The sequence below is a fragment of the Plectrocnemia conspersa genome, unplaced genomic scaffold, assembly GCF_051122295.1.
Source record: "Plectrocnemia conspersa isolate PC_06_02 unplaced genomic scaffold, ASM5112229v1 ptg000011l, whole genome shotgun sequence".
Classification (NCBI taxonomy): domain Eukaryota; kingdom Metazoa; phylum Arthropoda; class Insecta; order Trichoptera; family Polycentropodidae; genus Plectrocnemia; species Plectrocnemia conspersa.
In genome coordinates, this window is record NW_028277175.1 from 7,354,183 (window position 1) to 7,464,408 (window position 110,226).

A 110,226-nucleotide genomic window follows, 5' to 3' on the forward strand; every position below is an offset into this window, starting at 1 on the left:
ATTAAATATTCTAAATATTTAATTGTGCAATTATTAGTTTATAAAGTAGATACTTATATACACGTATATATATATACATAAATGATATACAGTGCATATTTCCTCTGTGTGGTGAAATTGTCAGCCGTAAAAATTGATATTAAGACCGAAAAGCTATTCGAAATTTTTATACGCGCCGTTCGAGCAATAAATAATATTTGTCTTATCTGCAAAGCTATTCTTTTCTCTGAACACTTCTGTTAGGTATTGAGGGGAATATGAGATGAGGTCGTATCCTGTATCATCACTCTTGCATATTCATAATTAAATTATTTATTATAAAATTAATTATATATTAAAAAATATTTTTAACATAATTTACTCTTAAACAAATATTTCAGATAATTAACAAACATTAGTTAAAATACATTTTTATTCAAAATATTATTATTTTATATATTCACAATTATTATATGTTAAGAGTTATATTAAATAAAAATTTTATTTGTTATAAGATGTGTTATTTTATACATCTCATTTTTATATCACTAGACCAAAAGTTACAGATACTTTATATCCTTTTAGCGCTCTCCATTGCCGGAAAAGCTTTTTTTGCATATCCTTACGTTCTTTTCAGATTTATATATCCAGCGGTTGGCATGAAATAAAATCGCCGTTTATCCCTCTCTTACAACATTATATACATAAATATAAATACACCCATAGATACACGTGTCATTATTTCTGAATATATTATTTAATACTATGCATTTAGCAACGTTTCCTTTTAATTTCCTTCATACAGACATCAATAATCCTTCATTACTATTCCGTGCGTTTTTGTATTATAACATTAAATTAAATCATTTGAAAAATATAGAAGAAAATGTGTATTGCATCATTGCCGTAAATTATATACTTGACTTTAATAAAAGCTTACTGGTCTAAGCTTGCTAGTTTAGAGTACGCTCGGGATAAGGATGCCGGTTTGTTATTGTGTGCGTGTACATGTATATGAGAGGGAGAAGCGATGTAGCGTGTACTTCGTTGTCTCGCTTTCTCTTTTAAGGACAGTCGCTGATTCATCAACGCTGGTATTCGTCATTAAAGTGCAGTGTGGTACAGAAGCTCGATCTTCTCTAGTGATTTATTTTAAATAATTTTGTGTTGATATTAGTTTAATTGATATCAAGGCTTCAAATACACACTGTAAGTTATTCGTTCTCTTACCCGTGGATTAAAATATTTTAATTATTTTTTTCATTAATCCGTACGTTGATGGTTTTTTTTACACTATTCTCTGTAAGGCTTAAAAAAGTTATTATTCTTATCGTTGCGCCAATGATAATTTTTTAATTTATTCAATGGATTCTAATGATTTAATAGAGTCGTCGAGCCATTAAACAATCTGCGAATAATTTCTTTCCCCATTTTATATCTTTTTGCTTTTGAAGAATAGCTAAAGACTTCATTATTTTTTTGACTAGTGAAAGATTTTGAATTTTGCCAATATTTAATTAATGACATCAATATCTGGTTTCTTCGATTATATAATATATTTTTAATTGTCCGTTGAAATTTCTAACTTAGCTCAGATGTATGTATGTTAAATAAACATATATTTTCTTTTAAAATAAAAAAATAAAATATTCTGAGCGAAATTGTTTTGAGCCACACAGTTCACGCTGACAATAACAAACTGGAATTCTTATCCCGAGCGTACTCTAACTGCTATAAAACATATGTAATTTGAGAGAGCACGAAGTAGTGCAATCTCAAAAAAAGAGTCGATTTAATTTATGGTTGACATAAAAAATTATAATAAACTTTCTGTACAGCTAAATTTAAATAAATCACAGAACTCGTTAAAATGGTTGCTTAAATTATTTTATCATGTCCATATTCTATTGTATCAGGATTAACAGATAGTAATTATTTTATTTATTTATTTGTATATATTTATTTAGTTTGTCTTATCTCTATTTTCGGAACCACGTATATTATTTGCTTCGAATTTAGTTATGTAAGACTTGTCTAAAGGATCATAAATCAGTTTAAAATGCACAGGTTGGGCCATAAGTTTTTGCACTTTTTAAATAGCTTCTGAGTGGAAACCGTGCAAAGCGCGCTGGAATTTGTTCCTTAGAAATTTAGTTGCAATGGTTCACTTCACGGAGGGACAACGCGCCTTCTTCGAAAAACAGTTTTACAAAAACAATAATTTAATGTGATTGTTTTGCCCCTGTTTTGCGCTTATAAATTACACATTGTAAATAAATGAGTGTTAATTTAACCCCTATCCGGTCACAGTACTTTTTAAAAATGACTTAAAAACTTCTTGCATGGACACCAATTAATAAGAACGAATAATAATATCAATACAGGTATTATTTCAATCCCTAGGCTATTATTATCTATAAAGATAAAATATAATTAATTGTAAATAAAATATGATTTACCTAATTATTTCAAGGAAATCAATTTTTCTCTTTCTGAAGTAATTTTTGATAATGAAAGAATACGTATGAATCCATAAGTCAAATTAAAAAATCTAAAAATATGTAGCACACATTGTTTCTATAAAGTACATATTTTAATTTTATATAAAAGTTCCTTATTTGCTGGTTTTACATATACTCAATTTTCAAGCAATGTGATTAAAAATATTTACGAAATTTAGTAAGATAAATATTTTAACTAATTTTCGACAAATTTAGTTGTTAGCATTTTCTATCCTTGAGGTGACTTAAAGAAGTAATATTTTTAAGTTACACTGTTACTACCAAATATTTTTTTTATAATTTATAAATTACAGATTTGTACTTATAATGCACTTTACTAAAAATATTATTTGTATTTATTTGCATGTTGGATGCTGGTACGTCCATAAAGCAATACATAGCTTAGAATCATCTTGACAAATATATTATTATGAATTATTAATCTTACCGCCACCGTCATTCCGCATAGTTCATTATGAATTTTTAAAGAATTTCTGAGCTTTCGTCACCTTCGTCGCTCAGCCAGCAATAATCAATTCCTTCGACTTCCACGGCGTTGGCTTCTTTGTCTCGGGACAGAATTTGCGAGGAGAGGGCCGGGGACGAAAAAAATAAATACGAGTGGCAGTTTTTAATTAAGGGTGTTACCATCGCAGCCGTGCCACCCCCTCTCAGCGGGTGAGACGCCGGGGTGGGCGGTGGGACAACGCCGTACTTATAAATAACACCCCCGTTGTGGAATGGCGAGCGCCCGCTCTTTATTGTACAGGGTCGGCATATTTGCCGCGATATAAATTAGATGTAACAAGTTTTATAAGCGTTTTCGTTTTGATGAATTTCGCTTTCGACGAGCGAAACTTGAATATTCGGTTGTTGTGGAAGTGGAAAAAGCACTCGCAGTCAATTTTCGGCGGCGTGGATAATTGCACAGTACACACATTAATGATTTATGGTTTACTTTTACATAAAATGGGTAGCAAATATAAACACAAAATTATGAAAGAACTAATTTATATATGTAGGCGTTATAATAAATGACAAAAATAAGGTTTTTAATATAAACATTTCTATCTGATTTATATGTAAAATTATTTTTTTCATGACATTTTTTTTGTAATATCTTGTATTTTTGTTTTGATAAAATATTATGTTGACAGATAGTATAAAGTCATAGGTTTCTTTTCAGTTGGCCTGTCTCATTAAAAACTCAATTATTTTAATAAATTTCTAGGGTAACTTAAAACAAATATATAGTGTATGTTACAAATATATATTTCTTATTATTTTGTCTTTGATTAAATAAGTTTTAATGTAATTTATATTTATTTATCTACAATGATTGCTTGAGTACATAATGACAGCATAAACTAACCATCAAGGTCAATAGCTATAACTAAAAAAAAAGTACCGGACCCATAACATTACATTGAAGTACTTCAGCTGTATGTATTTCTCAGACTTCTAAATGTATGCTAGTCTTTAAAGTCAATTTTATATATAAATATAAGACTTCATCTGCAAAATACTCAGTTTTGATAAAAATCTTTCTCATTTTTATTCAATCTCTATGTGTCACACCTTCCAAACATGTTAGGACTCAATTAGTTGAATGCTCTTTTTGAAACTCAAACTGCTTAAATGAAATAAACTGTGAATATTTAAATTAACTTATCTCAAAACATATTTTCATTTTATATCCATGTTAAAGGTCATAGGGTTCAAGTTATCGTATATATTATGTTTTAAAACTTGAAGTGGTGTAATAGGCGTAAAGACTTTCGATTGATTGTTTTTAGTATTTTCATATTCATTTTAGATATGTAAATTTTAATTTAATCAGACGTCGATTGACATTTTTCTTGTTAAATCTTATTGCGAATCAGCAGGATTTTATTTTTACTTTAAGTATTTGTATGGGATATATCTGTTCGTTGTAGAGTATATTAATCATTCGCCTTGATAAATATCTATTCGATTAAAAAATTCTAAGTAAGACTAATCTGAATTATATTTATAATATAAATTTATTCCTATGATTGTGTTTCGACATTATAAAGAGTCCCCATTTCTTGGAATCTTGATAATGGAAACTCGATGTTAATACCTAATCACCGTATTTTCGATTATGTTTTGATAATTATTTAAATACTTTTTTTTGTATTTGATTTACCCCACATGATCAAAGTGTGGGTCAGTGTGATGTTTATTTAATTTTTTTTTTAACTAACCCGATCGAATGCTCTCTCAATATCTTCGAGTGCGCAGTGATTGATGAAGCCTCATCGCCCTCTTCCACCCCCATGCCAGCGTCTTGCTCTGCGGTTGGTTTGCGGTTAAAAAAGGCGTGGCTCGCGGTCGCGATTGGTCGGCGCTCGCCCTTGCGGTTAACCGACATCACCATTTGCGGTTTCCAAGATGCGGCGGGGAAAATCCGCGTTTTTTCCGCGCCGTGCCATTGGTCGATTTCGGCTATTGGTCGCGTTTTGCGGTCGGTCAAGAACGCTTTGCGGTTAGCGCACTGCGCATATCGACTTTGCGGGTATTGGACCTTACGAGTAATACACACTAGGGTGCCCGTTGCCTGGTTTTAAGCCATTCAGCAACTTAGGGGAGAACTGAGAACAAGAACAGATGAGAGGGGAAATTAATACAATTTCAATAACAGTATCTGCTTACACGTATTTGCAAACAAGATAAGAATAGAGGGCACTTGTCTTCACAGGTTTTTTAAAACCATGATATCAGATCGATCTTGCAAATGGTGTATAGGTAACATAATAAAACACTGAGAAATCTTTGATGTATCACTAAGAATAAATAAAATAATGAATTTGTCTAGTTCTAATCGAAAAGGTCGAGGGATGTAGATTAAGAGGATGATCTCTGATGATATTTGAAAATATAAAATCAATCATACAATTGGATCAAGCATGATTCTAATTTATATTGCAATGATCAGTAAATATAATATATGCAGATTTTGTGTATAATATATTTATTAAATTGTGAGTGATGACAGTCAGATTAGGTGTAGCCAAATAATAACGAAAAGTATAACGCTTCACAGACAGTGGTTTCTAAATAGAATATAGTGTTTTTCTGGTGAAAGTTATCAATATCCATTTCATATCATTTTTTTTATTAACCTAGCCAGGACCAAGCGGGGTACTCGAAGTCCCCTAAGTCGCTATTTTTAGCTGTAACTTTTTAATTACTAATGTTAATAAGTTCATATTATATGTATTCCTGTATTAAATCATTACACATATGTTCTGATAATTTTTAGTAGATTTCATACATAAATAAGGATTAAAAACAAACATTTGTGATGAAATACATTGTTTTGATATTTTTGCGTGCATTCGTAACATAACAAGAAGAGCAGTTGGGATAACATATTTTGTTTCGCTCACACTTACGGTTATAAATGCATAAAATGTGTATTTCATCCATTAGGTGCGAGCGAGATATACATATATCGCTCTGGAATGCGCACGATTTCCGGTGTCGCACGAAGAAACGGATGACGAAACTGCGCTTCTCAATTCGCGTGGTATTTAGTTGACGGCAAATTTACTTTTTTCATCGTGTTTTTGTGATTTCATCGTTTTATATATTAGTGTTATAATTATTAATGAAATTTACATAATTACATAATATTTAGGTATGTAAGAAGTTTTATTGTCATCATTATTTTTATTACATAGTGTTTTTTTAGTGTAACATGTAAAAACAATAATAATAATAATGAATCAAAGGCAATATAAAAATTTAAATTAAACATTTCCGATTAAATCTATTGTTTTGGTCTTTTTGCGTGCATTCATAACATAGAAAAAGCAGTTGGGATAAAATATTTTTGTTTCGCCCACACTTTCGGTTATAAATGCATAAAATGTGTATTTCATCTATTGGGTGCGAGCGAGATATACATATTGCTCTGGAATGTTTATGATTTCCGGTGTCGCCAAGGACCTAACGGATCTCTTGCAATTTTTGAGACAGTGTTTATTCAATACGCGCGGTGTTTATGTTATATACTCTGATTTTGAATCTATGAATTCCTATAATTATATAATTCAATAAGATTGCGACACAATTTCAACGATGCAACGTAATTAGTTCATCGACCTAAAATCGTGATATACGAACGTTTGTTTATGTTAAAGCAATTAGAGCAAACAAGGGGTCTATTCGGTATCATTCGTTTGAACGAAACCATAAATCGATGGGACACTTGAAACTGGAAACAGTACTACACTTGTTCTCTTTGTCACAAAGAGATGATGCGTCACATGTAGTCAGAGGGTCGATCGAAGGGACAAATCGATGGTGTACATGTTACCTTATGGAATGTGTCATAAGGAAATGCGTCACGTGTGCAATGTATATAAATATGGGAATCAAATAAAGAGAAGACACTTGATATTGATCTCGGAGAGAGAGAATATTGATGATAATATGTAAAGCCCTGCACATAAATTTATAAATGAAAAAATAAATATGTAGTAAGTAAATATATTATTTTTAATACAATAGTTTGAGAAACAGTAGCACTTATCGCAACATCGGGTAGTAGTGGGGATAGCGGACACTGTTTTGCCCGCCCACAGTGATGAAAATGACATGCTTCGATGATGACGCTTCTTAGTGTAATTTTATTTTACGTAAAAATTCGATAAAATGTTATAAAATATAATAATTCCATGATATTAATATATGTAATGATTGTTCAAATGCATATACTTGATTTTATGCTATTATTTCTTGTCGAAAAGGTCTAAAAATTAGTATGAAGATCGGGGGTCTTTCCGTACCCACGTTGGGAGCGTACGTTTTTTTCGTACACTCGGTCCGGTAAAGGTTAAGAACTAAACATAAAATCCAAAAGAATCTAAATCAAATAATATTTTAATTAATCTATGAGCATACACATGCCTAGATAATATTTAATAAACATACACATATACACACAGGGCCGTCGAAAGTGAACCGGGGCCCTGGAAAAACCATGATTCCGGATCTCACGACAAAAATGAAATTTTAAATATTTTTTATCATTGTAATATAATTTCTTAAATAAATTTAATAAGTACGAGTTAACCCTTTTTATTTTAAAAATAAATATTAAAATTAGCCACCCCTGCCACATATTTTCTGAAATCATATTTTGTGCGAAATATTTTAGCTAGGCATTATCTAGTTATAATATTAATCTGATAATAAGTCGAGTTTTCTTTGCTGCTCAGTGTTGCCATTTAATGAATTTCCAGTTCAGGTCAAAAGCAATTAAATCTTGCCATCGCGGTGAAAACGCTCGATTATCAAGCGTTTATGTTACGACTTTTTTAACAATATTACGAATAAGAATCGAATAAAGCACATCTAAACCAAATATTGACCAATATGAGAACGCAAAAAACAATTATCCCTTCTCAGAAGGCAAAAATCCACGTCAAAAACAATAAAATCATGTCGTCGCAAAAGCAATAAAACGCTCGGTAACGAGCGTTTTATTGCTTTTGACGTGAATTTTTGCCTTTTGAGAAGTGATAATTGTTTTTGCGCTTTCCTATTGACCAAATTCGGTTTGAAAATACTTTGATCAGCTCTCTTATATTAGAAATTCATAGTAATATCAGTGAACATAGCTACCATAATTTAAAACATAGTGTAATATCGAAATGCAGACAAACTATGGAGCAATATGTAAGATGCGATGTCTATCTGTATTTATTCTTCCGCCTATTTTCCCCCGAGAGATGAGTTGGTTTATTTTCTATTTTGGACTTGACGTAATGAAAGTTCTAGAACTATAATTATTTTTATATCTTTCATTAGGTAAGATTTGGGTTTGAACAGCAAATGAACGTTTCGCAACTGTTGTTGATTTTTTGGTATTTCATTGCTTGTTCCTCAGGTATTTGATATGAATTTTAAGATCAAATCAAAAAACTACAATCTGTCCTTTTGAATAATACTGTTTATTTTGAAAGTACTACATAGAAAGTAGGTGCTTTTGAAGGTAATGTTCCGCACCTTTTATTTCTTTTATAATATGTATAAAAAAGAGCTAAAAGAACTTATACTTGAAATACATTAGTATTTAGGTTCATTTCAAACAACTGTAGTTTAACGCCAAAAATCACGTAAGAAAGAAAAATGGGTATATTTGTGAATTTAAAAAAAAGTAAGCCAAGATTTTTGTACAATAAATCTTATTTTACAAAAAAATATTTATGAAACATATGATGCATGTCTTTTATGAAAATCCCATCAGATATTTCTAATACAGAATACAGCACAAAAAACTAGTTTTATAATAAAGATTAAAGTACCCAACAAATTCATTAGAAATCTATTGCTATTTTTTTTCTGTAAGCTGTCGCGGGTTTTCATATTATTAAAATTTGTTTTAGGTTTATGAAAACCGTTATGACTTTATGTGAATCAATATATTTAGGATTATTTTAATAAACATTTTTTAATCAAAAGCTTAAAAACTTATTTAAATGCTTTCGCAGCCATTTAACATAAAATTAGCTATAATGCTTTCGTCAATAAGCAAAAATACTTATAAGAATGAAATTTAATACAATTTTTTTTTTTGTTAATTATAAAATTACATTTGTGTTATCGAATTTCCTTGTGATTTTTAACTATATTTATATATTTTAGTTTTTTTATTAGACAAATAAACAAAAAAATACACTACTTTCTTGTCATTGAATTAACTCAAAAATGATCAAATTTTTAAATATTTTTTAGCTAGATTTATATAAGTAACTATACTCTTGCTTTATATTCAATTTTTATATAATTTCATATTAACGATCAAATAAAAATAACTTGTCGTTGCTTAACTCTCGCGGTTTGGAGCACAAGTTATTATATAAAAAAGTGTTTCAAATCAATTGCGTTTATGTTGTAATGCATATGCCCTAATTTTTTTTTAAACTTTAAAGAGCAAGTATAGATCAATGATTTTTTTAAGGATTTTCCTAACACTAATAAGAATCTAGCGACGTAGGATGAAATTTATTATTAAAAAAAAATATAATAAAAATATATTTTAACAAACTATACAATTGTTATTAAATATTTATTTTATAATAATCCTTATTTTTAATAATTAATATTAATTATTCGACTTAAACGACTAGCGAAATCTGGACGCAGACGCTCAAAGTTACTTCTCGTTTTAAAGAAGAAAAGTTCAACGTCTTCTTTCCGTCCAAAGAAAAGGAGCGTCGCGCAAGAAAAGTCTTTTCGATTCAAAACAAGAACGTCCTAGACGCCCGTACAAAAGCACGAACTGACGCCGCTTCGTTTGTACGTATCAAATTTCATTGCAAACTAAAATGTCATAAACGCCAATATTGTATTCAGGCAAAACTATTCTTTATTGTAAATGTATTAAGGCTGAAAATTGTAAATTTATTAGTGAAACATGCGCCTTTACGATTCTAATCAGTGTCCCCTCGCGCAAGTGCAGGGGTTGAGTTTTCTTAGAGGCGTGTCGTGAAAAATAAAATTCGACGGTTCCGCTACTTCCCGCTACTAAGACGCGGCGCTGGGTGTTGAGAAAAATTGAATTTGTCTTGGGGTCATAGATGGCGTTGCGGTGGCGGTTTTTCGCTACGCGGTCGTGCGGTCTGTACGCGCTGCGGATTGTGTGGAAGTTTGCGTGGAAAACCGAGATGCCCGCATCTCTGCTCCATGCTGCTGTGTATAAATTTACGGCTTGATTTACGCCTCACGATATCGCGATACCATATTGAAGATTTTATTTGATACAATAAAATTATGTTTAATAAATTTGAATATAGAATCATTTGAGGATTTTTTTATATTTACATCATCAGATTTAATACTAGCATTGTATACGTTGTGTTTTGAATGTGTAATTTTATTTAGAATATTTGGAAATAAATTATTCGGACGGAAAGTAATTATATATTTAGTGAATCGGGTGTGTTGATATAAATATAAGTAATATAACATAAGTCGAATCCAGTCGTTGGCTAAGCTCTGAATTTTGGATGTCACAGTTGGACCAAGGCTGCTTTCTCGGTCGTGGTGCTCATGTGTCCAAGTTGGGAGTAACTTGTGGAAGTTTTTGATGAAGGTACTTGTCGAAAGTGAATAATCTGTGCTATTTATGCACTTATATAAGCTTTTACAAAATCGAGGTTTCTTTGCCCTGGCGCTTATCTACGTGCGCATCAATAGTGGGCCATACACGCGCGGGCATATCCGACGGATTTTCCGTCGCGCATGCCTGGCGGACAAATCCGATCGTGTGTGATGAGAAAAGACAGAGATTTGTCCGAGCACTACGTTTGCATGTGTGTTCAGTTTTTGTTTGTCCATTCTTAAAAAAAATCTTCCAAACAGATAAAACCACCACATATTATATCAAGTTTTTGCTCTTCTGAAAAATAGATCAGACAACCTATTTTTTATTTAATAAGTATTAAGACTGATGTCCGAGTTTAGACAGTTTGCATGTGTATCGAAGCTCGAACAGATCTGTCCTGGTATCCATCAGACATATATGTGCGTGTGTGCTTAGCTATTAGCGAAAATTTTGGAGTTTATTTCGTTGTGTGACCTTTGAAGTTCGAATGAATATATATTCGGCTACACCTGCCTTTAAGCCACCTGTTGTAGATGCATTTGGATATATTAATCCATAGAAATATTTGATCGTCACATACAAATGAACTTGTATGCAAGTCATAAATTTGTTTATTGCGCTTTTAACGCGCATATACCGAAAGTCTATTTTTCACAATCCATGCGTATCGGCATTAAGTAGTCTTAACTTAGCTAGGTGCTTCTAGCAACTTCTTTATTATAAAATCAAATAAGCTTTGTATTAAATTGCTCAAAAAACATATGCTTATAGTGTAAGTGAAATTGTATTATTTCACGTTAACAATTTGTGTGTATCAACAATTTTCGTCTGCCCTAAAAAATAAACAATACGATCTTATTTGTATGTATATCTTTTTAAACTAATTTGTTTATGCAATTGAATGGACCGTTTGCATTCGTGTAAGAGTATATTAGAGGATTGAACAATCTCTTAATTTTATTGTATGTCATTTCAACATCATATTCATAATGGCGGAATAGCGTAGTCCATAAAGTCTCAGACTGGTATCCTAGAGGCCGTGGGTTCGAGTCACGTCAGTAGACTTTTCGGCTTCAACAAAAATTCTTAACGTACATCGTAATATAATATTATATTTGTTTCATACTATCTATTTATCTAAGCATTTGTGCAAAAAATACTTTTTAAATTTTTCAGTAAAATTAATTATTTTATTAAAATATATTACATTTTTATATTAATTATCTTAATCAAAAAATATAAGATACAGTAAATACTGAATAAATTTAAATAAGCTTAAGTATAGAGTTATAAAGAGTTCAAAAATGTTTTAGGTTTTAAGGGTTTTATAATCCTAAAATATGTTTTCCATAAATTGCTTTACTGTATAATCTAAATATCCTTTCTTTAACTTTTCTGAAAAATATTAGTCGTTTAAAATTTAAACGTGTTACATACTTCAGCTGATTTTGGAATAAATCACATATGATAATGCAAGGTTTATTAATTCAAATTTATAAAGCGTTCTTTGATCCAATATAAAAGTTTTTACGATTTTTAATTATTTTTCTAATATTTAATTATTTTCATGATAAGGAATACCTAAAAAGCTATATTTTAATAATTCTGTAATGTTAAATAATATAGAAATCTTAATAACTCTTTATATGGATACAATAATATGTATTTTCATGCAATTAGAAAATATTTAATTGATAAACAAAAATCTAAGTCCCTTTTTTTAAAAATAAAATAATATATTTAGATTTATTTTAATACGGTAAATGCGTTCCATAGTTCGATTAGGTTGAAAAATTAGGAATAAGTTCCATAATTTCCTTAAGCCGCATATACCTAAAGCAGTGAATTAAAATATATACATAATGGCAATAAAAAGTTTCAGAAATATAACATTAAAAATATTATTTTATTATATGTTTTCAATAAACATCAAATTAAGCAAAATTAATATTCATATTTATTTTTAAATATTTCGTCGAAAGCGATTTCAATGCTAAACATCCTTGGTGTGGTTTGCGATCACAAACCTCCGTTGCATGAACCCAATAACACCAAGGAGTTCCACATACTGGTCCTTCGAACCGCAGACAAAATAATTTAATTGCTTTCGGTGTAGTAAATGAAATCCAAGAATTTTTCTAAAGGCTGAATTGATTTTCTTCCGCTTCATTATCGTTTTCTGGTTCTTTAGCGATATCTATAGATATAATAATAATATCTTTGCTATTTAAGGCATTATCCTCAAGTAGTTCGTTAATATCATTTACGATAAAATTATCAAAGCCCTTTCTACTAATTTCATTCGCACAAGTAATAATTTCTGTTGATAAATTTCCGATGCATCAATAGTTATACTGACTGTAACACATCCAGGCCATAATGCAGGAATTTGAAATTTATGGTTTCATTTCAGCGATAGGGATTTAAACAGTCCAAAATAGAAAATATTTTTTATAGGTCAGTTAGTGTTAATTAATATTTATTTATTTTTTTAATTTATTTAGTTTAATAAAGCTGATTTTTACACTAAACATACATATAATATATAATATTAACACAAAATAAATTGTTAATGCCTCATTTATTAGTTTATCCACAATAAATTGATAAGTGCTTTTAATGTTTGCTTTTTTAATTAGCAATTACAGGCGGCCCTCGGCTTTCCCACATAATTGTTTCTTAAAAATATGTGCGAATGTTGAATGTTCGAAAGTAGAGGGAAGTAAAAAAAATTGAAATTGAGTGTATTTTAAAATATTTATTTATCAATTAAATACAAAATGTTTAAGATGCGCTTAAGAGACATGTTCAAATTGGGGTTTGCGGGTGTTTCATTTGAAATGTTATCAAGAGCTAACTGTTTATTACTATTCTTTTTCTTTTCTTCATATAGTATTTTATAACATGCTATGTCTTTATTGATCGCCCTACGCACTTGAGATATGCGTTCTCCATTGGGATCACAATCTTCAATAATATTTAAAAATTTGTCAAGATGTGTGAGGGCTTCATTCATATTTTTCATTGTTGAAGAGTTTTCCAAAATAAACCTGTCTCATCTACATTAAATATTTGGCTAGAGGAATATTCTCAATCTTCAATTTTCGCAGCATCTTTATCCACATCAGCCGATTCTCCAGTAAATTTAATATTATGAAAAGAATACCTCATTTTAAAATTGTAAAACCAACCGTTACTTGCTTAAAAATCTGTGTTAAATCTTTTTTTTTAATCTATCCTTCCAATCTTTGTGCAAACTAAGAGCTTTTGCTTGAATAATTGAAATACTCAGAGGGAAATCTTGATGTTGGTCATTGATCCATGATGACAAAAATTTTTCCACTTCATCCATAAAGGTTGTAGAAATATATCTTTAATTTCCACAATTTTGAACGTATTCCTTAATTATTTGCAAAACTGAACATATCGTAGACTTGTTTGTATCATACGAAGGTCCGATTGAAGCAAAAGATTCACCGCTATCAGAACGTCTAATAATTTCCATCTTTGTCTCGAATCGTGTTAAGTTTATGAGTCCTTGATTTCTTTTTGTTCGTATCAACACTGAAGTTTTTTCATTTCTCACTCATGTTTATATTTTTTTTTAAAAAAAAATTAAATTTAAAAAAAATGTTTTTTTTTTAAATGTACGAAATAGCGAAGTCGAGGGCCGCCTGTATGCTCTTATTTAATGGCTGAATAATGTTTGTTATATTGTGTGAAAAAACACTATCTGCACATTTAGATGATCCAAATACGAATGCACTACATTATCGATATTAAATAAAATTTAAGCCATTCAAAGCAGCAGCTACACTGACATTACGATAATAAAAATAAAACTAATTAAAAATTAAACTTTTAAATAAACATTTTAATTTTACGATTATGAAAAAATTAATAATTAAAAACAAATTTTTTTTTTGTTTTTAATTTTGTAAAAAGATACTTTGCAGTACTTCATAATGCCTGTTTTATATACACATACAATTTAAATAAAATGAGATATCTGTATGTAGAATGCGTAATTTGAAACGCGTATACCACTCTAATATATGAAACTAATACGACATGATGCGATTTTCATATATTAACGCTAATTGAGAGCCGGCATCGCAATTTTATATTTATCCTCGTGTATATAAAATTTATCGCATAACAAACACAATATGTATAGTAATAAAATTTATTTAATACCTACCGAAACGCAGAAATAAAAAATATTAATATGCAAAACTTAATTAAAATCATCCCTTTTGTTGTGATACTTTAAAGCTTAAAGGGGTTGTGTATAGGGCAAAAATAAAAATAAATTCGCCGTATTTCATATTTTTGCCCTGGCTCGCATTACGTATTCACGGGCCTGCGAGAATGCAAACAATTTAAAATCCGTCGGCTTAATTTGGGCCAAATCCTGAAAAGTGAGTAAAAGCGGATGAATAATTCTTATCGGCCGAGGGGGTTAATCATGCCCGACGACCGCAGAACGACCCCCGCGAGGGTTAAAAGTCTTAGCGCGGCCCTGGTTTTAATTACCCCGCCGGAACGACGCACACCCACTTGCCCCGAATGGATATTTCTTGCCTCTCTCTCAAGATGGAGCACGCTGATAATTCTGGTCCTTTGAGACTTACATACATACTTACTTACATATATAACTATACACACATACACATATATGGATATAGTGTTCGGGAAACTCTTATGCATATACAGCATCGAATTAGGAAAATGGGTACTATGTAAAGGAACACACACATGTACGTTAAATATCTTTACCCATTATAATCTCATAATCGTACTCGTTGAAAAATTAATAGAGAATACACATAGAAGTTCATCTAAAGTAATTTGTATTTTGAAAACTTGAGACAAACATTTTTGTATGTTATACTACAATGATTTCAATATAATATAGAATCACAATCGACTAAGTTTTGGGGTAAAAATGTTGAAAGTGATTTCTATGGCAAAAGCAAGGTAATTCCAAATTTAACCCAGCAACTTTCAGGGATTGTTATTAAAATACATCCATGGTCATTAAAAACAAACTCTACTAAACATTGAAAATCTTTTAAAGTTTAAACGCATGTCAATAGACATTTTCACCTTTAGCACAACCAGTTGAAAGTGTTGCTTATTTTTATTGCATGTTAGTTTAATTATTTAGATGATTGATATGATTTTTATTTTTTTTTTAATCAGCAGTTAATTTAATCTATCTATGTGAGAAAAATGTGCAACGTTGTTGATAAATATTATTAAACTTTTATATTATATAATAAAAATATTTTGAAAACGTAGTCATTTTACAAACATATCCAATATTCACAGTTTCACAATTTCCAACTAAATTTAATAAAAATATAAATTTCACAATACTAAGAAAATCATTATATAAAACTGAAACTATGTACATAAAATGTATCACATTTTAGCGGTACACAATATATCACGACAATGCCACGCGTTTGTATACAAACGCATGCGTATGTGTATGGGAGGTTAATCAATTCTCGTTGAATAAAAACTGCCTAAGGGCTGAAAGGGTGCCCTTTGAAATAAATTCATTAGCTTTTCAGCGTGTGAGCGTCTGAATAAACATGAGTGTGCACCGAGAGTAATACATTAGACTGCCAAAGTACTGAGCAGAAGTATGTCTCTCCAGGGAGCGATTTCCTTTGTCTTAAACTCGGCAGTCTCTCGTCTCTGGGATGCTGGCTGGAGTGGCTCCGGATGTAGAAGGAGATAAATGAACCGGCTGCCTTATTGCCTCATGCTGATTTCTATACTCCCTTTTAATTGTGAGCCTTGTTTTTACTTAACGCTCCCAGTGCGGACGGTGTCGTGTTGTTGTGATTCGATTGTGTGTTTGCTGTACTGCAATTGTGTATTAAATTTAATACGTGTGAAAATAAATACGTACTATACATATACACTAAATATTTTATTTTACTATATGTTTCTGTGAGGAAAACTAGAAATTTATGTATATATAAAACAGGGATCGGCAAACTACAGCCTGCGAGTTGGGTATAGATTTTACATTTACATTAATATTATTCGCTATACCTAAACGACCAAATGTCGAGCTGCTAGATATGATCGTATGTGGTGCTCCTATTGCTTCACATTCCGCTGTGTTATGCAGTTATAATTCGACAGTGTTTTCTGTGCCCCATATATCGCTTTTTGTGATATTTTGTTCGCATTTTAACACCCGCGGATATTCGATTATTCATTCTCAAAATCAGAAAATAATAGACTAGTGGACTTTAAATGACGTGTTTTCAAGCAGAGTAGAGTGTAAATTATTTTTTTATCGAATTATATGACAAAGCATTATGTTGATTGTGCGATGATATAATGTCTATACTAAAAGAATACTATGTACCTCAGCATTACCAGAATATTCAAAAATGCAAAAGTTTAAAACGTTTTTTTTTTGTGAATATGAAATTATAACTATAGTCAGTTCACAAGTAGTTAATTTATTAACAAATTAAATAAAACAATTTATAAAGTCGTGTATGATTTTTGCAGCCCTATTCCAATCTATCAGGCTATAGTTGAGAAAAGTTGCTTAAAGTGTTGAGCACATTGTGAGTAACATCAATAGGCAATTTATTAGCTAAGCAAGGGATTTTGAAAAAATCATTTGCCTCAACCCAACTTTTAAAATTCTCAATGCCCTTTGCTAAATCCAAGTAAAAATATTACAAGTTCACCTTGCGAAATAGTAAATATTTAGTATAATTAAAGGGATAGATAAAAATAGATATGGTAAATAATAATTTTAGAGGCTCATTCAAACAGTTAATTACTGGTCTATACGACATTAAATTGAAAATGTAAATTTATTAGAGATACCCCTGAAAGCCGCAGTACCCAAGGGCGCCGTGGTGTACACTTTAGGAACCATTGACTTAACAGATTCTGCTTAATTGCTGTTGTTTATTCAAGGAATTAATGATTTTTTAAAGTGACTAAAGAATTAGCTTCTATAAATAGTCTGCATGGAGCAACTACAGAAAAAAATATTTTTAATGAAGTTTAATTAGGTCACATCTGATAATAGAAAAAATATGTGCAAAAGGAGTTAAGGCTTAGTTTGAAAAATATAAAGCTTGTGAAAAAGCCTCTGATTATTTATTGCATTATTCACTAAAAGGTACTTTGCTGGAAATATATCAATTTATCATGTGTTATTGAACCAGTTATGCCAACGGTAGACTTAACCGATGCCAGTTCCGTGACTTTTTTTATCAGATATGATACAAAAGATCAATATCTTACTCATGGTAATGTTTTATTAATATTTTTGCACTCAAATTTTTCTAAACGAAAAAATTCTCCCTTTGTTACTATTATCACATACTGAATGGCTTTGGATATATATATTTTTTCTGCAAATACCATGGTATTTTTTAACGAATTGACATTAAAATTAAAATGAAAAACAGATATGAAACTTACACTGCGGTGAAGTCATTTCAGCAACAAACGTTGATTGACTCACCATTCATGTCAACTTTATGTATTTTTAACGATATTAAAATTTAAAAAAATGTACCCCTATACCCACAAAGATTTGCAGAACATTTATTTTTTAAGCTCTAAGTGCAGTTCTAACAGCGCTTTTCGAATCTTGATCCAAGTACAGAATACATTTCGATTTTATAAAATCCATTTGACTGAACAATTGGGAAAATTTTACTTTACCTTTAATTGCAAGTAATTAATATGCTAAAAGACAAATTTCAATAAAATAAACTTACAGATTTTTTAATGTGTCTTTTAGGTGACAAATATTGTCAATTAAAACCATATGCTTAGGGATTCATATTTATATTATTTTTGAATCAATTATGTGAAAAGACATTTTAAATGATGAAGTACACGAAATCACAATTTTAGGGCAGTATTACCTTTTGATGATAGGAATTAACGAATTAATTTTGATGATAGTACAACTTTGATGATAATACGAAATTTGAATCCTAGTTTGATAAAACGTTATCTTAAAAAAAAGTAAAGCTTATTACTTGAGACACGTCTTTTAAGAAATTTGCGTTAAAATGCTAAATTCTTAATATACTCTAATACATTTTATTATATTTATTGTAAATTTTAGAGCAAATTACATTTTTATTTTATTAAGCTTCCATAAATTATGATAAAAAAATTATTTTTTCTGCATCGGAGAATAACTACAACGTGTTTACTTGTTCCTTTTTCTCCCCCTTAGACATAACGAGAGATATTGTGGTGGTCCATTCAGTTACAGTCTTTTGTATAATACAAAGTTAAAAACGGATCAGATTTTTATATTCCTATATACATATTCCACACAGAAAACTGTGAGTCAAAGGGTCTTCAGATGCTATAATATTCAATTATAATGTAACGATACGATTTTTTTGTATTTACTCTATATTTAATTATAGATTCACTATTAATTATTTATTAAAGTATTTTTTACATTGTTAGCGTACATCCTGTGTTTATGCATATAAACGTTTGTAATAGGCTAACGTTCCTCCGCAAACGAATTCGACACAATTTTACGGACAGTTAAATTCGCATAATCGTTTCGAGTTTTCCTCTCGAAATTAACGCGTATAATGGCAAAGCGCGTTCTCTATTTTAATTTGCGATAGTTTGCAAGTGAAAAGTTTAGCGGGCGTGTGCGTATAATATAATATCGTATTAAATCGCAACCCTTTCGCGTCATGACAGTCGAATAAGAGGATTAATGCTGCGACAGGGATTAAAATGCCCTTTATCAGTGCGAAATTGACGGGTCGCGATAAATATTAAATTAAATTATTGGTCGGAACAGATACCGATACGATTGGCTGAATTGCATATAAAAATTTAATAGTGGAATAAAATATTGTTATTCATCATAACCATAAATCAAATTTAGCAATTAAAATGTAAATAAATAGTTTTATGTATTATATACATATTAGGTACGTATTAGGTAATCCAGATTTTTTTTAATCAAAGTTTCAATAGTCAGTACTGCTTTGGCCGTTGTACCCGAGTACATCTTTACTTATATCTTTGTTGTGGAACATCTGGACTCCATATGTAAAATAAATTGTGTCCCAGAATTTTTACAAAGTGAAAAATTTATTTAAAATGGCATGTTATACGAATTTCTTAAAAAACTAGTGAGTAATTCATTCAAATTTTAGATATCCGTGAATGTCAAAGTTGGTTTAGAAATTACAATATTAAGAATGTTTCTTGGCTGCAGAAATGGAAGCAATTCCTAATTAAACTATTCATTAGCTGACCGAGAAACTAGAACAGTCCGGTTCAACAGTTCATAGACACATACAGGTGTATGGGTTTCACAGAAATTGAGCAAAGTAACATGTCGTTGCGTATTCACTTTTGAATCTTGAAGCTGAGTCGCATTTTCTCTATGATTTAATAACTGAAAATGAGAAATGGGCGTTGTACGACAATAATCGTCGTAAAAGACAGTAGTTATTCAAAAATATTTTGTGTGTATTGTGGGATTGCAAAAAGATTGTGTATTACGAAACTCTCCAACCTGGTTAAACAATAACAGTAAGCTTATTTTGTGATCAGCTAAATCGTTTGCCATGGGAATAAAAATGGCCCGCATTTGTCAACCAAAGAATAAAACTTATACAATACATTTCCAATGTAGAGAAATTAACTCTCGATAAAATCAATCTGCTATCGTAAATTTTAGGAACTTAACTGTTTTTATATTATTCACTTCATTCTCCAGACCTAGCTCCTTCCGAATACTGTTTATTTCAGTCGATGGTGCGAGAAGAGGGCTATCAAAATATTTTGTGTCAAATCCTCTAACATTTTGTGTTAATAAAATTTAAAAAAAGAGGTTGGGGAAGACTATATTTTTAGAGAAAAATTATATTTTGAATTATGAAAATCAAAATTAATATTAAAAACTATTTTTTTTTGTTTCATTATGAAAAAATATTTAGAATATTTGCGGGCCAATTGCATTGATTTTTTATCATATGTGTTTGAGCCTTAATATAAATTCGGTTTGAATGTATACTCCGGCGATTGCTAACTAAAGGGTAAAATAACCATAGTAGTATGTGCAGTGTATAACGTATTGTCTAGCACGTATCCTTTTTTTAAAAAAATAGTAGTTTTTTCGGGGGTATTTATGGTTGATTAACGTCTCGAGACGCATGTGCTATCAGCTGGGCATTTAAATATCTTTTCCATTATTGTAAAAAATACGTGTTTTTGTTTGTTTAAAATTGACGTTATAATGACCTCTAAATTATAACAAATTATGCAGGTGGTTTAAACTAACCTATTTACCGGTTTATTGTGTTCATATTATAACTTAATAATTTTATTTAAGATTTTTTTATGTTGAAAATATTTATTGAAATAATTTTAATAGTTAACATAAACATGAAGCAAATAATTTAATCGACGTTAGAGTAGAAAACCTATATAAAGGTTTGGGAATATTTAAAAAAAAAAATTAGCTTATAGAGAAAAACTGTGAATTTTTTATATTTTTTTTTACAAAACATTACTTCTTATATTAAAAGAATTTATAATTTTTTTAGAAAGTCTTCTTTGATAACTGTGATCAATTCCAAGATATTAAATTCTATAAATAACGAATTAGAGAAATTAGATTATTATATTAATTTAATTTAATAACTCTATTATTATACTTGCAAAATCCAAAAAATATTTCTTCAAATAGAGTTAGTATGTTTACACTTGCCTTGAAAAGTAAAATAAGAACATATAAACCAAAATAAATTAAAATCTCTACATACAAATATCTTCTTTTTGATGCCTAAAAAACCATAACATTATCCAGCAATAGATTATTTCTTAATTCAGGAAAATTCGTTACCAAAATTAGGCCATCACTAAGGTAAAGATCAGTGGACGTTTTGGGTTTTCTCTCAACATATTTCCTAAAGAAGAACACCGAATAAAATTTTAGTAATTCCAGGTTTGCTTCCTGTTTTATTATTAATAATAATTAATATTATACATAGAAAACCTACTACTTAATTAGATAATATTCAGCCTTTTTATATTTTTTGTAACAATTTTTACATTGAATAAACGTAGTTTTAAAATATTTAAAAACTTATTTTCGCTATTATAACTGAATTTTACTTTTTTTGTAAAACTTTGTAAGCCGGTTTTTGGAAATATTGAACTTCGAAAAACTGGTTTTTCTAAAAATTAGTTTTTTTATGAGCCCTAACCAGACTAACGTATTTATAGAAAGACATTTGACGCAATTTAAATAGCAAATCATAAACCTGCAGCTGCAGTAACAGTTTGTGTTAAGACAACCTTTTTTTCCGTCTCTTTTCCCGAAACATTTAATATTTTTACTTAAATTATTTTCTGAAATTAACTTAACTTTATTACTAAAAAAGTGTGTCGTGATAAATTAAGCAAATAAGTAGCTCAGCGGTTTAATTCATTTCTTACAAAAGCCCTAAAAATATTAAATTTCTAGCGACATGAATCTGACCGTGATTTTTCAGTTGAAAATGTACGTTTAGTAGAAAATAATGTATTACTCTAGAAGCACCAGAAATCATTTTTTAACATCCCGAACATATCCATAACCGTTTGCCCCTTTGTACACAGCTCCATAAATGACTCGACTTACACGCAGTAAATCCGACTTACGAGCATAGGGAACATACTTTTTTATCGACACTTCCACACATGGCACACATTATAAAATGTATGGCGTATGAATAAGTGAGTCTCTGGCATGTGTATCGGGCAGAAATGGCGCGAGGAGCTCCCGTGGATTTACGGTAATTGTTATTGCCGGGATGACCGCCATTACGAACACTTGCCTACCGCTCGCACGGGGCAACACGTTTTACAAACGGATTTTTGGACACGGTTTTACGGCCAAATGCGATGCTTTTTTGTCATAATTTGTGAGCCAAGTGTCCGTGGGTCCGTTCCAGAAGGACAGTCCTGAAGTCGATGCCAGGATAACCGAGAATTATTTTATTGCTTGTTCAGATGTGTTATTATAATGCAATGGTAACAAAATTGTTTTATTTAAAAAAAAAACAAAAGTAGTAAAAATTAAAAATATATTACAAGTTGTTAACAATAACGTTTAAGGGAAAATTGTGATTATCGCAGAATTCTGGATATTATTAATGTGTTATACGTCCGATGACCAAACCGCATCGTTACACTAGGTATTGATTTTTATAAATAATGCAATGTTACTTGTGGCATACAAAAACGAAGTTTTTGTGTGCCACAAGACACAAACCTATTTAAAAACGATACCTGAGGCACTTCTCAAGCCTAATTCATACAATAATTTATAAATATTTTTAATTACAACAGAGTAAATTTAGTTTTATTAGAAACAAAGTTGCAATGATATATAAGCCCTTATTTTGTTATTTGATCTTATTTTCTGAAAATATTAAATTGAAAGGACAAATAAAGTACATTTCTAGCAAAGATTTAAGCGTCTTTAAAAATAATCTTCAACCTAAAGTTTAACAATTTCCTTATCCTAATATAAAATAATTTCGCACCACCCACTATAATAATTATAATGACAGTTTTAATTGGATCTCTCAAACATACTACCCCATAAAACAGAGCCAGCCGGATTGAGCCAATAAAATTATTTTAACCGTGGCCCATAAGAGATGCAATTGTCATCTCTCAGGGTCGGATCTCATCTCTGTTTAACGGCCAAACTTTCATACGCCTATTACGATGGTAATTTTACAGCTCGCTTCGCCAGCCCCCACTATACACAGACAATAGGATGTGTATAATTAGAAATCGCGTGAAAATTCGCGAGTGACAAATTGGAGTTTTACTGGAGAACAGAACGGCCAATTAGCCGGTTTCGGGTTGGACGCAATTTTGTATTAATATAATTGGCGCCGGCTCATATCGGACCACCTGTTTCGAGCTACGTCTGGTTAAGCCGACGGAAGTTCAGTGTAATTGTAAAGGTTCATTTGTACGGTGTCACCTCTAGCCCCGTACATTCGTTACCGTCCGTCCCCTTGCCTTCAAGATCAGAGGCGGCTCGTGGATTCCCGTAAAAATATACAAAATCATAAAATTAAATACTAAATAAATAACGTAGTCGTACTTGATATTATTTTTTATTTAAAAAATCGATCAAATTCATATCTTAAAATATTTTTTTTAGCTGATGATTATTATAAGTAGCTAAACATTCCTCTTGATTTCTTTCAAAACCCTTTAAATATTCGAGCCAATCGTTAATGAAAGAAATATAACTTAAACATACAATTTGTTTTATTTTTTTACTGAAATATGCCATTATGTGATAGCAGAAGCATATGTGACATAGACACAAAAAAATCTTAAATTAATGACGATAATTTAAACATTTGAAGCATATGAAGCGTTAGAATATTAAGGGCGAACTCAACAAATGCATGTTCCAAGATAATCAATCAATTACAAAGCATTACATAATACTTACTAAAATCATGGATCGTATTTAATTTAGCATAATTAACATTTTTTCATATCAATCCGGCTTAATTTGACCACAAAGCAAGATTATTTTAGAAGTCATTTTACTATGTAAAGTTAAGAATATATTGTTAGAAAATAATATGAAAAATATCTTATTGAGTTCGCCCTTATTATTCTAGATTCCTCAAATCACTTATATACGGACTTAAGTGGCTATTGTCTTATTAATTATCGAATTTCTTTTGACATAAAATACACTACTCGGTAATAAAATATTCCCCTGAAGTTTCAATTTAACCAAACAATTAAAAAATTGCCACAAAGATAAGATTACTTTATTTATATGTAATAGTAAATTTTTATTGCTTTACAAAATACAATAAAAAAAGCAAAAAATATTAGACTAGCAAAATATCAAATAAGCAAATATAATTTGTAAAATACTATTTTAGTTTTTAAGTGATTAATGTTTTAATGATATTGAAGACTACAATCGTGTAAATGGCAACAATCAGCTAGGTTTTTAATAAAATTAATTGGCAATTGATCTGAAAATTAAGGGATAAAATTAGTAAAAGTATCAAATCTTCAAATAAAAATCAATGTTTAATCACCACACTTCTGAAATTCTCAGTAAAATTTGTGAAATTGTAAGTTTATCAGGCGCGTACCGTGAGATATATTCCCTTTCGCTCGCTCGCGCGTTAAGTGATGAGAGTGAGTGAGAGACAAGGGCGTGCGTATGCTAAGATGCATTTGTAATATTAATAAAAAAATATTTAAGAGCAATAAATAGATTCCGATTCTGCCGTTCAAGGCAATACATATTTTTTATTGTAAAATATTCTAAATATATTCATTAAGCTTCTTTAAAATCGAAGCATCAGCTCCGCCCTTTGCGTCACAAAATCTACATCATTACGTGTGCCCACCGCCGCTTTTTGGGGGTGTGGGAGGGCGACTTCGTGGGCGGAGGGCAAAGTAGAGAAACAAGAGGTGTCCTTTGTCTGTGACTAATTGACAATTCAAAGAAACATGTCGAACGAATTCTGCGAGACTAAATTTGTTTGTATTCATTTAGACGGCATTAGATCCTCGTTACTACTACTACATACATATAGATATGTATACCTACCCTGCCGAGCGAACGCGAACACACTCTAATTATTCATTTAACGACATTACTTCTATCGAATATTCGAACTGCGTATGTATACCTAGCCTTTTACATAGCGTCTGACATTTTCGTTAATAATTTATTGGGTACACACTGAAATATGGATGGTGTGCTATTTGAGATTATCTATTTTAAAAGTACATTAATAGATATATAGGCGTTTGCATAATTTAACATATTTTATGTAGTCACGGAAAATTTAATCAATGACTAAATATATCCATATGTATAAAATCAAAAATATTATTTTCATATTTAACGTAATTAACTCACTCGTGTTTAAGTTAACTGTACGATTACCGCCGTTCACTTCATTAACTGAAACATTAGTTAAGCGACGGGGGACTTCAAAGACTGATGACGTTTTTAATTGCACACATCCTTTCGTATAAAGACTGCTTTCAACCCTTTATTATATTTACACACACACACACGTGTAAACACAGAATTCTCTTACAGTGTAAACAAGCTTAACTTTTACGTAGTAAGTCAGTCTTATATTGAGATTCATGGCGCTACTGAAAAAGTTTATAAAATTAGAACTCTGGTATTTTGTTTGGAAGTTTATATTTTAGCAATTGTTAATGATTAATCAATTTAGATTAGACCAGTAACTGACCATGGGAAAACATAGAGATATTTTTGTCTGGCAATACATATAAAATATAAAAAGTTTGAGACTGGTGACTTGAAAAATGCGTGAGTCATTTAGTCTAATGAATCTAATTTTGATGAAAGTTAAAATTAATCCATTTAAGTATAATTTTTTATTAAAAAAATAATTGGTCATTACAAATATCAAATCATCCTCTAGTTTTGATTGATTTGAACTTTACATTGCGAATGCTGTCACACAAGTTGCAACCACCCTCGAATAGCACATTGGGACCAATCGTTCGGTCGGTGGGGTGTTGGGTGGTGAAACGCCCCTCAATGCAAATATGCAATAATCCATTTTGTGTTGCAATTCCCACCGCGCGAAAGTGTTATAAAATATTTTGTGTGCCTACGTGTGGGATGCACTGTTTGACCAATAAATATACGGTTGTGCATAAATGATATATGGAACAATTGTGTGGGTGTAACACTTATGATAATTTGTTTCAGAAATTATTCAGTTGTACAAAAATTTTGCAATATTTTACTGCAGATATAATTCAATGTAACGATTAATTTTGGCTTAAAAATAGGTTTTACTACTGTATTTTACTTTAAAAATATTTTTAATTTAAATTTATTTATATATAATTTATCAATTTTTAAATTAAAAAATACATAATTTACTTTTTTAAATATATAAATTAGGTACTTTTATAATTTTAGGTATGTACTTATTTTTTCGTTATAGTAGATTTTATCATTTTAAATGCACCTTGTGATTAAAATTAATTTAATATTTCAAGTATGCCACAAACAAAGAGTTAATGCAATTGTAAAAATGTAATTATTGTGCAATCAAAAAATCTAAATTATAAAAGTATAACACAAAAATATATATTGGTACTTTATGTGTTGATTCTTTAAGCCATATTGTAATTAAGTATATTAAATTAATTAATTAAACATGTTTTATTTAAAATGAAAAACACTTTAATTGTAAAGCTTTAAATACACAGTAAGTTATGTAATATTTAAGGCAAAAAATGTAAGAAATTTTTTAGTGAAACCAGTCTTAAAAAAATTGCATAATTTATATATCTATCAATTTATATCATTACTATAATATTAATTTAATAATATAAAAACTGAGAATTACTTTAGGGATTTTTATAGTGAAAATATATTTGCATCAAATAAGACGAATTTAACGTGTATTAGGATGCTTTTAAAAATATGTACATTTATTTAATTAACATATCATTACGATAATAAAAATAATCAGCCAGTAAAATATATTTTTAGACGATTTCATTATTAAAAAATTTTTTTTTTATGCTAAGAAATCCTAATTATAGCTAATAGCATTAAACTTACCATTTTATATTTTCAATGCTTGATATGAAACATTGTGATATATTAAAATTAATCTGTATATCCTATATATTAATTCAAAAGAGTATTTGGTAATAAAAACACATTTTTATAGAGATACTAGTGAGAAAAATATTCATAGTTTTCAGTAGAAAATATATAATAATATCTACTAATAATAATAAAATTGTGTATCTAATAGTAAGAAAAATACTCCAGTGATATTAATAATATATTTTTTATCTTAAAAATATATATTTATAATTTTCAGTAGCAATTATACTAATTATTAAAAAAACTGCAATAATACCTGTCATTATAGACTAAAAAATACTGAAAATTTTTTATTGATTTTATGATTAAATCAAAACAAAATTATATTATAATTTTATGCAGCAAACTTTTCATTACTTAAGGAAGCAATAGCGTACTCCGTAACGTCTCAGATTAGTAACTCTGACGTTGCTGGTACGAGCCCCGGCACTCGAATTTTTATTCATAAAAATATTTACTATTTTTATAGCGGTATGATAAAATTAAAATATTTTTTTAACCCTAAGAATTCGATATTTAAATTTAAACCATCAAGCTTGAAATTAGATTATTAAAAAATCTAAATATTTATTATATATATTTTAAAAATAAAAATAATTATTTTCTAGTAAGATTTTTTTTGCATTTCAAAAAAATTAATCTAAAAATTGAATATTATAATTTAAAGCTAATTATGTGCTTAAAATATCAAATTTGCTGCATTTTATGACACTGTACTCTGTGTTTTTTACATATCACTACAATATTAATAGTGATAATCCAGTAATTAAGTATTTAGCATCTTTTATTGTGATTTTGATAAAAAAATAGTTTTTTAACCTTAAAAAGTCATAATTGCATTTTAAAGCAATAAACATTATACTATTATGCTTAATGCCTTATTTAATGCCTTTTAATAAATTTAAATTAATATATTTATTGTTTATATTATTACAAAAATAATAATGACTATCTTCCAAGCAAATACTAAGCATTTTTTGTAGCAATTTTAATAGCAAAATATAGTTAATCTCAACCTTTAAAATTCTTAATAATAATTTAAAGTAGCAAATTATCTAATATATTAGTGAATATATAATGATATATTACAGTTCATTATTAGTCATAAAAATACAATTACAATTTTATTTTTCATTTTTTTTATTTTTCAATATTCGCTCAGTTTTTAAGTATTTATAATAAAAAAAATTACAGCTAATAATTTAGTATTTTACTGTAAAAATTAATTGTATCTTTTAAGTAATTATAACCGAGATATTTTATAACAGAAACATTTTTATTTTTTCCATCTTAATTTTGTCTCTTAGTATAATCTAGATCAATCATACAGGTTCTGATAATTTAAAAGTGTCTGGCAGTAACCCCTATGGTGCAGTTAGAACCCTTGATCATGGTTATTGCGACCTCTGAACCTTACTATAAGTTGATAACAATAATTGTGAGTTTTTCTTTTTAAAATCTGATGCATCTTCAAAATTAGCCGGTGTCTTTAATAATTCTGAATTATATTAATCCTTCTATGTTGTTTCACTGATTTATATTTTTGCGGTGGAGCCTAATCAAAAGACTATATTGAACCCCATACGTTTGACGCATATTTGAAACTACCAACCCCAACTGACATAACCATCCATCCTGACATATCGACAACCCGACTGAAGCCTATGCATACATCCCCTATCGTAAATAATTTCCACAATGTTTTAATACAGACACTGACCTAGGGGTAGCTTGCGATTGAAACTTGTATCGCAAAAAAAAACCTACTGTGTGGGGTTGAAATTAAAAAAATTGCTGCAATTGAAATACTTTACCGTTTGATGAATTACTATTGGTATATAAAATTATGTTCTACTACAAGCTCCAGGTATAATATATCTGAAAGTATGCAGGTTAGTTTTGATGAGAATCGTTGTTTCGCTGATCCTTTGATCCATCTTCTAAAATGTGTTACTTCTTGCTTTAACTTTATTTATCGCGTACGGGCTGAAAGAAAAACCCCTACTGGAACAGAATTAACCGGCAGGGTCAAAAAGACCGCGGAAAAGCCACACCGGAAATAATTGCTCGTACTCGTATTTATTATTATTATTATTACATGTAAAACGCGCGATTTTGCCGTCGGGCGCTAATTAATTAATTAACGGCGCAGGCTGCCGGTAAACACGATGGCCGCTATCGATTTTCAGCAGTGCACACGCACCCACCATACCAGCTATTTATAAATATGTGTCTCTGGACGAATGCTCTCCCTCCCGTTGGCCACCCCTGACTTTGCAATTATGTGCGGAAACGTGCATGTGTGCGGCGGGATTGAAGCGCGTTGATGGGTCAGATTAGGTCGGATGCTGTGTACGTTTCATACGGCACCTATCCCTGATTTCAGGTCAGATTAAATTTTCAATCTTATAATAACAATAATAACACTGAAACGAATATCCATAAAAAAATATCCATAAGAGCCACAAAATGTATTGAAGATAAAAAAATATTTTTTTACAGACAGGCAGAATTGTTTTTATATTATGACACAATTTAAACAAAAATTCATTTTATTTTGAAAATGTATTTGAAAAAACCATATAAAAATGATCAATACAATATACAGGTATTTTTTTATATTTTTTTATTATTTAAATTTAATATAAATTAATTAAATTCAATAATTATTCATATCGAAATTACTGCAGTCTATCACTAATAGCTCAAAAAAATATTTTTCTTCTCGTAGAACTTTATTCAGTGACATTTACTTTTATTTCCTTTCGAGAATTTGGTAAAAATATGACATTGTATTGTCATTGAATAGATTTATGGCTACCACTGCTACAACCTTAATCAAATGGTGATTTTTCACGAATTTTTTTATTGTTTTCCATATCTGATAGATATTCCTAATCTTATTTAAAATAAGGAATTTATTAGCCTCCTTCTCTTTCTCCTCAGACGAGATCTCCTCTGCAGCCTTGTGCTGTTGACAGACGTAGAAACTAAATGTATAAAAAGTAAACGTTGCAAATATTTATTTATGAAAATAATGTCGTTTGACAGAATATTAAATTTTATACTTCCTAAAATTAAATATACATTCAAAATAATTAATTTATAATGTAAGTGTATCGCTAAGAAATGCCTAATATATAAACGTTTTTTTCCCTAATATTTATAAAAAAAATTTTACATAATAAAATTACATGTACACTTGGTGTACATCACAGTATAGCAAAGGGTAATAATAGGCAATAGGGTGTGACTTTGCAGCCAATTAGACGCTGAGCAGCTAGTAACAGTTTATGTTATAAACATATATAAATTAACACATATATAGAAAAATATGGATGCCGCTATTATCCAGTGGGTTTAAAATGGCAATTCTTCGAATTCACAGTCTTTTCTGGTGTGTCAAGTTGTATTATTGTCAACTGGGATTTCGAGGAACAGCCGGGATCTTTCTCGATGTTAGTGTCCATGCAGTGTCTTAGCTTGTCTTTGCATGCGTGACTTCGTGGCGTTTCTGACCGCGTCTCTGCCTTTATGACCAAGTGTCACACCTTTTATATTGCTGGCTTAAGACAGTTCTATAAAATCGCAAATAATAATGTTTGCTGGCCAATTGCATTGCTTATAAGACGTACCCAAAATGTGTTAGCTTCTTAAAAAATAAATGGTTAAGGTGGCCATGTCGGTGATCGCTAACCACAGGATAGAATAACAATAGTATTATACGCAGTTTTATTCTGTAATTATTATTAGGTGATTAACGTCTCTAAACGGATGTGCTTTTAGGTGGTTTATGCAATATTTCCAATTATTAACACAGGTGTTTGTAATGAGATCTCTCTTCTATTGTTGTGTGTGGCCATACTTTTGAGACGTGTTTGTTTGAAATTGTCTCTTAATTATAAAAAATTGTGCAAGAGGTTGAAACCCTATTCCTTTATATATGATTTAAATATTAAAGAAATTGATTTATTAGCATTAATTGTAATTTAAGCATTAGTCGATTTCTAAAACCTATTCATATAAATTGCTTTTTCGTACAACTGATTTTATTCTGAAATAAAGCATTTTTTTTATATAAAATTGGATAGAGACTTACCGATTGCATGATTTGATATTTTGTGTTATTTATTTTTGTTATTTTTAATGACGCAACATCTAAAAAAAAATATTTTCTTAATTTATTTTTAGATGTTGCGTCAGAATATTTTATTTAAATTAATCATTAATCATCATATATCTATATTAAAGGCCTTTGATTGATAATATTTAAACTATCTTGAGATCTATTGTTCTTTAATTAGTTTTATTGTAAAAAACTTTTCTCTTATCCTACAGAATCAAAGAAACTTTTAACATCCTTTTCTAAAAAAATGGCTGCTCTTTTTTTTCACAATACTTTCAAATCTCCCAAATATTTATTTAAACTAGTGGTTTACAATACGTTCTCTTTGTTAAAGTTTGTTATGCATTGTGCTTAATCGTATACCCATTTATTATACCTACCCAATAGAAAAAAATATTTAATATGAAAGCAAATCAAAAAGCTTCCACCGAATTCAACAGATATTCACGCATGCGTAAATAATACGAACGATTGCACATTTTGCTCGTTTCCAAATGCGACAAAATGCATCCTATGTATTTGTATTATACATATGTATAATGATTTGCACCACTATGATTTTCCCATACCTTCATCGTAATTGGATTTCGTACGTGCATGTGATGTACGAGAGTACGCGTAGTTCCAATAGGCAACCAATACATTATTAAATACCTACATACCTACACTGTATGTAAAAATTATAATAAATTAATATAAATTATATTTTATTTGATTATAAAAAGATGTTTAATAAGTCAATACTAATAAAAAATAATATAAATTATGAATAAGTCAAAATTAAATAAGTTTCGATATATTTTCTTTTTATTGAATTCAACAATTTATTTAACCAAAGTTTTTTTACTTTTATGCTTAACAATGTTAATGCAGACAATTGTAAAATAAGGAATATGGTCACTTCGTTCATTTCCTGCAGACCAATTTCAGTTTAAAAACTATAAATGATTGATTTTACTGAGTTAATAAAACATGCTAAAGATTATTTTTTCGCTTTTAGCAACTATTTTTAATGCTGCTCTATGAACAGCAGATTCTGTGTGAATAATTTTTAAGTAAAGTGAGTTAAACTAATGTTTCTTTGACAGAATATATTCTTTCTAATTAAAGTCTTATTTTTATTTTCGTTTTAACTAGAGTTCCACCTTGTTTTTAAAACACATAGACCAAACCTATTTTTTTAAGTTAAATAAAAATCTTGGAAAATTCGTCTTAAAAAATACTGAAACGCTGTTCTAGTGCTTCAATGCCAAAAAAATCACTAGATATACAATACGTATATAGAAATGTAATAGATTATTCCTGCTATGATTTTAAATATTAAGTCTACAAGCTGTCTCGAAGCTCTGATAAAAGATAACTAAACAAAATATGACGATTCAAATGGAAAATCAGTTAGGGTTAAGATCTTGACTAGTATTGTGTCTGTGTTGGTTTGACGCTAGCTCCAGTGGTAGCGAGTACATTGTTTAGAAAAATAAATAGGATCAACAATTTTCCTGTTTGACCATTAGTGCAATAGCTGGTACTTAAATCTCGATTATTTATTTAATTTAAGTCTAGTACTATCATATGGATTGTGACACAAATGTTACGATCGGTAATAGAGAAATGGTACTATATATATTTTTTGTGAATCAAAAACCCAATATGTTGTTATTTTGTATTTCAACACGTGCTACAATAAATATTTGTTTTTAAACGTACTAATTGCGCTGGAAAGAAAATTTTAGCGTCATATCGATAGCTGTTTATCCACAAAATTACTTTCCAGCCAGTAAGTGAAATTTCCTTTATTGTTCTTGTCACATTTTAATTGCGCTGATTTATAATGATTGTAACATAATCTTATTCCAATCCTAAATATTTTTTAAATAAAACATGAAGTAATATTTATGACTTTTTTATTTTTAAAAACACAATTTATAAACAATCAAATGCAACAAATGGATGATTGCAGATTACCTTCGACATTTGACGAAGTTTTCGCAAATATTAACATACAACATTTCTTAATACAATAACGTAAACCAAATAAATTTTTCATATGAATAAACATAATATTGCACATACAAACACGCATCATAATCGTGTTGCATTTTTAATTTTATACTTTAGTATAAAAGTACTTACCAAAACATATTTTAATTTTAATAATAAAAAAACAGTAAACCACCTGAACACCTGTGCTTATCTACATATATAATATATACAATATATAAAATATTTTCGGGTGTGGCTTTGTCGTTTTTCTTTCTTTTTTATTTATATATTTTTTATTAACTACAAATTTGAGGTCATGTTTTGGTTTTTCACTCCTATTTACTATGATTCCATCGCTAAATATGACAAATTTACGTTATTATATTATAGTTTAATACATACTTACACTTTCATTTGAATTGATAAATTAAAAATAAAATTTTATATAATAAAACTGTGCATCGATTCGATTTTATATTATAATACAATTATCTATGACTTTAAAATTAATTTCCGATTATCTACAAATTATTTAATCTATGTAAAATTTACAATTTTTACAACAATTCAACTATTTTCAGTTCATGAGCGCATGATATTTACATTATAAAGTAATAATAATACATACATAATTAAAGTAATAATAATAGTTAAAACAATTATGATAACGTGGGGTTTAATATGTCGTAACGTGAATGAATCTTTGCCTATATAATTTTATAAATAATTTAAGGCTTCGATTAAATAATGAAAAGTAAAATATTACAGAAACTCTGATTTACCCTTAAAAAAACTAATATTTTATAGCTCGTGATTTTTATATTAAACCATTTCTTTCAATTTTCCTTATCCATTTGACTGAAATTTATTTATGATTATTAAACAATACAATGTGACTGCATCTTTAAATTTTATCAATATTTAAAATAATACTAATCACAATTAATAAAAATTGTTGAGTAAATAATATATACATATATGTATATCCTTGCCCTGATTTTTCTAAAGATAAAATTTTAATGTCACTTTTAGAATTATATTTATTATTAAGCCAAAGATTCACGATCATTTCTTTAAATATTTTTTTTTTTTAATTATTACCCATAAAATTATAATTAAATTAAAAATATACATAATAAACATTTTAAACAGTAATATTTTTTAATTATTAAATTAATATCAAATATAGAAAAAAAACAATGATAAGGAAAACATATGTAACGGACGATTTCTGTTTTGAATCATGATCTTTTAATTTATAAAAAATGGTAATTTTTACATCATTTTATAATTAATCTTAATTAGATAAATTTCGATTTACCGATAATTTTAAAGAAATTTTATTTCTTATATAAATCACATACACGTTTTCGTAATTAAAAAATAAAAATATCAATAACACAATGAATGAACAAAAATAAGTACACACCTCTGTTATCTTACAACGTCCAGATTGTTTTTAGAATATCTCACAGTACTACTTAAAACTAGATTGCTTCAGTGTTATTCTTAAAACTATAACAATTCATTAATACGGCCTCCAAACTACCGCATTGCCGTCGTTCTGCTGCTGTCCTCTCTGTCCATTGAGACCATTGCCTCTACCGTCTTCACCGCCTCTAGCAGCAGCCGCTGCACAAGAACTACCACCGAGCAAATCACTACCACCACTGTTCTGATTCAACGACATGTGCTGCTGCCTATGACTGCCTGTAGTAGAAGTTATCTGATCCATCATCGACTGAAGATCGTTATGATGATTCTGAGCAGAGTGTATAGAGTTCGAATGTAGAGGATGGAAATTATGTGTTTGATTGGCAGCTGTGTATAATTGGCTATAGAGCAAACTAGCCGGTAATACAGGATATAAGGAGTTGTTGCAGTTGCCAGTTGGGTAGCCGGATGTAGAGTTTTGATGGCTGGACATGAGGGATGGGAAGTTGGTAGAGTTCGCAGTGTTTCCTAAGTGTGTGATGCCCAAGTTCGATCCAGTGTTTGATGTTAGTAGATCGTCTTGCACTGGAGATTCGGCTTGAGAACTGTTGTCGCTGAGAGATCTGGGTCCTGCTGATAAGCTGAAGTCTCCTGTGTTGTTGTTGGGGTATCTTGGAACCAGAAGACTCGAAGTTGTGGAGGAATGGTTGTGGGACGGAGGTGTGCCCACAAGGCCTGATAGGTGTTGGTCCAGATCTGAGGCCGTTGTGTCCGGTAAAACTGAGAACAAAAATTATTTTTTTAAGTAAGTGGTTGATTATATTAAAAACTATAACTGTAGGGGTGCAGATTGCATGGTGGCTGATCCCATTAATTATGTCTTGATATGAACCGTATTTTTATTATATGTTTATTAACACAATAAATGGATTTATATAAGCACTGTATAACAATTTAACAGCATGACGCTAAAATTTCCTTTTAGGCGCAATTAACGCTTTAAAAACTTAAATGCAATTTGTAAAAGCAGTGACGACTAAGGATTGCAATAATACTGGGATTTTCAAAACTGGTATTACCGAGAAAAAAACAGTCAAATTTTGTTTTTGTTGTATTTTAATATACTTGATGACACCAGGCTCCTGATACAACTCGTACAGTTCCTTGTCGTATCAATGGTGAAATGGATCCGAAAATTCTTCTTTAGACACGGTGCTCGATATCCACTTTTCACGAATATCTACATATTGTGTTAGGTGAAAAAGTCCTTAAAAAATCCAAAAGACGGCGCTAGTAGTAAGTTTCATTTGTCAATAGACTGACTGATAAATTGTCAGCCGTTTCCATCGCGTTCTTTTATTTTTATAATCGATTGTTATTTTTAAACAATGGGAAAAAACAAGTTTCGTGTGGTTATTAAACACTTTCATTTGAATAGCATAACACCGAAAGAAATCAAAGCCGAGTTGGATGAAGTTCATGGCATATCTCTACTATTTAAAACTGTTTACAGTTGGATGAATGAGCTTAAACGTGATGAACATAGCTCGGGACGTTCACTTGAGGTGACTACGCCAGAAATGATCGACGAGTCAAATTGTTTGCTCAAAGTGCAGAATAAACGTAATCGTGTGGTTGAAGTACACACACTTGCGCAGTTTCGAAAGCAAAAATGCATGAATTTCGCTTCGAATTATTGCCTCGACCATTATATTTACCAGATTTTTCCCTCCAGCGACTTCTTACTCATTCCAAAAATGAAGATAAAGATGACGTCAAATGAGGAGGCTATCGCCAAAAATGAAGCACATTTTGAGGGCCTTCCGGAATCTTTCTTTTTGAATGGTTTGAAAAGGTTGAAAAACGCTGGGCTATGTGTATCGAGCTAAAATGCGACAATGTTGAGAAATAAAAATGAATTTACTCAAAATAATGTGTTTTTATACTGTTTTAAAATGACTTATTGTCTTATTACCATCGTAATTTAGTGGTTCTGGATATATAAGTGATTTTGAAGTATATATGCAAACCAAAGAGACACCTGTTGATAAACATATGACATTATTTTCTGCATTGATGATATATCTCAGATACCCATGATAATGAGTTGAACATAGAATTCGAAACGTCGAGAGAAATTCTGTACTTCATTATGAGCAAAACAAGTATATGTATTGTTATGACTGTAAGTGGTGGTGGTGGAGGTGGAATTTTGGAATTTGTTGTGAAATAATCGCAAAGCCGACCCACATAATTTTGACGCCCGCCGGCCAGTACGTTTCGGGCGTCCAGATAAAATAGTGGCCATCAAATTGATTGATGGGCCCGCCGAGGTATGGCAAACAGATAAATCTAACGGCGGCCACTCTCCACACAGGTACCTCGACGGGCACCGTCGCATCTCTATCAACGCACCACCACCAACCGATGTGCACATATCCAGATACTGCACATATTGTGTATCGATTCATATTTTCCGATGCACTCGCCAGGTGCAACAGTGTGCTTGCAAAGTACATATAATATATAACAAAATGATTACGTCTTAAATTAAATCATAAAACACGTTAGCCCAATGCGTCACAATTCGTAAATTTAAATGTATAACAATTCTCAACTTCGTTTGTCGCAGAAATTAAATAAAATGACTAAGTTAAATTATTTTTTCAGTTTTATTTTATCAAGTTCACTAACAATTAAAAAAATAAGCGATATTTATTAAATAAAAATTAGCATCGGTAAAGTTTGCGGTAAGACATCGAGGATGCTCAAATATTTTTTATTTTTGTAATTATAATGTTTTTTATTTATTATATATTCAGTTTTATGGGGTACCTAAAAACAGGGAAAGATCTACCACCGTACATGTACGGCGATACTTTTCAAACGAAAGTTCTCGCAGAAAGTTTTATGTCACTAAGCATTTCTTTATGACAATCAAACTATTTTCGATGAATTTCAGTTTTGGGTTTCGGAACGTCTTCGAAAGTCACAATTCCTTTTGATACCCATTAGAGCCATGACGTCCGTACTATTCAATTCGCAATTGTCTCTCGTCATCCAGCTCCTTAATACACTGGCATTGTACATTAATCTATTTAATGTTAGCTACGAGGAACTGGCCATGTATATTTTATTTATTTTTTCATATACATACTATAATATGTATTATTTTTTTACCGTCGTGATTGGGGTAACCTGTTAAGTCAAGATGCGCATAATTTAAATTAATGGTTAAAGCCAGACTAATACCTGAATTTGAAGTTCATATGGACCCGAGATGTTTACTATTTCTTTCGCGTCTGGTAAATAGGAATTAGTGATTTTAAAATAAGTTTAGTTCTAATCGATAAACATATGTTAGGTTTTTCTAGATTTTCCCAAACTTGTTGATGAATATCGTAATAAATTATTACATGCATTTTACGAATTACAAAAAATAAACACAATATCAAGAACAAATTCTTTATTACTTATGTTGATACTTGTTTCTTGTTAATATTACTTAAGTTGTTAACCAGTGCCGATTAAATTAATTAAAAATAGTTTATAAATATTTTTTGATAAATAGTGCAGTGTTTTTAGTATCATATTTTAAATAATCTATTCATTCAACGAAAGCTAAAAGTATGAATATATATGTTTGAAGATATAGATAACTGTATTATATAGATAGTTGATATTATAAAATATGTAGGAGCAATTATAGATTGTAATTACATATTAATAAAAATTAGTACAAAAATAAGTATATTATCTAGAATGAAAAATATGCTATAAACACAATTTTTTTTACAATAATATAATAATATATTTTAATTATTGTATAATAATATTAGATATGTTTAATAAATTAGATGAAATGATGTTGCAAAATTAAAAAATAGGGCAATGAGAGTAGTCTTAAAAAAAATATCTTATATTTACTAGTTACAGAAGTACGATTGATAGATTGGAATGGTTAAATCTTAAAGAAATATCAAAGATGAATGTTTTAATATTTATATATAATATATTACTATAATATTTAATAAGTATTTAATAAAAAATAAAGATGTACATAGATTTAATGATGACAATTTAAGAATAGTTAGGTATAAGATAACTTAGGAATTATGTACGGAGGTCTGAATTTGTATAATAATATTCCTAAGACAATCCGCAAAAATAAAACTGTAGCAGGTTTCATAAATGGAATATAGAAACACCTTTGTGCATTAAGAAATAAATTATAATATAAAGTTTTTTTTTTTATTTTCTGTTTATGTTTATATTATGTGTTATATTTAGTGTAAAAATTAGTTATATTAGCTAAATAAATTAATAAAATAATAAATATATTCCGTTACGTGTATTTGTCACGTTATGCTATTAAGCCAGCATCCTTTCCCTTTCACTTAATAATAGTCAGTACAATGACCTCGCCGAATGACCTCAGTGAACTAGTTTAGTTACCCAGCTTGCCAATCCGGATACGTCACCTCACAGTTCAGCGCCACACAAACACTGCACCGCACGCTGCACAACTATTTTGCACAAGCACATAAATAATAATAACTACACATTGCCGAAACACCCTATACATTATAGTTTCCCATCACCGTTTGTTCGGTGCATATTGAATACACTTACATACGTACATATAAACAAACGACGCGACTGAAACACGGCTGAAATATTGGTATATTTGTAATGCGGTCTGTTTTTCAATTGGACTATGCACGTTTTCATATGAATATTTTATATATGCGCAACACATGTGTGCTCATACGCGTGGCTATGTTAAAAAGAGAAATTCAGTAAACAATGATCGAGCAGATATATTAAAATATTTATAAAAAAATTGGTGTTCAGAATTAAAAAGTGTGATGATAATAGTTAATATCAAAAGTAAAGTGTCTCTTTTCTAATGGTGCTTGGGTAATAACAACAGGATAAACAAAATCAGATCTTAGTTATAAAAAACATGGGTTTGAGTTTTTATGATTTAACGCAAAATGATTTTTTTAATCATACTTTAAGATCGTTGTCAATATGTTCAATTCAACAGGCATCTGAAAACATTGCCACATCAAGAATTACTCAAGGTTCTGATCTCGACACATAAATGTTTTTTCTCTATTTATTAATGAGAATAAATATTTATAATTGATATTAAACAATTGCAAGTTCTTATTTTAGGAATTTATTAGTATAGATTTCATTGAGAAAATTTGAAAATCTATGTGCATGGTCATACGCTAATAAATTACCATTTAGCATCAGAAAATTTTACTCCGTGGTTATTTCTAGAACAAGAATATGATTCAATTTTGAACATATATTTATTTATTTAAATTAAAATAAGACAAACCTGACTTAAAAGTTTATTCTAGCGCGTCACGACGGTAGAAAAATAATACCATATACTAATAAGTTTATAGTCCGAGGGTGTAAGGACAATGATGAATTGTTTGTTGCGCAACAGCTGAGATGGGTTGTCCGTGGGTCCGAAGTTAAAATTTCTTCCAATTGGTTGCGGTTAAAGGTCTCTTAAAGCTTGTATGCCTTGAACTACGATCTGAATGTTCAAGTCTGTGTCAGACGAAGTGTCGAAAAGAAAGTGATCAGACGAAATATCTGAGTGTAAATAATTCATGGATGCCAAGGTCCCAGTATTTACACTACTTCTACCTCTATGGTTTCTTTGGTCCACCCTTTTTTAGCGGGACGACCAATCAGAGAAAGATGGTGAATTTCTACGAATATAGTTTTCCGTTGGTCGATAAGGCAGATTGGAAACGGCTACGCGCGTTATCTACTCTCAAGGTGACAAATCCTAATCCTTTATGATTTATGGTGCGTATACAACCCATTAAGTGGTCTCCCAACGGTGCTTCTTTTTAAACGCAAAAACACATTAATTTGTGTTTATCCTTTCGTATAATTATAAATAGAGAAGTGGTTCTAATGCATAGTATATTAAAAATAATAATAAATAATGCTAAAAATAAATAACGTAAAGAGTAGAGGGCCTACTTTGGACTCTTGTGGAACCCCTAAAGGAGTGAAATATTCTTTCGATAATCTGCCATTGGTAACGAACCTGTACAAATGTATAAAACTGTCAAATTTTCACCAAAAACAGCACCATAAAAAAATACAATGTAATTTTTGAATAAAGTCAACAAACATTTCAAAGCTGGCAGGACCTCTTTGATATATGTGAAGAAATTAGCCAAAAAGATTAGCTAAAAAGCCATTTTGCGATTTACTTTATGTATTTGTCACTTTCAAAAAACAAAAAAAGTGTTTTTTCTTTGTTGGCATTGCATGATACGAGGATAGGTGAGTAGGTCAATAGCTCTTTACAAATTCTAAGAGATAGCGCTAGTAGTATCGAAACAAGTTTGTTTCTGAAAAATACCATCCGTCAATAATATACTGCTGTCGAATTATTAGCGATTTCTATGGCGTCTTTTTATTTTTACAATCGATTGAAGCAAACAACCTTTTATTATTTTTAAACAATAAATACATGATTTCGTGAAGTGATTAAACATTTTCATTTAAAAGACAAAACCCCGAAAGAAATCAAAGCCGAGTTGTATGAAGTTCATAGAACATCTATAATATTATTGGGTAAATGAGTTTAAACGTGGTCGTACATCCACAAGTAATAAACATCGTTTGGGACGTCCACTTGAGGTGACTACGCCAGTAATGATCGACATATTTGTGCAAATCACAAAAACAAATGGACTCGAACAAATGATACGGTCAGTGCCTAAATACTAACGAACATTCATTAAACGCAATTGTAAGAGATTTGGACATAGCTGCAACAACGTTTTTATTAGATTGTTTTTTTAATTATGTTTTAAAAATGATAGAACTAAAAAGTGTTAATAAATAATACGTTGAAAATTAAATAAAGTAAAGGGAATTGGTGAAAATGACTTTTAGACTTTCAAATAAGAAGTTGAAATAAGATATTTATAAATGTAACTATTGTTTTTAAGAAGGTGGTGAAAAAGAAAGATGAAATTTAGTGCTGCAACTATTCATAAAAATGTAAAAAAAAATTAAAACACGGTGCTTATTAATTTCAGAATTACTATTAGGTAGATCGCTAAAGAAGACACTTTTTAACAATTCATTCGAAACAATTATGACCGATATCAAAGAACTATATGGTGGTCGCCATATTGATCCTTAATACACTGACATTGCACATTGAGCTATTATAATGTCAGCTACGAGGAGCTGGTCCGGTCGAATGATGTAATTGTATTATTTTATGGGTTTTTTCTTTCTATGTATTATTTTTTCTGTGTTTTAAAATTATATGATAATCTATTAGCTCAGGATGGTTATATTTTAATTTATATAAAAATACTGGGCTAGTATGTAAAATAAATTTGATAAAAGGAAGAATATAACTTGCTGAAAAATACACATTCACTGTAACATATATTTTAAACTAACACATCTTCACTCAAAAATGTTATACCATTTAAAAATAACTGAGTTTATTTTTTTCTAATGAAGGATAAATAAATTTAGCGATAGAGAATAAAACTTATTGGCTTAAAATTAATTATTTATTTAATTTAAATAAAAAAATTGCAACATTTTACTTTGATTCTCAATTATTAAAAGTATATATAATATAATTACCTTCTTAAGTATCACAACAATAACCGTCCAATCAGAAAGAATATCGTTACTTTAAAAACTGAGAAGACGGTTATGAATTATACTAAAATTTATTAATATCTATAAATTAATATTCATAAGCTAATCGTCAATTTTTTACTTATTGACTTTAAAATATAAATATTCGTGTGAAAATCATATTTATACAAATAAATTTGCTATACATATATGTTAAAAAAATACATTGTTTGAAATGAATAAAATTATATGCATTCATTTGATAATGGGTAATAATTCTTAATACAGATTTTAAATGATGTTTTTGAGGTTTAAAATAAATCTTATTTGCCGGTAATCTAGTGAATAAAAGACCATTGACATGTCAGTTAGTCTTTAACCAGTGGAATGGTATAAAATACCCAGATACATATAGAATCGAGCCAGAAACCCTAGTTACCATCTCTCAAGCTACCCGAATAGTTTATAGTGAAATATCGTTTTATAAAGGTTTTAGTAGCAAATAAAATTACATCTCCATACTCACTGGTGTTGGGCGTGAAGTCTTGAGATTGGGGCGTGGGCTGGTCGGGCGGCGCCCCCGGGAAGGTGAGAGCGGGAGGTCCAAACTGAGGCGCGGTGGGGCCCGCGCACGATGACAGCGCCCCACCAGTCAGGTACGGGGAATACGCCCCCGTGCCGCCGTAGCCCCAGTGCGAGTTTCCCGATCCGAGTCCGAATTGCGGCATATCTGTGAAAATAAACTTAGATTAATTTAGATACTAGTACTCACTTACGAACGGTTTTCTGAGCTTCGATTAGACACGACTCCGTGGCGCAACGGTAGCGCGTCTGACTCCAGATCAGAAGGTTGCGTGTTCAAATCACGTCGGGGTCAATAGCTGTTTTTTATTTTTTTATTTTTTAATATTATAATCGACGTTCGAGTAACTTTTTTTTACTTTAATCGGATATGAAATATGTTAGGTATATATGATTTATTTTATAGGTTTATATTTCGTTAGCTTAACTCATTTGATAGTGACTTAAAATTTTTAACATATTACTTTGGCATAGATGAATGTATGAAAAATCAGGAAAACTAACTTTCAGCCGCAATGATAACATTATGATTAACTTCTTATCATGTGTGTGATTAGAAGTTGATCATAATGTTATCAAACCAATCTAACAATTGGTAGAAAAATATAATTTTGCATTTGTTCAGTACAGTCCTCGGTAGTATAGTGGTGAGTATCCCCGCCTGTCACGCGGGAGACCGGGGTTCGATTCCCCGCCGTGGAGATTATTTTTTGTGTGTTTTAAAATTAAAAAATATATTTTAAATATTTAAAAAAATCTCCACGGCGGGGAATCGAACCCCGGTCTCCCGCGTGACAGGCGGGGATACTTACCACTATACTACCGAGGATATGTGTGCCTCGTGCATTTTTATGATATCATTTTCATACGTAAATTCTATTAATAATGATTGTGAAGTGATTGAAATTAGAATCAGGGACGTCCCGTGAGCATAATAGTCTCGCATCTATGTGCACGTCCACTTTGAAGAAATGGTAACTAATATTTCTCAAGAATTTCTCGATAAAAATGTAAAATTGAGAATTCTCATTTCTAGAGATATTTTATAAAGCATTTTTTAAATTTGAACGATTATTTTTTAAAGGTTTACAACCACTGCTCTTTTTACAACATTGCGTAGGTAAAGTAAAGTAAGTTGTGAATGACAAAATTTTTTGATTAAACAATAAAAGAAGACACTCAGATAATATCTTTCTAAACGTGTTCGTGTCAGATGTTTGAAAATATGCATACTTTCTTGGAAGATCGTAAATATTTGAATGGCCAACATTTTTTTGCGATTTTATATTACCCTAACCGGCCGGCGGCTTTATTTTTGCTTTGGTGATCTAAGAACCCACTTCGATAATAAGAATTTACGCATGGAAATCAGCAGAATGCAAAACAATTTATATTACTTAATTGACAATTTTTCACCATTTTATGAATAGGAATATCTTTGTGCATTTCCAAAGAACAGTGAATAATGACGTCTTGAGAAGTAGATCAAAATACGCTTTAGAGAAGCAGTGAGACTGACTTCACAACATTTTATAATGAAATTGCTAATCAGACCTATAAGAACGTACTATCTTTAACTTCTCAAAGCCGTATCAAATTTGAGCGATCAGTATCTTTGATGATCATTTACATATGACGCAAACAATAATGAACCTGACTGTGGTACTTTATGAGTTATCTTATTTTCCTTAATATATTTTTTAATAATATATTATAATGTCTCTTTTTAGACATAAACTATTTCTGGACTTATATAATGCTTTAGTATCTCAGTAATATGCCTTTATTCTATTCGTCTCAACATATCATACTTATTCGTAGATTACAGTATTTTAGTTCATCTGATATTTTATTATATATCTGTAAACAACATACTAGCTTGAAAACTAAATATTTAAAATTATAAAAATAAATAAAATAAGTCGTTACCAAAGTTTAATATTCTAAAAGTGGATCGTAAGTATAGAAACTTATGAATCACTGGTCTAAAGATGTTCTTTGTGTGTATGTGTACAGATTTAAAATGTTGCAGTTAGTAGTGTTTCACGACAGCAATATATTAAGTGGTAGTTAAATCCAATCGAGGAGGTATCCCATTTCCTATGCGGCAGTGTAGTAGTTCCTCTGCGGGGCACATATCACGGAGAGTTAATCTAGGTACAGATGCCACAGCCTCGCCGAGCTGGTCCACCGCATAATCCCGCGGGACTGCCAATCAATACTAGTAAACTTTTCGCTCGTTTGTCAAGTCTTTTCAGTGCCCAGCTTCTTTTCATGGTCCATTGATGAATATACATAATGGAGAACAGTTAAGTCGATCGTATTGTAAAATAAATATATCTTCACTTATACATACGCCGGAACGAATTGAGATAAGAAATAAGTATGATTAAGCGAGAGTAACGTTTATTTTTAGTATGCGAGTCTATGTTTGATATACGTGTAGTAGGTCAGTTTACGAATAGATTTTCTTCGAAATACTCCGGGCCGATACAGTCCTCGGTAGTATAGTGGTAAGTATCCCCGCCTGTCACGCGGGAGACCGGGGTTCGATTCCCCGCCGTGGAGTTTATATTTTTATTTTTATTTATTAACATATTGATATTATAAACTATAATATATATTTTTAAATAACTTTTTATAACTGTTTTAAAATAATGACATTCTATGTATAACATTATTCAATAATTTTTAACATATTAGTTTTCAGATAGATTTTCCATGCATCGTAGCTCAATAAAATATCTTTAAAAAAAATTGAAGGTCAAACGATATTAAATTTTTTAAGTTTTTTTAATTTATGTGTATTAAAATACTTATTTTAAAAATAGAGCTTGTAAATATTTTGGCTAAATTCGTAAGCCAGTCTGAACCACATTTTTTTCAAACTGGTGGCAATTTAAAATATATTTTATTTAGCTCCATTAAAAAAAATCTTGAATAAAAATAATTAAAATTTAAGGTTTTTTTTGTCATTTATGCTCGTTTTTGAGGAAATGATAACAGCCGTAATTTTAACCCATTTTTTCCAGGATATTTTCTTTTAATATTTATGAAAAATTTCAAGAAATCATAATGACATATACCATAAAACATTTTTTTCTATTTGTTCTGTTTTGTTACGAGTTTTTCGAGATGTTCCATGATTGTAATACTGGGAATACTATAAGGTAAAAGTTAAATAACTAAAATAGTAAAGAAAGCTTACTCAAACACAATCAATATTATAAAGGAGTGTACAAACATAATTTAATGTATATATAATATATATATTTAAACACTAATTAATACAAAATTTTGTGACATTTTTTTAGAAACTGCACATCGATTTTTTATCAGCTGGAATCATTTGACGATCTAGTCGGTCTATCGAATTATATCAGCCACCTTGCTTTATAAAAGTTATTCTATACATAGATTTTATAAATATCTCTGTAAGATTTGATAGCCAGTCTGATCCACCATTTATTTTTGAATATTGAACATGAAAAAAATATTTTTTATAAAATAATCTTATATATAATTGTTCTAAGCCTCTATTTTAAAAGAATGAAGAAAAAAATGTTTTTTTCACATATTTTTTGTTATTTATGTGGATTTTTAAGGACATGATAACTATTGTGGTTTTAGTGATATTAAAATAAAACTTTCAAGTTCATTTGTAAGCCTAATTCACTATTTTTTTCACAACTAGTGGATATTTTGAATACATAAAAAGAAAGATTTAATTAAAAAAATTGTATAAAAAATTTTGAAAAAATAAAAATAAAATATGTTTTATTTTAATTTTATTTTTAATTTTAAATATTGCATTTGTACAATAAATATATCGGCCAAGTTCGTAAACTAGACTGAATCGCCCTTTTTTAATAACGGCTATTTAAAGTATTAAAAATATTTTGACTTTATTAAAAAATCTTAGAAAATCTTAAAAATGTGTAAAAAAAATTAATTTTTTTTTATTCTTTTTGTAGAATTTAACGAAATTTAAGAACACGTAAAAACACTGCAATAATTCTAATCATATAATAAGTTACCATATAATAAGTTAAGTAATAAAAAACATTTTATTATAGAAATTAGATAAAATAAAAATAAAAAATATTTACTCTATTCTTAAAATGGTACATAACAAAGAATAAACTCTGTTTGAAAATCTTACAGAAAATAGTAGAGGTTAAATATGTTCTATAATATTTTAAAATGCCAAATTTTATTTTTTTACTTCGAAAAATAAAATCTTAGGAAATAAGTTAGGTAACAAAAAACATTTTATTATAGAAATTAGATAAAATAAAAATAAAAATGAATTATTTTTTTCTTAAAATGGTATATAAAAAAGCAAAAACTGCCTTCGAAAAATTTTACAGAAAATAGTAAAGATATAAATAGTTAAATATGTTCTATAATAGATAATAAAATAGTATTAAAATAAAAATTAATAACTTTTGGCACATACTTTTATAAACTAAAATCTTACTTATTATTAAACGTAATTTATATATAATAAATTGGTGTTTTTTAAGTAAAGGTTAAGTTATAAAAAAAATTGCCAGATAGAAACTGTAATATGTGTTGCAAAACATTATGAAATAGCTCCATAAAAAATATATTAAATACTAATGAGTTTAATATTATTATTATAAACTATGTGTTAATAACAATACAAGCAGAGTTTGACAATACAGTCTAATTAGTCTGAATCCGCCTTTTCCCTGTTATTTTAAGTTTCTGTGTGAAAACATATAAATTACTTAATAATGAGCGACATAAATAATGAGCGTGACAGATATTAAATATTATACAGTAAGCATTGCTTTGCTGAACTATATTTTATATTCTTGATTTTTTTGTAGTCAAAAAGCGATTACAATGGATAAATTTATAAAAATTCACCCGGGAGATATATTATATATTCGTGCTTGATTATAAGGAAGACATTTTCGGAGTTTGACAATACAGTAAAATTGGTTTAAATACGCCTTTTTCCTTTCGTCCAAGTATCTGTAAAGGAACAATAGCTTGACAGACACTTGCTAGCTTGACAGACACTTGCCACAGCAAGAGATCAACAAGAGAAACTCAATTCGATACACAATCAATTATTTAGAGAAGCACTAATTAGAAAATTTTTAAGACTACTGTGTACTATTACAATGACTACTTTGTATCTATCTCGAGAGGCAATAAACCCATATTCTTCCATTGTTTTAACAGTTTCTTTAATTCAGGCTCATAATGGCGAATCGATGTCACATCCATTTCCATAATAATATTAGGATCAGTCGGACAACTGCTTAAAACGAAAACGTTTTTAACCGTCAGAAAACATTACTCAAAATGAGTTAGAAATCAATTGTCAATCATAACTATTGCTTAAGCCCTAATTATCCATATTATTTATTTATCTTTCTCTTCCATAATTAAATTTCATTGCCCACTTTTCGACCATTTTTAATAAAGGACATGCTCTAAATATATTTACCGTGTCTTAATAAATTTATTTAAATATAATTACTGCATCTTTTTCTATTTTACTGTTTTTATAAAATATCATGAGCACTTCAGAAAATTCAAGTCTCAAATTAACGAATTGACTCTTAAGTTTTGCGGATATACTAATGATTAATACTACTTCCCACAACAACTCAAAAAATGTGGGTCTAGTACTATACAATCAACTCACCAAGCTTTTAACTTTTCCTCATATTTTTTTTTTTAGAAAATTAGTATAATATAGTAATCCACTACGCTTCCTTAAAGAATTCATTTACATTTTTTAATGTAAAATTATTGCCATTTCGAAACACAAATATACTCATGTACATACATACATACATGGATAAATGCAAAAATGTAAATTAAAACGTTCGTGTTTATAAATGTGAATAATAGTGGAGCGATCCCGCAAAATCCATATTGCGGTGCGGCCAGAAATTGCAAGTAAAACGGTGTCGGTGTTTGCATGGAATCGGTGTCGCGTTTTTTTCACGAGCCCCGAACTCTTTTTTCCGGTTTTATTTTTCCAGTATTGGCGGCCGCTTGCGCTGCCCACTCCGGTTTTTTGTTTCCGGTTTTCGTTTTTCGTCCGTTTTTTATGTCTGTTTTCGTCCGGCCAGCGGCGATGCAGTTAAGTTATTTTGGGGCTTTTTTCGTGGATATTTTGGCTTTGTATCGCAACGGACCACCTCGGTGGTTTTTTATTATCCACACATCATCATACACTACCGTGTTTAAAACGTGCAAAGTTACTTTATTGGAATCGATAAAAAAAATAGCATTTATGCATACCTTGCAATTTTAAAAATTAATTATGAATACTTGTGATGCAAAATGAAAATATGGTACTGAGTTTTATGATTTATAATTTATGAGATCTTAAAGAAAACGTTTTTATTAAATTAAGAGGCTAATTCATGCTATGCACATTATTTCAAAAGTAAGTATATTGAACGTATATCCGTATCGTGTGCTTTAGAGCTAACAGTAGGGGCATAAACCTAAAATTGCCATCTCTTTCTCAATTATGAATAATGATGAAATATATATCTCTTGAACTGACTGTGATATCGCAAATATAGAAGGTAAAACTAATTTTACACAATTATAAGGCGATCAAAATATTCTTAACTTTCTCATTTTTTTAGGACGAGGAATAAAATCTGTGTGTTATTCATTACATTGATGCTTAAGCTTAGGGTCCTATTTAAATGCCCAAGTTTTGCCTTTTATTATTACTTTATCAAATAAATTTGCTTTTAATAAAGTTTTACAGGTTATTCCAAAAAAAATTAACCGGTATGAATTCTATAAGAATAATTCTAAAAACTACTTTTATTTTTGAAACTAAAGTTGCGTGCCACTTTAAAATCACAATCTCCATAATCTTCAGTTAAATTTACTAGTGTCTAGGTGGAAAATTTATTTATTTTAACACAATTTTATGCTGTACCATGATAAGATACTTTGTTATAAATAAGATTAGGTAACAAAACATGATCATACACAATTAGAGGTAGCGCAGCATTGATTCAATCGATCGAAATGGAAAAAGTCTGGACATGCAAATCAACTACACTTACTTTTGCGATGAACCTTATTTATGAACAATATCAAAAATTGTTTCTTCTAATTTTTTTATAATGCAAGGAGATGTAGATTACTATTTAAAATAAGGAAGATATTTTGAATAAAAATACTATAGTTTATAGGAATAAGGTATGATAAGATTTGACTTAATATGATAAAAGGACGCAATCAAAATTTTTTTTTATATACTTTTATTATACTTTATTCTGGATTATAATCCAGGATAAAGTATAATAAAAAAATATAAACCTTTTTCAATACACAATCGTCTAAACTAATTGCTACTGATACTCTACCATCGCTGGAGCAATTGATAAGTTACTTAACCTTTAATTTTAAATTTATATATTACTCAAAGCATTAAATATTTACTTTCAGTGATAATAATATGACATTAAGTTTTTGATATATTTGCTAAAAATTTTGACTTAATTTGCATAAGAAAAGAAACACGTATAAAATATTAGGGGTATCAAACATGCGCTCGGAACAATCGTTCCTTAATCAAAATCCAAGATGTTGTACGCGTTACATTACATAATACAAGTCTAATTAAATTCCACATATCGACATGTGTATTTGCTCGTTAAAGTCAAACATAAGAGCTCATTTGGAGCGACTAACGAGAAATTTGTAATAATGCAGCTGGGTTTTTAAGCGAAGCCATCGTACAAAAGGGTTTCACGTCAAACATCGCCTGGGCCAGGAAAGTTCTTCGGCGATGCTTTGTATTGAAATTTAATTAATAATCAAGCAGGGGGGGTGAAAATGGGGGGGGTTGTGCTCAACCACGAGTGTGCACACCCTCCGTGAGGAAAGTTTGGGCAAAAAGCTCGCGCTTGATTCGCGAAAGGGAAGCTCAAAGTGAAGCTTTTGTTCCCTTGTGAGTGACCGTGGTGGCCTCAGAAATGTTTTTGATGTTTTCTACGAAACGAACACACACACATCTACCGCTTTTTACTATAATTAAAACGCGCTGATAACTTCTTTAATGCGGCTTGTATTGAAAATTGTAAGCGAAACTGATAAAACTTTATATATTATACGATATAGTAAATAAAAAGATAAGATAATCAATGCTTGATATTTTATTATTAATAGTATAGTAAGATTAGCTTAGAATCGGTGCACACAATCCTCGGTAGTATAGTGGTAAGTATCCCCGCCTGTCACGCGGGAGACCGGGGTTCGATTCCCCGCCGTGGAGATTATTTTTTGTGTGTTTTAAAATTAAAAAAATATATTCAAAGTATTTTAAAAAAATCTCCACGGCGGGGAATCGAACCCCGGTCTCCCGCGTGACAGGCGGGGATACTTACCACTATACTACCGAGGATATGTAAGTCGCTGCCAATTTTCTGGTCAGCTATTTTAATTTCCAATGAATATTCTATTTATATTGTATTTTGATTAGATTTAATCTGAATTCAAAGGTAAGTAAAGAATTTATATTACAAAATCAATAAAGACTACTTTTAAAAGTGACACTTGTAATTTATACTATAAATATGTATATATTCTTTATAATATGATTTAATCAAAAATGTATTAAATTTTTTAATAAATATTTTTCGTTATATAATATTAAAATATTACTTAAAAACTGTATATAATAAATATTTCATTGCTTCGTAATAAAATGGTTATTATTTAAATATTTATATGATTTTAGAAAACAAGTTTCTTAAAAAGGTCAATAAAAATATATTGTAATAAAATATCTGATTTTATGTAATAATTTGATTTTATATGTTATTTATATTAATTATTAAAATAAAAATTATTGAGTCTCAAAAAAACACAATACAAATAAGAATATTTTTGCTCATTAATTTAGTATATTTTTCATACCCCATTTTCTTTCTTTTATAAAATTATGGAAATAGCAAACAATACAAATTTATAAATACAAAAAAATAGCGGCTATTTCTTGATAAAAGACATCAACTTGACTATCGATTTTTTTATGTGGATAAAATTCTCTAAATTAAGAAATTTATTAATCATATTAAAAAATATTACACCTTACAAAAAAAACAATAAAAATAATTATGTTATTTATATTTTACACCCCTCTCATTATTTAAAAAAAAATATTTTATTAACTACTAAAAAATAATCTGTCATTTGTCAAAAAATAGTATAAAAAATACTACTAAAATATCTTTAAAGAATAACTTATATATGTCGATACAGCTTAATAAAACTTAATATATAGAATATATTACGAATTAAAAGATTCCCATATTTCAATTGACATAATATAAGTTTAACCTTAAGAAACTTAGGTATAGTATTTTTATTGCATTTTATACAAAAATAGCAAACCATACATTTTAATAAATATACAAATAATAGCTATCTATATTTAAATAACATTATAGAGAATAATTTTAATAAAATAACAGAAAATTATTGACTAGTTTCTGTGCACGTCATTTAATATATTTTGTATCAAATATATTTGTGTTTGTATTAGCGCATTTAAAAGTAGCCTTTATTTAAATCAAAGCTCTCGATTAAATCTTTCACCACAGTAACTTACTTAACATTTAATTATCTTTGAAGCACATATCCCCATTTCCTATGCAGATGAATACACGGACTCACGCGTTTTAATAATATACATTACACACGACTACGTTCATAAACAAATTATTCAGACATTACTCACTCTGACAGTTGGTGATTGGCGGCATCCTGAACCCTGACAACGGATCTGGCGGAAAGTGGAAAGGTCTCTGTCCAAATGCGAAGTGGAACTGCTGCTGCTGCCCTAGAAGCGATAGCACTGAACATTAGTTTTAATAATTGCTGTCCTCAAGCAACGTTTAATTGGTTTTGGAAAATGGCACTGAAATGTTAATTTTTTAATTTATTATTAGAAAGTTTGAGGGTCTATGTAAGCAAGCCCGCTTGTGGCGCATATTTAACTTCAATTCAACCCCTACCTTAACGGGGCGGAAAGTCTGCATATTTCACAGCCAATTTGGAATATTTCGCTACTACGTGTGCGCAATGTTTAAGAATGCGGGATATTAGTATTTTACTAAAAAGCCCGAGAGCATAACTTAGATAGGATTATCTACAAAATATAGTTTTAAGAAATACTGTGTAATATGCATTAAAGTATTTAACAATTTTTATGCATAGTAATTATTTTATTTTATATTCATAAATTCAGTTTCTTAAAAATAAGATACATATCTAAGTAAATATTTTACAATATCAATTATAATAAAATGAAATTTGCAGGTAAAAATTTGAATATTTAAATTTTCTGTTAACGTATTGAACGTCAGTTAATCTATTACATTTATTAGTTTGTCATTTTATCCGGTAAATCACATGATTTTTTTTATATTTATGATATTTATAACTATAAATGAAACGATAAAATAAGGACGTTTCATTGCCTTAATTTTTTGTAACTATTATTCTTTTAATAATTTCAGAAAATTTAATTTATCGAATTGTTTGGAAAAATCTAAGCTTTAAATTTTCCTAATGATAATGCAGTCTAAAATAATTCTACACAATATTTAAATAACAAGTATTGAAATTAATGAAATATGTTCAAAAGAGCCAAATCTTTTAGCAAGGACACTTTATAAGTTCTAAAGAATTCAATGGTTAAATAAATCGACAGAATTATGCATACCTACACTGTGCTGTAAATCACCCATTTAACGAATTGGTAAAATCTAAACTTTCATGATTAAGGATTACGATAAAATATTTTAAACTTGTATTATTGATATTTTTAAATAGTAAAATATAACCTTGAATGCGCATTCAAATAAAAGTATTGACAGACAATATTATTATAAGCTATTAAGATTAAACATTGTGAAGGTTATAAAAAAAAATGGTTCTAGAAAGTTCACGGTTACACGGAAAACATATTTTTTTACTTTATAAACAATTTAGTTAATAATATCGATAGCTTAATAGCTAATTTTAAAATCAAAACATAAAAAAAAAACATATCCATTACATTTAATTTTTAATTCAAATTGATTAATAGATTGAACTCGGGATTAAAAATAAAAAAATAAATTTTAAGTTGAAATTTTTTTTTTTATAATTGTAATTTTTTTATATAAATTAAAAATACTGGATTTTTTCATATCTGGAATAATCAGTATCCGCAAAAATCCAATCACCAAAAATCTCGAAACATAGTATTAAAAAAAAATTTAGAAGTTTTAGTACATATGTACATATAAGGGTTTTGAATTTAAACTATAAATTGCTACGTTACACCTAATCCGTTAATTGACCGTTTGGTTAAGGCTTTGTCTAGGCAACAACAACTCATCATCCAGTCCAACTGGACTATTCGAGCCTATGCTGCTAATCTATTCAGGACTGTTTGAAGCATGATCGCAGAATTATTTATTTACCCTTAATTAAGACTGATCAACGTATTGCAAATCAAAGGAATGGCAAATGCTATATATTACACACCATTCAACCATATGCATTTCATAGGAAAAAAGTTATTGGTTTGCTAGCTTAAATAAATGTACATGAAATTGTGGGTCAAGGTCATATTGAAAATTACTTATAATTGATGTTTTAGTGTGTCATTATTCATAATAATATTGGTTATAGTTTGAATAAATCATTGTCTTTTCGTTAGTTGTCGAAAAAGCGACTTGCTATACATGACTCCGTGGCGCAACGGTAGCGCGTCTGACTCCAGATCAGAAGGTTGCGTGTTCAAATCACGTCGGGGTCAATCGGTTTACTTTTTATTTTTTATTATTATTTGTTATATATTATAATATATACTTTTATAATAAAATTTATATTTTTATCGATAAGATCAAATTTTTATTATTTTCTAGCTGTATTTCCACTACAATGACAATGATAAAAACGATATTTAATTTGACCTTGAACATTTAGTGAAGTTTCAAATTAAATAATAAATATTTTTAAAATGTTAATTTCCATGGTCAACCATTAAAATCCTCAATTAAAAATATATTTTCATAACAAATTTATGGATCTCCTTGACATTGAAAGCATTAGGAATATTAAATTCATAAACATGGTTTGTCAAAAAAGAAGCGCAGCAATTTTTGAAAAACATCAGTGATATTTGCTTTTAGTTTGCTAACACTATTATTTACTTTCTCTACAACAAAGAGAGATGACTAATACAGTCATTATTTGTAAATAAATTTCAAGACTTTCCATAAATTATAAGTTGTATAAACATATTATATACAAAGTGTTACTAAAGTGACTTAAAAACCAAAAAATAATAACAAGATTGAAAAATAGTAACTGTGCATTTTATGTATTGTATGTATTTTTTCAGTCCTTAAGCTAAAAATTTCACTAATATTATATTAGCAAAACTAGTCTATAAAAATGATATCCTACTCTTCTTTGAGTAATAAATACATTTCAATTATATTTTTTTAATTACTTATCCCATTACCATCTGTTGGCTTTTCCACGCGCATCCATCAATCCCTAACTTATCTTAGAAGTTTTGCCGCAAATATTTGGCACTGAATTGAAATAATCTCGACCTGTTTAAAGCAGTATAATGTGACGTATACTTATTTTACAATACTTAATGGCGAAATATTAACATGTATCGGATTGTCCACGCATAATTAGTTAATAAAAAAATAGAAAAGGAGGAGGGGGAAATTTTGCTAAGTTGGTCTTGGCAAACAGTATTGTAGCTATATTTCATCAAAGCATACAGTTTTTTATTAAATTAAATTTATAATATTTTAAATGGCATTGTAATTAATGGGCCATTATTTATGGTTTTTGTCATTAATTTAATTAGACAGTATATTATGATATATACAAAAACACACATAATCCTTCAGTTAAGTATCTACATAATAAAAAATAAATTCGTTTTGCTATTAATAACGACATACGAAATAGTAACATAACCAAACAGTAAACTTTGTTATGTTACTATTTAATAATAATATTACAGATAATTTAAAGTAAAATGAACTAAGCATTTAATTAATTTCATATTAAATTAGCAATAAATCGTAAAAAATGTGTACCACATTTTCGTTACGCGGCTTAAATTTTATTGAACTAATGCGTCTTCTACATAGCTAATAAATATCCACGGGCTCAATTAAAAATTAAAAATAGAACAACAAAGTAGTAGTGCTTAATCAGAACGATAGACAAGTAAGTCAGTGTCTAATACCTGAAAGACCTAGGCTCGAATCCCATATTAACTTTTTTTTAATTTCAATCGTATCTGAGTGACTTGAATTAGTAATTATTATATAGGTATAATTTCGATTAATTATCACAGATTTGGTATTCCTAGTTTTACCCAATCTCAATAATAAATATCGTGATGAATAATTAAAATAAGATCGATTTTAGTCATCTATGACATATATTAATTGTAAGCTGTGATAATAATTTATGTTTAATAAAATATATATTACAGATTTACATACTTTTATTTAGACTGGTGTTTCATTACTTTATTAGTACTTATTGATTGTGTTTACACGGTTGTAACGCTTTTTTAACGCTTGTCATGTTACAACGGATAATATACATTAAATAAATGAATGCCATTGCTATTCGTTAATAATTCAATATATTTCGATAGATAATCATTTATATGCATTTTTTGCATCTAAAATTTATTTTTATTTTTCCAAAGCAAAAATTGTCGAATAGATTTTATTAAATGCTCATTTAATAAGAAAAATATATAAAATAGATTTTTTTGTTATTGATTTGAATTACATATATTGTGTAGCATTTTAGTTTGCCAACAGCTCTTTGACATTAAACGCTCATAATCTTGCACTTTGCGCCCAAAGTTTAACACTGTTTAGTTAAGTATTCTTTTACTTTTATATAAAAAAAAATATTAAATAAAAATTAAAAATTTGCAAAATGTTCCACTCGCCTAAAAACATCCTCACACAAAACAAACTTTTAGAATCACACATTACTTCCGAAACACATGTACGTACATAGATTTTGGGATGCTTTCGAATTTAAATAATGACTCTGTCCGTGTGTCTGTCCGCGCCACCTCCATAATGAAACGGTAGCACAATTAATTATCCAAGAAAGGGATTTGGCCGGAACAACCCTTACATCCTCTGAAACAACCGGCTTTAAAGGGAATACTCACACGCGCCCACACGTATATGTACCTACATAACCAACCGAGAGAGCTCACGCATTACTATTTCAATTAGCCCTATTAATTTTCATCATATGGTATTCCCATGTATCGCGTAGATAGGTATTTTTATCTATTTGATATATTTTAAATAATTGAAGGCGGTTTAAAAATTAACGTATGCGACGGCGCCTTAACCCCTTCGCTGCCCCCTGACCGTTCGAGTGTGAGCAAAGGGTTGGCTGCGGAGAAAATGGGGCTACGTTTGATGAGGGTGCCCTCTTTACAATAGATATTTCAAACCGACAGCAACGTTAATATTGAATAGTTTCCGAGGAGAGGAAATTTTCTTGCTCGGAGCGTGGCTGGCGCGCATGTGTTAATTTTGTTGTAGTTTGGATAGACACTGGGATTAATTCGATTTAGGCTTTGATGCACCGTTGGTTGGTTGGGAATGTTAGAAATTGACTTTAGAAAGTTCAAGAATCTTGAGAAATATATATTTCTTTTTTTCATGTGCACTATATTACAAAAAATGTTATGTAACTTCAATCAACTTGTATTGCAAATTTATTCAGCGTAGCGTTAGTAACTGTTTTGACGTTTGAAGTGCTTGTATGTGTTCATACATTTTATTTGATTAATTAAAATTATAAAATAGAAACAAAAATATTTTCAAATATTTTTTTTGCACAACCAGAACCATAATTGTATAATGCAAACGACCATTCCCGCATTTATGCGTAATAATAATAAATAAAATGATTGCATCTGTAACAGACAACGAAACATTTTTTAATTAGAATTTAATGTTTTTTAAATATAAAAATTAAATCAATAGTATAAATGATACATAGCTATGTTTTTGCCATGATATTTAATGTTTATCATTTCTCGAGAATTAAGAAAATGTTTTAACACATGAAAATTACTTCGCTGCTTATTGCGCAAACGAAAATTGGAACACAGAAATTTCCACACAGCGAAAACTTCGAACATAGATGCCTGCGCATTATCTATGTTCACATTTTTCGTAATCTTGTAACCTAAAAAATATATGTAATACACAGTGTATACTTCTATTACAGTATCTATTTTTATTTAAATATTTTTTTTAACTTATTTCACTTACAGCAATTTGTGTCAATATTTATGCATGTAAACTAAATTATTATTCAAATTTAACAGAAGCAAAAAATTGAGAAACATTTATTAAAGCGCACGAGTACATAATCATTACATTACTAGTGAGATATTATATTTCATTTAAAATTTGCAAAAAAATAGCATCTTATCATTTACATTAATATATTGACTCTTGTTTAATTAAGCCAACAAAGAAATCCTTTTAAAAACCAAACAATAAAATAATTTTTAAATCACTAATCCATACATTCTTAATTTGTTTGATTAGCAAATGTTCAAGAGAGTAATCGTAATTCCTAGGGTCGGTCATAAAACTTAAATTATCAAACAATGCTTATAGAGTGTAAATCTGAAATATCTGTTTCTTTATTCACTACCTGCTCATTTCATACAATAAAAAAGGCATAATTAGTTTTTGGAAACACGTTTTAAAATCCATTATGCGCCAACTTACATACATTTTAGCAAGCAAAGTGGGTAATAAACTCAACGATTGCTAATTTAGTTGACAAAATTAACTTTAAATATATGTTGCAAAAGTAATGACACTGAAGACACATGTATGGCAAAGCTTGATTGGCACAGTTTTTCCAAACATACATACAAAGTGTAGAAACAACCACATGTAACACGCTAACTGCTTAAAAATAAAATGAATGAGATAAGGGGTGACTCATTGATAAAAATTAAGCAGATTATGGATACGATATATGAACATTTATACTGTTTTTATAATAAATTTAAAATAAAGTACAGTATTTTCTATTATCATGAACCAGCTATAATGATACATTTTCTACACATAATTATTTTAAATAGTCATTGTCATATTGATAAGATATATATATATATATATATATATATATATATATATATATATATATATATATATATATATATATATATATATATATATATGTATGATTTTATAAAATATAAAAATATTACTCTCACGTATTTTAATTAATTAAGCGAATTTAAAACAGTCAAGTCGGACAAAAAAATTTTAAGCTAGATATTTTTTTTAAATAATTTTATTTCATTAATATTTTTTTTTTATGTAGCATTGATTTTTCAACACGTATGATATTCATTAAAAATATTTTATTATTATTTATATTGAAGCATATTGCATGGTAAACAATCACAGGACTGTGAATAAAAGTTTTCAAATCCTACAATTTGCGAGCCTAGCCAATTATCACAAAAGTATATCAAAGAGCACGCGATCATATGTCGATTCAATCGCTATTTTTACATCTTATTTTTAGTTTTTAATCAAAAAATAGGTATAACTTTATTATTTTGTGAGTCATACGTAAACGATCTCTCAACTATATATTTCTTCCTGCCACTTATTTTCTAAATATTTTTTTAAAATTTAATTTACTAATTTATCTACGTTAACGTCTCAATCTAGTTTTATAAAATCGCCACACAAACACCACTCAGTGAATTGTGAGACTATTTCGGTCTGCGTTCACCGACTTCGGGACCACCCAGTAGCCGTAAACGTTCAGCTCTGGCGAGCTTTTCTTTTTCGCCAGAGCTTTCGTAAGCTTTTACGAGCTACTTAGCACAATAAAAATATCACGGACCGTTGCGTTTTATACCGTATGATGATATACATATTTTTTACGGCGCAGTTAAAATATTAAAGTGGCGTTGTTATGCGTTCGAATTCGCTTCATCGTAAAAATCGTGTAAATATTGTTTTAATATATCATACGTACATATGCTACGATTATGAAGAACAGCAGATGATCTTAGTTTACAGGCATGTAAACAATAAATCATTGAAATGTATTGATATTATATTTTAATGGCAAAAAACATACAATAATATTTTATTGCTGTAAACGCATACGATACCATTTGTTAGCGTGGTGGTTATGCTATTATAATTAAAATAAGATTTAATACTGCTAGTTGTAAAATTTTAATGGCGATGAATAAATTTTAAATAGCATACTGTATTTATAACTGTAAATAAATATATAATAATAAAAGTGAACTATATTGTATGGTGGTATTGAGCTCTTCAGATAGATTCAGATGAATATGTTGGTTGAAAAATTATCAGTGGTAAATAAATTAAATTTATTAAACGTTTGAGAATCGCCGTGAAATGAATACTATACACGCACAGGACCCTCAGCGATGCATACACAATCTTTGCGATAATAAATTGCATCGAATGGCGTTTTCGGGAAGCGATAAATCGCGAGAGCACCTTGTACCGATCGGTCGAGTTGTAAACAACTGAAACGTAAACGAAAACGAAAGCGAATATATGCATCCCACACGATAGTCATAAACTCGAATGACACCCATCTTTAAACGCGATGTTTGGAGCGTGTATGGACCTCTTTACGCAAGTTTTCAGACCACAAACAGACGCGCTTTTTGTTTTATGGCGGCAGATATACTGGAAGATTTTTTATTTAAAATATATATACTAACGTATTGTATATTTAAAAAAGTGCATAGTTCAACATGTTAAAGCACTTAATAATTAAAAAAGGGTCAACTATGATCAGCGATATTTTTAATCTTTGTACTTTAGGGTATGCTGATAAGAAAACTTTTGTTTCATACTCAAACTGTGAAAGAAAATATGTTGAAAGGTTCATTAAAACTTCGAATTTGAAATGAACCTTAAGCTTTTGTAATTTTTATCGTGTCTGGGAGATATTAATGAGTAATTATTATATAAATATTATTCTGGTCGATCATCACAGATCGTGTTTTACTATATTTCCCACTGATAAATATCGTGATGAATGACTAAAATAAAATCTATCAATTAATGCATAATGAAAAATAAATCAGTGGTATAGTCAGTGACAAATACCTAAAAATCTGGGTTCAAACCCTATTTTAAAGTGTGTTTTTCAATTACTTTAAAATCATTCCTTTTCGTGCGCTCGCGTGTTAACGTATGAGAGTGAATGAGAGGAAATTGGTGTGTGGAATGCATGTAATGCACGCCCTTATCTTTCAGTCACTCTCGTCACTTAACATGCGAACGAGCGAAAGGGAATGTATCTCACTTTACGCGCCTGTAGTTAAATGAGGGAAATATTCAAGTGTAAGTGGAAGAACATGCCCATGAGTTGATCACTAATGAACTAATAAATCTGTATCGTGAGTAACAGCATAATGCTACAGAGAAGATTTCAGTTATTTAAAGTTACCTCTAATCTAACTTTAAATAATAACTGCACCACCTGAGTGCGAGACATCAATATATTCAATAAGAATGCAATGTCACATTTTTGCCAAATCCTCAAAAGGCAAAAGTAAGTATCGTTGGCTAGGATTTTAGTTACAAAAATAAGAATAAGACGACAGGTATTCAAGTATATAAAATTATTAAAAAAAATATTTTAGATAAATTTAAATAATAAAAAATATACGTGTATTTTGTATTCATTTTTATATAAAACACCTTTTCTTATTAGAAAAATTGATTTGATATACGAGTGCTTATGGAACGAGTTATGCTCGTAGACCGAGGTTGCAAATAAATAGATCAATGAATTCAGTAGTACCTATTTCCCAGAATGTATCATATTACTCACAAATAGTTTGAAAATCTATTATCTTGCTTAATTAATCTAAAAATTAATTGTCGAATCTCGGATAGATTTAGGGGTTGGTTTCGATGGCTGGGGCGTTGCCATTACACGTGGACATTGAAAAAGCGCCCCCGTCTCCATACGAACAACAATTACGAATGGAGTTTCGTGTCGGCGCAGAATTAGAAACTGTCATTTACAGGGTGTGGAGCACAGCGCCTCGGAGGGGGTGGCGAGGGATGGGTGGCACGTAAGAATCGCTTCGGGTAGGCGATGGCAAGGGTTGTGTGTGAAATTGGCAACTGGACGACGATGCAGCCGTATCGATTCTCGACCAACGGCCACTAAAATTAACTTTTTTTATCTTAGGGGTGCTAGATATTTATATAATAAATATAATTAATATAACTATAAATGTATACTATTAAAACTAGCATATAAAATGTATCTGCTAATATAAGAAAAACACTGGTTAAATAATAATATATTTGCTAATGAACGATATCAATCATTTATTCAGTCAGTTATTTTGTCAATCTACTTTTCTCTTAAAATATGTTACCTTTGTCAGACATTTAAATTAAATACGCTGAATATTTTCTCTTTGTTGACAGAATTCGTTGGTGGAATTTTTATCCTAATTGGTTGCCAACGACTCTATAATAATAACTATACATATAGTTGAGGTTCTATATCATTAGAGAAAAGGCTAGTATATTTATTTATGATTCACACAGACAAATGGCAGGCAAATAATTCTCTTCTCGGATTTCTTCTAGTGTTTTCGTGGGAAATTTTCCATGTGTTGAGTATTTTGAGGGGGCTTTATTGTGGATACTATTTCGTAGTATTTTAGTATTGAGCACATATAAAATACCATTTATATTATTTTTCATACATGTTTTTTTACAATGAAAATCAATATCTTTAATTTATCTTCATATAAAAAATATTGCTAAGAGCTTTATATAAGCTTTTACTTTATTAGTATGGCATGTATTAGGTTTTTTTTTAAGATGAAACTTTCTCCCATCTCTTATTAACATTATATGTTGGATGCTTTGATGCAAATAATTCCGATAGCCACTTTTTCACATTGTCTGCATTTTTCATTTTTTTCCATTTAGAAAGTGTTGCATCAATCGAAATAAATAATAATTGAAAGAAGCATGGTCTGGAGAAGAAGGTGGATGAGACAAAACTTTTTAGCCATGTTACTTGATTTTATCAAGAATCAATTACTATTGCTGACAAGTACATGCCTATTTTTTACTTCTTTATGCAAACGATTCAGATGATCACAATATATTTTTTATGTTATTGTTTGGCCAGTTTTAAAAGTTTCATAATGCACAATCCATTTGTAATCTCAACATACACAATATATTACAGTGATCCGTGATTCAAGGTATGTTTTACTACTTGATTTTTGAATAATCACTGTTTTTTACTACATTGTTATCGTACAAGACCCATTTTATATCTCTAGATAACAAATAATTAAGAAAAAGCAATCAAGCTCAACATCCACGAGCACTTGGGAAATGCATATACGCGCTGACTTGTTTTTTTTTTTTGCTATATTCGTGTGGAATCCATACACATAACCTACAAGCTTTCCCAATTTTTTTGATGTGTCTATGCACTGTTGAATCGGACTAGTTTATTTTCTCGGTCAGTTAATGGATAGTTTGAGTAGTTTTTTCCTCAATTTCTATACCTTGAACATCATTGTATTATATATATTTTCAGGTCTCGCATATCTTGATATTGTATTTCCCGATCGATTTTTTTAAACCATCTTTGAAATTTACGGATATCTAATGAATCACCTACAACTTTGTAATTTTTTTTACTAGATGGAAGAAGTAGTATCAAACAATTAAGAGATTTTATTATTTCTCAAAACATTCTTTGTGAACAACAATCGGAATTCAGAGAAAAATAAATGATAAATTGTTGACCATACGAGCAAAATCATTAGAGCAGTCTTCTTGAATTTCAAGAGAGTATTCGAAACAATAATGTTGAAGAAATTAGAAAATATCATTATAAGTGAAATAGTTTTAAGGTAGCTTAATATTTATAAAATAAAATGTAGCAAAAATTTATAATAAATTATGCGTATTCTAAAGAGAAATTAAAATCTTACGGTGTACTACAAGGGTCTAAATTGGGACCATTTTTATTTATAATATATTATATATTTATGATATAGTTAATAATGTAAAAAAGTGTAGAATACGTCTGTTTGCGGACGACACATATTAAAGAAGTTGTAGATAATTTATATAATGAATTAAATATAATAGAACTATGTTTAAGAAATAACATACTTAAACTAAATGTATATTTATTAATTATAAAAATAGGTTAGATAATATTATAAAAATAGTTATAGATAACTCTATTAGAGAAATAGTTGATAATATAAAATATATAAAAGTAATTGTAGATACAAAATTAAATTTTAATAAACATTGTAATAACATATTAAAAAAATAAGTTTATAATTGGTACATTATCCAATATAAAAAATATGTAAGTATAAACACAAAAGTATAATTTTCAACAGTACCATATTACCCTATTACTTATTGTGCAAAAAAATATATGTTCAATAAATTCAATAAACAAATTAATGATTTAATGCTAGAAATAGTACGGTATAAGAAAACGAGTACGGCCAGGGGAATTATGCACGAAGGTGTGAATTTGTATAATAAGATTCTTAGGACAATCCGCAAAAATAAAACTGTAACAGGTTTCCTAAATGGAATAAAAAAAAACACCTTCAGGCATTAAGAAATAAATTATAATAATAAGTATTTTTTTATTTGTTGTTTATGCTGTATTTTATATGTATGTTTAGTTAAAAAAGATTAGTGAAAAAAATAGCTATTAAGCTAAATAAATTTATAAAATAGTAAATAACAGCCATTTTTTTAAAAACTTCAATTCTTTTTAAATATCAGAATATGGATTCTAGATGTGCACCAGCACAGATATAACAAATGACATATTTAAATTTCAAAAGCCAAAGCACGAATGACTGTTGAAACTTAAATTTTAAAGAAACAATTATTTTAGGATCACCTTATCTAAATAAATATAAATAAAACAGCGTAAAGGTGTTTTCTACATTACTTTGTTTGCATAATCAAAAATGAGCTTTCATTGAGATGCAAGTCTAAGTGATGTTTTTTTTACCATATGCTATATACATATATAGTTTCTTAAGAAACTTTAATTCTATATTGATGTAAAGATCTTGAAAATATTAGTGTTGAAATTACTATATTTAAATTGATGACAGAAATTCAGATTCGGTTTTTCAAGCTCTTTACTAAATGTAGCTCATTAGATAAAAATAATATATTTAAAAATCATATTCCATCGAATTAATAAAGGAATTATTACATACTTGTTTTTGATCTAGGCTCCCTGGGTCCATCCACCGTCACCTTGATAGCCTTATTGTACGTCGTCACTTGAGGCGGGGTCGTCGATATCGTTATCGTCAACGTGAACGATTTACCTGCGAAAGATTGAAACCAATTAAAACCAGGCGCCTTTTTAACGAAGCTTTCAGAGTGTACGGTATCACGCGATTTCAATAATTTCATACTCTCAGTATATATAGGCAATAAAAACGTCGGTTCGTGCCTGTCAGTTTTTGAACCCCAACACTTTTGTGTTCCGTTAGGGAAGAATGTGTCGTTCTCACGTAATTACAAAGACGATCGTATGGAAGAGCGAATTTATTACGTGGAAATAGGCGTAGCGATTAATTTTTACGCGCATAACCGTCAAACGTAAAAAGGCATAATCGTTCCGTGTAACGTTACGCGTGAACCGTAACAGGATAAAGTTAAGGGATATCGTTTTTCATGTTGATTTAATGTGAATGTGAACGATAGGTTGAATCGTTTTATATCATGAACATATACAGCTACTAAAATATCTATAAAAGTGAATGCTGGTTACAATTTATTCCAAAGCGAACGATAAAAAAAATTATTTATAGATGATGTATATTTTTCCATCGAAAACATTTTTTAATGTAAATAAAAACTTTAAATCTTTCATTAATATTAATTTAAAATTGATCTTTATTAGTATATAGGAGCTTTTTTTCGTTTTAATAAAATCTAATAAAATGCTTACTATATTAAAAATAATTGTTACTACATATTTGCCATTAATAAAATTCAACTCAAATAAAGTATATTTTAAATCGTTTAATTGAATTTTTTATACAAATTTTCATTAACAAGACTAGTATTTATATATATATATATTTCAAAACCACTTTTAAACATTATTTAATATATACACAGTAAAATAAAATGTTATATTTAATATTAAATTGTAACTAAATTTCGCTACATTAATATGAATATTTTTCTTCTATTTATTAACCTGATATATACTTTAAACATATTTTTTAATATTCAAGCATTTAAAAAGATGACAATAAAAAATTATAATTTTACATATATTTGTGGCGAAAATATTTTATAAATAATACATAAAACCGATCCTTTTGGATTTATTTATATGTATTGATAGATTATAATTTAACAAAAAATAAATTTAATCTAAGATTCGTATATAAAATATTAAAACTATTTATATTTAAAAGTAATCCACGATGGTTTTTAATTCATTTCATTTTACAGATTTTATTTTCAATATAGACAACTTCAAGTAATTAAATCATATATATTTATAGCCTTTTGTAAAAAATACTTAATAATGCTACCATGCTATACTATTTCTTTTATGCAAAGGGGTTAAAAAATGCAAGTCATAAATATTTTCCAAATTATCTGAAACTTTATGTTTTAATTTATTTTATTTGTACAGTCTGAACATTATTTTAATTACTTGGGCTATATAGATAATTGTATATAATCAAACTATGTATTTTTAATACTATATGTAAAATTTAAAAGTATATATATATTTTTATGCGAATTTTACATATCTATTATAATTGAAGCAAAATAGCCACGATTTTTTTGGATCCACTATTAAAAAAATGTACTTGGATAAAAATTTTCCTCTAGAAAAATCAAAAGAAAAAAATAACCAGATATATTCAAAATTTTAATAAATAAAGAAAACTCACTTGTAAATTCACAATTCTGTAAAATTAGCAACTTAAGAGCTAGTAGTAAAATAGACAATTTACACGAAAGAATTGAAATATTTTTAGCTCAGAAATCATTAATAATAGAATTTTCATGTAAAAATAAAGCAGTAGGTAAGAAATTTGGCAACGGCGTCCATATCCTCGGTAGTATAGTGGTAAGTATCCCCGCCTGTCACGCGGGAGACCGGGGTTCGATTCCCCGCCGTGGAGTATTTTTTTAATTTTTTTTTAATTGTAAAATATATTTAAAATATAAAATATTATATTATGTTGGGTATAATTGGCATGAATATTTTTCTTGCTAATTGAATATATTGACGTATTAAATTGTACTATGTATTATTAGAATTTTTATCATAAATTTATAAATTCAACTATTTTATAATAAACAGTTCCAAATTTCTGGTAGCGGATTTATTTGTACTAAAGAATTATTTGTACTAAAAACTGATCCAAGTGGTATAAGTCTGTTAAAACTGATCCAGGTGGTATTTATAGAGCAAAGCTCTTGACAAATGAAAGTCTAAAATGAGCCCACAAAAAATATATATAAATAAAAATGAAATTGGTAATAAAATTACAATTTTTTATTATGTTTTATCGTGGCTTTTACTTTATCTCTTAATAAAAGTGATAAAATGATAAGGAAATATACGACAAATAAGTTTCATAAAAAAGTAATATATTTTGTTAAAAAATTGAGCATTTTTTCGAAAGCAATAAAAAGCATTTACTTATCAATTTTAATAAACTTCAAGGAATAAGCCATACACAAAAATTTAGTATCTGGAAAAAATCTTACGTTTCTCAATAATTCAAGGCATTTTATGTTATGTATTATAGTAGCAAATCTATTTACTGACGATGAAATTTTTAATGTATGTTTTGAAAACGTTGCAAAAAAATAATCTGTCTCAAAAACTTATAGATAATAGGTCTTATTTCACAACTTTATATTAGAGCACTGATATTACAGATACGGTACAACGAATTTAATATTACTGAAGAACTGACTTCCCTAGTTTTCTTAAGGAGCAAGATTTTTCACAGAATTGTATGATGCAGAAAAAGCAATATTAGCAAGATTTTGCTTGACCATCATATGTTTTATATAGTGTCTTATAAAGAAAATACTAGCGAAAAAAATTAAAAAAGATGCAAAAATGATCGATAAATTAAATTTGATAAAGTTTCAATACATTCTAAACCAATAAAGCGACAAAAAATAGACAATATTATAAACGTCATCATTACCAAAATAAATTTAATTAAAATCAAAATGATTAAATCCGCATTAATTTCAAGTTTCTAAGTCTTCTGGAAATTTAAACATAGTTTATGATTTAACCACTTTACTCCAGTAAAGTGGTTAAATCATAAACAGCGTTATAAAAATAACAGTGGTTGTAAATTTCTTGAAAATATTTGAAAAAAAATTATATAATAAAAATGCTTTTCAAAATTTCTCGATAAATCAGAAAATTCTGGATAAAATAAATAATAGTCTTGTGGAGTCTTATTCTTGAAACTTGCAGTAATTTACCTTAACCAAAAAAAAATCATTCGTATTAATTAGACAATGGAACGTAAAGGATGGGACCACACAAAAGCCCTCGTTACGACTAGAAAAATGGTTTCACATAAATAACACGCAAGAATTCTCCGGTGCATTGACAGAATATTTTTTTATTCCAAAACAGTCACGGGAAATTATATATCATCAAAAGACAAAAAGCATCGTAGGGCTACAATATTCCCGTTGCACAATTCAACCTCGGAGATATCCATCAAGCAAATGTAACTTTCTAAAGGCGTATATATATATTGTTGTTCTAGAAAGTGCAACGATTGGTTGGATGATCTCTGCATGATTGTGTAGCTTTGCAGCCCTGAATACTTAAGGCTGGTCTCCAATGAGGAGAGGGCAGACCGCCGGCAGATTCCAAGACACTGCCCGCCCGCAGACAATATACGGTCATGGACGCTCACATCCTGAGCATCCACCATACGAGCACCACAGCAGAGAGGGATCAACCTCCGCTATACTATCGTTGCCACACCAACCATAACTTTAAGGATCTTTCACTGAAATCATCCCTCCACCAGTTTTTCCACCACCGGAGAATAACAATCTCACCCATAAATATAATAGTAACTCAATATATGTAACATAATCTAATAAAATTGTTGCTAGTTTCCAACTGCGTCTTTCTGGCTGCGATGTCACACTCTACAGAGTTAAAAGACACAAAAGTCTGTACTGACTTGTCCTGCTTTACTGAACCTATTTTTCATCGCTAGTGCTGAGAAATTTAATATGAAACTTCCTACGAATTAGAAGAATAAATTTAATTCTTAATTGCTGCAGCAGCTAAGTACGAGCATTCGTAAACGACTTGAAACAGTAGTGGTAGTAATGATTAGTGCTCAATCATAATTTAAAGCTACCGCATAAAAATACAAAGTGAACGTGTGATTAGATAGCAATAGATATACCTCTTGCACATTTACAATAGCATTGATCCACTATGTTATAAAATGTTGGAGTTCCATAAAAGCAAAAATATAAATTTAAAATAAACATGAAATTGATCTCTAGGCGCACGTCCTGCAATTGTTTTGACTAGTCATCACGTAAAATTAACGTACATATGTAGTACGCGGTACGTAAATCGAAACCCGATTCGTGAGTGTCGGAGTGTAGAAGGGTGATTGTCTGCTTTGGCCACAAACACCGACGCAAAGTTGGGTCTTCCGGCGGCGAGGTCGGGCCGAATCAATGGCTGGGGCCCCCCGGCCCCGGGACACCGCGAAACCCGGTGCCAGCCGCAGGGCGCCCGCCCCCCGGGGGGCTCCCGCATTAAAGGTGTACGCAAAACCAAGCACCATGTGTTTATTTGATGTATCGCCGCACCGAAATACACTCCGAAGCCACCGAAGACTTTGCGCGTTCGCACCGATCGACTGGAAATCGAATGGGTAATTCGGTCATTTTTATATATATGTATTGATGTATGTGAAACGTCTTTGTGGGTATGATGACGTTAAGACGAAGTTTTGTTACTCAGACATTCTATCGATATTAACCTTCGTATAAATCTAGTTAAAAAGTATTAATTAAAAATTTGGGTGTTCGGATTTTTCTGGACACGCATTTTGCAGACAGATTTTTGCGAACACTGATTATTTCAAACATAGATTACTCCATATTTTTTTTAATAATATATAGCATTAAAAACAAAATTAAGTATAAACAATATATAATTTAAAAATTAAACACACATACGAATAATATTTTTTTAACATAGAATGTTATTGATCTGTATCAAGATTTAAAAGGAGATTTTCCACGCTTTTTCTTAACATGCATTTTCCAGCGGAGTCGCGTATTTAATTTTGAGATGTACATATGTATGCATTTTAGGTATAAATTCCTTCAGTCCTTATACATACAAAAAATAAAAGGAACGGAACATTGCCTTCAAAAGCAACTACTTTCTAGGTAGTACTTTCACAATAAGCATTATTGTTCAAAGGGACAGATTGCAGTTTTTGACGCGACTCCGTTTGTGTTAAATTTGTTTGCAAATTATTGTTACTTTATAAATTTTTGAACGTTTAAGAAATATTAGACATGAAAGGAAATATTCAACGAATGTAAATTAGTAGCAGTAAATTTATGTATTTCATCTGAATTTTCAGATCAAATACCAAAGGAAGAAGCAAAGAAATTACGAAAAATCAACAACAACACGAGTTGAATTATATAAACTTAATGATTTTATAAATTGTATAATTGGTAATTTGACAATTTATCGATTAAACTCTAGTGTAATTGAACTCTTTGTGTCCCCTATCCGCTTCGGACGATTGACGTTAAATAATTTCAGTCTGAAGTTCATTGCGTTTGTGCAAGAGTCCATTGGCATTCCAAGCCATTATTGTTTGATTATTCATGACTGATTTTTTATTAATGACTGAATTTCTGCTCTGAAGTGGGACGATTTTAGCTGGTTTATGTTGTTATATTGTTTTTTCATAATATATTGCTTATATAATGTCTATATAATATGAAAAAAATATGCAATAATCGTGAAATAATTCATATCTTTATATCATTTTTATTTTTGTTTTCCTTATACTATGCTTCTTAATATATTTTTCTGAGCATATACGTATTAAACTTATAATTTTAATGTATTAAATTGTAACAGCAGAATGAGCTATTTCTTACTCATTCTGCGGTTACAATTTAAAAAATTGAAGAAAATATTTAAATATATCAAGATCAACTTTTATATTGTCAAATTTTTAAGTAACAAATGTAGCAAACAATATAAATTCAATCCAATGCATCAATATTTTTACTTCGTGAAAAAACTTTTTTCAAAATAAACATTGTTGGTATTTTGATTATTTTTATAACATTTTCAACTAGTTGACATCTATAAAACAGACAATTAAATGTTAAATGAATATTGATTACGACTTTTTGATGGCGAACTCCATGAAAATGAGTGGAAAAATTCAGATGTGATCAACAAATAAAAATTGCTGTGTACACAGATTTAATGCAGGCAAAATTTTTCCCCTCTGATTTGTGCATTGTTATTTACTGACAAAATCATTCGCAAATATGCGAATAACTTTGTCAGTGCACGAATTCAACAATGCACGAATTCAAATGCTTACTACATTTTTTTTTATATATAATATAAAAAATATATTTTTGTCTGAAATAATCGGTGTCTGAAAAAAATACTGTCCAGAAAAATCAGTGTTATAATACAATAAATAAATAAGTAACTATTTTGTGGATTTAATTTTTGTATATTATATATATATATATATATATATATATATATATATATATATATATATATATATATATATATATATATATATATATATATATATATATATATATATATATTTAAATAGGTAAATAAGTTTTAAAATTGTTTATGCCCAAGTAGTATTGATTTGAAAGATTTGAATGCAAAATAATTATATATGTATTATTATGTTAATGCAGGTATTTATCACGATTAGAACTAACAATTCGATGTTTCGACAGTGATGCACCTACCATAGTCACAAATTATCAGAATGTTTTTTTTCGCAAAATTCATTGGTTTTGAATTCTCAGACACAAATCTGAGAATTTGTGACCATGGAAGGTGCATCACTGCCGAAATACTAAATTGTAAGTTTTAATCTTAAAGACTCTCGGAATTCAAACAATATAGTCTAGTCACTAGACTATATTGTTTGAATTCCGAACAATTCACTAGACTCTAGTGAATTGTCTTCTCATTTTATTTTGTAAATCGTACATAATGACATATATAGCAATTAAAATAAATATTACTGATTTACAGACTTTGATATCAATCTGGTGTCTCTCTTTTTTCTTAGTAGATGTTGATTGTATTTATTTCGTTTTAACGCAATAGGCTTACGCCTGTCATGTTGCAACGGAAAATCTACAATAAATAAAATGAGAGATTATCTTTATTAGATAAATCATTTTATAATTAGATTATTAAAATGATACGAATCATTTTAAAGGAACGCGTTTTTCTATAATATGTATATATTATAGCAAAAAAGTTGTTCCATTCTCATTCCAGAATTTGTCACCGTTAAATTACGCTATTAATAAAAATAACTACAAGGTTACTCTTACAATAATTTATAAAATATGACTCAAATATTGTTGTAAGAGCAGTATTATAAAAATATACTTATGATCCTTAATTAAAAAAATTGCCGATCAAGTTTTCATAAGAGAAATCTTCTATCTATGAGAATCTAGAAAATCTATGTTAATATAACTATAACTTTATGTATTGAATTACTAAAAGTTGGTTCTATATGTGTTATTACAATAAGATTTATTTTGATTTATTATACCAATAAGCGGCCATACTCTTTTTATAAAAAATATGCATTTCACATGCATGATTTTGAATCGTTGCAATTGCAATTACAAACGTCAACTTTTTTTTAAATGTCATATACGTTACGGATACACCGGGATTTATCCCGCTTTGTCCTGGCGACTAATTGAAATGTCTCCACCTGTCGCCGGGGCATTTTATACCATTCTCTCTCTCTCTCTCTATATGCGGACATCCGCTTTTTGACGTTTTCCGTTCAGCTTCCCGCTGAGGGTTATTTAACGTCAATCGTCCAAAGCGGAGAGAGGACACAAAGAGTTCAATTCCACTAGAGTCCAATCGATAAATTGCTCTACGCGTGTAAACCGACCTTAATGACGCGCCTTCACGCAAGAGTGGTAAAACGATCTCGGGTTGAAAACACACGAAAGAAAAGTGGCCTAAGCTAAACGTCAGTCTAGGGACTGACAAGCTTTAAAGTTGTTTGCGAAACTTTTCGACATTGCTGAAATAAAGATATATCCATAAGTATAAGCGATTCAACTAACATAGATGATATTGAAATATATTTATGAGATTTCTACGGACTACCAAGACATAAAAATATTACTATTTTATTTTTAAATAAAACAAGTATATTTTTATTACAAGAATTATAAATGATTTATATTGGTCAATATTATTTTTTTTTGGAAAATTTTAAAGATTGTGATAACTTTTATTCAAACAATCAAGGTAGATTAGACAAATATGTCGGTGACTAATATCTATGGTTTTTGGATTTGAATCTCATTTGAATGCTATTGCTTTTCTATCGTATCTGGGAGATCAAAGTCATTGATTCTTATATTATATACTTATAATTTCGATCCATCATTGCAGATTGCTTTTTCATATTTTTATTCTAATTTCATAGATAAAAATCTTAATAAACAATTAAGCTAGGGCATGCATCGTACGGTATTGATTATAAGCTGTATTAATAGTTTATAATATTGATTAAAATTAATGTTACTTATTTACATACTTTAATTTCTGTCAGTTGTTCCACGATTGTATTTTCCAAGCATTAATGCATAAGTTTACGCCTGAAAATGCTTCAACGGAAAATTCGCAATTAATTAGTATAAAAATGCCTCTTGAAAACATATTAAAAAAATATATTTCTTTATTATTGATTTTTAATTGTATTAATAAATTATAAGTATCATCGCTCATTAAAAGCAAATCATTTTTTACGAAGTATAAAACATAATCCGCAAAAAACATAAGGATGTTTATTGGTATCTTTAATATTAATTAAGAAAAATATTTGCTTAAGCAAAAAAAACTATCATACAGTGAGCTCTGTTATCATGAAATTTTCCATTATATATTATGTCCTTAAACTATATATCAGGATTTTAAGTAACCCAGAACATAACGATATACACTATGAACATAAACGGGTAACTATATAATAAAAGTTACCTTATCGATATGTAAAAAAAGTAATCGGTATCGGTATTTTTAAAACGCTTTTCCGACTACGTTCGATTGCAATAGCCACCCCCCGTAGAGTTACAATTCAGGGGTTGGGTTTCGCGCCGAGGGTGGTTGGGTGGTTTTTCGACCGCCGACCGATGGATTTAATTGTGTTTTTAAGCCCCCGCGTGTGTCTCGTAAAAGTGTACTTATCAATATAAAATGGCGGCCTGTTCCGCCGGAAACGGCAATCAAGGACGCGGCCGCGCAAATGAAAACGGTATACCGCGGGACGAAACGATACCCGCTGCCGTTTCATTACTCTTTATACCCCTGTGTTTGTATCATATACTGTATTGTAAACATATTTTGTATTTATTGTATATATATAAAGTAAATATAATAAGGGAGTTGAGTTTATCTTACTATTTAGAGAAGGGATTGACTATTTTTTTGCGGCTTTCTTTATTATGTTGCATATTTATCTGATGCATATATTTATCTTTATTACTCTCTATGAAATACACTAAACTCTTTATTAAAAAAGTGGCAATACCATAAATGAATGACATGTTAAAAAACACTATGAAAACCTAGTTTGTGATGATCCAGCGGAACTATAAATATAAATATGCGATAGTTATTTAAAAACCTTAGTTTTATGTAAGATTAGAATCCATGTCTCTTATAATTGAATAACACTAATTAAATCATGCAAATTTAAAGATGCTGATAATGTAAATAAAAATAGTTTTACTTTCAATTTTTTAAAAACAAACATAAACCTCTCGGGTGAAAGCCGAGTGTATTAGCCACTAGACCATATGGGATTATAAATCACAAAGTAAGTTAAGTGAGTCATTTTGATTACCATGTTCGGAACATTGTTCAAATACACATACAATAAATGTTATAAAACTGATTATACTAGATATGTAGTCTATATGAATTTTGGCATAATAGATTCATGTTGATTGCATATAATATTTTCATATAAATTATCAGTTGTAATATCAATTATCATATATTCAGATTTTGACTTTCTTTTGTGTTCAATATTACGTCTTTATCGTAAGAAAATTTTGAAAAATGTGAACAGAAAAGGCATTATTGTTATTGTGTTTAATTATTACACCTGTATTTGAACAAGTGTGTTTAAGCATGTTTATCAAAACCACTCGAAAAAATATCTTTTTTGACTCATAATCCCATATGGTCTAGTGGCTAGGATACTCGGCTTTCACCCGAGAGGCTCGGGTTCGATTCCCGGTATGGGAAAATTATTTTTAAAGTTTCTTATTAGCAAAACTAAAATAATATTGTATTAGAGCACCTACTTAATTTAAGCTAAGTAATCTAATATAGATTTTTATATATTTAAACTAGTATCTTACCCGTTGAAAAATCCACTGAGAGTGAATCAAATATAAAAAATCGTATCACTAGCATCTTAGCATATTTGTTATATCTAATTATTGTTATTGTCATATTAATATTTATTTATTTTAGGCGTTTGTGTTCAGCATCTAAATATCAATATTTAGGCCGATGGGAAATTTCTCCATATGCCAACCGATCTAAACGAAATATTTATATTTAGTATTTATTATAGAGAATTACTTTTTGCTAATTTCTATACAAAAATGGCAAATAGAGAATTTGCTAAAAAGTTTTTTTTGTAAAAGCCTTTTTTGTTAAAAATTAAATTTGTACGGATATATAACACCTGCATTTTTTTATATCTCTGTATTAGAAAGGGCGTTTTTTGAAAGACACTGCATGTTTTTTGAAAGACTTATTTATAAAATATTTGTTACTATTATCCTAACCACTTAAATCAACCTTATATTTGCTTTGGGAATCTAAGAAACCACTCAGCGTGGAAATCAACAGATTGAAAAAATGTATGGGGGCTTTTCAAAAAGTTACGCCATAATATTTGTCAGACGATGTACTCAAATCTCGTTTTTTCAATAATCCAAAAAGGTTTTTTATCTTGTTTGCAACAAAAAACTGTAAAATAGCAACAACTGTTATTGATAATTTTCTCTACGATTCGGGTATAAATATGGGAGTCCGAAATTTCTTCGTAACTCGATGCTATGTAATCAATCGAAGTAGATCGTTCCGTTCTGGTCTATAAAAACTGCATTTTTTATACCGTGAGTCCGTGCCAGATGTATGAAAATATGCATGTTTTTTTGAAAGTTTTTATTATAAATATTTTTTTACGATTTTCCTAACCACTTTAATCATCCTTATATTTGCTTTGATAATCTAATAATTACAATCAGATAAAAAGAAACTGCTCTACGAGGGAATTAACTGATTAAAAAAATGTATGGGGGCTTTCCAAAGAGTTACGCCATAATATTTGTCTGACGAAAACTCAAATTTCCTTTTTTCAATAATCCAAAAAGGTTTTTTTATATTGTTTTACATCAAAAATGTAAAGTAGCAACAGTTGTTATTGACAATTTTTAAGATTTGGGTATAAATACGGGAGCCCGAAATCAATCAAAGTAAATTGCTCCATTCTGATCTATAACAACTGCATTTTTTATACTATGAGTCCGTGCCAGATGTTTGAAAATATGCATGCTTTTTTGAAAGTTTTTTTAATAAATATTATTTTTACGATTTTATTAGCGACTTTTATCATCCTTTTATTTGCTTTAGTAATCTAGGAACTACAATTAGATAAAAATAAATTGCTCTGAAAGGAATCAGCAGATTGCAAGAATGTATAGGGGCTTGCAAAGAGCTACGCCATAATATTTGTCTAGCGTCAAACTCAAATCTCGTGTTTTCAATAATCCAAAAAAGTAGCAACATCTGTAATTGACAATTTTCTCTACGATTCGATTAAAAATACGGAAGTGCGAAATTCGATTCAACGCTCTATAATCAATCGAAGTAGATCAATCTGTTCGGGTATATAAAAACTGCATTTTATATACCGCTGCATTAGAAATCTTAAATTTCAATGGCATTTGTAATCTTTCAAATACAAAATAAATAATATTTTTTTTTTTTGCTTATTATCACTATTGTATATTATAGTTTATTCTAATTTTTGTATTGTGCTTATTGAATCATATTCATATGAATAGTCTCAATCAATGTCACTTCCTATGAAAAGAAGTAATTGTGTCTACTTGAGTACTACCAGTCATCATTTAAATTGGCGTGAATTATAAAAAAGGTATATCGAACTTTTGTCGCCCCCTAAAACCGACGCCCGTTTACTACGCCATGACTCTCACTCTCTACATACACGGTCTCTCTCTCTCTGTGTTCATACATCGTCGCGGCAGTGGCAGTGAATCAAGCTCGTTTGGGGCCACCACCCCGAAACTACCCTCGGTCTGGGGTAGATAATTACACTGCTGCTCGCCACCGCACAAAAATGTTAACCGTAAAAACCAGAAATGAAAATAAAGAGTTGGGAAAGCCGAAAAATAGCCGCCGCCAAAAAAGAATCAACCAACAAGCGGGCACGGGGGTTTCGGTCTGGCCCGTGTGTAAAACACATCCATTTTTTTCACCCGTGCATGTTAACACACTTGCCGCAATCGCGATGTGATTGTGGCATAGCATATTTCGGGTCGTTTCGGTTAGATCAGTAGATGGAATCATTTTACACTGTACGTTTAATTTATTTATAACATTTTCTATTGAAAATCTGGTAAGTGAAATTTAATCTGATCTTTACTTACTTTATATTGATTTATTTTAAACCCTTATTAAATCTTTTATTAATATAATTAAACTCAATTAAATTTACTCATATATTGGCTATTCATATAAATAATGATCTAGTCTTTAGTAAACTTTGACGTTCTTTACTAACATTCATCTAGAATCTGAGAGAAGAAGAAAAACTAAATGATGTACAATATTAATAAATTAATTTATTTTTATCTATGTTTAGCTCTCTATTGTATCGGTCTAGGGAAGTAAAATAAAACTGTGCTATTTATTATTCTAATTACTTTTAATCCCTTGCAGGTTTACTATAAAGACAACAATACCATTTTATGTAAAAGCTACTTTGAATATTTTACGTCCCTGGCTTAAATACAATAGAGTATTTTTCTATGGTGATTAAATTCTATAAAAACTTGATTTTAAATCATATTTTAAAAAAATGCTCCCTAATAAAATTACCTCGTTTATCTTTATTTAAATAATGCAATATCCAATTTACTTTTTTGCATATTTTATCGATTTTTAACGTGTTTTTGTACATATATCATGTCATAAATATTTTTAAATAGTAACAATTAAATTTGCTTAATTTTCAGCAGTCAATTCGCCTCTAAGGCATGCATATTATATACGACTAAATTCCAAGAGAAAATTACCCGTAAATATATTCTTGATAACCGGTATTTTGATTGATCAAGAATTACATATTTTTGCTTTTAAGCGTAATTTTATTTCGAAAAAATGATATTTGTGACGATATTTGCAGCGAAAAAGATTGGAGGGTGTTTAGAATTCTCTCATACTTGCTTTAATAAAAATAGATGTTTGGTTCAATCATAATATTCAAAATTCAATAGTAATCTATAAAGATATGTTAGCGAAACTTCTTTAACAAATATTAATAAAAATTATGCTGTACTGTTAGATCTTGTCAAGAATATTTTCATTTTATTTGTCTCACTCCAATTGCATCAATAGTGAAAAAACTTGATTTAGCCAACATGCTAAAAATGAAATAATGAAACAAATAGTATAAAAGGTTGATTAATACAAATTAAATGATATTTAAAAAAATTAAAAAAAAGTCAAAATTAAAATGAACAAGTCAAGAAAAACCGCCAGTTGCATCAAATCACTAATAATATAACAAAAGATTTGCCAAAAGCAATATAAAGAAAGGATATAGAAAAATTTAGTAAAAAATCAAGGAAAATATTTAAAATTAGCCTTTATATATCCTGCAACAATTCAACTAACTAGCATACAATTAAAAAAAAACCCTTAACAAAAGTGAGATATGGTGTTTTTTTAAAGCACAAACTTTAATTCGTTTCTAAAAAAAATACTTCATATAATAAATAGTATATATGTAAACATTTAAATTTTTTAGTCAATCTGTTATTATATTATCCCATAATTATCATCAATCAATACCTTAAATTACTGGTAAATAATTGGTTAATCAGTTTTTAAATTTAATCAATTTATCAGTAATACAATTTTTGCATAAATCTGAATCCCTATTATCAATAATTATTTTAGTATAATACTTTCATAGTTTCTTTATATCAAAATTTTCAGATTATTTTTTAGCCTTATTTGAACGTGCAAAACCTCATCTAGTAACTGGATTATGTTTTGAACATAATAACTAAAAACATGTGTAAACTACTAAGCTCTAATTACTTGAATCTAGTACATTGCATATGCTTTTAGTTGATATTCAAAATTAAGTGCATTAAATTGAGTATATATTAACTCTCATACGCAAGGCACACTAAAATATTTCGTTAAAAATGGTTATGAAAAAACGACATTTTTTTCTGGTACTTTTAGACCAAGCGGGATGCAAACGGCCCACAACACTTCTTCGTGCGGCCTGCGTATCAATATTATTAAAAATTAAATTTAAAATTGAATGTGCGATTTAATAGGAAATAATTTTAAAAGATATGTGCATTTAAATAAATACTTTGATTCATAAAACGAATTGTTTGTGCATTTAAGTAAAGTAAATCTTTGTTAAAGTTGCAGATAGTTATTCATGGGGTGTTCACGGTTCTCGCCAATACTCGCTTACACTTAATCTGTCAACAATACTACTGCACAAAAAAATAGTTTTTATTGAACAATTATTGTATATATAATATTGCACATTTAAAAAGTCCACATAATATTTTTTAATATGGCTTCCACGATATCCAATAATTAAAAGTGAAAATGTTACATTAAAAAATTTAAGATCTGGAAAAATCAATGCAATGCAACAAAACTTCTTTTTTAAATGCGTTATATTTAATTTCATTCAAAATTTAATAAGTTGCAATAAAATTGAAGATCCAAAAAAATCTTTCACCTCAACAACAACCATTTCGAAATATCAAGGCAAGTTATATAATAGCAGATTTAATTTCTAAGCAAATCAAATCCTCTTATTAATGATAAATTTAAAACGTAGCAAAAAAAATCTGTCCTAAAAACCCACAGATAATAGACCTCATTAAATGCCTTAAGATAAAAGCACTGATGTTACAGATACGTCTTAATTTATTTTTTAGAATATACAACTATTTTGATATTACCGATAAACTGACTTCCATAGTTTCACTAAAGGTCAAGTTTTTTCACTGATTTATATAAATCAAATCAAGCAACGCTTGACCGGCACATGTTTGAAATTGTAACTGATGGTTAGATAAAAAAAAAGACCAGTGTTAGATAAAGGAAAGAAGATAAGGATTTAAAAAATATCGATATTTTATATTTTGTATAGTATTATATAATCACTACATTTTATATCGATAAAAATACTTATATTTTTACATGATCAATAAAAATAAATTTAATAAAAATCAAAAGGAATAATTCATCATTTATTTAAAGTTTCTGAATCCTCTAGAAACTCTCTATGGAGACACTGTGTACTTTAATGCAGTAAAGTGGTTAAGGCATGAACCCAAAAAGAAACCTACACTTGAATTAAAAAATAGGTGATTTAATATTTCAAGTTCTTTTTAGTTGTGGCTTTTAAAAAGCGGCATTGAAGATCCAAAGGTTAAAGCTAGACTTAGACACACCTGTCTTAGACTAGCAAATATAAATTTGACAACTTTTCGTCCCTATAATTCTACCCATTGCAAGTAGATGATAAGATTAGTTTAGCTCAAAGGAAATATTCCCATTTCTAGTAAAATTTACTAATTATTAGTTTAATCTCATTAATGCTATTTTTTAACAAAGTTTAATTTAAATTTCCTTACTTTTAAATTAAAATAATTTTACATGATTTTTATTAAATGTTTCTCGTATTAAAAATTATGGCATTTAATATTTAGTATTTATCGGCGAATGCATATAATTTAAACATTATTATATACACACAGACGTTGACAAATTTGAACACATTTCAAGTCCTTAATCCCGCTTTACAGTCTAAAATAGAAGACTGAGTCGGAAATACATTCTGATAATCCTTCCAAGAAATTCACTTAATCGACTGAGCTTCCGAATTGGTTAAAGGACGATCGGCAATGAAATACATTCAGCAAATTCTCAATGACATTATTGTTTTAATATTAAATGTGTTTTAAATATGTTACTTTCAAATAGTGTTGATTTAATAATATCAAGTCTAGCTAGTTTTGAATTAGGATCAGATTTTTCAGTCTGATTTATGAAGACAAATTTTTAGTGAGCGTGTGCATACATGATAATAATATCAGTCGCAAGAACGCACTGCAATCTATCTTTCATCCCTTCAGCCGACATCTCCTCACTATAAATTCCAGCTGACATCTGTGCGTCGACAGATAAATGAAATATTTAACGCCGGGCTTAGCGCTGATATCGAAAAGGAACAATGCGCCGATTGATAATAAATAAATAAATTTAATTCAGGAGTTAAATCCTCAGGTTTATCGTAAAAATCTGTCGAATTTATGATAATTTATTTAATTGTATCATAAAAACGTGAGTTTAAATAGCATCATTTGTGCAAAGGTTCTTTATAACTAATATTTTCTAAAATTATTTTTTTAATTAATACAAAAATATATGCTGTTTTATACATTTGTGAATAAATTAGAAAGACTTTATTTACTTCATAAAAATACATGTTAATTTAAGGTTTCTGTATACCTTAAAAAATATCTCATTAGTAAATGTATTTAATTTTTATAATACAGATTTAATCATAAATTGCTGTTTAACATATTATCATGTTTTGGGTATCAACATAATTAATTACAGAACTGCAACCTGTCGGCGCACAAGTAAGGGGCGCATAATCTTAGCAAAGATTCGATACCCGCGTAAGTGCCCCCCCTCACGACGATTTCTCAATTGATACCCAACCCTCTCACACCCCTTTTGGCACACCCTTCTCAGCAAGACATATCACTTGTAACTCGGGGTGAACAAGCTCCTCCGACCTTCCGACATCCGCAAGAAGGGAAGTACCTACGTACCCAGTGGACGGGAATACCTTCGACAAGGGTTCGAATGAGAACAAGACTTGGCACACAATCGAAAAGGTCATTCAGATACTATCGGCCACTTGGCCATAAATCCGGATGTTCGTTAAAGATTTCTTCATTAGCTGAGCGATGACAAGTGGTTGTTGGGATCGAGTTACGTATGCGTGTGTCACGATATGTACTGTAAATAGGTATTGTGGTGGTTCTAAATTCCGTGAGCTAATCGTTAGTTATATTTGTATGTATAGCTAGAAGCAAAGTAATCATTATATTTAGAATAAATATTTATTTATACTTTTTATATGCTTTTTGACAAACTGTAATTTCTTTAAACAGATTTTATTAATTATTTACTATCAGCCGGCCTATTCCCGGAGTCCGACTCAAATAATGAATCTGAACTAAACTATAGTTGTTTGAGACTTTTTATACATACAATAAATAAAAGGAGCGAAACATTGCCTTCAAAATCACCCACTTTCTAGGTAGTACTTTCACAATAAACATTATTATTCAAAGGGGCAGATTATAGTTTTTTTGACGCGGTTCCGTTTGTGTTCAAATTTGTTTGCAAATTATTGTTGACTTTATTTCTTTTTAAAAGTTTAAAAAATATAAGACATGAGAGAAAATAATCAATAAATATAAATTAGTAGAAATAAATTTATGTATTCGATGTGACAATTCAGATAGAATACCTAAAGAAGAAGCTGAGAAATAATGAAAAATCAACAACAACACCAGCTGAATTATATAAATTAAATTTTATAGATTTCATAATTAGTAATTTGACAACTAGATTTAATGCAGCAAATCTAGAAAAAATAGTCTCGAATCTATCCCAAAAATATTTTTTAAAAGATGTCATTTCTGTAAAATCATATCAGAGTACATTTTCATATGTAGATAAATATTTTCACCGGTGAAAATATAATTTTTTTGCCAGGTGCTAGTACAACTATATGATTTCAACTTTATAGATATTTACATACTTATCATTATTTATTTACACCCGATGTACAAATCTTACAGTGAATGTGAATTTTTTGTTAATGATATATTTTCACTAGTAAAATGCAAATACAGGTTCACTAGTAGATATATATTTCTACCAGCGAAAATATAAATAAAATGTTAAGCGCTAATATTCTGCTCTAAAATGTCTATGTAGCTCAATCTGACGGTTGCGAAACGTCCATTTGCTGTTCAAACCCAAACCTAACCTAATGAAAGTTTTAAACCTAAGTATACAAAATACAAACTAAGGCAACTCAACTCTCAGGAGGAAATAAGTGGAAGAATAAGTACAGAAAGACATTGCATCTCACTTATTGTTCCATAGTTTGTCTGCATTTCGATATTACACTATGTTTTAAAAATATGATATTACTATGGACCTTACCGATATTACTATGGACTTCTAATATAAGAGGGCTGACCAAAGTATATTTAAACCGAATTTTGATCAATGGGAGAGCGCAAAAACAATTATCACTTCTCAGAAGGCAAAAATTCACGTCAAAAGCAATAAAATCGCGTCGGCGCCGTCGCAGTGGGAACGCTCGGTAACGAGCGTTCCCACTGCGACGGCGACGACACGATTTTATTGCTTTTGACGTGGATTTTTGACTTCTGAGAAGTGATAATTGTTTTTTGCGTTCTCCTATTGGGCAAAATTCGGTTTAGATGTATTTTATTTGATTGTCACTCGTAATATTGTTATAAAAAGTCTTAATTTAAAAGATTTATAATCGAGCGTTTTACCGCGATTTCACAATTTTATTGCTTTTGCCCAGAACTGGAAATTCACTATATGGCAACACTGAGCAGCAAAGAAAATACGTCTAATTATTAAGTAAATATTATGAGTAGATATTTTTAATAATATTTAATGTCTAATTAAAATATTTCGTATAAAATATGTCGCAACGGTGGCTAATTTTTATATTTATTTGTAGCATGGAAAGAGTTAACTCGTACCTATTATTATTTATTTAAGAACTTATATTACGATATTTAAAAAAATATATTATGCCATTTTTGTCATGAGGCCCGGAATCATTGTTTTCCTGAGATTAATTGAATATTATTTAAGATGGATTATCTGATAATAATAATAAGTATAAATTCCTTTCACCATACTTTTTTTTTTCATTGTATTTTATTGTGTACACAAAAAATATGTATTAATAAATATCGTATTTGTATCATTACATCTTCCAAAAAAATATTGTTAAAATAGACATGAAAAGCTAATAACAGTATTTTATATATATATATATATATATATATATATATATATATATATATATATATATATATATATATATATATATATATATATATATAATAATAATAATATATATATATATATATATATATATATATATATATATATATATATATATATATATATATATATATATATATATATATATATAATAATAATAATGTATTTTACCTAATATAACCCTGATCGTTACACTTCTATTGCACTACATATTTTATCAATGGCATACTATTAAGCATAAAATGTACCTAAATACAGAATAATAATAATTAAGAGGCAAAGCAAAAGTATCAATCAATCTCGCTCAAGGAATACTTATAAATAGATCAATGCATAAAGAACTTGCTTTGATTATAACAAAGCATATTTATTAAATAAAAATATTTTAGTAATTTATAATAAATATTTCTAAGTTTATTAATAAGTTTTTTTCTTTTATAAGATAAGAATTCAAGGAAACACCCTTCAAACAAATCATCTTATGCTATCTTTACGTGAGTATAAACATTCTCCTCCCACAAGTCTCTTATTCCTATAGAGCGAGCCAAAAGCTCGCGTTCCTTTGGCGAAACGCCTACATTTTCTCTTTACTCTTTTCTTATTCGCCTTCGAGCGCAAATCTACTGAGTCTGCGTATTTCGTACCAAGATTTCAGACGCTTGCTTATACGTCTCAGATACATATACAGCCTCCGTGTTGAAGATTTTCACGGACAAGAAAGCGCGAAACTTTCTTATGTTACTCCAGTACTAACGTGGCGCGAGGCTTTTCCGAGAATTTTCCGACTTTAATTATCTCTAAAATTAAATAAATGATACTAAAAATATATTTATGTTTATTATTTATCTAAAAAGCAAAAGAAACATCTGTTTATGAATAGTAATAATTTTATGTATTTTTTCCTAAAAAGTTTTTATATTAATATTTTTCAGTTTAAAACAATACTCCCATACCGGGAATCGAACCCGAGCCTCTCGGGTGAAAGCCGAGTATCCTAGCCACTAGACCATATGGGATTATAGTAATGAATTAAATAGTTGAGAGTCGCGTAAATGTTGCTTCAAATGAACTTAAACAAGTGTTAAATAAACACGTTTATTTATACACTTGTTTAAATAAACGTGTTCATTTTATACGAATTGGTTGATTATGAATATACAAACATGATATTAATATTATAATAAAACAATATTACAATAAAATAAGTAAAACATAAGGCTGAAAATATTTCTATTTTACTAAAGAAAATACAAAAATATGTTTTTATCGAATTTAATATTAATTTATATCTATCACAATATTTATATAACCTTTGTGTTTTATTGAGTCCTTTTAGAAAATTGTATAAATATTAATTTAACTAACTTATGATATTTTATTTAGAGATAAGAGCTTGTTTAATAACAAAAAAAACTCATTTCTGATATTTGTGATATAGAGTTTTGCTTCATAATATGTATTTGCACAAGTGTTTTCAAACATTTATTTTTACCACTCACAAAAACATATATCATAACTCATAATCCCATATGGTCTAGTGGCTAGGATACTCGGCTTTCACCCGAGAGGCTCGGGTTCGATTCCCGGTATGGGAGGATTATTTTTTAAATTAATAAATGGCAAAATTGAGGGATAAGAAAATAAACTTGCATACCTATTGAATTTGATTATATTTATTATCGGAGAGTATATCAACTTGATAAAATAGTTTTCGTGGGTGACACAAGTAAGACGCCTCTGATGGTGGTAATTAAATGTTTAAAAGCGTTGATAAAGTTCAAGGTTCACAGTAAAGACATTTTTGATCAACATCGGAATGTCAGCATTTGGGCAAACGGGAAATTACTCCTCATACCAGCCGTACAAAATTTGAGTTGAAGTTATGTCTGATTGACTTTTGATTAACCAAGAGAACTTTTAAATCCGTATTTTGCGTACTTTTTGTAATATTGTAATAATAAACTATTTTAATTTAAATTGTCATGACAATGAGCTGTAATTATTAAGCTATTTCATTTAAATTTATTCAGTTTGAGGATGGTGTTATGGCTGCAAAAATGAAAGCAAATCCTACTCAAACTATCTATTAACTAGACGAGAAATTAAATCAGTCTGATTCAACCGTGCTTAGACACATTAAAGAGATTGGGAAGGCTTGGAAACAAAATGTATATGTTTTACACGAATTAAGCCAAGAAATAAATCAGCACTTTTGCTCAAAACCTAAGAGCTACTGAATCTTAAAGCTGAGTCACTTTTTCTCGATCATCTGATAACAGGAGATGAGAAACAGTGTTGTACGTCAACAATCGTCGTAAAAAACCTTGTTTATTAAAAGATCAGGTAGCAAAACCTACTTTCGAAGCCAGAGCTCACTGTAAAAAAAGTTATTATATATGTATGGTTGAATTGCAAAAAAATTATTCATTATGAAACTCTTAAACCTTGACAATAATAACAGCTGAATTTTTTGCACGAAAAATAAAAAAAGGCTGGAAGATTTATTCCATTTCTTTCGATCGATGTAACACTTCCTGGACGAAGAAAATCGGAATATTTAGAATCAAAGATAAAATAAAAAAAATTCCGATAGGTGTGAGAAGGTTAAGTCTTTAAAAAAAATATATTTTGAATCATTAAAATTGAAACAAACACTTGAAAGTGATTTTTGTGTTTCATTAAAAAAAAGTCAATGATTTATGTAAAATTTTATAAATTATTAGTATGATTTTTTAATAATTAAAAAATGCTAGAAGAAGCGAATTTTTTAACTGTATTAAAGTAAGATTGTTCCTATAACATTTATTAAGCTAGTAGTTTATATTAGTTTATAGTAGCATGTGTTACTATAAAATAAACATTTAATGTTTTTTTACTTTAGAATAGTTTAAGTTACAATATAACTATATTTTTTAGTATCTTTAATTATTAAAGCACTAAAAAAATAAATTATACAATGTCTTCATTGGTCATATAAAAATAAAACAAATCTAGTTATAATATATTAATATCAAGAACCTAATCTAGTCTATAACTTAGTTCATAATTATATAATAGATTTGAAATTTTTTATTAACGGAGAAAAAAATGGTTATACTATATATAAAAAAAATCTTTGTGGAAACAACAATTATAATTAAACTGTTTTGTAATAAACGGAATTCAAATATTTAGTTTTAAAAATACAAAATAAAAAACATAGTATCGATATTTTTATGTTACAATTGCCTGTATAACATATATCTTTAAAGCCGGGAAACGAATATATGCGTCATTCATTATTCGTTACTATACATTCCCAGTATTTTTTTAAAAAACTAGCTATTGCTTGACACAATAAACAGCAATTCAATAAACACGTTTGTTTTCAACCTATATTATTATAAAATTCAACAACTAACACACTTTTTAAAAGAATATTGTGAATTATTCCAAAATATTTTCAGATCAATAAAAAATCATATAGTAAATTAAATACGACTTGTACCAATTAGGACTTTTAATTCTATAATATATTTAAACTATTATAATATTGCAATTATCATGAGATTAATATCTAAATAAATTATATTTTGTAAATTCACATGAAAATAGTTTTTCGACAATTCGATAAATAATTAATTTAATTCAAGAAATAAAATTTTTAAGCAGTTAAATATCTGTATAACAAAAGACGTTTATATGCGTTTTCGGGCGTTAATATGACATTATTTTTTTTTAAATCAAATGACAAGAATCTAAATGCAATAAAAATAAAATTTTGTGAACTTGAAAAAAATAATAGTAATTATTTGCATATTCGCTAAACCTTCAGTGTTTCTTTACTCATATTGATACCTGTAGCTATCAAGTGTTAGATGAGAAAGCGCTTTTAATATTATACTTTGAATGATACAAAAATAAATGTTTTATCCTTTATAAATTAATAAATCATTAAAAAGGCACTCATTTTGTGATATTTTTTATCTCTTATATATACATATGTAGTATATACAATTAAATACAATATTAAAATACCATATACTAAAAAAACATGAGCTTGCATATTTTTTCTAATAATTATATGCATTCCAAATAGTCCAATACAACACCTTTTTAAATCAATCAATTATATCAACTTCTGCTAATTATTGAGTTAACTTATTATCATGGCGAAAATGTTATTGTATATTGCTTTTAATAGTAGTTTTATATCAAAAATATATATATTTAATGTTTTGTAAAAAAAATATTTTCACATGTAAAAATTTTATTGGGCCCAAAATTGGTCAGATTGGTAATGAAGCGATAACATACAACACATCGGCCATCCCCAGTCGAACGATCGCCCATAAGTGATGTGTATTTAATAAGGTATCTTGACGATGTCGCGCGTGACAAGCGTCCAGGGCCGCATCGGGCGTATGTAATCAATAGTAATTGAGTGTGTCGAATTGTCGGGGGAGACTGCAATATAATCCGGTGACAGGTGTCAGACGCACGTGACGCGCAAATCGATGTCACTAGTCCGAAAGACACACTCGAACCGCAAATTGCTACGGCCATGGTATCTAGAATAGATGATCGTATCGAAAAAGTTTCGGAAAGATAGCGAAACCCCATTTGGAAGACACCGATCCACTTTGGAAACTTTTCCGGGACACTTACTTAAAAGTAAGTTCGAGCGAAACTTTTACACGAGTAGTGCTAACTGCTTTCCGCTCTCTTAACGAAAAAGGGGGAACTCGTCTCAAATACGTCTTTGAAACTTAATTCAACGAAATTAAATGTCTCGGTGGTGGAAAAGTGATAGTTAATGATGCAGGAGATTGAATAGATTCGATAGTATTGCCAAGTATCATAATACATATACGTAATTAGACTTACGTACCAGTTTATTTTATTAATTAATTGCTGTGTCTTACACTGAGTTATTTTATTCAATTATAACTTAATTTTTCTGTTAAAAATTGTGGCACAAATAATTTTCGACTAAAATATCAAAGTACTATGCTCTATTTGCGTTAACACAGTCAGTACGAGAGCTATCCATTTCATCATTATTCATAATTAAGAAAGAGATGGCATATTTGGGTTTACGCCTCTACCTAAATCAGGTTTGAAAATTATTTTTAGATTGTAACATAATTTCCTTTAATGTGTATTTTGATTAAATTATATTAATTTGAAAGAGACACGTTACAAAAAATCATATTGTGAAACATAGCGTAAACCTTATAGTAGTAAAGTACTAGTAAAAACATATAAATAGCTTAGGTAGTGAGACACCAGATCAATAATAAAATCTCTGACTTGACTTTTCAGTTGTCACTTAGCACACAAATAAAACTGTGAAGCTGCTGTTGCAAGATGATAACGCCTCTCAATGAATGTACTATTATCGAGCAGCGATTGTATGATTTTTTGATCAATAAATTCTGACAGAAAAAAAGATTTTTTTGTTTTCGCAGTCTGCTTACAATGGGTTCCGCATGCGCTAACGCCATCGCCAGCGCAATATGGCAATGCGCAGGTGTCAACGTACCTTTATCGAGTTGGCGCCTGCGCGTTGTCATGTTACTACTTTGCGCAGCAGCAAACGCAATTCTCCATTAAGCTCGAGGCGATTTAGAACTACCCACAAAATACAAACAGTGGCGTCACATTCATGTGACTGTTGTGCCCGACCTTTCATCGGTCGATTTAAGTGGCTACCCCTCCTCTCCCTCTGATCGACCTCAGAGTTTATGAAGACTTGCGGGTCGATCGGCGGGGCACCTGTCCAGGTAGGGGCGAAACCGCGACGCCGGGTCCGGCTGCGGGTAACCGTCGGCCGCCACCGCAGATGGGAAGTTGGCGCCGCCGCACCGGAAGGTGGCCAAACCTCTAACTATCGGCCGACCCGACCGACTTGTCCTCGCACCGCACTTGCGGCTCATTTTTGACCGCCGGACCAAGTAAACACGCGCCCACCAGCCCCGCAAACTATCGATTCGTTTTTCCCGCGATGGCCGCGGCCCGGCGCGCGAGTGCCGTTCCGGTCCTGCCCGTGGATCATGCGGTACGGGTACCGGCTGACCGGTAATACCATTCCGAAGCTCCATAGTCTAAAATTACAAGAATTTACAACTTTATATGACGCGTTTTATGCCACTTTTCATTTTTACCGGTCGTTCACACTATAACGGACACGAAACGGTTTTACGATTTTTTGGCTGTTCAACAAAATTTCGTCAACTTAGAGATCATAAGAAAAATTCACTTCTCGGAAGTCAAGAATTTATTTTCGCTCCTCTACTAGATTTGCCTACACTCCTCTACTTTTGAGTCGTCTATATGGCCATCCGAGTCGTTGCATTATAATATACTTTATGACGTCGGACACCTGATACAAATCAACGTTTATTCGAATAGACAAAGAAGCATCATCGCAACTAGACTCGAAAATATTCCTCAAAACTATTTGCACGAAAACCTGCATGAATTATTTTATGTTTTAAAGGGACATGCTCTTTTTCAGCTTTAGTATTCTTAGCAATTTAAGCTGTAGCAATGTATAATGATTTTATTTTGTAGTGCATATTTTTTACCATTACTTCCCCCCAACTCTTAAAGTCTCTTTAAATTGATTGGTATTACTAAAGACCATAAATAATATCGCGACGGTTCTCTCGACGGCTGATATTGCTCGCGATAGCCCAGGTAGGAGGTACTGCCTAGCATATCCAAGCGAAAGTCCAACTTGGTAACGAGATGACAGTAGCATGATATCAAAGTATTGGCTTCTGGTTTTTGAGCGAACGAAAAAATCAAATATAATTGTCATCGACCTAATTGCCACACAATCACATTAACACAGACACAAATGCCGCGTCCAGGGCAAATGAACAATTCATGAATATCATGAATACTGACCCACCGCAAGAATGTGTATATATAACAAGGTCAAGGAATAGATCGGTAGTTACGGAAAATTCCTGACCATCCATGACTGGAGCATTTATAGCCGAAATATAGAAAAGTAAATCGCAATGTATATATTTAATTGAATATGCATATTGCCAAGTTTGCGAAGCTGCTCGGCTTCGTTATGCGGAGCGCGTGTTACTTGAATAATTTATTGGCGATTTGCGTTTATAATTTTTTTTTTTTTTTTATTTAGCCGTTATACAAATAAGAACTTTATTCAATACTTTATGTTGCTTTTTTAAAGAATATGTTTTACTTTTATTACAAACTGCTTTGTATTTTTTTCTATTTCCAAAGTAAAGTTTATGTATTAGAAAGTTTTTATCATAGCAATTTAAATTATTAAAATATTTTTAAAATAGGATATTTTATTTTAAAACAAAATGAAAAAATCTAAAGCAGTTTTAAATAAAAGTAATTAATTAAGTCAACAAAAAATAATAATTCAAGTCTTATGTAACTAAGCTGAGTGGCGATCGATCAACTTTGTTTTTCTATTAAATTTCCATTATTATTGCATTTTTTGTGTTCAATATAGAAATATATAAAGTTATTATTTAATAAATATATATTTTTATCATTGGATTAGGAGTTGTATATTTAATAATAGTTTAATCTGTTTTTTATTGCACTTATTTTATTAAAAAATTACTTCCCGGAATCCCGGGATAAACAAGTATCTAATATGAGAATTTTTAGTACTTCTAAAAATATATGTGCAAAATTAAAAAAAAATGTATTTAATTTTTGGCAAAAAACATGTATTTAATTTTTTGCAAAAAAATGTATAAACTAGCGAAAATTTTAAAAATTATATACCGTCTTATACAAAAAAATAATACAGTGTGGAAAGCCGAATAAAACTCCGAATAATAATTCCATCTAAAAATAAAATAAATCGCCATTGTAAAACGAATTTTATTTAAATATAATTAATATTTAAATTTTATTTTTTCAACATAAAATTAAATGTCAATTTTATTTGTTTATTTATGAGGTTACTATTTTAAAAATATAATAAAAAAAAAAGAATCGATTGACCCCGACGTGATTTGAACACGCAACCTTCTGATCTGGAGTCAGACGCGCTACCGTTGCGCCACGGAGTCTTGTAGGAACGTAAGTACTATTTTTCGAAGACTGTGCATAATCTTTATGATAGTGATTAACTTTACAATTATATGACCTCGAATATTTTGCAACATAAACACTAATACCTGCTACTTGCTTAATTAATATACCAATGCCAATTAAAATATTCTTAATAATATTATTTTTATATTAAATTACTGTTTTTTTTAATTAATAATAATACAAATTAAAATATTATTTCTTTGACAAATACGAATATATTACTATACGCAAAATAAAATTTCGTTAGAAAGTTGTTACACAGTATCGAATGTAAGTTTGTATAATTTGTACATATGTTTTTTATTTGTTATTACAAATCTGATTTCCCTAAGCGTCATGATGACCAAAATACAACTCACACTTATTAGAAAAGGTGCGAAAAAATCTCAGATAATTGTACATACTTATTTTTATTACTACTATTTCACTGCTATTGTAATAGATATCACAGCATTCACTAAATCTAATGTTATCAATTTGTCTACTACTGAATTCTACATATAACTAACATTTTAATCAGCCAGTGAATTTACTCCAACATTTTAGATTTTGAAAAATCATTGGTAACATAATTTCTACAGAATATCATTGTGTCTAGCGATCAGCTCATCAGAACAATGCTTGTAAATTGTACAAATTTATTTCGAAAAACTTACGGTGGGCTACGTCTATTTTATAGTCGACATAAACATCCATCCGAGCAAGTAATTCGAATAACCATGGACTGTTTTCGGACAACGCATACTCTAATTGATAATTCACATCCGTAGGGACCTCGTACAGTGCGCACTGAAGAAATTGTTTCTGTTGTGCCATCGATTCGCCGTCGTGTATAGCAATTGGAGTTGTTTACATCCACTTAATGGAAGATTTTGCGATAAGATATTGGCTTACGAGCTCACAATATTTAGCTCGTGCAAGAATTGAAGGCGTTTGACGTACGTTCGGTGAATGGATCAAAACGAAATTGCTCTTGATCCTCATTTTCACCACAAAATTTTGTTCAGCGATGAGGCTCATTTTAGGTTGAATTGCTAAGTCAACAAGTAAGATTGACACATTTGGAGTGAAGAAAATTCACGTGCCATTATTGAGACGCCGTTACATCCACAAAAAGTCATTTTATGGGCTGGTATAATCATTGGTACATATTTTTCCAAAAATAATGCTGGCCAGAACGTTACATTTAATTGAGAGCGCTATAGATCCATGATAATAATTAAATGCCATTATAGTGGAAGAGCTTTGGTTTCAACAAGACGGCGCAATATGCCATTATTACAAATTATTTAAAGAAATGAGCAAATAATTTCGCGTAATGGACCTATGGCCTTCAATATCGTGATATTTAGCACCTTTGAATTATTTTATGTGGGGATATGTGAAGTCGCTAATGTACGCCGATAAGCCAGAAACGATGAACAACTTGGAAGCCAACATTCGTCGCGTTATTATCGATATACGACCCCAGCTGCTTGAAAAAGTAGTCGAAAATTTGACTTTCAGATTGTACTCATATGCCCGAAATTATATTTAAACACTAATGGTATGAAATTATCTTTCTAATGAAGCTAATTTTATGGCCATTAACACGATTTTTCATTTTAAAGTTCTATATCCCTAAAAAAGCTCCATTTAATTAGCAAGTTTTTTAGTATTTGACTATTTTACGATTTTTTTAATGATTTTCATATTAAAACTATCCGATATAAATTTACCTTTATTTGTATTTAATTTTATTATCATATGAACCGTTGACTTTGAAAGTGAGGCAAGTCCATTTTGTTAAAAAAAGAGTTAGAGCTATATTTCATTAGAAATTATATTAAAATTTTTGTTTTTATAATATAAAAAACAGTGTATATTTTTTACTAGTAATTTATTTTGGTAAATGATATTAATTGTTTGTTGATTTTGAAAGTAAGACAAGTACAATCAAAATAAAATAATTTTAATAAAAATTGAAAAGCGTGCTATGTTAATTAGTTTTCATAGTTACGAGGAAACAAAATTATGATTTTTTTTTAAATCTTACAGACTAATGGTTTTACACAGAACTTTGCTAAGAGAATAATGCGACCGAAAAATTACAGGGGAACGTAAAGGACTTGCAGTTTTAAATATTATTTAGGTACCAAAGAAGCAAAATATTTAATATGCAAAAGATTTTTTTAGATACATTTAGTATATCTAAAGAAAGAGTGGACCGTCCTATCAATGCAACAAAATTTTGGAGATTTTCGTGGTAGAATGGAAGGTTCTTCTAGGAAAACCAATGAGGAGAAGTAAAACGCGTAAAGGAACACATTGAGGGTTTTCCTCAATCAGAAAGCCATTATACAAGGACTCACAATCCAAATAGAATGTATTTAAACTTTGAATTGAACATATTAAAAATGTACAATTTATACGTCCATAAATGTAAGGAAAATAACACAAGTTATGTTATCGAGAAAATTTATGTAATTTTTCCGATTCAAATAAACCGACAAACTATAATATATACATAGTTTAGACGCCATTTAGTATTATTTGTAAATAAAAAATGTTCCATAAACGTGGATAGATACTGATTTCAATAAAATAAAATTCACAACACTCACCTCTACCACTTCTGCCGACGAACCTCAGATCGTTAAACTTGGCCACTTGGTTCTTCATGACCGCCGTGCAATTTCTCAACTCGGCACAATAATTTTCATCATTTCCGGCTCTGACCGTCACTACAGTCCCGTCGCCCACGTCTCCCAGCGCCACCACCTTGAAGGCCACTGGAAGGGTCTTGTTGGACCTCCAGTGCGGCGGAAGCACCGTGCACACGAAGTGCGGACTGCCCGTCCTGACGAGTTCACCTGGGTGCTCCGAGAGGAAGTCGCCGAGGGTCCTCTCGGCCAGGATGTCCGAGGTCATCTTTGTGTAGGTTTCTTGGAGGAGGCTGGCGGCGCCGTCGGGGGTACCCGCGCCGGCGGCGCCGCTGCCCGTCGAGTTGTTATTGGTGGTCAAGTGCATCTTGCCGCCGGGCTTGGCTCTCTGGGTGGTGCACATAAGCGACGAAGGGGAGATCACGACTCTCCGCCGGGAACTATTCGAACGATCATCACAGCTTTGGGGCGAAGGAAGCTCGACTGGAGGCAGGTTTGATAAAACAAATCACTATCACGTCCGGGCGGACGTTCTTATTCACTTGTCATTGTTATTGTTATTCATTTGTTGAATCTGGCGTATAAAATAATATGTTTAAATTCTGGTTCAAAAAAATCACCGTAACGTTTTATTCACTAGATTTTAATTATTATAAAAAATATTTTAGAGTCATCTGTTTTTAATCGTTTTGTTGCTATGTTGCATGATTTTAATTTTTAAACATCTATAAGAAAAATACATTGTATTAAATACTTTTTTCTAAACTTAGTATTGACACAAAATTCGAATAAAAATTATGGATTTTTTCTAACGGCATCTTATGGTACAAGTTAAAACAAATTATTTTTAAATATGTACATAAATTAGGTTTAGATTAAAGAATGAGTAAATTTTAATTCATATTTTGTTAGAAACTGTTTTTTTTCATTTAAAATATAGAGATGAATTCGTGGAAGCATAAATAATAGGTATATATAAATATTGAATTTTCTCGCTGTGTGACGTTTCTTAGTAAAAAAGTGTCTTTAAATTTTTTCACAATGCGGCATGTTTTTTTAATTAAATAAAATATTAATATGTTATCTAAAAATGTAAAACAAAAATTCAGACTGTGTCAAAAAAAATTTTTTTATTAATAATTCTGAAGAATAATTTTTTTTCATTTTTAATTTTATTTATAACAATTCATAATTTTATTATTCTTCTTTAGCTATAAATATATTTAAAGTAACATAACATATTTTTTTAACAATATTTACTTAAATATTGATTTTATTTATAAGAATTTGATAGGAAAAAGTGTACATATTGAATATAATTAAGCATTCTGATTTCTCAATGTTTATTATTTTTAATTTGACAAATAATTACATATATTTTTTATTTGACAAATAAAAAAAAATATGTAATATATAGTTTGTGGTTATAATAATACAGATTATTATTGTAAATATCTCTATATTATTGATCATCGTTGAAAAGAGCAACTATAAAATAATGTTGATTTAATATATTTGACATGAAAACTCGAATGACTAGAAATTATCAATCTACTTCGATTGTAAGAGTAATTTAGAGTTTTCGTATTTATACCCAAATCGTAGAGAAAATTTCCAATAACATATGCTAACGAGAACAAGAACGTTAAAACGAGACTCAAATTCACCGACAGTCAAATTATAAGAGTCCCCATACATTTTTTCAATCTGCCGCTTTTCTACTTATTTGATTATTAATTTATTTATTAAATTACCAAAGCATAGATAAGGCTGATCAGAATAGTTAAGAAAGTTGTAAACAATTTTATGGCATTCAATTACTTCCGACCTCTATTTACAGCTTTCAAGAAAGCATGCATATTTTCAAATACCTTGCATCTCTTCTTAAAAATATTTGTATAAATTTAATTGTTAAATATTAATAAAAAATAAGAAAGAATTAAAATGTAGAGAAATCAGCAAACTTTTATTGAAATGAGAATTTTAAATTTCGTATTTATCTCGAAATATTCTTGAAAAATATTTTTTGAGAATAATCACTATATATAAAACACAATTTAAGATGAACATTATTAAATTATAAAATACAGAACCATTGATATTTTTAAATTCAGATTACTATAATTTTAAGAATCTTTAGGGATCCGATTATTTTGCAAAATTGCGCACACGAAAATTCCACAAAACGAAAATTCAGAATATATGCGATTGTTTGTTTGTTAAATTTATTTTATTATAATATATATATATATATATATATATATATATATAAACAAATAAATTATAGTAAATGTAAGTGTATCATACAAATGTAAATTACTTATATAATTGTAAAATATTTTTATAACATAATATTTTTAAATTAAAATCATATTAACATCATAGGTTCACATTGATAGGCTCATGAAATTATTGTGAATAAAATGATTTTTAATTACTAACTTATTACCTATCATCGAAAATACCCCATAAGCTGAATATCCTCATTTCAATTATTCCTTTTTGACAATCGTACAAATCGTCTTCCGTGTCTTATTACCCACACCAACCCTGTGAAAACTGCGTTTATACCCCGAATGCAATCACGCACCCGCCGAATGCACAGGCGTCTACTAGATGCTAGGGGTGGATGGTGGTGTAGGTATATCACGTCATAAAATCACCCCCTCGTGACGCGCCGTGAATGACAGACGGCGAGAGTGCACGTGGGACGCGTGCACGTGCACGTTGCTAGGAAACCGCTTCGCACTTGACACCGCTTCGCCGTCACGGCAAAAATGTAGCCCAGTGGCCTTGCCACACTTTTTTCGCTGAATGAAAAGTTTTCCACCCCCGGGTGGATGGGGTGGCGATTTTTACGCGACGCCGGGGGCTGGAAATGAGTGAAAAGGGGTGAATGGGAACATCAACAAACCGGCGCCGGCCGGCGAAAAAATCGGCCGACTTCGAATGGGGGTGGATTTTTTTAGTATTTATTTTCGGCGAAAACACGTGTTTGATCTATACAACCTTAATAATCGCGTTTGCGAGCTGTGTTTTGTTTATTTTGAATATGGCGGATTTATTGATGTGTGTAGGATTTTATGCTAAATGACTTTTATATTTCATGTTCAATATTGCCATTTTATGGTATAACAATACTCCAATTTACGTTTGTTTTAAATACAATATTAAAAAATACATAAGCCGTAATACAAATAAATAATATACCCAGTAAAAAGTCTTTCATAGAGCAATTTAATATCGGAAATATGTTTTTTATAGTTGTAAATATCAATAATATGTATTAGGAGTATTTGTACCATCATGTAAAAATGGGTCATTTAATGATTGAAATAAAACTTATGTTTTTAGCTGTAGAATAATCATCAAAAATTGTAATACTTGAGATTCTTCCAGTTAGGTATTGAATGACAATGAATGAGAAAAATACTCAAATTAACCTTAATATGTTGATTAGTTAAAGGTGTTTTTTTATAATACTAAAGATACAATTTAAAAAAATAACTTCATGGTCTTCTTTCTTAATAAAAAAAAAATATGAGGAACGAGTAGCATTAAAAAAAGTAAGTTTAAAAAATAAGACAGTCTTAGATATTCTTATTAGTAAATTATCTATTTTCATAATTTATAACCCTATAGAAAAATAAAAATTTGTATGTTTTGAATATTTTCTATATATTGCTATTTTTACAAAAAAATATAAAAACTATTAGGCGAAGAAAAAAACAGTTAAACAAACAGTTAATGCAAAAAAATTTTGTCGAAAACTTAATAAAAACAATAATAAATGTAATTTTCACCATAAACAAAATTTAAAATTTATTATTGCTCCGTACATATTATATTTATATTTTAGATAAAATATATATTAATTTGTCATTAAAAAAGTATTATCTTTATAAGCTATTCAAAGAAAAATCTAGTTTAACCTAAATAAATATTTTAAAGCCTTGCTTTTTAGTATTAATATTATTGAGTAAAGAATCAGTTAAATGGTTTATATATTCCTAATATTCTTTATCAGATAAGAAATACCTTCATATTATTATTTCTTTATAAAAAAATATAAAAATATATATAAAATTATAAATATATAATTTTACATACACAAAGGACTAAAAACTGTATCATGTATTTAAGTTTTCTCAACTATATTACTGGTGAGTTCTTATTTATTTTAACAATATATATAAAATATTGTGCAGCAATGAAAAATTATATATAAACCATCACCAAATAATGCTATATATAAACCATAAATAAACCATATATAAACCATCACCAAATAATGCTAAAAAAATTTTTGGTGGAACAAAAAATGCTTTAAACAACCTAGAAAAAATACGTTAATATAATAAATATCAATATAAGTACAAAAATTTTTTAATTTAAATTAAATATATTTATGGTATGTTTTTATAACATATATATTTTATAATGTATTTTAGAATTTATTTATATTTATCAATTCAAAGAAAATATATATTTTAGCTTAACTTTTAAGCCTAATTATTAAATATTTGTTTTTTTTACTATAAAAATTAAAGTAAAAAGTTTAATACTACAACTAGTTTTCAAAGTAAATGTTTTTAGAGAGCAAAGCAATATTGAGTGTCTTTTAAAATATGAAGAATTTAATTCAAGAAATATTTATGCCTAATAAATTTTATTAAATTTAAGAATTAACATTCTTGTGACCTTTATTTATCATAAAAAAATTAGATATAATATTTTAAGAACGAGTAATAGTCAAGATTCTTTTAGATAACAAAAAAGACTATTTATTTTAATTAAAAAAAACGGTTGTTTTATATTTTCTGTTATTTTTAAATATATTTTTTTGTATAATTTCATTTTTTTTATCTCTTTATATAATTAAAAATTGAGAAAAAATAATGAATATTTATATATACATTAAGTATAATTTGTAAACGATATTTTTTTAAATCAATAAATTAAATAAAAGTATACTTTTTTTTATTTATTTTTTATTTTTTCTATCAAATTTTTCTTCAGTTCATTAATTAATTTCTTGTACTTATTTTTTTTCTAATTTTAGTATTGTTTTCAATGAAACTTTTTGTAAGAAATGAGATTTTTATCGCAAATGATATTTAAAGCCAACTATAAATAAATATTTTTACTTATTGAGAAAACTTTTTAATTTGTGGGTTAGTTTCATTTATAAAATTATATTTATTCTTTTTTTAATTCAATAATCTTATATATTTTTTATATATTATTTGTTTATATATTTTAGTGCTGTTTTAAAAAACTATTTTGCAAGAAATAATATTCTTAGAGCCTGTGTATCATAATTATGGGAGAAAAATTACATGAATAACTAACTTTTACTCAAAAAAACTTAAGCAGTTGATATTTAAAACCTATCTATATAATAAATATTTTTATTTATATGGTTAAGTATTCGGGTTTTTTTAAGACAATATATGCAATACACAATTTAACCAAACTTTTACAGTAAAATTATATTATACAATTTATTTATTATTAAAACATAGTTTACATTCAAAATAATGTACTAATAATAAAAATATAATTTTAAAAACGTGCAAATTTTGTGAATAACGCAGTTTAATGTAACTTTATTATTTATATTTACTTCTAGCTACAATATTAATTATCTGTGGTTTACAATACATGACATTATAAATTATGTTTATTAGAATTGTTCTAGTAATATTAAGGTATTTATAATTTTGAAGAAAAATATTAGCAAATAATATTAGAATTGTAAAGATCTTATTATTATTTAAATATATTATATTTAACAATATTGTAAAAGTTTGATTTTAAGTTACAAAAAACCAATAATAGCACTATCAAAAAAATATTAAAATTACTTATAAACAATCTAAATTAAATCACCATTATTAAAAGTACATAATAAGACTCCCTGAATTTAAATATGACGTTTAACCAATTTAGAAAACATAAATAGGTTACGTTGGGTTAGAATTAGTACGTCATACAATAAATCTCCCACGGGAACTCTCCCCATCTTTATAACGATATATCAGGGAATGACAAGAGGGACTAAATATATACATAAACAACACAAAATTAGAAATTATTTCAATAAATTAAGTTCAACCGAAGCGATAAAAATAAAAACTATTATATAAGTCACGCCCTCAGTAAATGTCATGTTAATATTTAAACATTTTCTGTTAGGCTCTGTATTATATTCTCAAATATCCATTATTTTAATTTAAATTTGCTGAGATTAACTTCGTCTATAATACATTAAAGGCTTAGGCGTTATTGTTTCGGTCTCTCCGCAATGTTAAACTTTCCCTAAGACGCTTCAGAAAGGGGTGTGTTGTGCCTATACACGCCGGGGAATGGATCTTAAGCCCTACGATGGTGCAAATCCATTTTCGGTTCTGAAACACGCCATCGAGACACTTGTCTTGCGGAATTAAGCGACGACTGACTGCGAAACAATGAGGAGCTTTCGGCTAATCCACGAGCTCTTAGGCAGAAAGCTTATCCGCGGGATAATTTATCATGATTGACGTCGGCCGGCGGACAACTATATGTTATAACACTGCTTTTTTCTGAACACGCACTGTATTTACTCATTAACAAACAAGATCTATTTCTGTATTTTATGCTACTTTTAAAGACAGTAAAAAGCCCTTTGAGGCTGTTCCGACGCTCCATATTGAGACAACACTGAGTTTATAAACACGTTTTTATTGAACGATCTCTGGATATGTACTTGTATGTTTAAATGACAATGTTAAAATATTTAGAGTGAATCATTTAATAAAATTTTGGATAATTAAATAAATTACGAACAACACAATAAACAATTGTGCCCAAAGCGGATTACATAATCCAAAACATGCACTACCGATTATTAACTATTTGTTATTAACAAAGATACGCTTGCTCAAATAAAATAATATGCTTATTAATTAAAATGATTAGTTATTTAAATTTAAAATAAACAATTATGTTTAGAATACAATGAAACTAAATCATACTATTATTAAAAAATTTAGCATGTTGATATTTAAAAAAAAAAATATACACAATTTATACAATAATTTTAAAGAAAATTACTAGATTAATTTAATTTGATTTTAATAAGCATATAAATATTTAATTAATTATATTGAAATAAAAATGTAGTATTCAATGTATGTTATGTTATAATAGTTTAACCATATGTTAACCGTGCAATTAAATGGTACATTTAAAATTAACCTAGAAAAATACTAAATTAACGCAAAATTGGTATATTGCGACATTTCATGTAACGATCCTTAATAAATTAAATGTAGATACAAATGGAGCATTTAATATATATTTTATTATAATAATAATTTAATTATATCACTGTAGGTTAAGTGAGACATTTAAAAGTAGCCCAGTAAGACAAGTTTTAACCTAATTGCTTAGATAAATACAAATACAAGTAAATTTTGTAATATTCTTAATTGCAAAACGCTTAAATTAAATGATGCATCTAATGTTTGTTTTATTATAATAATTATTTAACTATATCACTTATAATTTAAACTGCGCATTTAAAAGTAACCCACAAGGACATTTTGTAATTTATTTGTTCAAATAAACACAAATGTTATTTATATTGCGTATTTTTATTTATTGCACTATAATAAATTATATTTAAATACAAATTGTGTGTTTAATGTATATTTTAATATAATAATAACTTTATTATATCACTTTTAATTCAAATTATACTTTTAAAAATTGCCAAATAAGACAATTTATAACTTATTTGCTGAAATAAACACAATTGAGCCAACATAAATATTGATATTTATATTGCGTATTTTAATTAATTGCACACTAATAAATTATATTTAGATACTAATGTGGCGCTTAATGTATTATATATTATAATAATAATTTAGTTATTATACTTTTGCATATTTTAAATTAGCCCAAAGGGACAATTTTAAATTAATTTGTTCAAATAAATACAATTGAGCTATTTACGTCATTTCATGTGATGAACTTAAATATTTTTATTTATATTGTGTAATTTTATTTAATGAACTTTAATAAATTATATTTAGATACAAATGAGGCATTTAATGTATGTTTTGGCATATTAATTATTTAGTTGCATCCTTGTAGTTTTAAATGGCGCATTTAAATGTAGCCCACTAGGACAATTTATAAGTAATCTGCTCAAATATTTAAAATTGAGCTAACACAAATATTGGTATATTATGCAATTTTATGTGATGAACTTTAATAAATTATTTTAAGCTACAAATGAGTCATTTAATGTATGTTTTGTTATAATAATATTTTAATTATATCACTGTTAATTTAAACTGCGCATTTAAATGTAGCCCAGTAGAACAATTTATAACTTATTTGCTCAAATAATTAAAATTGAACTAACACAAATATTAGTATATTATGCAACTTTATCTGATGAACTTTAATCAATAATTTTAAGTTACAAATGTATGTTTTGTTATAATATGAATTTAATTATATCACTGTTAGTATAAATTGCGCGTTTAAAAGTAGCCCAGTAAAACAATTTAAAATGTAATCGCTCAACTAAACACAATTGAACCAATTTAAAGATTGGCATGTTACGTCATTTCAATTTACTTGTACCACTAAAGCTTTTAAAACACATTTTAATGGTGGCACATTTAAATGTAGCCCAAAACACGACTTAATTAAATTATCACGATTAAATTAATTATAAAAATAGATAGTTTTCGCCCTTAAAATTGGCAAAGATCACTTTTATAAATTATGTATTCAAGCGTTATATTTTTAAGTACACGATAATTTAACAACACAGCTTAGGTTTAATTTTAAAATTATTTAATAGTATGAACACGATTGTGTCAATGTTGTAACAATCGACAAATTTCACTTTTGATGTCCGATTGGATATAGGATGCGGCCCGTTTGCACTGTTTTATTTTAAATCGAAATATGCTAGATTATTATGTTTATAGGCGATCGAGCCGATTTGTTCGCGTCGTTTTACTCGACAAGTACCGCGTTTTTTTGACGTTTCGGCGCACTTTTTGTTCGCGGGCCGCAGTTTCAGCTGAAGCGAGCGCGAGTGTCCGAGTGCGGGCGAAGACTGCGACCACCGCACCGCGAAAGCGATTTGTTGTCGCGGTCCGCGGGCCGTACGCGCGCACGAGGGCCGCAGAGGGCGATAGGTCCGCCCCCAGGACAGGGACGGACATACGACCTGCACGTGTGTTATCCGATAAAGGAATGCCCTCCCGCACCGCTCGCGCGCCCTCTTTAACCCTTTCGGTTGTGCGGCCCAAGATATCGCTGAGCTTCCCGGTTAGTTCGTAGTTCGAGACCAGGCAATTTAGACTTGAGTCAAAAGGGGGGTGATTTTCTTTGAAAGGGCTACTTTTAAATGCGCCACTTGTAGTTTGCATGAAACACGACTACTGCGTTCAAATAGTTTTAATTTCCACACTAAAATAGAATTTTATTTATAAAAACTGACCACTTAAGTTAAGTTTTGCAATACAACAGATGCTGATTGTTACTCTGATGAAATTATACGTATGTCAAAAATACGTATAAAAACATATTTACAATATAAATAATAAATAAAAATATTTTTTCAATAGCAATGAGACACTACTACACCTAATCGTTTATCCCAAAAAAACAATGTTCTTAAGCTTTCACGTTATAGCTTGTATTATTACTCTAACAATTACAATATTATTAATTAAAATGTTTATTAAAATAATACGGTATTTGTGAACTTTAGTGTATTTAGTAGTTTTCAAATTATACTAACATATATCTGTATTATTTAAAACAAAAATAATCAATAAATTAATGAAGAAGATAAAGATTGAAATTTAAAAAGAATATATGGATGTCTTATTGTACGATTTTTTATTGATAATCATTTTTAAAAACTCTCAAAAAGATCATATTTCATTATAAATAACAATTTCCTATTTTTTCGGAAGCTTACATACATAAATAATTTATTTAAACGGTTAGTTATCTTAACAAATGGTTAGAAATCAAGAGTGAAATTTAAGTATTTATGGAACATAACATAAAAATTCATTACAACGGGGTGAATCTGTACTAAATAAGTGAGTCAATCAGACAATAAATACCTACAAGTTAGTATTCATCACCAGATTGAAAGTCTGAGAATCAGTAACATCGATCTAATTAATTTTAGAATATTATATAATATATAATATAATTTATAATCATTGGATGTCGCTTTTTTATAAATAAAAATTGAAATCTGCTGCTGTGGCTCGAACCCGTGACCTCTGTGTTATCAGTCTGAAGCGTTACGGAGCGCACTATTCCGACCTTAAATACCGAGACACAATTAAGAATAAATTGAATCAGTTTTTTGCGTTTAAAATTAGAATAAATACGTATTTAATCAGTGATCTTGTTCGAACGAAATTATATATATTATAGGAAAGAGAATCAAATATTTTTATATTAATAAAATCAGCTCTTATAAAAAATATTATAACAAACAATCGGACGTATTCACGCTTGCACCACCTCGCATTTCAATAATTTTGTAGTGAAACGCATATACTACGTTGTATTTTGTAGCTTGTAATGCACTAATGTAACAAAAACACAGAGATTATCATAAAAAGCGCATTTTACAAATATTTTGATATATATAGAAATTATCCAATCCATTTTCAACTTTCGCAGCCTTTTATTTTAAGACAGAAAAAATAGGTTTATATCAAGTATGTGCTTTAAAGATGTAAAATTCAGGCAAAAATGTTCCGTTTCATTCTCAGCACTCGCAGCATTTTATAAAAATGTAAGAATTTATTTATTTTTATACATCAATTATAATTTTTTTTAAACTGGAACGACGTTTCGTTTCTAAATATTTTACCGGAACTGTATTATGATATTAAATCGGTTTCTTATGCTAGAAAAATTGTTATTAAAAAAATATTATTTTATTTTAATTATTATATATTTAATATACACTAAGAATGTAATAAAATATTTATTATTAATAACGAAGGTTTGAAATTATTTTACTAGATTGTTTTTAGAATACCATTTTTTTATTTAAATTTTAATTTTAATTAAAATTTTCAAATCTGAATAATTCGAAACGTACCCACACACTCAAAAGTACACCGGATCGAGCTTCGCTCATTGAGTGAAAGCTAGAGAGAGACAAAGTCACTTCTTTCCATTGGCCAGAAAGAGACGCCCTACGGCTGATTAAAACGGGAGCCAGCGCCGAGCGAGAGAGAGGTCTGCATGCGTTATCGAAACGATAGAGCAGACGTTCCGAATTTGCGGTCAGAGAGGGTTGGGTTTAAAGCCGCCGAAGGATAAAACATACAAATAAACACGTGTTTAAGTGCGAGCAAACGAGATGGCAGATATGAATTTTCCGATGAGAGGAAACGGGACAGACATGGGACAACTGATACCAATTCAGCGGGACACGGGCTCTCGATAACTGCGGCATTTGTTCAGGCTCTCTGAAACTATCCGGCTTCAAACGAGGCGATGGAGGCTTTAGACAGGACGTGGCAAGATGCGCGGATGCGAAATTGGAATAGGACGACTTATTTGTAAAATATTCACGTGAATGTGCTTACTGCGTACTACGTGATTGTATTAGAATCTGATAGGAATGGAAAATTGTTTTGGAAATATAACGAGGTTGTTGTTTTGCTCGTTCAATCGTTAAATGACGCGTTGCATATGCATTTTGTAATATATTCCAATTTTGTCCTGAAATTTATAAACCGAGATTTTCCGGGAAATTTCGAGAAAATCAGTCTCTAATCACAGAAAATAAATTTTGAAACAGACATTGCAGCAACGACCACATATACATTAGTTTATAAAAAATACGTTAAAACAAGAATTCCATATAAATAAATTCATAAAAGCATTTTCAGTTTTTTCATTATACATACAATTTTGAACACATATTTATAAAAAACACAAATTATATTTTAAAAAACTTTAAAAACAGACTGTACCCTAAATAATTTAGTCTGAATTTTCTTTTAAATTACAAGTTAATTTTTTAAAAGAGGAATGTCTAAAAAAATATTAATATACTTTTATTAAATATTAAACTATTGATCAATCTCTATCGATATATAAATTTAAATTAAAAATGCTTAGTTATTTTTATTTCCAGATGGTTTACTCTAAGCTGAAGATGCAAATATTTTGTTAATAGGTTAACGCAAATATTTACAGAGAGATAAGCGCACTAAATAAACTATAAAGCAACATTCATAAACATTTAAGAACATCAAAATGATGTTGATCGATAAAATAAGAAATACAATATACAAAATAAAATAAAATCAAAACACATTTTCATCTAATACATTTTCTTCCAGTTGGAATCTTATCGGATTAAAAATCTAATACAATGGCTAGTTTCTGGATTTATAAGGTTTGTATTATATAATATTGAGTGAGAGTGATGTCATAATTGGCGAACCACAGCCAGGATTCGAACTCACAACCCGGACCACCCATTCTAACCACAACCGCTGAATATACCAGTATGCATTGTTTTCACCTTGATATTGTTAGAATATAATATCAAAATTTCTATAATTTATAACTGAACTAGCTTGGTGATGATAACCGAGAATATGAAACCATAAGTCAAAAAGCTCAGATTTTATTTTTAGGTGATTATAATTAAAGTTTGAACTAAGACGTTCTGTGGTAGATATTTATATTTATTTATTGCGTGCAATTATTAAAAATAATATTTATATTTGCTAAGTTTCAGAAATCATCTTCATATAAAATTAACCCTCTTCACTAATATCATTGTAAAGATGTTTGTTTTAATGAGGTCTCTTATATATATATATTTTCGTCCAAATTAATAATGTGTACATAGTGGTCTGAATAAGAAAACGCTCACGTGTACAACAAGAAAATCACAAGGGTGCTTAATCGCCATAAGGGGTTCGAGTACTTCAAAAGAAACCCGAACTTCCCTAATTATTTTCGTGCAATAATCAAAGTGCGAAAGCAACAATTTGATTTTGAAAATCCAGCTACTCCCCACACACGCACGATACCACTTTTCCTCATCTCTAAGTCCAGTGGTGTAGTTGATATTTTAATTTACTTTACAACAATAAGAAAAAGCATTAAAAAGTAATATAATATTATATTTATTATATATGATAAAAACAGTAAGAGCACATGAAGTTATATAGTTTACAAATTATTATTTTGAGTCAGTCCACGTACAGTTTGTATATTTATTGGTATTATGTACAGCCCGTCCAAGATATGAACGCTCATTGTCATAGTATTGGTGAGAGAATATAATAGGATGACCATGTGAAATGACAAGTTCAATTAATTTTTACTTTTTTAATTTAATTTGTTGAGGAAAGTGTAAAATATCACTTTCTTACTTTTTTTGTTTACTTATATACATATTTAACCCAAAAACATGAGAGCACTTTTGGTATCACTCTCCAGGTTGAATATCTGTTCAATATAATATTTTTTAAAATACCAATAGAATATTAAAGGAATTGTTTTAATGATTACATAATACCACAACATGACAATAATTTATAATAAAAATAAAACACATTATAATTTTTAATTCAATTTCTAACGTATGATCCCCCTACCCTTAAAACAGCCCTGATTTAGTATTTGTAACGTTCTCCTATCGGTGTAAACAAATTCGCGGAAAACTATGTATGTATGCATGCATGCGTACACGCACCCTTATTTACAACATAACGATGATGACCGCTAACATCTTGGACGGGCTACATATATATATATATATATATATATATACCTTGTTTGAGTCTAAAAGACCCATTCGTCTTCGAAGATCAGGTTGAGCTCTAGATTACAGATATCGTAGCTACTGCTTTCTCGGTCTTCCTCGTCTCTATGTTCAGCGTTGCTCGACTTGGTTTTAAGTTCAGATTAAATTTCATGTGTCAAAGTTGTTAAGCTCAGATAGAAGAATGTTTGATTGAATTTCTTATAATTCGTATAAGAAATTAATTAGGTGTAATTGCTATGCGGTAACCGTTTTGCATACGAAGGTGCCATTATTTTGAATAAAAGAGTTTGGCTTATGACGCTTTTAACACTTAAGACAAGTTTTATTCGCAACGTCAAAATAAAAGTTTTATTTCTGGTTTTGAAGCCACTTATGGCCACTGAAAGACCCAATAATGCAATTATAGCATTAAAATATATTTTATTCGAAATTATATTTAAGCCAAAACATCTTTTAGTAGTATTTTATATTTAAAATCAGTAATAAGTTTAGCTTAAATTATACCTGCTTCCAAAAAGACTATACTGTATATTATTCGCTATGCTCTGTTTAAAATTATTATCCT

General features: G+C 29.2%; 1 protein-coding gene and 12 non-coding genes across 16 annotated transcripts; 8 read left to right on the forward strand and 5 right to left on the reverse strand.

Moving 5' to 3' along the window:
- Window positions 1-33,353: 33,353 nt before the first annotated feature.
- RunxA (RUNX family transcription factor Runt related A) lies at window positions 33,354-105,045 on the reverse strand. Of its 4 annotated transcripts, none has more exons than XM_088196865.1 (6): window positions 104,852-105,045; window positions 95,777-96,389; window positions 65,515-65,628; window positions 52,885-53,001; window positions 43,066-43,269; window positions 33,354-35,663 (listed from the first exon to the last, which is right to left on the reverse strand). In XM_088196865.1, the coding sequence occupies exons 2-6, from the start codon at window positions 96,216-96,218 to the stop codon at window positions 34,978-34,980; spliced, it is 1,563 nt and encodes a 520-aa protein (XP_088052991.1). In that variant the 5' UTR covers window positions 96,219-96,389; window positions 104,852-105,045; the 3' UTR covers window positions 33,354-34,977. The 4 variants fall into 4 exon arrangements, 2 of the variants coding, with proteins under 2 accessions (XP_088052991.1, XP_088052989.1); XM_088196863.1 differs by having other exon boundaries at window positions 95,777-96,540; XR_015811303.1 differs by lacking the exons at window positions 43,066-43,269; window positions 52,885-53,001; window positions 65,515-65,628; window positions 95,777-96,389; window positions 104,852-105,045 and adding an exon at window positions 39,233-39,641 and having other exon boundaries at window positions 35,456-35,663.
- TRNAW-CCA (transfer RNA tryptophan (anticodon CCA)) lies at window positions 43,345-43,416 on the forward strand. The gene has a single exon. It is a non-coding gene; the product is annotated as a tRNA-Trp (tRNA).
- Window positions 43,752-43,823, forward strand: TRNAD-GUC (transfer RNA aspartic acid (anticodon GUC)). Its single transcript has one exon. It is a non-coding gene; the product is annotated as a tRNA-Asp (tRNA).
- On the reverse strand, window positions 43,879-43,950 carry TRNAD-GUC (transfer RNA aspartic acid (anticodon GUC)). The gene has a single exon. It is a non-coding gene; the product is annotated as a tRNA-Asp (tRNA).
- Window positions 45,618-45,689, forward strand: TRNAD-GUC (transfer RNA aspartic acid (anticodon GUC)). The gene has a single exon. It is a non-coding gene; the product is annotated as a tRNA-Asp (tRNA).
- On the forward strand, window positions 51,346-51,417 carry TRNAD-GUC (transfer RNA aspartic acid (anticodon GUC)). The gene has a single exon. It is a non-coding gene; the product is annotated as a tRNA-Asp (tRNA).
- On the reverse strand, window positions 51,475-51,546 carry TRNAD-GUC (transfer RNA aspartic acid (anticodon GUC)). Its single transcript has one exon. It is a non-coding gene; the product is annotated as a tRNA-Asp (tRNA).
- On the forward strand, window positions 54,883-54,954 carry TRNAW-CCA (transfer RNA tryptophan (anticodon CCA)). The gene has a single exon. It is a non-coding gene; the product is annotated as a tRNA-Trp (tRNA).
- TRNAD-GUC (transfer RNA aspartic acid (anticodon GUC)) lies at window positions 67,387-67,458 on the forward strand. Its single transcript has one exon. It is a non-coding gene; the product is annotated as a tRNA-Asp (tRNA).
- On the forward strand, window positions 75,822-75,893 carry TRNAE-UUC (transfer RNA glutamic acid (anticodon UUC)). The gene has a single exon. It is a non-coding gene; the product is annotated as a tRNA-Glu (tRNA).
- Window positions 86,036-86,107, reverse strand: TRNAE-UUC (transfer RNA glutamic acid (anticodon UUC)). The gene has a single exon. It is a non-coding gene; the product is annotated as a tRNA-Glu (tRNA).
- TRNAE-UUC (transfer RNA glutamic acid (anticodon UUC)) lies at window positions 86,615-86,686 on the forward strand. The gene has a single exon. It is a non-coding gene; the product is annotated as a tRNA-Glu (tRNA).
- On the reverse strand, window positions 93,077-93,148 carry TRNAW-CCA (transfer RNA tryptophan (anticodon CCA)). The gene has a single exon. It is a non-coding gene; the product is annotated as a tRNA-Trp (tRNA).
- Window positions 105,046-110,226: the final 5,181 nt, after the last annotated feature.

What these genes read in the sequence shown, in the direction of transcription:
- RunxA (XM_088196865.1), bottom strand. Translation starts at nt 96,218, where the DNA reads ATGTGCACCACCCAGAGAGCCAAGCCCGGCGGCAAGATGCACTTGACC. An exon ending in CGTCGGCAGAAGTGGTAGAG is followed by an intron (nt 65,629 to 95,776) that starts GTGAGTGTTGTG and finishes AATCTTTCGCAG; the next exon opens with GTAAATCGTTCACGTTGACG. An exon ending in AGACTTCACGCCCAACACCA is followed by an intron (nt 35,664 to 43,065) that starts GTGAGTATGGAG and finishes TTTTGTTCTCAG; the next exon opens with TTTTACCGGACACAACGGCC.